The sequence below is a fragment of the Bufo gargarizans genome, chromosome 3 (assembly GCF_014858855.1).
Source record: "Bufo gargarizans isolate SCDJY-AF-19 chromosome 3, ASM1485885v1, whole genome shotgun sequence".
NCBI lineage: Eukaryota > Metazoa > Chordata > Amphibia > Anura > Bufonidae > Bufo > Bufo gargarizans.
The window spans coordinates 174,508,615-174,652,793 of NC_058082.1; positions in this window are offsets into that span (position 1 = coordinate 174,508,615).

Consider the following 144,179-nt stretch of genomic DNA (forward strand, 5'->3'; position numbering starts at 1 on the left):
ACCCAAAGCATAGAAATAAATTATCAACAGAATGGCTTAAACAGAAGAAAATACGCCTTCTGGAGTGGCCCAATCAGAGTCCTGACCTCAACCTGATTGAAATTCTGTGGCATGACCTCAAGAAATCTATTCACACCAGACATCCCAAAACTATTGTTGAACTGAAACAGTTCTGTAAAGAGGAATGGTCAAGAATTACTCCTGACTATTGTGCAAGTCTGATCTGCAACTACAGGAAACGTTTGGTTGAAGTCATTGCTGCCAAAGGAGGCTCAGCCAGTTATTAAATCCAAGGGTTCACATACTTTTTCCACCTGCACTGTGAATGTTTACATGGTGTGTTCAATAAAAACATGGTAACATTTAATTCTTTGTGTGTTATTAGTTAAGCAGACTGTGATTGTCTATTATTGTGACTGAGATGAAGATAATTTTATTTGTGCAGAAATCTATATCATTCCAAAGGGTTCACAAACTTTTTCTTGCAACTGTATATAATGGCCCCTCTGTATTATTAGTATATATAATGGCCAACTCTGTATTTTGTATATGTATAAAAAAGGACATGTGTGTGTGTATGTATGTTCCGCGAAAACTCAAAAACGAAAGCATCCATTTCAACGAAACTTGGTATACACAACCCTTGCTACCTGGAAAGAAATCTTGTGGGTGTCTCAGCTCTCTAGGACTTACCGTTCCTGAGATATTCCCCCAAAATGACCTGCATTAGCCAATACAAGCCTGCCAGCCTTTCACTTAAATCCTAACTGCCATACACATGGTCACATGTCCCTTATCATCCAATAGAAGCTCGCAGGCCCTACTCCAGGTTGCCATAACAACTGATCACAGGTTTTAGCAGTTCGCAGGTCCTGAAATATTCATTCATATGACACATGACGGCACAACTACACTTCTACATGCATGGGGGGCAGAGGCCACTATTAAGAGGACGGGCACTGTGGAGTTCACTGTTAAAAAGGCGGTCACTGTTAAAGGTGCGGACACTGTGAAAGTTAGTGTTAAAAGAGTGGTCACCGTTAAAGGGGCAGCCATTGTGAAAGTCACTGTTATTTAATATAAAATTGAAAAAAATAAATACCCGAGCAACGCCGGGTCATCAACTAGTTAGTATATATAAATATACAATGGCAGGCTCTGTATTATTAGTATATATATATAATAGCCCCCTTTGTATTATTAGTATACATAATAGCTCCCTATGTATTATTATAATAATATATAGTTGCCCCTCTGTATTACTAGTATATATAATGGCCCATCTGTATTATTAGTATATATAATGGCCCATCTGTATTATTAGTATATGTAGTGGCCCCTCTGTATTATTAGCATATATAATGGCACCTGTGCATTATTAGTATATATAATTGTCCCGTCTGTATTATTATAATATACAGTATAATGGCCCCTCTGTATTATTAGTATATATTGGCCCCTCTGTATTATTAGTATATATAATGGCCCCCTGTGTATAATGATAATAGAGTATAGTAGAGGATGATAGTAAAGTGAGGAATCTGAAAATGTTTTATGTGAAACGCCCTAGAAACTCTGTATTATTAGTATATATATATTATATATATATATATATATATATATACTCAACAAATGACGAGGCAGCACTTCCAGCTTTTGGTGACAGGGTGACGACCCCAAAACTTTATTCCTAGCAACGTTTCGGCCTGCTCAATGAGGCCTTTGTCAAGATATATATATATCGCTTATATATATAAAAATTGTTTCTGTCTATCTGTCTGGCTGTCTGTCTAGACGTTCTTTATGCGCGACCAAACGACTAGACAGATCTTCACCAAATTTGGCTCACAGGTACATCAGGTGTCCGGGAAGGTTTTAGACCGGGTCTCAGCTCTCTAGGATGTACCCTTACTGAGATATTTCCCAAAAATTAGCCCCTCCCCCCAAATACAAGCCTGCAATTCTTTCTCTTCAAAGCCCAACTGGCATAAAAACACAGTTTTACTCCAGGTTTCCATAACAACCCAGCCATATTTCTTTACTGCTTAAAGGGGCGGTCACAGTGAAAGTCACAGTTAAAGGGGAGGTCACAGTGAAAGTCACAGCTAAAGGGGTGGTCACAGTGACAGTCACAGTTAAAGGGGCGGTCACTGTGAAAGTCACAGTTAAAGGGGCGGTCGCAGTAAAAGCCACAGTTAAAGGGGCGGTCACTGTGAAAGTCACAGTTAAAGGGGCGCCACTGTGAAAGTTACAGTTAAAGGGGCGGCCACTGTGAAAGTCACAGTTAAAGAGGCGGCCACTGTTAAAGGGGCGGCCACTGTGAAAGTCATAGTTAAAGAGGCGGTCACAGTAAAAGTCACAGTTACAGGGGCGGGCACTGTAGAGGTCACTGTTATGGGGGAAGCTGTTGATATTTTTTTACAACACACGGAAACATAAAATGAAATAGATAAAATATACCTGTGCGAAGCCGGGTACTTCTGCTAGTATATATATGTCCACCTCTGTATTATTAGTTTATGTGATTATATAAAAGCTGCCTCTGTATTATTATATAATAGCCCATCTATATTATTATAACATACATTGGCCCCTCTATATTATTAAGATATATAATGGCCCCTCTGTATTATTAGTGTATATATTGTGGTAAGGTGTACAGATAAGTGTATAGTAGAGTCCTGGAAGGGGTGTATATCCCACCCAGCTTCCTCAACTGGGTGAGGTAAATAAAATCCAGAAGGTTAAAATGGTCTTAGCAATGTGTAGGTTGCTGAGACAGTTGTGTTAAGTTTATGGGCTGGATTTTATTGGACTGGGAGAAGGTAGGATTGGTAGAGGGACCTCCCCAGTCCACCCCGTTCCAGGACAGGTTTTCCCCTAGCCTGAGGGATCCCCAGGTAAAGCCAGCTGGGATTATCAAGGGGAAATAAAGCATAGTCCAGGCTGTCAGTCTAGGAGAGTGAGGCCTGGAGAAAGTCTGGGAAGCTGGCTGCCCTGCTGGCTAGAGAAGCCGAGTTCTCTGTGTGAACTGTGCTCAATAGGTGAGTTAGGAACTTCACTTTATTAGCCAGAGCCCAGACGGGCAGGTGTTTATTTTGGTTTATGTTTTGTGGTGCTGGACCTTCAGCTTACCCAGTGAATTATAACTGGGGTTGCCTGTATTGCCGGAGTGTGAGAAATAAAGCAACATTTGGACTTTAACCCTGCGGTCTGCAAGAGAATCTGTCATCGCCGCCCTACCTGAGAGTGTAACCCCTTACAATATATATATATATATATATGTGTATATATATATATATATATATATATATACAGTACTAACCAAAATTTTGGACACACCTTCTCATTCAAAGAGTTTTCTTTATTTTCATGACTATGAAAATTGTAGCTTCACACTGAAGGCATCAAAACTATGAATTAACACATGTGGAATTATATACATAACAAAAAAGTGTGAAACAACTGAAAATATGTCATATTCTAGGTTCTTCAAAGTAGCCACTCTTGGCATTCTCTTGATGAGCTTCAAGAGGTAGTCACCTGAAATGGTCTTCCAACAGTCTTGATGGAGTTCCCAGAGATGCTTAGCACTTGTTGGCCCTTTTGCCTTCACTCTGTGGTCCAGCTCACCCCAAACCATCTTGATTGGGTTCAGGTCCGGTGACTGTGGAGGCCAGGTCATCTGGCGCAGCACCCCATCACTCTCCTTCATGGTCAAATAGCCCTTACACAGCCTGGAGGTGTGTTTGGGGTCATTGTCCTCTTGAAAAATAAATGATGGTCCAACTAAACGCAAACCGGATGGAATAGAATGCCACTGCAAGATGCTGTGGTAGCCATGCTGGTTCAGTAAGCCTTCAATTTTGAATAAATCCCCAATAGTGTCACCAGCAAAGCACCCCCCCCCCCCCCCACACCATCACACCTCCTCCTCCATGCTTCACGGTGGGAGCCAGGCATGTAGAGTCCATCCGTTCACCTTTTCTGTGTCGCGCAAAGACACAGTGGTTGGAACCAAAGATCTCAAATTTGGACTCATCAGACAAAAGCACAGATTTCCACTGGTCTAATGTCCATTCCTTGTGTTCTTTAGCCCAAACAAGTCTCTTCTGCTTGTTGCCTGTCCTTAGCAGTGGTTTCCTAGTAGATATTCTACCATGAAGGCCTGATTCACACAGTCTCCTCTTAACAGTTGTTCTAGAGATGTGTCTGCTGCTAGAACTCTGTGTGGCATTGACCTGGTCTCTAATCTGAGCTGCTGTTAACCTGCGATTTCTGAGGCTGGTGACTCGGATGAACTTATCCTCCGCAGCAGAGGTGACAGGGGCGGTCCGCATGTGAGCCAGTTTTGTGGCCCTAATAGCTAGTGTTTGGTGTCCCTAACAGCCTATCCTTGCTCCACAAAGCAACCTCTGCCTTCACTGGCAAAACACAGAATGTAAAATGGCTGTCAGATCGGGTTCTGTTATAGGGTGGGGATGTGCTGAAACATCTCAATTGGCTGTCCTGTCCCACCTGATGGATGTGTCATGGGTCAAAGTTAGGCACAATGCAAAAGAATATGGCGCTGGCGGACATCGCCATATGTTCGCATGTTCGGTGAATTGCGAACGCGCGAAGTTCGCTGTGAAACGACCTCCGGGTGAACCGCAAGGCCATCTCTATATATAATAATATCAATCAGCATATTTGTTTAACGGTAGGGTTGGGGGGTGGATTAAGAATATGGCCCACCTTACCGCATCCTGGCTCAAGACTTCAGGTCACATTGTGCGTGTTCTGAATTCTGGGGGCCTGACACCCATCTACTACATTATCTGTACTCGGAGAGTTATCACTGTGTTATCTGTAGTGTTACACAGGACTGCAGGTGACATCTACTACAAGATCTGTACTCAGAGAGTTATTACTGTGTTATCTGTAGTGTTACATAGGACTGCAGGTGACATCTACTACATTATTGGTAAAAAGGGGTGTGTCCACAGGTTGGGGGGGGGAGCAATACATGTCTTTCCCCGGGTGCTGGCAACCCACGCTATGCCACTGATTCATCCTATTATGGTAATTAACAATCACAAAAATCTAGCTAACCTGGAGTCGGCTAAATGTCTGAACCCAAGGCAGGCCAGATGGTCGTTGTTTTCTACCATATTTAATGTCTTTGTCACCTATCGCCCTGAGGTTAGGTATGTCAAGGCGGATGCTTTTTCACGTAGCTTTCTTGGGGGGGGGGGGTGATTCGGAAGATCCTGGTCCGATATTGGCTGAAGGGGTGGTAATATCCGCCCTTTATCCTGACCTAGAGGCAGAGGTGTGGGATGCCCAGGGAGATGCACTGGAGTCCAGTCCTCCGGGGAAGTTGTTTGTTCCTTCCGAATTATGAGGAACATTACTGTACAGTTCTTACAGGACATCCTGGGAGCAGATCCACGGTCGATCTCATTTCTCGTAGATCCTGTTGTCCGGGGTTGCGTAATTGTGTTGAGGGCTATGTGTCAGCTTGTGTTACTTGTGCACTTGCTAAGGTAACACATACTCGGCCTTTAGGATCTTTACTTCCGTTGTCCATCCCGCCCCGACCTTGGACTCATTTGTCCATGGACTTTATCACAAATTTGCAGAATTCACCAGGACAAATGGTGATTCTGGTGGTTTTTGATCACTTCAGCAAGATGTCGCATTTTATGGCATTATCAGGTCTACCCAATGCTAAAACTCTCGCACAAGTGTTTGTCGATAACATTGTGAAGCTACATGGTATTCCCTCTGATGTTGTTTCTGATAGGGGGACTCAGTTTGTTTCCAGATTCTGAAAGACATTCGGTACTCACCTGAGGGTGCAATTGTCTTCTCTTCGGCCTTTCATCCTCAGTCGAACAGACAGACTGAACACACAAACAAGAATCTGGAGACCTACAGTCAGGTCCATAAATATTGGGACATCAACATATTCCAACATTGTTGGCTCTATACACCACCACAATGGTTTTAAATTGAAACAAACAATATGTGCTTTAACTGCAGACTGTCGGCTTTAATTTGAGGGTATTTACATCCAAATCAGGTGAACGGTGTAGGAATTACAATCGTTTGCACATGTGCCTCCCACTTGTTATGGACCAAAAGTAATGGGACATAATAATCATAAATCAAACTTTCACTTTTAAATACTTGGTTGCAAATCCTTTGCAGTCAATTACAGCCTGAAGTCTTGAACGCATAGACATCACCATTCGCTGGGTTTCATCCCTGGTGATGCTCTGCCAGGCCTCTACTGCAACTGTCTTCAGTTCCTGCTTGTTCTTGGGGCATTTTCCCTTCAGTTTTGTCTTCAGCATGTGAAATGCATGCTCAATCCGATTCAGGTCAGGTGATTGACTTGGCCATTGCATAACATTCAGCTTCTTTCCCTTAAAAAACTCTTTGGTTGCTTTTGCAGTATGCTTTGGGTAATTGAGCATCTGCACTGTGAAGCACCGTCCAATGAGTTCTGAAGCATTTGGCTGAACATAAGCAGATAATATTGCCTGAAACACTTCAGAATTCATCCTGCTGCTTTTGTCAGCAGTCACATCATCAATAAATACAAGAGAACCAGTTCCATTGGCAGCCATACATGCCAACGCAATGACACTACTACCACCATGCTTCACTGATGAGGTGGTATGCTTAGGATCATGAGCAGTTCCTTTCCTTATCCATACTGTTCTCTTCCCATCACTCTGGTACAAGTTGATCTTGGTCTCATCTGTCCATAGGATGTTGTTCCAGAACTGTGAAGGCTTTTTGAGATGTCGTTTGGCAAACTCTAACCTGGCCTTCCTGTTTTTGAGGCTCACCAATGGTTTAAGTCTTGTGGTGAACCCTCTGTATTCACTCTGTTGAAGTCTTCTCTTGATTGTTGACTTTGACACACATACACCTAGCTCCTGGAGAGTGTTCTTGATCTGGCCAACTGTTGTGAAGTTTTTTTTTTTCACCAGGGAAAGAATTCTTTGGTCAACCACCAAAGTTGTTTTCCATGGTCTTCCGGGTCTTTTGGTGTTGCTGAGCTCATCGGTGCGTTCCTTCTTTTTAAGAATGTTCTGAACAGTTGTTTTGGCCACGCCAAATGTTTTGGCTATCTCTCTGATGGGTTTGTTTTGTTTTTTCAGCCTAATGATGGCTTGCTTCACTGATAGTGACATCTCTTTGGATCTCATCTTGAGAGTTGACAGCAACAGATTCCAAATGCAAATAGCATTGAACTCTGGACCTTTTATCTGCTCATTGTAATTGGGATAATGAGGGAATAACACACAACTGGCCATGGAACAGCTGAGAAGCCGGTTGTCCCATTACTTTTGGTCCCTTAACAAGTAGGAGGCACATATGCAAACTGTTGTAATTCCTACACCGTTCACCTGATTTGGATGTAAATACCCTCAAATTAAAGCGGACAGTCTGCAGTTAAATCACATCTTGTTTGTTTCATTTCAAATCCATTGTGGTGGCGTATAGAGCCAAAAATGTTAGAATTGTGTTGATATCCCAGGATTTATGGACCTGACTGTATTTAAGATGTTTTGTCTCAGAGAATCAGGAAGAGTGGTCTTCAGTTTTGTCTTTGGCCGAGCTTGCTGTAAATAACCGTAGGCAGCAGTGCACTGATAAGTCGACATTTTTTGGGGCATATGGGTTCCATCTGCAGTTTGCCACATTTCCTGGTACTGAGACTTCTGGTATAATTGAAGAGGAAAGATTTTCCTCTTCTTTGTCATCTATTTGGCGGAAAATTCTAAATAATAATTTTAAAAAAGGCAACAAGTGTAAACGAATGGCTAACAAGAGACATGTGAGTGGTGCGGACCTGAGAATGGGTGATTGCGTGTGCCTGTTCACAAGAAACATTAAGTTGAAGGTACCTTCTTGGAAGTTGGGTCCAAGGTTTATTGGTCCATATAATATCTCTGCTATTATTAACCCGGTAGTCTTTCGTCTTGAACTTCCACAGACTTTAAAAAATTATAATGTTTTCCACAAATCATTGCTGAAGAGATATTTCGAACCTGTTGAACCATACTCCTTGCCTCCCGCTCCTGTCATGGTGGACTGTAATCTTGAATTTCAGATCGCCAAGATAGTGGACTCCGAATTTTCCATAGATTCCTCAAGTACCTTGTTCACTGGAAGGGTTACGGTCCTGGGGAGAAAATATGGGTTCCAGTGGCCGATGTTAATGCTAGTTGCCTTGTGAAAGCCTTTCACAAAGCCTATTCGGATAAGGTCGGTCCTGGGTGTCCGGAGGTCACCTGTAGAAGGGGGTTAATGTCACGGTCCACCCAGTGACAAAGGTTAGAAGATCTGAGATACTGGCTGCATGTTAGGTTATCTCACAGCCTATATGTTTTTACTTGTTACAGTGTTCTTGTTGGTAATGACCTCACCTCTTGTCTCATGTGTAGCTTGTGGTCATTACTGCTCCTCTATTTTACTATATAGTCAGTTATTGAGAGTTAGAAGGCTCGTGAATAGTGAACAGGATATAAACACTAGGCTAGGAGCCATGGGTGAGAAATTTGTCAGAAGAGGGTATCCAAGAAAGTTGGTTAAACATCACATCAATAGGGTCCTATCACTCCCTAGGGAATCCCCTTTGAAAGAGGATCCAGACACAATACAGAAGGTGAACAGAATTCCATTTATTTCTGATTATACTATTAAGAGCACCAAAATTAGTGACATTCTGAAGAAACATTGGCCCATTTTGGGCAGCAATTTTAGAGATACCGGAATTTAATATTCCTCTACTTATGTCCTTTCACCGTACACAAAATTTGAGGGACCAGTTAGTCTGAGCTGACGTGGATACCATGAAACATTAGTTTTGTTCCTACTTTGGCTCAACTAAAACAGGGTGTTTCTCATGTTGCAATTGTGTAAATTGTCCTTTAATGCTAAGGGACTCTACATTCAAACATCTCCAGACTGGCAACACTTTCAAAATCAAACATTACTTGACCTGTGATTCCACATATGTTGTTTATCTTTTAGAATCTTCTTGTTATCTCCTCTATGTTGGTGAGACAAAGTCGGATGTTAAGACCAGGCTCAACCAACATAGATATACTATTCGTGACAAAAGGCTTGACCTTCCTGTTTCCAAACATTTCACAGAAGCAAAATATTATGAAAGAAACATTCGCTTCCAAATTATTGACCATATTACATTACCAAGGCGGGGGGTGACTGGATAGCGCTTCTCAAAAATAGGGAACTTTACTGGATCTATTATTTAAAAATGTTGAGGTCAAAAGGCCTGAATGTGGATTTTAGGGTGATCTGACCTCCCTTGTTCTTCTCCTAAATCCTTGTCGACATTGTGTGTTAGGGAAGACCAGTGCTCCTAATTATTTTTTGCATTTTTAATGCATTTGTTGATTTTTGACTATTTCATCATAGAAAAATATTCTAAAGATGATTCCCAGAACTTTATGTGAGGATGCCAACCAAAATGGATCTCCATGCGACAGCAATCTGATAGTCTATATGAAATTGTGTATACCTGTTTGGGGGTATTTGGATTGGATTACTGTGTACACATTGCTGACCTGAGTTAATTGTATTTCATTATATTTATTATTTAGGTTTTGTTGACAATTTGCGTGGTACACCTTTAGATGGTTGGATGATGAGGGACACTTAATTGTGCCCCACAGCATCTGATCATATATTGGGAGAGAGGTCCTTAGCAATTCTGCTGGGGTACCTGGCTCCCTGGGTGATTCCCACAGCACATTGTTTTAATGAATATTGCACCAATTTTTTATTCACACAGTATCTATTTGAAGTGTTCTTGAGAGGTAATGGGTGGGACTGGAGACATGACATATGACACTGGACCCGACCCCTGTTCCGATAAAGCATGGATCCTGGTTGCCAGCTAGGTTTTCAGCGCTGTGCTGGATTATACCTGGATCTCCATATAAATAAGTACATTGAAGTTTGGTACATATATATTTCATTATATTTATTAGGCCTCTTTTTTTATTATGTATCCTTGGTTACCGTTTAGCCAATAGGATACATTCTGGACATGCGTGGTCACCATAGTTTACAGAGTGGATTCCATTTGTGATACTGGCATGGATACTCTGATGTATGCCGTGTGTGCGCATTGGAGACTCTCATGTCGATACCATGAGTCTCTCTTGCCCTGATGATGACGGTGCGCCGATGCAGGTGCAGTAAGCACCACAGGATACTGAACTGGTACCGTATGGATCTAGTTTTCTGAGTGAGCGTTCAATGAGTAAATAAGTTTCACAAAAGTGGCAATTATTATCGCACATAAACTTTATACATCTGTCCATCTAGTTCAGCCTGCTATCCTGCAAATTGATCCAGAGGAAGGCAAAAAAAAAGCTGTGAGGTAGAAGCCAATTTTCCTCACTTTAGGGGGAAAATAATTCCTTCCTGACTCCAATCAGGCAGTCAGAATAATTCCCTGGATCAGCAACTATAACTATAACCAGTAATATTATTACCCTCCAAAAATACATCCAGGCCTGTCTAGAACTCTTTTAGTGAATTCACCATCACCACCTCCTCTGGCAGAAAGTTCCATAGTCTCACTGCTCTTACCGTAAAGAATCCTCTTCTATGTTTATGTAGAAATCTTTTTTCTTCTAGATGCAGAGGATGTCCCCTCGTCACAGTCCTGGGAAAAAATAGATGATAGGAGAGATCTCTCCCATCATCTCAAAGAAGCCCAGAACTGTACATGCACACACACACACCAAGTGATGCAATCCTGGACAATACAACAGTGTTATCCCTGTATCAACATGCATATGATAATAAAATATGGAATAAAAAATGATAAATGATTCAGTTCCCGAAGACCATCAGATGCCCTATTATGTCTAATATACCCTGTCAAAGGCTCTACTGCCCTATTCACTTTAACCACAGAGTGATTACCCATAGAATGGAACCCCCTAGTGATAAGAAAATTTCAGAAAATTCATTTTGGGTCTATTTCGATTCCATGCCCTGAAATGCTGTGAATTATGTTCTTTTGTTCTCTCGCCTTCCAAATTAAATCAGCAAAAATTCTGATGCTATAGAATCTGATTTTTTTAAACATTGTATCAAATTTGGATTCTACAGAATTGATTCATTCATCTCTAGTCCCCTGTCTAGACCTTTCCCTGTTAGAAAACATCCTGATAATATCCCTAATTGGGAGTGGATATGTGCATTCCCAAAAGGAGTAAAAACAAGTCCAAACGGTCCAATGAAGTTCCTATGTTTCATACATCAGGAAACAGTTGTACATGGGTCCAGGATGATGATGCTCTGTATCCCACTTAATACTCTGTATTGCAGTGTATGGCAGTGTGTAGATGCATCTGGTGTCAAAGGGAACCAGCAGAATAGTAGCAAGTTTTGCTATTGAATATAATACAGGCTTTAACTTCAGATCAGCACAAGAAAAGAAATGCAACATTTTTAAGAAATTACTGGGCTTTTTAAGAAGATTATTTTTACATTTAACTATACAATAGTGGACCAGTAGTGGACAAACCCTGATGTTAAGGTAAGGAGGTGTCTACAGGTTTTGAAGTGACAACTTTGCAAACTTTCACTTGATGCAAAGCAAATGGTGTGAAGAGATAGAGGTTCATTTGAACTGAAACTGTAAGTGTATGTGGGCTTTTTAACTTCACTTATCTAGAACATTAGCTATTCAGTTGAAACAAGGATATTCTTTACCAGACAACATGAAAACTCTGTAGAATTCAAGTCTATGATATATGTCTCTAAAGTGCGTGAGAATTAGCATGACAGCTTGTGATTAATGACTATCCAGGAAAAATGTTTTCCAAACAGAGCTGAGCATATTTTCCTGAAAATCTATGGAAAAATTCAAATAAAATAAACACAAGGAGATATGACTGTTCCTTATGCAAACCCAACCTCTTGTCTCTACCACTCAATCCTCATGTAAGTGTCATGAAGTATCTTGTTTCTAAAACTGCCTTGCTTTGCTAACTGGACTTGGTGTTCATACAGCAAATACCTGATGCCATTGCTTCTGTATATGTACTGTATGTTCGCCATTAGACACTGGATAGGTAATACACAGTTAAGGCTAGTTTCACACTGGCACTAGATATGTGTTAGGCTGTTCTGGCAAGGGAAGAGCCTGCTGAATCATCTGACTACCAGCATTATCAGCAGATTGAATGTCTCTGTGTGGCCCATTAACTATAATGGGGACCGGTGGAGACCTGGCCGCAACTCGGCACATATGCAGAAAATCAGCTGGGAAAAAAACGCTGACTTTCAAGCTTCTGGTAATGCTGGAATGCAGACTGCCTAAACAGACTGCCGGATCTCTAGTGCTAGTCTGAAACTAGCCTTAATCAGTGTTAATTAGTAAGTCCCTCATTGATTCCTAGAACTGAAAACCTCATTCTTCTGTTCACTATAATCTGACCTTTCATGAAGTGAAGATTGTATTGAAGTTTGCAATGATCTCTGACATTTTGCCTCAGTTCCTTATCAGTTCCTTATTTGAAGTATAATATTTGATTATATTATAGAAATATTAATAGTAGAAATCCGCTCTCATCAGACTTTGTGTAAGGACAGGCAAATCTCTTAACCGCAGTCAGACAAAGGTGTTTTCATGTTCAATTCTGCTGAGCAACTGCCCCGCTCCCGCCCAGTCTGTACACTTTTATTGTTTACTCACAAAAGGTGTAAGAATAGAAAAGGGGCTGGCCCATCACCCGACCACTTACTTCATGTAACAAGGATGCAGGAAGTGATGACATACAGGAAGTGATGACATAGGAAGACAAGACACCATCATTTAGAATAACATAGCCAGCTAACAAACACATGTATCCTATAACCACTTTAACCAGCCCCTTTTCTATTGTTACACCTTTTGTGAGTAAACAATAAAAGTGTACAGACTGGGCGCGAGCGGGGCAGTTGCTCAGCCGAACTGAACATGAAAATACCTTTGTCTGTCTGCGGTTGAGAGATTTGCCTGTCCTTACACAAAGTATGATGATGAGCGGATTTCTACTATTAATATTTCTATAACAGATGGCGAGCTTGGAAGGATTCAACAGATTTTTTTCTGGGAGAGAAAAGTAAACTGTAGTTTTGTCTGCTGCGTCAGAGGAAATTTCTGCTTGTTAAAAGAAAAATTTTCACTCTATTTGTGTAAGGATAAGGCAGCTCATCTCATCAGGCCTTTTTTAGTCGAATGTATCGCCCACTGTGAGTCCCTTCGGGATCCATCCCTCATTCATCTTAATAAAGGTGAGGTAAGCTAGACTTTTTTGATCTATGCGACTTCTCTTCTCAGTGACAATACCTCCTGCTGCACTGAAGGTCCTTACTGACAGGACACTTGAAGCGGGGCAGGCCAGAAGTTCTATCGCAAATTGGGATAGCTCAGGCCACAGGTCAAGCCTGCACACCCAGTAGTCAAGGGGTTCATTGCTCCTCAGAGTGTCGATATCTGCAGTTAAGGCGAGGTAGTCTGCTACCTGTCGGTCGATTTGTTTTCTGAGGGTGGACCCCAAAGGGCTGTGGCGATGCGTAGGACTTAAAAAGCTCTGCATGTCCTCCATCAACAACACGTCTGTAAAGCGTTCTGTCCTTGCCGCCGTGGTCGTGGTAGGAGGATTACTTTCACCTCTTCCCCTGTTAGATTCCCGTTGTACTGACATTACCCTTATACGCTGTGTAAAGCATACTTTTTAATTTATTTTGGAACTGCTGCATCCTTTCCGACTTCCGGTAATTCGGTAACATTTCAGGCACTTTCTGCTTTTACCGGGGGTTTAGTAGCGTGGCCACCCAGTACAGGTCGTTCTCCTTCAGCCTTTTTATACGAGGGTCCCTCAACAGGCACGACAGCATGAAAGACCCCATTTGCATAAGGTTGGATGCCGAGCTCCTCATGTCCCGTTCCTCGTCCTTACTGATCTCACTGAAGGTCTGTTCTTCCCCCCAGCCACATACAACACCACGGTTACCAGATAGGTTACAACGAGCACCCTGGGATGCCTGTTGTGGTTGGTCTTCCTCCTCCTCAAAGCCACATTCCTCACTGGCATGTTGTTTCGCCGCTGAATATCTGAAAAGTGCGCCATGGCCGTGTAGGAACACCTGAAATGGCCACACACCTTCCTGACCTGCTTGAGGACGTCCTGTAAGCCTGGGTACTTATGCACAAAAGTTGTACGATCAGATTACACACATGTGCTATGCCGGCACATGTGTCAACTTGCCCAAATTCAATGCCGCCAACAAATTGCTTCCGTTGTCACACACCACTTTGCCGATCTCCAGTTGGTGCTGGAGTTAACCACTGATCCACTTGTGCATTCAGGGCGGACAGGAGTGCTGGTCCGGTGTGACTCTCTGCTTTCAGGCAAGTCAACCACAAGACACCGTGACACTGTCGTATCCGGGATGTGGAATAGCCCCTGGGGAGCTTGGGGTGTGCAGTTGATGTGGAGCAAGACGCAGCAGCAGAAGAGGACTTAGCCGAGGAGGTTAGCGAAGAGGATGGAGTAGGAGGAGTAGAGAAGGTGGCAGCAGGCCTGTCTGCAAGTCATGGCAGGTGTCACCAACTCCTTCTGCGGAGCCACGCAGGTTTACCCAATGCGCAGTGTAGGTGATATACCTGCCCTGACTGTGCTTTGCAGACAAGGTATCAGGGGTCAGATGGACCCTTGCCCCAACACTGTGTGCCAGACATGCCGTGACTTCCTTTTGCACAATAGAGTACAGGTTGGGGATTGCCTTTTGTGAAAAGAAATTTCGTCTGGGTACCTTCCACTGTGGTGTCCCAATAGCTATACATTTTTTGAAGGCCTCAGACTCCACCAGCTTGTATAGTAAAAGCTGGTGGGCTAAGAGTTCCAACAAGCCAGCTGTCAGATGCCGAGCAAGTGGGTGACTCTGTGACAATGGCTTCTTACACTCAAACATGTACTTGACAGACACCTGACTGTGGGCAGATGAGCAGGAACTGCTCAAGGTGAGAGGCGGAGTGGCAGGTGGTTGAGAGGGGGCAAGGAAGACAGAAGTGGCTGAAGATGCTGGACCAGGAGGAGGATGGTGGCTTTGAGTTTATGTGCTGCTTGTACTCATGTGTTGTTCCCATAGGCGTTTGTGATGTTAGATCATGTGCCTTCACAAAGCAGTTGTACCTAGGTGGGTGTTGGATTTTCCACGACTCAGTTTCTTTTGGCACAGGTTGCAAATGGCATCGCTGTTGTCAGAGGTAGCCACACAAAAAAAATGCCACACTGCTGAGCTTTGCAATGACGGCATTCTGGTGGTGGCAACAGCATCATTGATTGGCGTGCTGTCTGGATGACCCGGGTGCTGTCTGACTGTGCCACTAGCTCCTTGCGACAACCTCCCCCTGCATCCAACTCGTCTCCTCCTCCTCTCTGTCTCCCCATCTGAACTTTCCCCCTGTTCTTCTTCTCTTCGAGCGGGCACCCACGTGACATCCACGGACACATCGTCATCATCAACCACTTCACTTGTATGTGTACAACTCAGCAAAGGAAGCAGCAGCGAGTACAACATCATCATCATCACACCGTATGTCCATGTGTGTAATGCTGCCTGACTGAGACATATCCCTGTTATCTACATCATCTGGCAATAATGGTTGCGCATCACTCATTTCTTCCAACTGATGTGTATATAACTCCTCTGACAGATCAAGTGAAGCGGCTGTGGTGCTAGTGTTGGTGGTGGCGGCAGGCGGGCAAGTGGTAACTTGAGAGGTGCCCAAAGCTGAGCTGGAGGAGGATGGTGCATCAAGGTTCCAAGCGGAAGCTGTAGAAGATTGGGTGTCCTGTGTTAGCCAGTCTACTATGTCCTCAGAACTTTTCGAGTTCAGGATACGTGGCCTCTGAACACTGGGCATTATTCTAGGACCAAAGGGAATCACAGCAACACACGTCATTTTTTTTAGATTAGTTTAGTTGTACTATGCGTGCAAGCTACTGTGACACCAGATATGAGTGGCACTGTGCACTGGCAGAAGATGGCAGAGTAGACGCTGTAGGCCTGACACACACGCTTGCAGGCAAGTGGGCAACTGACTGCTATTCTATTACAGTCAAAATAGTTATTATTTTTTTTTTAATGTAATATACTCTGACACCAGATGGAAGTTGCACTGGTGACACTCTGCACTTGCAGGGCCTGAAACAACAGACGCTTGCAGGCAACTGACTGCTATTCTATTACAGTCAAAAATTATATATTTTTTTTAATGTAATATACTCTGACACCAGATAGGAGTTGCACTGGTGAGGATGACACTCTGCACTTGCAGGGCCTGAAACACACACGCTTGCAGGCAAGTGGGCAACTAACTGCTATTCTATTACAGTAAAAAAAAAAAAAAGTTTTTTAATGTAATATACTCTGACACCAGATAGGAGTTGCACTGGTGACACTGTGCACTTGCAGGGCCTGAAACCCACACGCTTGCAGGCAACTGACTGCTATTCTATTACAGTCCAAAAAGTTATTTTTTTTTTTTAAATGCAAGCTACTGTGACACCAGATATGAGTGGTGGCATTGGGCAAGTGGGCACAGTATACGCTGTGAGCCTGACACACACACTGGCAGGCAACTGTAATTAGATTACACAGAAGAAAAAAAAAAGCAGACTGATGTACTAGCCCTAAAAAGGGCTTTTTGGGGTGCTGTCAGGACACTGTCCTTACAGCAGAGATCAGATGAGTCTTTCAGGACTGGAGTGGACACTGAATACACTGGCCTAGCTACCGAATTCCCTATTGAATCAGCAGCAGCTACACTGTCCCTCCTCTCACTAAGACTGCAACTTCCGAATGAATCTAAAATGGATGCTGTCCAGTAGGTGGGGGGGGTCTGGGATGGAGGGTCTGCTGCTGATTGGCTGGAATGTGTCTGCTGACTGTGAGGTACAGAGTCAAAGTTTACTCAATGATGACGAATAGGGGGCGGACCGAACATCACATATGTTCGCTGGCGAATAGTTCGGGACATCTCTACTGAGCAGTACATTAGAGACAGCATTTAAAGAGTATTTTTATATTGTTAGCCTGTAAATCGACCGCAGAGTGAAGGTTTGCTCTGGTTTCGGGGGGTGGGGAACAGGGAATATAGAAACTGTTTTGTTTAGTTTGGTTTTCCTATTGCTGGATATTGTAGATACCATTTTATTTTCCTTTGTATGTGTGAAGACCATGTGGGTTTGTCGGCCATTTTATTTTCCTTTGTGTGTGTGAAGGCCATGTGGGTTTGTCGGCCATCTTTGATGTCGTTTGTGTGTGTGAAGACGTGAGGTTTTGTTGCCCATCTTGGTTAGTTTGGTGCTGCAGGTTTTAACAAGGAATTCATTTAAGTTTGAGCTGGTTCATTTTTAGTATTGGTGTCTATGGAAAGCAATTTGGTTGTTTTTGCCTCAAATGTCAGTTTTGTCCAGAATAGTTATCTTGTCTTCTTGTAGCCTTTCTATGTACAGTTTGATTTTGTATTGGTAAATTTTGTTCTGGATATCAGTTGAGTGTTTGGTTATGGTATAGCTCAGTGTACCAGTCTGATACAGGAATTATTGTATGAAGCATTAGTGGCAGTTTAGCAGTGAAATTGTGCCTATAGTTGATGATTCTGCTTAATGTTTGTATATCTGTGGCTGTTACTCTGGATTAGTAGAATTGTTTGGCATAGTTAATACGTGTACTACAGTGTAGAAAGGAGGTGCTTGTAGTTATGTGCCAAAAGTATTGGGACAACCCCTAGAAATTGGTACCAGTGTTTTTTTTGTTTTTTTTTGTAGCAACCATTGTGGTGTTTGTATTCCTGTACAATGCAAAACATTTTTAAAGAAGTTGCAAAGTTGAAGGACACGGCGGCCATTCTTTCAGGCTATGCAGGGATCTACTGATCCATGGCTGCAGGCCCAGAATTGTGTAGCAAACCTGATTGGTACCAAAAAGTGGCGCGAAAGGAAAGGCAAGTATGCTCTGATTTTTGATGCTGGGTGGATAGCGGATGAATATCAGGAGTCTTGTAGGCTGAAGCTGAGTTTGGAAGGAGAAGTGGAAGATTTAAAAGTGGAAATTGTTAAATTGAGAACTCTTGTCCAGCAGGCAGCTGAAGCTAGCGCTAATTATGAATGTACTGTGAGTTGTAATACTGAGCTCCAAAACAAAAATGAATGGTTATCTGAAAGCCGCACAGGGTGCTGTAAGGGAATTGTCTGCTCTCTGCAGAAGGACAGAAGATGAACATTCTCAGTGCTTAGTGCAGCCAGAGTCATTGAGACAACCGTTGGAGAGTAATGTGTCTGGGATTAGAGGAAATGTATGGGCTGTAAGCATGGAGAAGTCTGAGGACTGTGGGTCACATAGTGGATTCGACTCAGGGATGTGTCTGACCCTGGAGTTGGAAGTGTTAACACAAGGCCAGAAGATTCCTCAGATGAGGCTGTGGTAAGTGGACTCAATACAGATAGTAGTGTGGGATTTAGTCATGCTAGGATGATTAATGTTGCACACCAAGTCAAATCACCATGTACCCAGACAAGGTATTGTGCAGGGAGAAAAGCTATTTGTTGTTTTGCATGCAGGGAATACGGGCATATTGCACAGTATTGTGACAGTCGCTAATGGCAACAGACACAGGTATGTTCAGTACCCCAGAACCACACCTAGAAGTAAAGTGGTTTATTCAGCAAGGTGGAGTAATGGTCCCAGACATGGTTCTTTGCAAAGGCAGAGAACCCAGGGACAGCCAAGGTCATTAATCAATGAAGCAGATTTCAAATCCCAATAAAATGTGAAAAATGTGAAGCTCAGAGAGGAAAGAGATCGATTCCTGAAATTCAGTAGAGTTTCTAACTTTTGTGTGCCAGAGAAGGGTAAATTAAGGTCTTTATAAACCATTTTAACTCTAAGACCTAATTTAAATAGATTTTTCCCTTCCCCTAAAAAAAATAGAGATTTTGGGACCTTGTAATGTTAAATCCTGTTTCTTTGGTAAAATGAATCTGAAGCTGGTTTGGGGCTGGGCAAATTAACATTTCAATGACTGGGTGGGTAGAAATTCTCCTGCTCACGGTTTCAGGTGAACCCTCCAAGACATTGATTTGTTAATTCAGTCCTATACAGTTGTATGTTTTCCAAAGGGTTTTAGTTTTTTGTTTTTTTTGTATTTGAGGTTTGGTTGTAAGTTAACATTTACTTTTTACTGAATCTCAATGTAAATAGCAAGACTTCCTGTAACTGACTGTTTTCTACATTTTCTTTTACTAACACATTTTAACACAAAGTTTTTTTCAGTTTTTCCTTTTTACTAACCCATTTTTATTTTTAGTCTATTATTCAATTTTTCCTTTTTCATACTTGACACTTTTCTCTTTCTTTCTCTCTCTTCTCTGTAGATTTGGTTGGGAGTACTGGGGATCACGTGATATTGTGTGGGAACTACCATCTCATTTCAAGGGTTGCTGCTGAGCGAGAGCTTTTTGATCAGTCACTGTAAAAAGGGCTGTGTGTGCTGTTCAGCTTGACTATATAGAGTAATATAGGCAAAGGAAAGTGAGTTGATGAGCTTTTTTTAAGGAGACAAGGTGATATATATCACCCGGGCATACCAATAGCTGTGTGAGTAACCCCTTTCCCCACAGGAGTACTGTGTGTTTGTTTCCTGTGCGCCCCTCGTCCCCACTGAAGGTACTGTGTGTTCTCTGTGTGTACCCAGTCCCCACAGGAGTACTGCGTGTTTTCTGTGCGCACATTCCACTCCAGGTCAATTGGAATCCCTATCCTGTGGTCAGGTCACTATTCAGAGCCAAAACCGAGGCTGGTATATCTCATTAGGAGACTCTGAGGACCGCAGTGTGTCGGCGAGAGCCCTTTTCCTCACACTGCTACTCCTTTTTCTGAGGTCTAACTAGTTTGAACGGAGTCAGTGTGTCGGTGCCAGAAACCCTAGGGCAATTAAGAGGCGAACGAAGGGGAGTAGCAGCCGTCCAGGCGTGTTTCGCGGGACAGACCAGGCGTGTGTCACAGGAGACTGTAGGTGTAGGCACCTACATTTAGAAGGCTAGAGCATGGGTGTAGGGAAATCTAGGGAACAGAAGGGTACCACTTCTGAGTATAGGACAGCCAAGCAGTACATGAAATCCATCTATGGAGGAGGAGTTGTTAAGCCCCTCAAATATTGGCACCAATGGAACTGTAGGTACAGAGTGGACCATCCCCAAAGAAGGGACCTTTGAGGTCTGGATTGGGATTTTTTTTTCCGTGAATTGCCCACTAGACTCCGAAGCCATGGTTCCCTCCAGAAAACAGAACTGTGGCTGCACAAATCCATCGATCTCCAGCAACAGTGCATTCAAAAGTACCAGACAGTGCGAAACTAACACTGTCATGTACTCCCGTCCAACTAAAACTACGGCAGTCCTAATAGAAGCGCTTTTCTCTTTCTTTCTCTCTATCTCTCTCTCTCATCCCTCCCTCATCTTTCCATCTAACCTTGAGACGATGCACCATGTTGAATCCAGCTTCTCTTCATCCTGGTGTTAAGGACGATGAGAAGGGGGGAGGGGGGGAGTGGTGCAGAAAACAACAATCTTCAAACTTTTCACTAACCATTCTAATCTCTCAACTGTCAATTAATTTTCTAACCTAGTAGGGATTTACGTTGAGAACCATCACCACTGCCTTTTCTTTGACGGTACTTGGGTCAGATTTTTGCAAAGAAGGTAGAAATCACGGCCGATCCATGACCTGAATGTTTCGCCTATAACCCTTATTCCATTAGGGATGCCCCCAGGCAGCCCCACGGGTTATCACCTGCTGTCCACTACCGGATTCGGGAGTCTCTCCCAGACCCAGACTCAATAACCAATGTTCATTCTAGTCAACCAGGTGATTGGGTCATGCTAAAGAAACATCCGAGGACGGGACTAGAGCCGAGATATCTTGGGCCATTGCAGGTGCTGCTGATGATGCCAACCTCTCTGAAGTTCGAGGGACGAGACAACTGGATCCACACCGGTCACCACAAGAAGCTGCTCAACTAAGTCAAAGAATGAAGAGTATCACTTTTGTTTATTTGTTTAGTTAAATTTTTTGGGAGGGAAACGCACATCCAACTAGCAAGGGCCACAAGGAGACATTTGTTAATAGCACTGATTTTCCATTTCTAGAGGGTAATATCAGCTATAGGTTTAATAATAGCTCTGGCTCCTGCTCCTATCTTGTTAATCATGTATGGGTGTCTGGACAGCTAGGTGACCCATAGATGTGGTAAAGGTCATAATTTTGTGGGATCCTCCAGTTGTGAGGAAGGTATAACGGTCAACCTTACTAATGAAACACCCATAGACCAGATTATATCTGCTGGAAAGAAGGGTGTGACGTTCAGACTCAGGGAGCGATGCCCTCAGTCTATTCAGTTATTACTGAAAGCCCTGTGACCGTCAGAAGTTTTTGTGTGGAGTTGACGGATCCATACTATTTGCTATGCGGGTTAGCTGCTTATAAGGTAATTCCCCCTAATGCCAGAGGTTCATGTGTCCTGGTGAAGCTTGTCCCTGTATCTTACGTTGCAGCCGATTGGGAGAAAGTGATGGTGTGGAAGGAGGTAAGAAGGGCAGGGAGAGCTGGAAGGGATTTGTTTTCTGGCTGGACAGGATGGGGAGTTGGACTTATGAAGCGATTGAACAATTGCTCATCCATAGTGGATGAGATGTTCAAAGAAACCGTTGAGGCAGTGAGAGAGATCACCGAGAAACATCAGTAGAGCGTCCAGAGGAGGGTTTCTGTGAATTAGATGACTGTTATGCCTGGCTAGCAGACACCATTGACAAGGGTCAGAGCCATACTGACAGAAGCAAGGCAGAGGCGGAGCTATGACCAGTGAGGGTTGGAATCCTTTTTAAAGCTTTGGGAGGTCTTGGGGCTCACAGGGTTTTCCATTGGATCCGGGTGAAAGGAAATAGGACATGTACTTATGTTTTTTTGTTTCCATTCCTTCTATACGACGGAGTGAGATGTTCCTGATGTCTAATCGACTGAGTTACCGAAGCCCGAACAGACAAGATGCCCTGAAGACCAAACCATGGACCAGATGCAGAGGATTCCAAACTAGCTGGAGACCAGCCGAAACACCACGTTTTGTTGGCTGATGTATGGACGCCAGCTAGGGCCCCCGCGCAAGAAGCGGATTTATTGGCTTGGCGTGGATGCATTTGTTAAGAGAACAATATATGAAAGCAACGTGCGTTTGTTGTCTCTAGTGCACCTGATCAGCCGCTGGAGATAATGATGTTGTCACTGAGCAAGGCTGGATAAAGTTCACTCCAGTGGTTATAGGCTACATGTGTTTGTTAGCTGGCTATGTTATTCTAAATGATGGTGTCTTGTCTTCCTATGTCATCACTTCCTGTATGTCATCACTTCCTGCATCCTTGTTACATGAAGTAAGTGGTCGGGTGAGGGGCCAGCCCCTTTTCTATTCCTACACCTTTTGTGAGTAAACAATAAAAGTGTACAGACTGGGCGGGAGGGGGGCAGTTGCTCAGCAGAACTGAACATGAAAACTCCTTTGTCTGACTGCAGTTAAAAGATTTGCCTGTCCTTACACAAAGTCTGATGAGAGCATATTTCTACTATTAATATTTCTATAACAATTACTTCCCTAGCTATCCAATGGCCCTGCCATGTTCTCTTATCTGAAAATAAACCCTGTTTTTATAATTATACACATTTATTTTGTGGCTCACTGCTGGCACAGTCCATTCCCACTGTTTACCAGTGTTGGATTGGGTTGCCTAGAGCCTAACAGTAAAATTTATTCTGGGGGCCCACTGTAAAGCGACATGTTAATATTACCTCCTCACACAGAGGTAGCACCTAGCAAAACACTACAAGATGATTGGTTTTGGGGGCCCTGCAGTGACTTCCAAAAGGCAGGTTCTTGGAGGAAGAGGATGCAGGCTGGCGTATCTCTATGCTCAGAAGTCATCTCAGTCAGCTCATGTGTCTATAATAATAAACTGGGCAGTTGTCTAAATAATTTATCCAGTTTTATACATGACCATAGGCTGGTTGAGATGCTGTACGCTGTGTGTCAGGGGATGGGGAACTAGGGGCCACCTTGTTCAGGGACCCACTGAGGAGGGGGATTCACCTATTACCCTGTGAGCCAGTCTAAGCATGCTGCTGACTGAAGCTAAATTCTTGACTTTCATATTTTTGGTGAAAAGTTGGCTTCATCATTCTCCTTAGCATTCTTAACTGTTTGAGACCATATATGACGATAAACTTAAAGGGAATAATACTCTTTTTCTTCTTTTCTGTTAATAGATGCATTACTCTATCCATTCATTTCTTCACTTCTATGGGAGAGTGTTGTGGACATGTTCCGCATACTGTGCACAATGCACACTCTGAACATTGCCTATTGTCAATGGTGGATCCCAAGTTAACCCAACTTAATAAGACAGACATTAGTTTTCATTGTAATCCTCCCTACGATAATAATGAAATGACTGCTGAAAAGTGAGCTCTATAAAACATCAAGCCAGCCTAATGTGTGGAGATTAATGGCCAGTTTGAGAACGGTTTTGTGATGTGTTTTTTTCCATTGGTTTCTATGTTCGGCATATGCACCAGCTGTATTTCCCAGCACATACAGTGAATTTATATAATGAAAACAGTGAATATAGCCTAAATATTGAATTTTCCCTTAAGTGCTATACATTTTTTCTATCAGTAGGCAAATATGGTAAGGAAAAATACCATTAGAGAAAGCTTTGGCGATAGTGTATTGTAAACACCATTTCATAGAGTGGATTCATGTAATAATATTATTTAAGTATATGTATTCTGCAGCAATACTGGAAAATGTAATGTCATTTAGGTAACTTTTGCATTTAGTTTTTTTTGTGGCAGGTATATTACAGATTCATTTACGCATAAATTGGGGTGGAAAAGCTCACACCAGCTAAACAGTTTTATTTCATTGTACAGTAAAGGTTAGAAGAAAAAATAAAGATTTGGCTAATGGAGAAGATGGGAAAAAGCCTGTAATTATTTTGCAGCATATGCACTCACTAGGTTATTCAGAAAGAATATAACATTCAATCCTAGCTGCTGGTTGTGGAATACAAGCTAAATCATTTTGTTATTAAAATTGTCTTTCAAAATATTAATGCAGTTTCTATTGTTTGTAGCTGATTTTTTTAATCTTTAAAGATGTCTGCTAAATGTGGAAAGTTAGTGTTTGTTAGTAGTAACATAAAGGATATGCAAAACTAAATATATTTGTAATAGATGTGTAAGATTTCATTATAATATCTTCAAAAGATATATTAGAAGTTTACCTGCAATACTGTGTGCAGTTACAGTTAATGCAATCTTCTTTGATTGTTCTCATATTGCAATATTCTATATGTGTCCAGGAAGATCAGCGCTCCTCCACCTCAATTTTATTGCATTTTTTTCTCATTGATCTTTCATACAAAACATTTATTGCACTGGCTTGTGTGATAACATGTTCCCCAACTTTTATTGGCTATATAGTATATGTAAAACTAGTCCAGTGTCCACAATCCCCATACTAAACTGAAAGGCTTTTTCTCATTCTAAAACCAGACAGTAGAAAAACACAGGACAACTGCACTTCCTATGCATTTAGATCCAACAATAACGATCCTTACTTGTAGTAAGAATTGTCACTATTAGACCTGAGAAGGGTAAAAAGAGCGCTTGTCCTGCATTTTTCTACTGTTTGGTTTTAGGATGAGAAAATAAGTTTTTTCATACTGTATATATCCATATTCAAGGTGTTTCCCTAGAATATCTGTGCATCCCAAATGAACTGCAAGACATTCTCTTTGAAGCTTTTTTTTGACATTTCCCAGGGTCTATTGTACTCTACTATAGCAACTGAGTAAGAGTGTGTACATATATGCCTTGCGGGCTTTGTTCAGAGCTTCCACTAGGTTCTGTCACATAACCTGGTAAAATAGCACAGCATGCAGCACTATTTTTCCCCCAAAAAATGACAGAGAATATGATGGAACCTGATGCCCCCCCTATTATAAGTCAATGGGTCTATACAAGGGCATAGCTAAAGGCTCATGGACCCTCGGGGAAAGAGTTCAGCTTGGGCCCCACCTTCCCTGTGGCAAAAATTTAAACCAAATTCTCAACCTAGCGTCTTCCCTCTAGCCCTACTGTTGGGCTACGACTACACTACAACACTGATTGTGTGTTATCTGTCGTGGCCAGGATTTCAGAGTTCTGGTGATCCCATTGTAATCAATGGAATTGCCGTACGAGTCACAAGAAATCCAACACTGCTGGGTGTCTTGAGTCTGGCATGGTGATCCAATTCCTTTCTATGTAATCACCACTACTCCTATCTGCGACCAGTGTCACAGAGTAGCCCCAGCCTAAAAGACATACTTGAAAAATGTACATACAATGGTAAAAAAAAAAACAAGAGAGTACAGTACCACATACTTCTTATATCCAGTGACATCTCATCTAATGTAAGTAGACATTTGTTTTCCTCATCTTCAGACCAGACCACCATGATGATTTCCTTCAGCCATCTTACCTCTGCAGAGTTTGACTTACAGACATCTTAGTTTCCTCCTTTTCCATCATCCTCCATCATCCTCCCACCTTTTGAACATACCTGTGCTCCCCAATACTATAATTCAGAAACAGCTCAACCTAAAAATACTAGTACAACACAATAATCATTGGTATACAGTTCCCTATAAAATAAATGCACCCAGAAAATAGTGGCCCTGAAACTAATAGTGCCTTAAACATAGTGTCCCCCAAAAATATTTGTGCTAAGCTAATGCTATGCCATGGTACCCCCACAGTAAAAGTGCCCAACAAATTTTTACTGATTAACCATAAATAAATAATTATTAGGCAGAGTGCTCTTAGTGTTAACAGTGCCATTAATATTATTTGGGGTCACTATTGTGCCCATACTAGTGGGCCATTCTGCCCGTACTAGCAATAATGTCCCCCATAATCCCCCAGTAGTAATAATTCTCCTTATAATGAGTTGAAAAATGTCAGTAGAAAAATGACCCCAATGCGTGCCAGTACAAAAAACCTTGTTGTGTCAGTGCAAAAAATACCCCCTTACGATGTGCACCAGTACAAACAATACCCTCTTATAATGTGCACCAGTACAAAAAATAGCTGTCACGAAAGCACTGAGACATACGGACGTCCAGGCGACAGTGAGTGGCAGGAGATGTGTGAGACTGGCAACACGTGGTTTGATCTGACAGGTTTTCCTTGTGGATCAATAGACGTCTGTATTGTTTCTGGTAATGGCCACACCCCTTGCCTCCAGGTGTTGCTAATGTGGTCATTTAACCTTCCTTATTTATAGTTGCTTCTCCCACAATGCTGTTGTGGATAGTTGGTGTGTGGATCTCGGCTGAGTTCCTAGTGCTTCCATAGCCCGTTTGAAGTTAAGTATTTCCTTTCCCTTTTTGTATTTTGATTGGGTTCTGTGTGATGCATTTCTCTATTGTTTGCATTAGGCATGAAGGAGACTCCTGTTCGTACTTCCTTTTGGAGGAACAGGTATTCTCGTCCCTGCCATTAGTACCAGGGTCCTATAGGGCTAGATAGGACTCTAGGTATTCCAGCTTATGAACTCACCTACCTTTGGGGTCTGTTCATACTGGTAGTCAGTCAGGATTTTGGTTAGGGTTTTCACTAGGAGGTGTCTATCCTTGTTATTAAACACGTTGCATTATAGCAAAAGCATTTTATGGCAATCAATAACACTATTATTATACTGACTCATGTTATTAAAAGTGTGGCATATTACTGCAAGATAATGTTCAATTATAGCAAAAGCGTTATACGGCAATAACGCCATTGTTATGCCTGTGTAATTGAACACATGGGGGCTCATTTATTAAGACTGGCATTTTAGAAGCTGTTGTTAATAAGCCCCTGGACTGGATCTGCCAGAGTTATGTAGAGGTGCCAGCCTCTTAACTTCGGTGTATCCATTGCGTAAAAAATGATGCCCACATCATGCCCCCTTTTTTAGATCTGGCACAAGCAGGGAAGAAGTCCTGTCTTTTTTTTTTTTATTGTTTAAAATTGTCTCATTGGCCTTTTCCCCAGCACCTACCCTGTTCTCTGACCCCAGGAACTTTGAGGGAGGCAGATTGGAACACTAGCCAAAAGTGGCCAAGTATGCTCTCTCATAACAGGTCTTGTCCAGCCTCTAGTGTAATCTCAGAGAGGGTTTTCAGCAGGGCAGCTAGCATTGTCACACCCAAACAGATAAGTACAAAACTTCACTTTTGTCAAAATGAATCAGACATGAATCTGTGGGGATTTTCAGACACCTTTGACTAAGGCCGAAATGCACGATCGCCGGCCGTAGGTCAGCCGCATTGGATCGTGGACCCATTCACTTTAATGGGTCCGCGATCCGCCCGTTCCGCTAAAAGATAGGACATGTTCTATCTTTTTTGCGGAATGGAGTTCCGGGACGTAACCCCATGGAAGCACTCCGTAGTGCTTCCGAGGGGTCCTGTCCCGTGCGGCTGTTCCGCGATTCCGGATTCGGAATGCACACGGAACTGTGGCCGTGTATTGCGGCCCGCGATTTGCGGGCTGCAATATGGCCACAGATCACACACGTTCGTGTGAACTAAGCCTAAGGTGTATTAATAGATCTGCCATTGCTGATGGTGCCCCATCATGTCACTGCCACTGTGTCTGCCTAGCATCTTGCTCTGTACCCCATGGCTGCTGTCACCACCACAGCTGCTACTCACTAGTCACGATCATTATCGCTACAAAGCTGCCACTATTAATAATACCCCTACACAGCCACAAACATATCTAGTGCATTATCTGTTCCATGCTATGCTGATACTGCTGTCTCTACTATTCTACTATTGTGACCACCTCCCTCTATTACTCTACCTTTTCCACATTCACACTGTACTGCTATATCTCCCAATTAAAAGGTATAATTTTTCCAGGCTTGTTCAAAACAAGCTACTGTTTCTTTCTTCTTAGAACTTGTGTGCTGACTGTTAAGGCATAATTTTTTAGGCTTGTGCAGAATAAACCACTGTTTATTCTTACACTAACCTGGGTGTGTATAAACAGGGACAGGGATATGCCCCCATTAAGGCATAATTTTTTGGATGCTTGTATAGGACATGCCATATTACTTATGACATTTTATTTACAAGAAGCTACTGATTTTTCCCATAACACTGTGTGTTTAAACATAATCTTCCCCCAATAAGGGACAATTTTTAAAAGCTTTCTGATATGAAAAAGCATAACACATACAAGGATGCAGTGTTTATTTAAACACACTGATTGCTAACACGGTCAAGCATGTGTTTACCTATAGCTATATATGTCAGTGTTCTTTTGACATTATTTGCTACTGCTGTCATTGTGTTCAAGAGCTTAAAAGGAAGGGGAGGGGGAGAGCAATAATGTATAAGAAATTAAACAAAAAGAAAATGATAACCTATAACAAAATCTTCCTAGGAGACATCAGAGTGTCATACACCAATTTTTAGGCCAATTGAAACGTACATAGTTTGTGTAGAATCGATTTGAACACAAATCAAATTTTCTGAAAATTTTTAATCCGACACAAAATGAATTTCAAGAAATAGAAATAAACATGGTCAGCATTTCAGAGGTCATCTACCGTATAAATGACCAAAAAAAGAGTTACAAACTGTGACAATCTTATTTACCACACTAAGTTTTCTAGCAACTGTTCTCTCTTTTATTCCTAGGAGCTAATTTCTTTACCTGCACTATAAAGTAAAACAATTCTCTGAGCGTAGATACAAGAAAGGCTGGTACAATGCAAGCTTTCTTGAGTCTGCTTTGGGCGTTCCCTACCTTTATCTAACAGGGGCTTGCATTCCTATTGTTGATTACTGTGTAATATCTGTCAAAGTCTGGACTTCCATAAATAAAAAATATAAACATATTTTACGTTTAGTTGCAGGAAAAAAAAAAAAGAATGTTACTTTATAAAGTTACTCCTGATGTAGAGAATCCTTTTCCATCAGCGTCTGTGAGGACTATAAAAACAAGCTTTTGCCAAGAATGAGTATCAACATTTTAATCTACTGTGCACCGGGTTCGTTTTCATTCTTCAGAATGTTCAGGGAAACAGAAGACTCTTTGTTCAGGAATTTATTGCACCTGCATTAGGTTCATTATCATCATTGTGAAGAGAAAAGTGAATTTTGCCTGTTTATCCAGTGTTTCTGTTCCGTATTTCTTATATTGTGGAATTTGTGGCATACCAGGCATCGTTCATATCCCTGACAAGGTTTTTGTTCAACAGTGAAAGAGAGTAGGACTTCCTCACCTAGGTTTACTATCAGCACGTCTTCTGGATAAATGCACCTGCACCTGGCAGTTGTATGGTGAATTCTACAGAGCTTCTTCATACCTCGGTGACAGGTGTCAGATCTCAATTTCCTATCTTTTAGAGAGGAGTGCTAGGAGCATTGTTTGGACAGAACAGAGTAGGAGAGAAAAGTAACCTGGGAAGTTATAATTAAAATAAGCATTTTTTCCAAATACTTTTCATTGTAGATTAATGAAGACCTTTATAATGGAAATAACAAAAAATGCTTTTAACACAAATGCAAATGTATACCGCTATCTCTCTTACTATACAGGTTTATGGATCACAGTGTATTTATAACTAAGATTACATTTAAACACAGATATTTTAGGTTATGGTGACTGGTACACCTACAGTAGTTTTGCATGATATACACAAATCTATGGTAAACTCAGTGTGGTTCAATAGGGTCAGAGTGTTGTGGTCATAGTCAAGAATAAAAAATGTCGCCACATCACTGCAGCCAGTCACTGGCTGAAGTTGGTCACGACTCCTGTGTCACAAGTCTGTGCTGAAGGGCCAGTAAGTACAGAGACTAGTGGAGGACCTAAAAAATGTAAGAATGGAACATTATTTATTTTATTATTTTACACCATTCTAAGCATTTTTGTTTTATATTCAAGTAGCCAGACAATGCCTTTAACCACTTCCTGACCACCGATAGACTATAAACATCCTGGGTGGTCGGGTTTACCTCTGAATGGACGTTCTGGACGTTCTAAATGCAGCTGCTGTGCTGGGGGCCCCTTGTCAGTGACAGCAGGGCTCCTTATAGAGAAGGCATGGACCGTTCCTCTGTGTGCCTGCCTTCTGGATCGCTGTATACATAGCAGTGCTATGCTGCTTCCTCATTTGATTTGGGGGAGTGCACGACCTGTTGGATATTCCAAAGACCACAATCAGCCCTACACCGAGGCTGTACAGCATTGTATAATGGTGTACAACCTCTTTGAGGCTATATTTCCCCTGTAACTGGGGCTACTATGTCACCCCAGTTACAGGAGAATTCAATAGTAAAAAAAAGTGAAAAGTGAAGTTAAATGTCCCCCAGATGTCTTGTATGACCTTATGGGGGACACAAAGTATAAAATAAAAATAATAAAAACTTTTCCCCAATTGTCATAATAAAAATTGCTATTGCCACATCAGTAATGACTGGCTCTATAAAAATATCACATGAGGTCACCTCACCTCCCAAAAAACATAATATCAATTGATCAAGTCATATGTACCCCAAAATGGTAGCAATAAAAATTATCTTATTAAAAAAGATTTGATATTGCCGCGTCTGTAACGACCAGCTCTTTTTAAATTTCACATGATCTACCCCATCAAGTGAACGGCGTAAAAAAAAATATAAAAAAATTACACCAAACAGCTTTCTTTTTGTGACCTCACCTCCCAGAAAGTGAGATAAAAAGATAAAAAGATAATCAGAAAGCCAAATGTACCCGAAAATTGTGCCAGTAAAAATAATGGCTTTTCCCACAAAAACTAAGCCCTCACACAACTCATTCAACAAAAAATAAAAAATGTTATTGCTCTTAAAAACCATTTTGGCTAATTCTATGTTAGAAAATCCAGATGCTGCTCCTTCCCTTCTAAACCTGGGCGTATCCCCAACAGCAGTTTTTTTTTTATCACAATTGGGGTGTTACTGTATTCAGGAGAAAATTGTGAGGTGATATTCTCCTGTTATCCTTTGTGAAAAAGAAAGTTTGGGCCTAAAGCATTGTAAAAAAAAAAAAATCATTTTCACAGCCAAGTGTTATAGATTGTATGCAATGTCTGTTGAGCCATAGTGCTCACTCCACCCCTTAAAAATTCCTTGTGTGGTTTAGTTTCCAAAATGTGGTCACTTTTTGGGGGGGGTTCCAATGTAGGGGTATCTCATATACCTCATAAAACCATATAGTGCTCCTTGCCTTCTGAGCCCTAACGTGTGCTCATACTGCAGTTTGCAACCACATATGGGGTGTTTTTGCAAACTGCAGAATCGAGGTAATAAATATTGAGGCGTGTTTTGTTGTTACCCTTGGATTAAAATTGAAAATCTGCCAAACAAATTTGACATTTTGAAATTTCACCTCCATTTGCTTTAACTCCTGTGGAATAATTAGGGGGTTAACAACAATTCTAAAACAAGTTTTTAATATTTAGAGGTGTGTAGTTTTTAAAATGGGGTAGTGTATGGGTGTTTTCTATTATGTCAGCTCCTCATAGTGACTTCAGAACTGAACTGGTCCTTAAAAAAGTTGATTTTGGAAATTTTCTTGAACATTTTCTTTGAAAAAAATAATATATTATCAAAATGATGCCAACATAAAGTAGACATATGGTGAATGTTAATGAGTATCTTATGAGGTATCATATTTTATGATTCAAATTTAGAAAATAGTGAATTTTTCTAAATTTGTGGTAAACTTTGGATTATTTTTTTTATAAATAAAGGTAAAGCATATTGACTCAAATTTAATGTTAACATGATGTACAATATTTTACAAGAAAACAATCCCAGAATGGCTTGGATAAGTAAAAGTGTTCCAAAGTTATCACCTAAGGTGACACATGTCAGATTTGCAAAATTAGGCTTGGACAGGAAGGGGGCAAATGGCCTGGTCTTGAACTGGTTAAAAGGAACCTGACATCCTGATTTTCAAAATTTAGCTACTGTTCCTTATACAGGTCCTTCTAAAAAAATTAGCATATTGTGATAAAGTTCATTATTTTCTGTAATTTACTGATAAACATTAGACTTTCATATATTTTAGATTCATTACACACAACTGAAGTAGTTCAAGCCTTTTATTGTTTTAATATTGATGATTTTGGCATACAGCTCATGAAAACCCCAAATTCCTATCTAAAAAAATTTGCATATCATGAAAAGGTTCTCTAAACGAGCTATTAACCTAATCATTGGAATCAACTTTTAATATATTTATTAATGATCTTGTAGAAGGCTTGCATAGTAAAGTATCAATTTTCGCAGATGACACTAAACTGTGTAAAGTAATTTACACTGATGAGGACAGTATACTACTACAGAGGGATCTGGATAGACTGGAGGCTTGGGCAGATAAGTGGCAGATGGGGTTTAACACTGATAAATGTAAAGTTATGCACATGGGAAGGAAAAATGCAAGTCAACCGTACATACTAAATGGTAAAACACTCGGTAACACTGACATGGAAAAGGATCTAGGAATTTTAATAAACAGCAAACTAAGCTGCAAAAACCAGTGTCAGGCAGCTGCTGCCAAGGCCAACAAGATAATGGGTTGCATCAGAAGGGGCATAGATTCCCGTGATAAGAACATAGTCCTACCACTTTACAAATCGCTAGTCAGACCACACATGGAGTACTGTGTACAGTTCTGGGCTCCTGTAAACAAGGCAGACATAGCAGAGCTGGAGAAGGTCCAGAGGAGGGCAACTAATTAATAACTGGAATGGGGCAACTACAGTACCCTGAAAGATTATCAAAATTAGAGTTATTCACTTTAGAAAAAAGACGACTGAGGGGAGATCTAATTAATATGTATAAATATATCAAGGGTCAGTACAGAGATCTATCCCATCAGCTATTTATCCCCAGGACTGTGACTGTGACGAGGGGACATCCTCTGCGCCTGGAGGAAAGAAGGTTTGTACACAAACATAGAAAAGGATTCTTTACGGTAAGAGCAGTGAGAATATGGAACTCTCTGCCTGAGGAGGTGGTGATGGTGAGTACAATAAAGGAATTCAAGAGGGCCATGGACGTATTTCTGGAGCTTAATAATATTACAGGCTATAGCTACTAGAGAGGGGTCTTCCTCTGGATCAACTTGCGGGATAACAGGCCGAACTGGATGGACAAATGTCTTTTTTCGGCCTTATGTACTATGTTACTATGTTACTAACTAATTAACTCTAAATACCTGCAAAAGATTCCTGAGGCTTTTAAAAACTCCCAGCCTGGTTCATTACTCAAAACCACAATCATGGGTAAGACTGCCGACCTGACTGCTGTCCAGAAGGCCATCAATGACACCCTCAAGCAAGAGGGTAAGACACAGAAAGAAATTTCTGAACGAATAGGCTGTTCCCAGAGTGCTGTATCAAGGCACCTCAGTGGGAAGTCTGCGGGAAGGAAAAAGTGTGGCAGAAAACGCTGCACAACGAGAAGAGGTGACCGGACCCTGAGGAAGATTGTGGAGAAGGACCGATTCCTGGCCTTGGCGGACCTGAGTCTGGAGTAGAAACATCCAGAGCCACCGTGTACAGGCGTGTGCAGGAAATGGGCTACAGGTGCCGCATTCCCCAGGTCAAGCCACTTTTGAACCATAAAAAGCGGCAGAAGCGCCTGACCTGGGCTACAGAGAAGCAGCACTGGACTGTTGCTCAGTGGTCCAAAGTACTTTTTTCGGATGAAAGCAAATTTTGCATGTCATTCGGAAATCAAGGTGCCAGAGTCTGGAGGAAGACTGGGGAGAGGGAAATGCCAAAATGCCTGAAGTCCAGTGTCAAGTACCCACAGTCAGTGATGGTCTGGGGTGCCATATCAGCTGCTGGTGTTGGCCCACTGTGTTTTATCAAGGGCAGGGTAAATGCAGCTAGCTATCAGGAGATTTTGGAGCACTTCATGCTTCCATCTGCTGAAAAGCTTTATGGAGATCAAGATTTCATTTTTCAGCACGACCTGGCACCTGCTCACAGTGCCAAAACCACTGGTAAATGGTTTACTGACCATGGTATTACTGTGCTCAATTGGCCTGCCAACTCTCCTGACCTGAACCCCATAGAGAATCTGTGGGATATTTGGAAGAGAAAGTTGAGAGACGCAAGACCCAACACTCTGGATGAGCTTAAGGCCGCTATCGAAGCATCCTGGGCCTCCATAACACCTCAGCAGTGCCACAGGCTGATTGCCTCCATGCCACGCCGCATTGAAGCCGTCATTTCTGCAAAAGGACTCCCGACCATGTATTGAGTGCATAACTGAACATCATTATTTGAAGGTTGACTTTTTTTGTATTAAAAACACTTTTCTTTTATTGGTCGGATGAAATATGCTAATTTTTAGAGATAGGAAATTTGGGTTTTCATGAGCTGTATGCCAAAATCATCAATATTAAAACAATAAAAGGCTTGAACTACTTCAGTTGGTGTGTAATGAATCTAAAATATATGAAAGTCTAATGTTTATCAGTACATTACAGAAAATAATGAACTTTATCACAATATGCAATTTTTTTTAGAAGGACCTGTATACAAGTTTATGCAAATGCAGCAGAGTTAGGAGTTATCACATCTAGTTAACGCGTTATGAATGTGACTGTTAAAACTCTGCTACATCTGTATGCTCATTACCTTATTGTTTCAGGCATGGTGTTCTTGATGGTGCCCTTATTCTGCTTTTTGTGTGGAGGAGACAGTGTGGGGCTGGGCAAGATGTGGAGAGATGAGAAGATAGTGTGGCATTAAAATGACAGACAAGCAGATAACTGCAGTAAAGTGATCTGTACAGATCAAAAAGTGGCGCCAATTATTATTCTCAGTGACCAGTTTGATGAATTTTATGTTTTTTGTTTAAATATAGTTATTGACATGGAAAATTAAAAGGGACATAATCATAACTTCTTAAAAAAATATGTTAAACAGAAAAATATAATTAAACAATAGGTCATTTTCTAATGACTTTTCCCCTTTAAATTGGTTTGAGCTCCATTTTAGGCCCCTTTCACATGGGCGAGATTTCCGTGCGGGTGCAATGCGTGGCGTGAACGGCATGGACCCATTCATTTCTATGGGGCTGTGCACACGAGCAGTGATTTTCACACATCACTTGTGCGTTGCGTGAAAATCGCAGCATGTTCTATATTCTGCGTTTTTCACGCAACGCAGGCCCCATAGAAGTGAATGGGGCTGCGTGAAAATCGCAAGCATCCGCAAGCAAGTGCGGATGCGGTGCGATTTTCACGCACGGTTGCTAGGAGACGATTGGAATGGGGACCCGATCATTATTATTTTCCCTTATAAAATGGTTATAAGGGAAAATAATAGCAGTCCTAATACAGAATGCTTAGTATAATAGGGCTGGAGGGGTTAAAAAAATATAAAAAATAATATAACTCATCTTAATCCACTTGATCACGCAGCCCGGCTTGTCTTCTGTCTTCTTATTTGCTGTGCACAGGAATAGGACCTTTGATGACGTCACTGCGCTCATCACGTGGTCCGTCACACGATCCATCACCATGGTAAAAGATCATGTGAAGGACCATGTGATGAGTGCAGTGACGTCATCAAATGTCCTATTCCTCAAAGAAGAAGACAGAAGAGAAGCCGGGCTGCGTGATCAAGTGGATTCAGGTGAGTTATATTATTTTTTTATATTTTTTTTAACCCCTCCAGCCCTATTATACTAAGCGTTCTGTATTAAGAATGCTATTATTTTCCCTTATAACCATGTTATAAGGGAAAATAATAAAATCTACACAACACCTAATCCCAACCCGAACTTCTGTGAAGAAGTCCGGGTTCGGGTCTGGGTACCAAACATGTAGATTTTTCTCAAGCATTGCAGTATTTTGCACCCGCGCGGAAAAAACGCAAACATGCAACGCAGTCGCAGTGAAAACTGACTTGTTTTAGTGTCAAAATCGCAATATTTTAAGGATTTTAATGTACTGGAATCAGCTGCTAATGTTAATGATTGGAGCTATTCACATCGGCGTATAATATCAGTCAGTATTTGAAATCCGCAGCATGTCCGAGTTTTGTGCAGATTTGTTTCCAAATACGCACGTTAGCATCTGTGCAGTGCATAAATAATAAAGGAAGGAAGAAATACGCATATAAATCCTGATGAAATCCTGAAGCAATCCTGATGACAATACTGATGGTATATCATCAGTATCCTGAGCCAGAATACTGACGGATCTCAATACGCTCTTCTGAAATCGGCCAATGGAGAGGACTCCTGTGACCATACACTGCAGTCCTGATCTGGATTCCTTATCTGCAGCAGTATGCATTGATAATAGTCCAGAATGATAGTGACACATTTACTTGGTTTTAAAAGGTGGGAATCCACTTTAGGGATGGTATATACCATATAAGTGTTTGAATATAATCTATGAGGGGACTAGAGGAGCTTTAACTGCAGTATTTTGTATCAGCATTATTACGTACAAATAGCAAAAAGACGTATTACCTATATTAAATATAAAAACATGCATAGTATTATTTATTGAGGTAAAGCAATTCTCCTGAGTCATTTCCATTTCCCTGCGAAGGGAGAAGATTACTGCACATTAATTTTATTCTGCAATGTTTCTTCTTGATATTGCACAATCGAGAGGTTTCATGAAGCAGTTATTTAGTATTCCTAAACAATATGCAGTCTCTTAGAGCAAATGTCTTTTACCAAAACACATTAGAATCTCTAGGAGACTGAGGCTGAAGAAATCATTCTAACTGCAAGAATGTTTTATGTGTTTGGAAGTGAGACTGAGCTTGAACTGCTGAGCATCTTGGCAGCCATTGTTGGACCTCCCTGGTGACTAAAACGCTGCAAAATCCTTTCCAAATCCTTTCGGAAATTGCAAGTTTGATCGAATAACATTCTAAAATGTAATATTCAATGTGACACCAAATGGATTTAGACTGCAGACTAAAGTTTATAAAACAGTGCCGTCTGGAAATCATGTACATATTTAAAAGGACTGAATAGAAAACGATGCATTAAGAATGTATACAGGGACATAAACTTTAAACAGACATACATCATTTAAGAAGAGCAGACTATGTAGAGAATCCCCCCTCAACTGGCAACATCCAGTGGGACTTTACTCATAAACTTCTAGCAGGAATAACAGAGGCATTGTACAACAAACAGTCATAAGAATAGATGCTACAGCAGGGACCAGCAACCTTTGGCATTCCAGCTGCCACAAAACTACAACTCCCAGCATGCACACTTGCTCAGCTGTTCTTGTAACTCCCTCAGAAGTGAATGAAGCTGTGGCGAAACCAACCTCGTCACTGGGTTTTGGAGAGGGCTGTTTAAAAGCCTCTTGCCTCAGGATTATGGCCCATAGTAACTTTAAAGGAGAAAACAGACCGGCTGCACAGCTTAAATCTGTCTGTAGAATTGTATTTTATGTTATTATGCGTTCGGTTAAATTGTATGTTATGTGAGGGCACCCAGATAGCTAATATTATTGTATTTGTGTATTCTGAGTGCCATTCACCTAATGATATGCACTCAGACTTGAGCTATCTGGGGATATGTTAAATGTCTGTGTTTGATGTGGGGGTGTGCCATTGTGTGTTTAAATGGTGATGTCTGTCCTGTTGTCTCCACATGTGTATTGGTGATCTCCCTTTGTCCTGAGAGATAATTGGATTGCCTTCGGTTGTCTCTGGGACAGAGAGGAGGAAACCATGATGCATTGTGGGGATGTGTTGTATCTGTTCTGTATTTGCAAAACTGTAATAAAAACCAGGCTGGGTGTGCCAGCACATCAGAGCACTGCTTGACCCTCAACACGGAGCCTTGTCTCGTTATTGGGGGGATTCCCTGTATGCTGTTAGAGACTGATTGCCAGGAGTGTAAGCTGACTGTACGCTTTTCCTGTTCGTCTGCCGGCAGCTATTTGCGAGGTTCCAGTTTGGAGTGCTATTTTGTATCCAGTTCGGGAGGTTGGTGTTCTGCAGTAGCTGTGCCTGTCTCTCGGAAAGGGGCATATCGCCTAAACGGATTTTAACCCCTTGTCTGCTAAAACGGTCCGTTACAGAAGCAATCTGGGAGTTTCAGAACAGCTGGAGTGCCGGAGGTTGCAGATCTCTGGACTACAGAATGGTAATTTAATACTGGACTACAATTATTTACTAAAACATACACGGAATGGTGACAGGTCCTGCAGATCAAGCAGATAATATGCCTGAAAATAGGTGCAGATCAATGATGCAGCTAGAAATAAACAAAGTTTTATGATTGGGCCCCTTCCATTTATCTCCTCAGATGCCGTGTTCAACGCTGATCGCAGTATCTGTGACTCACATGCAGCCTTTCAGGGGGTTAAAAAGAATCGTTAATTTCTAACAATAATTTGTTTTCCCTTAGTCCTAACAGCAGCACAGATGGGGTTAGCTGCCCCCCGTGGACTGGTAGGACCGGCAGAATTTTTAATGAGCCCAAGAGTAACCAATGAAAGAACTCCAGCTCCCTTAAAGGGAGGGGTTCACCCCCCAGCCTAGGACCCACGTCCCCAGGATCTAAGGATTGGGAGGTGAAAGCTTCCCTAAAGGTTTCCTTGACCAGCGACTAATAGTAGTTTAGACGCCTTACGGCCTTTAAAGGGACTCTGTCACCAGTTTCTAACCCCCCCCTTTTAAAACTATTGTTCTCTCCATGGTGCCCTTGTCATTACAAAGCTGTTGTTATAAGATAAATCCGCCCTGTAGTTTTGATAAAAATCGCTTTTATCTAACCTGTCAATCTTCTGGATAAGGTGCCCAGGGCGTTTCTGAAGGTCTGAATCTGCCGCTCTCCGCCGCCGCCGTTGGTGCCCAGCTCCTCCCATGATCCTTTCAGCGCCACCTCGATGTAATGAAATCCGCCTCCGGCTCTCCTCAGTGCCCCCTCCTCCTTTTCAAAGATCCCGCGCGTGCGCACAGGCCTGTGCCTGATGCGCCCGTGCGGACTTTCAGATTCTGCCTCGTTGAACGAAGTGCGAATGCGCGCTTCGCTCAACGAGGCAGAATCTAAAAGTCCGCACGGGCGCAACAGGCACAGGCCTGTGCGCACGCGCGGGATCTTTGAAAAGGAGGAGGGGGCACTGAGGAGAGCCGGAGGCGGATTTCATTACATCGAGGTGGCGCTGAAAGGATCATGGGAGGAGCTGGGCACCAACGGCGGCGGCGGAGAGCGGCAGATTCAGACCTTCAGAAACGCCCTGGGCACCTTATCCAGAAGATTGACAGGTTAGATAAAAGCGATTTTTATCAAAACTACAGGGTGGATTTATCTTATAACAACAGCTTTGTAATGACAAGGGCACCATGGAGAGAACAATAGTTTTAAAAGGGGGGGTTAGAAACTGGTGACAGAGTCCCTTTAAAGGGCTTCTGTCAGGCCCACTAAACCGTTTTTTTTTTGGGGTTAATAATAATCCCTACACCGCGAGCTCCCTATACATAAGCTAAATATTAATTTTGGTTCTGTAGATTTTGTTAAAAAGCTATTTTTATAATATGTAAATTACCTTGCTACCAGCAAGTAGGGCGGCTACTTGCTGGTAGCAGCCGCATCCTCCGCTCCTAATGACGCCCCCTCCGCTGTGTGATTGACAGGGCCAGGGAATGGGATCGTTCTCTGCTGGCCCTGTTTGAATTCAAAATATCGCGCCTGCGCCGTACCTGTCTTTAATCGGCGCAGGCGCACTGAGAGGCGGCTCTCTCGGCCGCTCCATCCTCAATGCGCCTGCGCCGGGTGTAGATGTGACGTCATCAGCGCAGGCGCATTGAGGATGGAGCGGCCGAGAGAGCCGCCTCTCAGTGCGCCTGCGCCGATTAAAGACAGGTACGGCGCAGGCGCGATATTTTGAATTCAAACAGGGCCAGCAGAGAACGATCCCATTCCCTGGCCCTGTCAATCACACAGCGGAGGGGGCGTCATTAGGAGCGGAGGATGCGGCTGCTACCAGCAAGTAGCCGCCCTACTTGCTGGTAGCAAGGTAATTTACATATTATAAAAATAGCTTTTTAACAAAATCTACGGAACCAAAATGAATATTTAGCTTATGTATAGGGAGCTCGCAGTGTAGGGATTATTATTAACCAAAAAAACGGTTTAGTGGGCTGACAGAAGCCCTTTAAACTTACCAGCAAACAGGAAGAAGAGGTTCTCATCTATCCTGAATTCTCTGGATCTATCCACATAGATCTGGAGGCATCTCGATATGTCCAGAGGATATCTGACTGGAACATCAGAGGAGGAGGAGGAGAATAATACAGGTGGAGAAATTACCTGATTGATATTTTGAAAGGTTGGAACCTTAGATTAAAATTAAGGTAGATATCTTAGAAGGACTCTGTCCTGTAGAAAAAATAATATATGAGTGCAAAGCGGAAAAAGCCTGCAGCTTAGAAATTCTTTTGGCTAAAGTAAAAGCCAGAAGAAAAACCACCTTAAGAGTTAAAAACTTAAAGCTTGCCTCCTCCAAAGGTTCAAAGGGGGGGGGATGCTAACCCCCTGAGAACAACTGACAAATCCCATTGAGGAACGGGTTTCAGTACTGTAGGCTTCAATCTTTCCGCTCCTTTAAGGAAGCGTTTGATGAGCGGGTCCCGAGAATATGGCCCGTTGAGACAGGCCGAGATGGCAAAAACTTGGACCTTCAGGGTAGAGGGGGAGAGACCTCTGTCTATCCCATCCTGAAGGAACTGTAAGATCACTGCTGGGGGCGGATCTGCAGACGCCACCTGGTTGGAGCTACACCAAGAGGTGAAGATCCTCATGATCCGGGAGTAGGCCTTTTTGGTAGACTCTGCTCTGGAATGCGATAAAGTTCTCAGGACCGACTCAGAGAGCCCATCCACTCTGGGAAGGGACTGATCAACCTCCAGGCTGTCAGGTTGAATCTGTGCAGATCTGGGCAGAGATGAGTGTCCCACGACACCAGGGTCTGCTCTGGGGGGAGTCTCCAATATTGTCCCCGACTCATCTGAATGAGCTGGGTAAACCAGGATCTCCTGGGCCAAATGGTATGATGGCTATTACCGAGGCCTGATCCTGACAGATTTTCATCAATACCCTCGGAATCATGGAAAAAGGAGGGAAGATGTACGCCAGCCTGAACCTCCACGGTATTGTCAGAGCATCTATCACCAGGGGGTTGTCCTCCCTATATAGGGAACAGAACCTCTGTACCTTGGCGTTGAACCTGGTTGCCATGAGAATTACCTCTGGCATCCCCCATCTGAGGAATAACTGTTTGAAGATCTTCGGATGCAGTGACCATTCCATGGTCGGTAAGCCGCGACTTAGGCGGTCCGCGATGACGTTGAGGGAGCCTCGGATGTGAGTGGCGGATAGATGGGATAGGTTCAGCTCTGCCCACCGCAGAATTACCCCAATCTGACAGAAGGGGTAAGGATCTTGTGCTTCCCTGCTTGTTTATATAAGCACAGCAGACATGTTGACTGGACTTTCACTGCTTTGCCCCGGATCTGAGGGGCGAAGTAAAGGAGGGCTAGCCGGATAGCACGCATCTCGCGGAGATTCGAAGAAAGATGCCGCTCCTGAGGAGACCAAGATCCCCGAACTGGGGATCCGTCTAAATGGGCGCCCCAGCCTACAAGGGACGCGTCCGTAGTCAATATGAGCCAAACTGGTTGGGTCATAGACTTTCCTGCTGGTAGATGGAACCACCATCTGAGGGAATTCCGGGTTTGGTGGATAGGGAGCACAGGGAAACTAGCCCTGCCGGGCTGCAGTTCCATTTGTTTTAAGACCTCTGACTGAAGAGGTCGGAGGTGCCATAAAGCCCAAGGGACTGCATCCGCAGCCGCTGAAATGAGCCCCACCATCTTCATGAGGGTCCGTATACAGACTCGTCGTGGTACATAAAGGAACCTTGCCAGGTCCTGAATCCGCGTACTTCTTTCTGGCGTCAACTGGAGAGACATCTCCAGAGAGTCGATTATGAATCCTAGATAATGGATAGAAGTTGAAGGGCTCATGTTCGACTTCTGCCAGTTGATAATCCAGCCTAGGCGGAGCAGAAAGGAAATTGCGACATGAAGATGATGGGAAAGTAGAGGGACTAAGGGGCTAGAAGAAGCCAGTCGTCCAGGTAAGGGACAATGGCCAGCCCTGGAGTCTCAAAGCTGCCACTACCGATACTACCACTTTGGTGAAGATCAGGGGGGCAGATGAGATTCCGAAGGGAGGGGTGGCAAACTGAAAATGCCTGCACACTCCCGACATCTGGACCGCGATCCTGAGAAATTTCCGGGAGGAAGGATGGATTGGATGTGGAGGTAAGCATCCTTGAGGTCCAGAGTAGCCAACATATCCCCAGGATTGAGGAGGTGGCTGACTGACCTTATGGTTTCCATGCGGAACCTGGTTCTCCTTACGAAACGATTGAGGAATCTCAAATCTATGATCATCCGAAGATCTCCTGTCTTTATGGGTACCAGAAATACTGGAGAATAAATCCCTAGACCCTTCTCCCCTGCCGGTACCTCCTGCAGGGCTCCCTTGGAAAGGCAGTCCTGGATATAGGACTCCAAGATTTTTTTTTTCTTTTTGTCTAGTCGCCCAAAAAACTGCGCATGGCGATGAATCTTTCTAGGGGGAGAGAAACGAGGTCTATTAGATAGCCCGAAGCTACTATGCTTTGGACCCAGGGATCTACTGGGCCCATAGGTTTACAACAGAAAGACAACCTCCTCATTCTGGAAGGTGAGGAGGTTTACGGGAAAAAACAGAGGCGTAACGACAGGGGTAGCAGGGTTAATCCACGAGCCTCAGAGAGGCCCAAAGTTAGGAGGGTTTTGACTCCTTGGTGGGTTTTCGGGAGCGTCTAGAAAATTTTCTAGACTGCCCCCCCCAATCTCTACGTTTAGCCTGCTGTCCGGATCTGCCTCCACGATCTTGCCTGCCTCGGGTCCGAAAGGGCTGTTGAGGGAGACTCTTTCCCTTTTTATCGGAGAGTCCCTCCATGATGGCGTCTAGTTCCGAACCGAATAAACGGTCTGGTTCGAAGGGGAGCCCACAGAGATTATATTTGGAAGCGTTATCCGCATTCCAGGGCTTTAGCCATAGAGGTCTCCTGGCAGCTGACACTAGAGCCATTGTCTTGGCTGCCAATTTCAGCTGTAATTGGGATGTATCACTTAGGAAATCCATGGCCAGATTTATGGATTTAAAAGCGGCCAGGATGTCGTCCCGTGAGACACTTTGGTCGACATCGGTCTGAATCTGGTTCAGCCTGGACCGCAGAAAGGAAGTAACCTCTGTGGCTGCGATAGAAGTTGAGGCCGAAGCTGCGGCCGCCGTGTAGCTCCTTCTCAGGGTGCACTCTGTCCTCCTATCTAGAGGGTCCTGCAGGCTAGACCCATCGTCTGCTGGAACTAGGGTGCGCCTGGACAACTTGGCTATAGCCATGTCCACCTTAGGAATGGAACCCCATGATTCCACTAAGGATTTAGCCATCGGAAACATCTGTTTGAATCTCCGGGTGAGGACTGGGCCTTTCTCCAGTTTTTTCCATTCTGTGCGCATCACAGAAAGGAGGGTCTCATCCGCCTTAAAGACTCGCTGGGTCCGACAGGCGGGATCGGAGGACTCCCCTATGTCAACATCCCGGTCCCCCGACCTGATGGACTTCAATAGCTTCTGTGTTTTTTTCTGGAGGGAAAAAACATGAAGTAGATTCTTCCTCCTCAGAGGAATATGACCCCACAGAAAGGGGGGTGGGTCTGACGGTAGGGTTGGCAACATCCATGGGCGTCTGGGAAGAGCCAGGTAGTCTCTCATTCAGCAGGGTTATGACCCCCTTGATGGAATCATCCACATACGTCTTGGCCCACTGGTACATGTCCTGCATCGTGGGTTCCTTAGCAGAACCGGAACGGCAACTGTCGCACCTGGAATAGGGGCAAGAATCGTCTAAAGGCGTATTGCAATCATAGCAGGCCAGGTGTTTCCTTTTGGTCGTCGATTTTCGCTGCTGGTCTGGATCTCTAGGAGAAGCCATAGCTGAAACGAAGAGAAAGGATTAAAACATCCCTAAAAACTCAAAGGGAGTTTAACACCTATGTAACGGCACGAACCAGAGGCGTAAGACAGGCAAAATAGAAAATATTAGAAACTGAAAATTCAGTAAATAGCAGAAATTCTCAGTCTGCACAGGAGACTCTGGAGCTAGCTTATCAAGCAGCGCAGCCAGAGACCGACTGAAGGAACTCAGGGAGCTTAAATAGCGAAGCTCCGCCTAGGGGAGTGGTTTCCTATGACAACCCTCCTCCTAAACGACACTGCTGAATTAAACCCTTAATAAGATTTTTTATTTTTTTTCCCCCCAAAAAAAACTTATGCCTAAGTGAGGAGAACCCTCACATCACATCCCCCCTTGTGGAACAGAACCCGGCCGGCATCCTCAGTAAGTTTGACCGAGGACGCCGACGGCCGGGCCGAGAGACCGGAAGTGACGCCGCGGCAGGCCGCGCGTCACTTCTGGTCATGGCGGCGCCCATGCCACGCCGGCGGCGGAGCGCCGCAGAGTCTACACCGCAGGAGGGGAGGCTCAGATGAGGCAAGCATGCCCCCAGGTACCGCAGCGCGATCAAAGGGGGGAAAAATTATAAAAAATAAAGCGCAAATATAAGCGCTCCTATGTTTAAAAGAAAAAAGGAGACAACTCAGATAGAGTCAGAAGCGTCTCCAAACTCCCCAGAAGGAGAGGAAAACTCGCCAGTCCACCTGTCCAAAGGACAGAAAAAAACACGGTGGGCTGGGGGGTGAACCCCTCCCTTTAAGGGAGCTGGAGTTCTTTCATTTGTTACTCTTGGACTCATTAAAAATTCCGCCGGTCCTACCAGTCCACGGGGGGCAGTTAACCCCATCTGTGCTGCTGGTAGAACGTAAGGGAATACAAATTATACTCACCTCATCTACTTGATTGCAGAGAGGCCGTCCGCTCCGGTCTTGATTGATGAAAACCCGCTAAAGGACCTGCGGTGTGCGTGATGACGTCACCATGTGACCACACTGGGCACGGGCGGTGCTGTCCTCAGCGATTACATCATCATGCGCTCCCATAGTGATCACTAGAGATGATAGAAGTTATCAAAAATTCGATTTGACTGCTTCGCCAAAGTTCACAAATAGGGATGAGCGAACTCGAACTGTATAGTTCGGGTTCGTACCGAATTTTGGGGTGTCCGTGACACGGACCCGAACCCGGACATTTTCGTAAAAGTCCGGGTTCGGGTTCGGTGTTCGTCGCTTTCTTGGCGCTTTTGTGACGCTTTCTTGGCGCTTTTTGAAAGGCTGCAAAGCAGCCAATCAACAAGCGTCATACTACTTGCCCCAAGAGGCCATCACAGCCATGCCTACTATTGGCATGGCTGTGATTGGCCAGAGCACCATGTGACCCAGCCTCTATTTAAGCTGGAGTCACATAGCGCCGCCCGTCACTCTGCTCTGATTAGCGTAGGGAGAGGTTGCGGCTGCGACAGTAGGGCGAGATTAGGCAGATTAACTCCTCCAAAGGACTTGATTAACTGATCGATCTGCAGCTGTGGATCATTGAGCTGCTGATCCTCAATTGCTCACTGTTTTTAGGCTGCACAGACCGTTTGTCAGTCTCATTTTTCTGGGGTGATCGGCGGCCATTTTGTGTCTTGTGGTGCGCCAGCACAAGCTGCGACCAAGTGCATTTAACCCTCAATGGTGTGGTTGTTTTTTGGCTAAAGCCTACATCAGGGTGAAGCTGTCACACCAAGTGCATTTAACCAGCAATAGTCTGTTCATTTTTTGGCCATATACAAAATCAGGGGCAAGCTGCGCCTGTCACCAAGTGCATTTAACCCTCAATGGTGTGGTTGTTTTTTGGCTAAAGCCTACATCAGGGTGAAGCTGTGACACCAAGTGCATTTAACCAGCAATAGTCTGTTCATTTTTTGGCCATATACAAAATCAGGGGCAAGCTGCGCCTGTCACCAAGTGCATTTAACCCTCAATGGTGTGGTTGTTTTTTGGCTAAAGCCTACATCAGGGTGAAGCTGTCACACCAAGTGCATTTAACCAGCAATAGTCTGTTCATTTTTTGGCCATATACAAAATCAGGGGCAAGCTGCGCCTGTCACCAAGTGCATTTAACCCTCAATGGTGTGGTTGTTTTTTGGCTAAAGCCTACATCAGGGTGAAGCTGTCACACCAAGTGCATTTAACCAGCAATAGTCTGTTTATTTTTTGGCCATATCCCAGTCTAATTCTGTCACTAAATCCATACCGGTCACCCAGCGCCTAAATACTAGGCCTCAAATTTATATCCAGCTAAATCTGTCCCTAGTGCTGTAGCTGGGCGAGTTATTTAGTGTCCGTTCAAGCACATTTCTTGTTCTGGGTTGAAATACAATTCCCAATTTAGCAATTTCATAATTTAGTGGTTCCTGCTATATCAGAGCTATTTGAAATCTATCCCAAAAAGGGTATATAATATTGAAGGTGCACATTGGGTCATTCAGAATAACTTCACACACACCCGCTACTGTGTATTTCCAAGTCTAATTCTGTCACTAAACCCATACCTGTCACCCAGCGCCTAAATACTAGGCCTCAAATTTAAATCCCTCTAAATCTCTCGTTACCGCTGTACTGTTGTTGCTGGGCAAGATATTTAGTGTCCGTCAAAGCACATTTTTTGTTCTGGGTTGAAGTACAATTCCCAATTTAGCAATTTCATAATTTAGTGGTTCCTGCTATATCAGAGCTATTTGGAATCTATCCCTAAAAGGGTATATAATATTGAAGGTGCACATTGGGTCATTCAGAATAACTTCACACACACCCGCTACTGTGTATTTCCAAGTCTAATTCTGTCACTAAACCCATACCTGTCACCCAGCGCCTAAATACTAGGCCTCAAATTTAAATCCCTCTAAATCTCTCGTTACCGCTGTACTGTTGTTGCTGGGCAAGATATTTAGTGTCCGTCAAAGCACATTTTTTGTTCTGGGTTGAAGTACAATTCCCAATTTAGCAATTTCATAATTTAGTGGTTCCTGCTATATCAGAGCTATTTGGAATCTATCCCTAAAAGGGTATATAATATTGAAGGTGCACATAGGGTCATTCAGAATAACTTCACACACACGCTTCTGTGCATTTCCAAGTCTAATTCTGTCACTAAATCCATACCGGTGACCCAGCGCCTAAATACTAGGCCTCAAATTTATATCCCGCTAAATCTCTCGTTACCGCTGTACTGTTGTTGCTGGGCAAGATATTTAGTGTCCGTCAAAGCACATTTTTTGTTCTGGGTTGAAGTACAATTCCCAATTTAGCAATTTCATAATTTAGTGGTTCCTGCTATATCAGAGCTATTTGAAATCTATCCCAAAAAGGGTATATAATATTGAAGGTGCACATTGGGTCATTCAGAATAACTTCACACACACCCGCTACTGTGTATTTCCAAGTCTAATTCTGTCACTAAACCCATACCTGTCACCCAGCGCCTAAATACTAGGCCTCAAATTTAAATCCCTCTAAATCTCTCGTTACCGCTGTACTGTTGTTGCTGGGCAAGATATTTAGTGTCCGTCAAAGCACATTTTTTGTTCTGGGTTGAAGTACAATTCCCAATTTAGCAATTTCATAATTTAGTGGTTTCTGCTATATCAGAGCTATTTGAAATCTATCCCTAAAAGGGTATATAATATTGAAGGTGCACATTGGGTCATTCAGAATAACTTCACACACACGCTTCTGTGCATTTCCAAGTCTAATTCTGTCACTAAATCCATACCGGTGACCCAGCGCCTAAATACTAGGCCTCAAATTTAAATCCCTCTAAATCTCTCGTTACCCACCGCTGTACTGTTGTTGCTGGGCAAGATATTTAGTGTCCGTCAAAGCACATTTTTTGTTCTGGGTTGAAGTACAATTCCCAATTTAGCAATTTCATAATTTAGTGGTTTCTGCTATATCAGAGCTATTTGAAATCTATCCCTAAAAGGGTATATAATATTGAAGGTGCACATAGGGTCATTCAGAATAACTTCACACACACCCGCTACTGTGTATTTCCAAGTCTAATTCTGTCACTAAACCCATACCTGTCACCCAGCGCCTAAATACTAGGCCTCAAATTTAAATCCCTCTAAATCTCTCGTTACCGCTGTACTGTTGTTGCTGGGCAAGATATTTAGTGTCCGTCAAAGCACATTTTTTGTTCTGGGTTGAAGTACAATTCCCAATTTAGCAATTTCATAATTTAGTGGTTTCTGCTATATCAGAGCTATTTGAAATCTATCCCTAAAAGGGTATATAATATTAAAGGTGCACATTTGGTCATTCAGAATAACTTCACACACACGCTTCTGTGCATTTCCAAGTCTAATTCTGTCACTAAATCCATACCGGTGACCCAGCGCCTAAATACTAGGCCTCAAATTTAAATCCCTCTAAATCTCTCGTTACCCACCGCTGTACTGTTGTTGCTGGGCAAGATATTTAGTGTCCGTCAAAGCACATTTTTTGTTCTGGGTTGAAGTACAATTCCCAATTTAGCAATTTCATAATTTAGTGGTTTCTGCTATATCAGAGCTATTTGAAATCTATCCCTAAAAGGGTATATAATATTGAAGGTGCACATAGGGTCATTCAGAATAACTTCACACACACGCTTCTGTGCATTTCCAAGTCTAATTCTGTCACTAAATCCATACCGGTGACCCAGCGCCTAAATACTAGGCCTCAAATTTAAATCCCTCTAAATCTCTCGTTACCCACCGCTGTACTGTTGTTGCTGGGCAAGATATTTAGTGTCCGTCAAAGCACATTTTTTGTTCTGGGTTGAAGTACAATTCCCAATTTAGCAATTTCATAATTTAGTGGTTTCTGCTATATCAGAGCTATTTGAAATCTATCCCTAAAAGGGTATATAATATTGAAGGTGCACATAGGGTCATTCAGAATAACTTCACACACACGCTTCTGTGCATTTCCAAGTCTAATTCTGTCACTAAATCCATACCGGTGACCCAGCGCCTAAATACTAGGCCTCAAATTTAAATCCCTCTAAATCTCTCGTTACCCACCGCTGTACTGTTGTTGCTGGGCAAGATATTTAGTGTCCGTCAAAGCACATTTTTTGTTCTGGGTTGAAGTACAATTCCCAATTTAGCAATTTCATAATTTAGTGGTTCCTGCTATATCAGAGCTATTTGAAATCTATCCCAAAAAGGGTATATAATATTGAAGGTGCACATTGGGTCATTCAGAATAACTTCACACACACCCGCTACTGTGTATTTCCAAGTCTAATTCTGTCACTAAACCCATACCTGTCACCCAGCGCCTAAATACTAGGCCTCAAATTTAAATCCCTCTAAATCTCTCGTTACCGCTGTCCTGTTGTAGCTGGGAAAGTTATTTAGTGCCCGTCAAAGCACATTTTTTGTTCTGGGTTGAAGTACAATTCCCAATTTAGCAATTTCATAATTTAGTGGTTCCTGCTATATCAGAGCTATTTGAAATCTATCCCAAAAAGGGTATATAATATTCAAGGTGCACATTGGGTCATTCAGAATAACTTCACACACACGCTTCTGTGCATTTCCAAGTCTAATTCTGTCACTAAATCCATACCGGTCACCCAGCGCCTAAATACTAGGCCTCAAATTTATATCCCGCTGAATTTGAATACAATACATTGGGCCAAATAATATATTTGTTGTTGTGGTGAACCATAACAATGAGAAAAACATCTAGTAAGGGACGCGGACGTGGACATGGTCGTGGTGGTGTTAGTGGACCCTCTGGTGCTGGGAGAGGACGTGGCCGTTCTGCCACATCCACACGTCCTAGTGTACCAACTACCTCAGGTCCCAGTAGCCGCCAGAATTTACAGCGATATATGGTGGGGCCCAATGCCGTTCTAAGGATGGTAAGGCCTGAGCAGGTACAGGCATTAGTCAATTGGGTGGCCGACAGTGGATCCAGCACGTTCACATTATCTCCCACCCAGTCTTCTGCAGAAAGCGCACAGATGGCGCCTGAAAACCAACCCCATCAGTCTGTCACATCACCCCCATGCATACCAGGGAAACTGTCTCAGCCTCAAGTTATGCAGCAGTCTCTTATGCTGTTTGAAGACTCCGCTGGCAGGGTTTCCCAAGGGCATCCACCTAGCCCTTCCCCAGCGGTGAAAGACATAGAATGCACTGACGCACAACCACTTATGTTTCCTGATGATGAGGACATGGGAATACCACCTCAGCATGTCTCTGATGATGACGAAACACAGGTGCCAACTGCTGCGTCTTTCTGCAGTGTGCAGACTGAACAGGAGGTCAGGGATCAAGACTGGGTGGAAGACGATGCAGGGGACGATGAGGTCCTAGACCCCACATGGAATGAAGGTCGTGCCACTGACTTTCACAGTTCGGAGGAAGAGGCAGTGGTGAGACCGAGCCAACAGCGTAGCAAAAGAGGGAGCAGTGGGCAAAAGCAGAACACCCGCCGCCAAGAGACTCCGCCTGCTACTGACCGCCGCCATCTGGGACCGAGCACCCCAAAGGCAGCTTCAAGGAGTTCCCTGGCATGGCACTTCTTCAAACAATGTGCTGACGACAAGACCCGAGTGGTTTGCACGCTGTGCCATCAGAGCCTGAAGCGAGGCATTAACGTTCTGAACCTGAGCACAACCTGCATGACCAGGCACCTGCATGCAAAGCATGAACTGCAGTGGAGTAAACACCTTAAAACCAAGGAAGTCACTCAGGCTCCCCCTGCTACCTCTTCTGCTGCTGCCGCCTCGGCCTATTCTGCTGCTGCCGCCTCGGCCTCTTCCTCCGCCTCTGGAGGAACGTTGGCACCTGCCGCCCAGCAAACAGGGGATGTACCACCAACACCACCACCACCACCTCCGTCACCAAGCGTCTCAACCATGTCACACGCCAGCGTTCAGCTCTCCATCTCACAAACATTTGATAGAAAGCGTAAATTCCCACCTAGCCACCCTCGATCCCTGGCCCTGAATGCCAGCATTTCTAAACTACTGGCCTATGAAATGCTGTCATTTAGGCTGGTGGACACAGACAGCTTCAAACAGCTCATGTCGCTTGCTGTCCCACAGTATGTTGTTCCCAGCCGGCACTACTTCTCCAAGAGAGCCGTGCCTTCCCTGCACAACCAAGTATCCGATAAAATCAAGTGTGCACTGCGCAACGCCATCTGTAGCAAGGTCCACCTAACCACAGATACGTGGACCAGTAAGCACGGCCAGGGACGCTATATCTCCCTAACTGCACACTGGGTAAATGTAGTGGCAGCTGGGCCCCAGGCGGAGAGCTGTTTGGCGCACGTCCTGCCGCCGCCAAGGATCGCAGGGCAACATTCTTTGCCTCCTGTTGCCACCTCCTCCTTCTCGGCTTCCTCCTCCTCTTCTTCCACCTGCTCATCCAGTCAGCCACACACCTTCACCACCAACTTCAGCACAGCCCGGGGTAAACGTCAGCAGGCCATTCTGAAACTCATATGTTTGGGGGACAGGCCCCACACCGCACAGGAGTTGTGGCGGGGTATTGAACAACAGACCGACGAGTGGTTGCTGCCGGTGAGCCTCAAGCCCGGCCTGGTGGTGTGTGATAATGGGCGAAATCTCGTTGCAGCTCTGGGACTAGCCAATTTGACGCACATCCCTTGCTTGGCGCATGTGCTGAATTTGGTGGTGCAGAAGTTCATTCACAACTACCCCGACATGTCAGAGCTGCTGCATAAAGTGCGGGCCGTCTGTTCGCGCTTCCGGCGTTCACATCCTGCCGCTGCTCGCCTGTCTGCGCTACAGCGTAACTTCGGCCTTCCCGCTCACCGCCTCATATGCGACGTGCCCACCAGGTGGAACTCCACCTTGCACATGCTGGACAGACTGTGCGAGCAGCAGCAGGCCATAGTGGAGTTTCAGCTGCAGCACGCACGGGTCAGTCGCACTACAGAACAGCACCACTTCACCACCAATGACTGGGCCTCCATGCGAGACCTGTGTGCCCTGTTGCGCTGTTTCGAGTACTCCACCAACATGGCCAGTGGCGATGACACCGTTATCAGCGTTACAATACCACTTCTATGTCTCCTTGAGAAAACACTTAGGGCGATGATGGAACAGGAGGTGGCCCAGGAGGAGGAGGAGGAGGATGAGGAAGAGGGGTCATTTTTAGCACTTTCAGGCCAGTCTCTTCGAAGTGACTCAGAGGGAGGTTTTTTGCAACAGCAGAGGCCAGGTACAAATGTGGCCAGCCAGGGCCCACTACTGGAGGACGAGGAGGACGAGGATGAGGAGGAGGTGGAGGAGGATGAGGATGAAGCATGGTCACAGCGGGGTGGCACCCAACGCAGCTCGGGTCCATCACTGGTGCGTGGCTGGGGGGAAAGGCAGGACGATGACGATACGCCTCCCACAGAGGACAGCTTGTCCTTACCCCTGGGCAGCCTGGCACACATGAGCGACTACATGCTGCAGTGCCTGCGCAACGACAGCAGAGTTGCCCACATTTTAACCTGTGCGGACTACTGGGTTGCCACCCTGCTGGATCCACGCTACAAAGACAATGTGCCCACCTTACTTCCTGCACTGGAGCGTGATAGGAAGATGCGCGAGTACAAGCGCACGTTGGTAGACGCGCTACTGAGAGCATTCCCAAATGTCACAGGGGAACAAGTGGAAGCCCAAGGCCAAGGCAGAGGAGGAGCAAGAGGTCGCCAAGGCAGCTGTGTCACGGCCAGCTCCTCTGAGGGCAGGGTTAGCATGGCAGAGATGTGGAAAACTTTTGTCAACACGCCACAGCTAACTGCACCACCACCTGATACGCAACGTGTTAGCAGGAGGCAACATTTCACTAACATGGTGGAACAGTACGTGTGCACACCCCTCCACGTACTGACTGATGGTTCGGCCCCATTCAACTTCTGGGTCTCTAAATTGTCCACGTGGCCAGAGCTAGCCTTTTATGCCTTGGAGGTGCTGGCCTGCCCGGCAGCCAGCGTTTTGTCTGAACGTGTATTCAGCACGGCAGGGGGCGTCATTACAGACAAACGCAGCCGCCTGTCTACAGCCAATGTGGACAAGCTGACGTTCATAAAAATGAACCAGGCATGGATCCCACAGGACCTGTCCGTCCCTTGTCCAGATTAGACATTAACTACCTCCCCATAACCATATATTATTGGACTCCAGGGCACTTCCTCATTCAATCCTATTTTTATTTTCATTTTACCATTATATTGCGATGCTACCCAAAGTTGAATGAACCTCTCCTCTGCCTGTGTGCTAGGCCTAAATATATGCCAATGGACTGTTGCAGTGGTGGCTGACATGAAGCCTGATTCTCTGCTATGACATGCAGACTAATTCTCTGCTGACATGAAGCCAGATTGTCTGTTACGGGACCTCTCTCCTCTGCCTGGGTGCTGGGCCTAAATTTATGACAATGGACTGTTGCAGTGGTGGCTGACGTGAAGCCTGATTCTCTGCTATGACATGCAGACTGATTCTCTGCTGACATGAAGCCAGATCCTCTGTTACGGGACCTCTCTCCTCTGCCTGGGTGCTGGGCCTAAATTTATGACAATGGACTGTTGCAGTGGTGGCTGACGTGAAGCCTGATTCTCTGCTATGACATGCAGACTGATTCTCTGCTGACATGAAGCCAGATCCTCTTTTACGGGACCTCTCTCCTCTGCCTGGGTGCTGGGCCTAAATTTATGACAATGGACTGTTGCAGTGGTGGCTGACGTGAAGCCTGATTCTCTGCTATGACATGCAGACTGATTCTCTGCTGTCATGAAGCCAGATTGTCTGTTACGGGACCTTTCTCCTCTACCTGGGTTCTGGGCCTAAATTTATGAAAATTGACTCTTACAGTGGTGGGTGACGTGAAGCCTGATTCTCTGCTATGATATGAAGACTGATTCTCTGCTGACATGAAGCCAGATTGTCTGTTACGGGACCTTTCTCCTCTGCCTGGGTTCTGGGCCTAAATTTATGAAAATTGACTCTTACAGTGGTGGGTGACGTGAAGCCTGATTCTCTGCTATGATATGAAGACTGATTCTCTGCTGACATGAAGCCAGATTGTCTGTTACGGGACCTTTCTCCTCTGCCTGGGTTCTGGGCCTAAATTTATGAAAATTGACTCTTACAGTGGTGGGTGACGTGAAGCCTGATTCTCTGCTATGATATGAAGACTGATTCTCTGCTGACATGAAGCCAGATTGTCTGTTACGGGACCTTTCTCCTCTGCCTGGGTTCTGGGCCTAAATTTATGAAAATTGACTCTTACAGTGGTGGGTGACGTGAAGCCTGATTCTCTGCTATGATATGAAGACTGATTCTCTGCTGACATGAAGCCAGATTGTCTGTTACGGGACCTTTCTCCTCTGCCTGGGTTCTGGGCCTAAATTTATGAAAATTGACTCTTACAGTGGTGGGTGACGTGAAGCCTGATTCTCTGCTATGATATGAAGACTGATTCTCTGCTGACATGAAGCCAGATTGTCTGTTACGGGACCTTTCTCCTCTGCCTGGGTTCTGGGCCTAAATTTATGAAAATTGACTCTTACAGTGGTGGGTGACGTGAAGCCTGATTCTCTGCTATGATATGAAGACTGATTCTCTGCTGACATGAAGCCAGATTGTCTGTTACGGGACCTTTCTCCTCTGCCTGGGTTCTGGGCCTAAATTTATGAAAATTGACTCTTACAGTGGTGGGTGACGTGAAGCCTGATTCTCTGCTATGATATGAAGACTGATTCTCTGCTGACATGAAGCCAGATTCTCTGTTACGGGACCTCTCTCCTCTGCCTGGGTGCTGGGCCTAAATTTATGACAATGGACTGTTGCAGTGGTGGCTGACGTGAAGCCTGATTCTCTGCTATGACATGCAGACTGATTCTCTGCTGACATGAAGCCAGATTCTCTGTTACGGGACCTCTCTCCTCTGCCTGTGTGTGTGCTGGGCCTAAATATATGCCAATGGACTGTTGCAGTGGTGGCTGACGTGAAGCCTCATTCTCTGCTATGACATGCAGACTAATTCTCTGCTGACATGAAGACAGATTCTCTGTTACGGGACCTCTCTCCTCTGCCTGGGTGCCGGGGCCTAAATATCTGAGAATGGACTGTTCCAGTGGTGGGTGACGGGAAGCCAGATTCTCTGCTATGGAACCTCTCTCCAATTGATTTTGGTTAATTTTTATTTATTTAATTTTTATTTTAATTCATTTCCCTATCCACATTTGTTTGCAGGGGATTTACCTACATGTTGCTGCCTTTTGCAGCCCTCTAGCTCTTTCCTGGGCTGTTTTACAGCCTTTTTAGTGCCGAAAAGTTCGGGTCCCCATTGACTTCAATGGGGTTCGGGTTCGGGACGAAGTTCGGATCGGGTTCGGATCCCGAACCCGAACATTTCCGGGATGTTCGGCCGAACTTCTCGAACCCGAACATCCAGGTGTTCGCTCAACTCTATTCACAAACACAACATTTGATTTGTTACAAATTACTTCATCACGAAGCGCATTCCTTTGTATGTTGCAGGCGCAGTGATAGGAAATGATGATTGCGCCGCCCCCCCCCCCTCCCAACTTTAAACCCCTCAAAAGCTGTGTTCAACACGGATCACAGCATCTGACAGACACATTCAGGCAATGGCACCTCTGTGAACAAATGCATGAGGTGAGTATTTTTTTTTTTTACCACAATTTCAGGAAAAATGTAATAGTTACCACGAAGCGCCAGGAAATTCGGCTTTGTGGTGAATCAAAATTTACCTCAAATTCACATCTAAGTCAATTTGTTTAGCTTCAATTTCTTCACCACTGGCAGGTTTCCATCAAACAAGATGGAAGTAGACCTCCTCTCCACGATTAAGTGGATCAGGCGAGTATAATTTTTTAAACTTTCAGCCAACATTTTAGGAAAAATGGATTCGTTACCATGAAGCATTCGGAAAATAGACTTCATGGTTAATTAAGTTTTTCCGGAAATTCGGATCGAAGTTGACTTTGAATACTTCGAATTGCTTTACACTAGATATAGCAGGTCAAGTGGTGCTCATTTAGGACATCGTCATATTGTAGGGGTTACGAATGTTAGTGTTCGTCCACATGCAGATTGTCGAAAGCACATGGGGCAGTAATCAGGAATGAACACTCATATGAATGTTTGTTCGGCCATTCAGCAGCTTAACCACTTCAACCCCGCTAGCTAAAACCCCCTTCATGACCAGGCCACTTTTTACACTTCTGCACTACACTACTTTCACCGTTTATCGCTCGGTCATGCAACTTACCACCCAAATGAATTTTACCTCCTTTTCTTCTCACTAATAGAGCTTTCATTTGGTGGTATTTTATTGCTGCTGACATTTTTACTTTTTTGTTATAAATCGAAATTTAACGATTTTTTTGCAAAAAAATTGACATTTTTCACTTTCAGCTGTAAAATTTCGCAAAAAAACCGACATCCATATATAAATTTTTCGCTAAATTTATTGTTCTACATGTCTTTGATAAAAAAAAATGTTTGGGCAAAAAAAAAAATGGTTTGGGTAAAAGTTATAGCGTTTACAAACTATGGTACAAAAATGTGAATTTCCGCTTTTTGAAGCAGCTCTGACTTTCTGAGCACCTGTCATGTTTCCTGAGGTTCTACAATGCCCAGACAGTAGAAAAACCCCACACATGACCCCATTTCGGAAAGTAGACACCCTAAGGTATTCGCTGATGGGCATAGTGAGTTCATAGAACTTTTTATTTTTTGTCACAAGTTAGCGGAAAATGATGATTTTTATTTAAATTTTTTTTTTCTTACAAAGTCTCATATTCCACTAACTTGCGACAAAAAATAAAAAATTCTAGGAACTCGCCGTGCCCCTCACAGAATACCTTGGGGTGTCTTCTTTCTAAAATGGGGTCACTTGTGGGGTAGTTATACTGCCCTGGCAATTTAGGGGCCCAAATGTGTGAGAAGAACTTTACAATCAAAATGTGTAAACAATGGCCTGCAAAATCCAAAAGGTGCACTTTGGAATATGTGCCCCTTTGCCCACCTTGGCTGCAAAAAAGTGTCACACATCTGGTATTGCCGTACTCAGGAGAAGTTGGGGAATGTGTTTTGGGGTGTCATTTTACATATACCTATGCTGGGTGAGAAAAATATCTTGGTCAAATGCCAACTTTGTATAAAAAAATGGTAAAAGTTGTCTTTTGCCAAGATATTTCTCTCACCCAGCATGGGTATATGTAAAATGACGCCCCAAAACACATTCCCCAACTTCTCCTGAGTACAGCGATACCAGATGTGTGACACTTTTTTGCAGCCAAGGTGGGCAAAGGGGTACACATTCCAAAGTGCACCTTTTGGATTTCGCAGGCCATTTTTTACACATTTTGATTGCAAGGTACTTCTCATACATTTGGGCCCCTAAATTGCCAGGGCAGTATAACTACGCCACAAGTGACCCCATTTTGGAAAGAAGACACCCCAAGGTATTCCGTGAGGGGCACGGCGAGTTCCTAGAATTTTTTATTTTTTGTCACAAGTTAGCGGAAAATGATGATTTTTCTTTTTTTTTTCTTTTTTCCTTACAAAGTCTCATATTCCACTAACTTGCGACAAAAAATAAAAAATTCTAGGAACTCGCCGTGCCCCTCACAGAATACCTTGGGGTGTCTTCTTTCTAAAATGGGGTCACTTGTGGGGTAGTTATACTGCCCTGGCAATTTAGGGGCCCAAATGTGTGAGAAGAACTTTACAATCAAAATGTGTAAACAATGGCCTGCAAAATCCAAAAGGTGCACTTTGGAATATGTGCCCCTTTGCCCACCTTGGCTGCAAAAAAGTGTCACACATCTGGTATTGCCGTACTCAGGAGAAGTTGGGGAATGTGTTTTGGGGTGTCATTTTACATATACCCATGCTGGGTGAGAGAAATATCTTGGCAAAAGACAACTTTTCCCATTTTTTTATACAAAGTTGGCATTTGACCAAGATATTTTTCTCACCCAGCATGGGTATATGTAAAATGACACCCCAAAACACATTCCCCAACTTCTCCTGAGTACGGCGATACCAGATGTGTGACACTTTTTTGCAGCCTAGATGCGCAAAGGTGCCCAAATTCCTTTTAGGAGGGCATTTTTAGACATTTGGATCCCAGACTTCTTCTCACACTTTCGGGCCCCTAAAAAGCCAGGGCAGTATAAATACCCCACATGTGACCCCACTTTGAAAAGAAGACACCCCAAGGTATTCAATGAGGGGCCTGGCGAGTTCATAGATTTATTATTTTTTTGCATAAGTTTTTTTCTCACAAAGTCTCACTTTCCGCTAACTTAGGATAAAAATTTCAATCTTTCATGGACTCAATATGCCCCTCACGGAATACCTTGGGGTCAGTGGCGTACCTCCAATAGAGGCAGACCACGCAGCTGCTATGGGGCCCCTGGGGGAAGGGGGCCCGCAGTGGAGGATAAGCCCCGCCCACTAATTACACTTGTATGGCTACCTGAGAAAGTAAGAGGTGGCGAAGGACCTTTGGTGATGTCATCAACCATGTGACCAGTGCAGGAAGCCAATGAATAGCAGAGCAGCAGAAATCTAAAGGACCTTTGGTGATGTCATCAACCATGTGACAGTGCAGGAAGCCAATGAATAGCAGAGCAGCAGAAATCTAAAGGACCTTTGGTGATGTCATCAACATGTGACCAGTGCAGGAAGCCAATGAATAGCAGAGCAGCAGAAATCTAAAGGACCTTTGGTGATGTCATCATCATGTGACCAGTGCAAAGGACTGGTGAAAGACCTGTGGCATATCACTGTGAGGGGGCGGAGCTTCTGTGTGGTGCCTGGAGGAGAGGTTAGTGGTGTTCTGGGATAACCCATAACATCCTAGAAAAGCTGGGAGTTGTAGTTTTGTCATATTATATGTTTCTCAATGTAATTTAAACGTATGCCCTAGTACAGGCTGGTTATGCTGGGAGTTGTAGTTCTCTCCTCCTGTACCCCCTCTTTTAAATGTATACTGATGCCCCATAATAAGTCTGGCCATACTGGGGGTTATAGTTATTTCTTTTTAAAGCTCTTACCTGGTACAACTAGATTATGTCCTATAACCTGGACATGCTGAGAGTTGTAGTTCTCTTTTCTTAGGCTGGATTCTCATCACAGTTTAGTTTTCCGTTTTGCATGCAGGACTTTTTTCTGTCTAAAATAACGGATCTCCGACAGATATGGCATAAACGGATGCCAAATGTGCAGAACTGATGCTTGAAATACAGGATCATTTTTTTTCATTTTTTTTCTGTTCATCTGACGGATCAGAAGAACTGAAAACTAAACGGTGATATGAACCCGGCCTTATACTCTGTGTAATATCTACTTGTATCTGATCATAACAGCCTGGACATGCTGGAAATTGTAGTTCTCTCCACTTTCACCTCTCCCTGTGTTGCTCCCTAATTTCCAATAATAATAATAATAATCTGGTGATGATGAGACTTGTAGTTCCCTTGTCACTATTATAATGTTCTGCAGCAGCTGAGGTGAGTATTAGGCTTTGTTCACATCTGTGCTGGTGACGTTCGCTGTTCTGCCGTCATAGGAGCAAATCAACGAAAATCACTGCAGTTCCGGATCTGGCACTTCATGGACGACAACACCCGACGGATCCCGCTGACTATGATGAGATCTGTCAGGTTTCCATCTTCCAGGCTATAAAATTGTGTCCAGCATTTATGACTTGATCCACGAATGAGGCCCCAACACAGATGTGAACGAAGCTTTTTATGTTCTGCAGCAGCTGAGGTATGCATTAGGAGGTTCTGACAGTTCATAAGGTAAGGGGGGCTATGGTGGCACTGGTATACTATTATGCCAGCACCACCATAGCTGCCCCCCCCCCCCCCCCAAATGAGCTGTGCTTGTGTGCTGCTTATAGTGGAAAGTTCCCTAAGACAATGAATGGGGACAATCAAAAGCGGGTTTTTTCCCGGTATTGAGACCCTATGACGGATCTCAATACCGGAAAATAGAAACGCAAGTGTGAAAGTAGCTCCTAATGTCTACATGGCTGCAACTGCTGGGGGTATGGCAGGGGAGAAGCCAGGGCAGGTGGTGGGATGGGCCAGTGGACGGAGTTAGTGGGGCCCCATTAAGATTCTTGCTATGGGGCCCAATGATTTCTATGTACGCCCCTGCTTGGGGTGTCTTCTTTCCGAAATGGGGTCACGTGTGGGGTATTTATACTGCCCTGGCTTTTTAGGGGCCCTAAAGCGTGAGAAGAAGTCTGGAATATAAATGTCTAAAAATGTTTACGCATTTGGATTCCGTGAGGGGTATGGTGAGTTCATGTGAGATTTTATTTTTTGACACAAGTTAGTGGAATATGAGACTTAGTAAGAAAAAACAAACAAAAAAATATATATATTTCCGCTAACTTGGGCCAAAAAAATGTCTGAATGGAGCCTTACAGGGGGGGTGATCAATGACAGGGGGGTGATCAATGACAGAGGGGTGAACAATGACAGGGGGTGATCAGGGAGTGTATATGGGTGATCACCCCCCTGTCATTGATCACCCCCCTGGTAAGGCTCCATTCAGACATCCGTATGATTTTTACGGATCCATGGATACATGGATCGGATCCGCAAAACACATGCGGACGTCTGAATGGAGCCTTACAGGGGGGTGATCAATGACAGGGGGTGATCAGGGAGTGTATATGGGTGATTACCCCCCTGTCATTGATCACCCCCCTGTAAGGCTCCATTCAGACGTCCGTATGATTTTTACGGATCCATGGATACATGGATCGGATCCACAAAACACATGCGGACGTCTGAATGGAGCGTTACAGGGGGGTGATCAATGACAGGGGGTGATCAGGGAGTGTATATGGGTGATCACCCCCCTGTCATTGATCATCCCCCTGGTAAGGCTCCATTCAGACGTCCGTATGATTTTTACGGATCCATGGATACATGGATCGGATCCGCAAAACACATGCGGACGTCTGAATGGAGCCTTACAGGGGGTGATCAATGACAGGGGGTGATCAGGGAGTGTATATGGGCGATCACCCCCCTGTCATTGATCACCGCCCTGGTAAGGCTCCATTCAGACGTCCGTATGATTTTTACGGATACATGGATACATGGATCGGATCCGCAAAACACATGCGGACGTCTGAATGGAGCCTTACAGGGGGGTGATCAATGACAGGGGGTGATCAGGGAATCTATATGGGTGATCACCCGCCTGTCATTGATCACCCCCCTGTAAGGCTCCATTCAGACGTCCGCATGTTTTTTGCGGATCCGATCCATGTATCCGTAAAAATCATACGGACGTCTGAATGGAGCCTTACAGGGGGGTGATCAATGACAGGGGGTGATCAGGGAGTGTATATGGGTGATCACCCCCCTGTCATTGATCACCCCCCTGGTAAGGCTCCATTCAGACATCCTTATGATTTTTACGGATCCATGGATACATGGATCGGATCCGCAAAACACATGCGGACGTCTGAATGGAGCCTTACAGGGGGTGATCAATGACAGGGGGTGATCAGGGAGTGTATATGGGTGATCACCCGCCTGTCATTGATCACCCGCCTGTAAGGCTCCATTCAGACGTCCGAATGATTTTTACGGATCCATGGATACATAGATCGGATCCGCAAAACACATGCGGACGTCTGACTGGAGCCTTACAGGGGGTGATCAATGACAGGGGGTGATCAGGGAGTGTATATGGGTGATCACCCGCCTGTAAGGCTCCATTCAGACGTCCGCATGTGTTTTGCGGATCCGATCCATGTATCCATGGATCCGTAAAAATCATACGGACATCTGAATGGAGCCTTACAGGGGTGTGATCAATGACAGGGGGGTGATCAATGACAGGGGGTGATCAGGGAATCTATATGGGTGATCACCCGCCTGTCATTGATCACCCCCCTGTAAGGCTCCATTCAGACGTCCGTATGTGTTTTGCGGATCCGATCCATGTATCCGTGGATCCGTAAAAATCATACGGACGTCTGAACGGAGCCTGACAGGGGGGTGATCAATGACAGGGGGGTGATCAATGACAGGGGGTTGATCAGGGAGTTTATATGGGGTGATCATGGGTGATCATGGGTTCATAAGGGGTTAATAAGTGACGGGGGGTGTAGTGTAGTGTGGTGTTTGGTGCGACTTTACTGTGCTGCCTGTGTCCTCTGGTGGTCAATCCTCACAAAAGGGACCACTAGAGGACCAGGTAGCAGGTATATTAGACGCTGTTATCAAAACAGCGTCTAATATACCTGTTAGGGGTTAAAAAAATTCACATCTCCAGCCTGCCAGCGAGCGATCGCCGCTGGCAGGCAGGAGATCCATTCGCTTACCTTCTTTTCCTGTGAGCGCGCGCGCCTGTGTGCGCGCGTTCACAGGAAATCTCGGCCCTCGCGAGATGACGCGTATGTGCGTCACTCTGCGCAGGGCTGCCGCCTCCGGACCGCACATCTGCGTTAGGCGGTCTGGAGGCGGTTATTTAGATCAGACAGGCTGACCAGCACGTTCCTTGTACACCATCCAAGCAGCATGGTGGCTCAGTGGTTAGCACTGGTGCCTTGCAGAGTGATAATGTCTGTAAAGTGCTGTGGAATATGTCAGCACTGTACAAGTGAGTAAACGAAATGTGAAATGTCACTAAATATGGTCAGCATTGGGAAATTGTTTTGCCTACTCAAAACCTAAGGGATCATTATAGTAAATTAATGTGATCAGTACACTAGACTACTAGACTAGAGGCTCTCAAACGCTGAGGTGGGCTTTTCAGGTGGGACACCAACCAGATGTAATTTTATCTTCTTTTACGTCAGTTTTCTGGCATAAAAAAAGACTGAACTCTATGACAGCTCAGAGCTGTCATAGATTTCAGTCTAGGCCCAAGGACTGCTGAAGGATGTGCCTTATTTACAATGAGGACTGCACGTATTGCCAAGTAAAGGGAGAGCCAATAGTTTACTACGAATAAATAGAAACTTTATACTAAAAGCAAAACTGGTGTAATGTAGAACTGGCTTAGTTGCTAATGGCAACCAATCAAATTGCACCTTTCATTTTTCACAGCTCCATTTGAAAAGGAAAAGTGTAATCTGATTGGTTGCTATGGAAGAAAACCACAGAAACAAGATAATAATGCACTTATTAAAACAGATGCAAGCACTATATATGGACTAAGTCCTCACCCTGATATGATAATGTCTGAGACACTTAGTCAATATATTTTGATCAAAACACATCTAAGCCCGCCACCAAGCGTCAAGGTGGTCTCAGGTCAGGCGGGTCCTACGCTAAACCTACCTAAGCCGTTGGGCTTCTATGTTCAGGAGCGCAGACCCCGCACATATGGTGTGCTGCTCCTAGTAACCTCCATGTGCATCAAGCAACCAATGGGAGGAGGAGCAAGCACAGCCATATGTACCACCTAATTAAGGCGCTCATTGGATAGAGGAGGGGGGCAAAAGTGCAGAGGAATGCTACTCCCAAGATACTAGGTGCGCATTCACACTTGAAGGTGCCACTCCCTCAAGCAAACACTACATAAACAAAAAAATCACAGAAAAAACTAAGATAAAAACATCCTGCATTTCTGTGATTTTTTTGTTTATGATTGGTTGCTATGGGCAACTAAGCCAGTTCTACTTAACACCAGTTCGATAAATCTACCCCTGAGTTTTCTCTTTATAACCAAGCCGATTTACTAAGGCTACTTTCACACTGGCGTTTTGGTTTCCATTTGTGAGATCCGTTTCAGGGCTCTCACATGCGTTCCAAAACGGATTTGTTTTTCCCTAATGCATTCTGAATGGAAAAGGATCCGTTCAGAATGCATTAGTTTGCGTCCGTTCCGCCTCCATTCCGCTCTGGAGGCGGACACCAAAACGCTGCTTGCCTGAGAATGCGGATCCGTCCCCATTGACTTACATTGTGTGTCAGGACAGATCCATTTTCACTGACACAATATGGCACAATAGAAAACGGATCCGTCCCCCATTGACTTTCAATGGTGTTCAAGACAGATCCGTTTTGACAATGTTAAAGATAATAAAAAACGGATCTGTTCTGAACGGATGCATGCGGTTGTATTATCGGTGCGGATCCGTCTGTGCAGATCCTCACCAAACACGAGTGTGAAAGTAGCCATACTATGTTACTGTATAATGCATATCATATATATGTATATTTAATTTTGTAAAAGTTACATTAACAGTTTTGCCTCGCTTCTATACATGACTCATGGAAAGCTGCACTATTAAAAGATGTAAAAAAGTGGTACAAAGGAAAATACAGTAGAAAATTATTTTAAAAAAACATGCACGCCACCAAATCAAACCATACCTATAGCCTACCACTAAAACTATACAAATCATATGTCAAAATTACTAAAGCTGAATGAGGAACCCACTTTAGTATGCCACTTCAGCATGCATTGCGAGGATATTAGAAAAAATATAGATTTTTTTTGTACTTTGTGGATGATGTACCCCTAGTAAAACTTAAAAGTATAACAAATATAACTCGTAACCATAGTCTGGGTAAAAACAGTCACTCATGTTATTTAAAAAAAAATAAAACTATGTTTAAAGTATTTGAGTAGCCCAACAAATAAAACATAGTGATAAAATTGTTGGTCATTAAAGAGGGCCTGTCACCACTCCTGGCATGTCTGTTTACTGAATACTACTATTCTTCATGAAATAAAAATTCCGGAGCATCTTTTTCTATAATTCTTTGTGTGAAATATATAAATTAATTGACAACTGGTTTTGTCTTACAGCCATTGATGAAAATCACTTACAGTTGCAAGAAAAAGTATGTGCACAAATTGGTCATAAAATGTGATCTGATCTTCATCTAAGTCACAACAATAGACAATCACAGTCTGCTTAAACTAATAACACACAAATTAAATGTTACCATGTTTTTATTGAACACACCATGTAAGCATTCACAGTGCAGGTGGAAAAAAGTATGTAAACCCCTAGACTAATGACATCTCCAAGAGCTAATTGGAGTGAGGTGTCAGCCAACTGGAGTCCAATCAATGAGATGAGATTGGAGGTGTTGGTTACAGCTGCCATGCCCTATAAAAAAAAACACACACCAGTTCTGGGTTTGCTTTTCACAAGAAGCATTGCCTGAGATAAATGATGCCTCGCACAAAAGAGCTCTCAGAAGACCTACGATTAAGAATTGTTGACTTGCATAAAGCTGGAAAGGGTTATAAAAGTATCTCCAAAAGCCTTGCTGTTCATCAGTCCACGGTAAGACAAATTGTCTATAAATGGAAAAAGTTCAGCACTGCTGCAACTCTCCCTAGGAGTGGCCGTCCTGTAAAGATGACTGCAAGAGCACTGCGTAGACTGCTCAATGAGGTCAAGAAGAATCCTAGAGTGTCAGCTAAAGACTTACAAAAGTCTCTGGCATATGCTAACATCCCTGTTAGCAAATCTACGATACGTAAAACACTAAACAAGAATGTATTTCATGGGAGGATACCACAGAGGAAGCCACTGCTGTCCAAAAAAAACATTGCTACACGTTTACAGTTTGCACAAGAGCAACTGGATGTTCCACAGCAGTACTGGCAAAATATTCTGTGGACAGATAAAACCCAAGTTGAGTTGTTTGGAAGATACACACAACACTATGTGTGGAGAAAAAGAGGCACAGTACACCAACATCAAAACCTCATCCCAACTGTGAAGTATGGTTATGGGGGCATCATGGTTTGTGGCTGCTTTGCTGCATCAGGGCCTGGATAGATTGCTATCATCGAAGTAAAAAATAAATTCACAAGTTTATCAAGACATTTTGCAGGAGAACTTAAGGCCATCTGTCCACCAGCTGAAGCTCAACAGAAGATGGGTGTTGCAACAGGACAACGACCCAAAGCATAGAAGTAAATCAACAACAGAATGGCTTAAACAGAAGAAAATATGCCTTCTGGAGTGGCCTAGTCAGAGTCCTGACCTCAACCCGATTGAGATGCTATGGCTTGACCTCAAGAAAGCGATTCACACCAGACTTCCCAAGAATATTGCTGAACTGAAACAGTTCTGTAAAGAGGAATGGTCAAGAATTACTCCTGACCGTTGTGCATGTCTGATCTGCAACTACAGGAAGCGTTTGGTTGAAGTTATTGCTGCCAAAGGAGGTTCAACCAGTTATTAAATCCAAGGGTTCACATACTTTTTCCACCTGCACTGTGACTGTTTACATGGTGTGTTCAATAAAAACATGGTAACATTTAATTCTTTGTGTGTTATTAGTTTAAGCAGACTGTGTCTATTGTTGTGACTTAGATGAAGATCAGATCACCTTTTATAAACAATTTGTGCAGAAATCCATATCAATCCAAAGGGTTCACATACTTTTTCTTGCAACTGTATGGCCTAGTTCACATGACCGTATGGCTTTTATTGTTTTTTGCGGTCCGTTTTTCACGGATCCGTTGTTCCGTTTTTGAGTTCCGTTGTGTTTCCGTTTCTTTCCGTTTTTCCGTTCCATTTTTCCGTATGCCATGTACAGTATACAGTAATTACATAGAAAAAATTGGGCTGCATAACATTTTCAATAGATGGTTCAGAAAAAACGGAACGGAAACGGAAGACATACGGATGCATTTCCGTATGTGTTCCGTTTTTTTTGCGGACCCATTGACTTGAATAGAGCCACGACCCGTGATTTACGGCCAAATATAGGACAAGCTCTATCTTTCAACGGAACGGAAAAACGGAAATACGGAAACGGAATGCATACGGAACACATTCCGTTTTTTTTGCGGAACCATTGAAATGGATGGGTCCGTATACGGACCGTATACGGAACACAAAAAAACGGCCCGTACACTCGCAAAAAAAACGTTCGTGTGAACTAGGCCTATCAGACACTGACTCTGCAAAAGCAACCTAGGGCTATATTACACCAACAAATTATCTGAAAGATTTTCTGACGCACACAGATCTCTTGTTATACACACCAACTATTGGTCTGATTGGACAGAAATTGGTCAGATAATCGGTTGGTATAATACACCCCTAAGTAATACCAGTTGAGGTGTGTCCCTGCACACTCTGATATTGTCCAATCAGTGCTGATAGTATCAGATTGTGCAGGGACAAGGGGAATTGTAGCACCGAGTCTTCAATGTAATCATATACTTTTAGAAGGAATAACAGAGTGACAGCAAACACAACGTTCTAAGAAAAGCTGCTCCAGAATTGTTACTAAAGCAGCCATGTCAGGAGAGATCCTCTTTAAGGATTGAAATAGTTGTTTTGACTTTAAGTGGTTACATTTATTCGTATAAACACTGGAAGCATCATATAATACTTTCATGGTTACCCCCTTTTTTATGGCAAGCTTCACATATAACATTTCAGGTATGATATCTGCATGGCTTGCTGTAACATTGGGATTGTATTGTGGGATAGAAATGCTTGAGAAGCCTTTGCATAGAGGGACTGGAGAAGTAACAGCTGTGTGGGTGTCTGCTGTGTCTTCCAGAGCTTTCCAGTAAATTACATTTTTTCTGGGCAGTTACAAATGACGTTAAGAACTTGGAAAGACTCCGCACATAGCAGAGCAACTGCTAAGAGATGTGTTCTCCACTGAATCACTACTTGCCGTGATTCACTTCTGTCCATTCTGTTCCTGATTACACTTATTTTTTAAGTTATAACTATGTCTTCCTGTGTGACACAAGCTTACAACTGGCTCAAATTATTGCCGTGATTCATTATTTCATGTTTTTGGAACACGTAAATCCAAATTCCATCCTAAAAGTCAGCAGTTTTCTAGCAAAAAGAAAGGAACAAAAATATTCATCTGAAATTAATTTTAAGAAGAAGCGGATGCCTACAAATAAAGTACAGCCTTGTGACTAATATATGACCAGTATGCAAGTAGGAAGTGTTCTAAATATAAATGAGTCACAAGAAATGCCGAGACTGCAACTGGCTGATGCACTTACAGTTGTGTTCAAAATAATAGCAGTCAGACATCACTAACCTGATCAATCACTGTTTTTGGTATAAATTATATTTCTACATGGCAAATCATTTACTAGCAGGTGTAGTAAAGTAATAGAAACCCAACAGACCCAACAGTCATGACATGCATGCTGCTGATTCTGTGTAATTCAATCACTTATTGAAAGGGGTATGTTGGTTACAGTGCATTTCTCTCTGAAATTCTGAGGAAAATGGGTCGTACCAGACATTGTTCAGAAGAACAGCGTACCTTGATTAAAAAGTTGATTGGAGAGGGGAAAACATACAAAGAAGTGCAGAAAATGATAGGCTGCTCAGGTAAAATGATCACAAATGCTTTAAAATGGCAACCAAAACCTGAAAGACGTGGAAGAAATCGAAAAACTACCATTCAAATCGATAGAAGAATCGGCAAAATGGCAAGGACTCAGCCAACAATCAGCTTCAGGAAGATCAAAGAAGGTCTAAAGTTACCTGTGAGTACTGTTACAATTAGAAGACGCCTATGTGAAGTCAAGCTATCTGCAAGAAGCCCCTGCAAAGTCCCACTGTTGAAAAAAGACGTGCTGAAGAGGTTACAATTTGCCAAAGAGCACATTGACTGGCCTAAAGAGACATTTTGTGGACTGATGAAAGTAAGATTGTTCTTTTTCGGCCTAGTGGCCGGAGACAGTTTGTCAGACGACCCCCAAACACTGAATTCAAGCCACAGTACACTGTGAAGCATCATGATATGGGGATGTTCCTCATACTAGGGTGTTGGGTCTATTTATACATCAGAATACTGGAAGAGTTCATGCTGCCTTATGCTGAAGAGGAAATGCCCTTGAAATGGGTGTTTCAACAAGACAACGACCCCAAACACACCAGTAAGGCAAAACCAAGAAATAGAGAAGAACTGTGGAATTTAGTCCAATCATCCTGGACTGGAATACCTGTTCACAGGGGCCAGAAGTTGGTTGACTCCATGCAACACAGATGTACAGCAGTTCTCATTTTTCAGTTTATATAGTGAATGTTTGAGTTTGTAAAGAAGAATACAAACACTGCTATTTTTTTTTTTTTGATCAGTCTAATATTCACTTTTCTTCTATTGTTTTAGAGGAACAACACAAATTTGATATATTTTTCTTCAGGTTTTGATTTTGAATAGAATGCGTAGTGTTCCCAATGCATTTGTGTGTATGGAAATAAAAGCTATTAGAAGGATTTTGAGCTTTATTCACTTTTTTAAACACACTGCTATTATTTTGAACACAACTGTACATACAGAATTATGGAAACTGACATTTGGATGCACCTAGAGGAAAGATCTATATTAGGATGGAAGCATAAGACGTCCTGTATGAATATACAGACGTGGACAAAATTGTTGGTACCCTTTGGTCAATGAAAGAAAAAGTCACAATGGTCACAGAAATAACTTTAATCTGACAAAAGTAATAATAAATTAAAATTCTATAAATGTTAACCAATGAAAGTCAGACATTGTTTTTCAACCATGCTTCAACAGAATTATGTAAAAAAATAAACTCATGAAACAGGCATGGACAAAAATGATGGTACCCCTAACTTAATATTTTGTTGCGCAACCTTTTGAGGCAATCACTGCAATCAAACGCTTCCTGTAACTGTCAATGAGACATCTGCACCTCTCAGCAGGTATTTTGGCCCACTCCTCATGAGCAAACTGCTCCAGTTGTGTCCGGTTTGAAGGGTGCCTTTTCCAGACTGCATGTTTCAGCTCCTTCCAAAGATGCTCAATAGGATTGAGGTCAGGGCTCATAGAAGGCCACTTTAGAATAGTCCAATTTTTTCCTCTTAGCCATTCTTGGGTGTTTTTAGCGGTGTGTTTTGGGTCATTGTCCTGTTGCAAGACCCATGACCTGCGACTGAGACCAAGCTTTCTGACACTGGCTAGTACATTTCTCTCTAGAATTCCTTGATAGTCTTGAGATTTCATTGTACCCTGCACAGATTCAAGACACCCTGTGCCAGACGCAGCAAAGCAGCCCCAGAACATAACAGAGCCTCCTCCATGTTTCACAGTAGGGACAGTGTTCTTTTCTTGATATGCTTCATTTTTTCGTCTGTGAACATACAGCTGATGTGCCTTGGCAAAAACTTCGATTTTTGTCTCATCTGTCCACAGGACATTCTCCCAGAAGCTTTGTGGCTTGTCAACATGTAGTTTGGCATATTCCAGTCTTGCTTTTTTATGATTCGTTTTCAACAATGGTGTCCTCCTTGGTCGTCTCCCATGTAGTCCACTTTGGCTCAAACAACGACGGATGGTGCGATCTGACACTGATGTTCCTTGAGCATGAAGTTCACCTTGAATCTCTTTAGAAGTCTTTCTAGGCTCTTTTGTTACCATTCGGATTATCCGTCTCTTAGATTTGTCATCAATTTTCCTCCTGCGGCCACGTCCAGGGAGGTTGGCTACAGTCCCATGGATCTTAAACTTATGAATAATATGTGCAACTGTACTCACAGGAACATCTAGTTGCTTGGAGATGGTCTTATAGCCTTTACCTTTAACATGCTTGTCTATAATTTTCTTTCTGATCTCTTGAGACAGCTCTTTCCTTTGCTTCCTCTGGTCCATGTCGAGTGTGGTACACACCATATCACCAAACAACACAGTGATTACCTGGAGCCATATATATAGGCCCAATGGCTGATTACAAGGTTGTAGACACCTGTGATGCTAATTAGTGGACACACCTTGAATTAACATGTCCCTTTGGTCACATTATGTTCTGTGTTTTCTAGGGGTACCATCATTTTTGTCCATGCCTGTTTCATGAGTTTATTTTTTTACATAATTCTGTTGAAGCATGGTTGAAAAACAATGTCTGACTTTCATTGGTTAACATTTATAGAATTTTAATTTATTATTACTTTTGTCAGATTAAAGTTATTTCTGTGACCATTGTGACTTTTTCTTTCATTGACCAAAGGGTACCAACAATTTTGTCCACGTCTGTAAATACCCTTGGTTAAAGTTATTAAAGGTCCTCCGGTCGCCGTCATAACTTATTACATTTTCAGGATTGCTTGGCATTAAGATAGAAATATATCAGTTCTCACTCATGCTTTTCAAACTTTTCAGTAACTAGATTATTTTTTTATTCCAATCTATTATGGGTTTTTTAAATGTTGCACCAGGCTCTAACAATACATTTGCATAGCAAATCATTCCAAAATGTAATAATAGGGGACATCAGAAAGGGGGGAAATACTTTTTCAGAGCACTGTGTACCATAGAAGGAGAAAAAATCTGCTCTATGTTTCTTACTCTACGTAACCAAATGTTTTAGACTAATCAAGAATACTTCGTGATGAATCACATGTCTTGGTTTTAAGTCATCCTAAACATAGCAAGGCATGAAGCCAAGTTTCTTTCAGAACGACTTCCTCCATGCTATGATTGATTAGTAAATTAGTTCAGAAAGCCCTACATTTTTATGTACTTCCTTTGTGTACAATAGCTGTACAAGTACAATGTGTGTTCTTTTTTCTTTTGCACGCTTGTCACAGCTTCTAATAGAATCAGGACTTAAATTTATTTCCCTGTTTTGGCAATGAGCAAGACCCATTCATACATGCACACTGTGGACAAACCAGAAGAAAAATGTTGACACCTAATGTTTTTTTCACAGTAATCCAATTTTATGTTGTACCTATGAAATGAACATTAATGAAGAAAGCAACATTAGGATTTTCACCATAAAAGGATGTATTTTATGCAGGGCCATCTTTAACGTGGGGAAAAAGGGGATCTGCCTCGGGCCCAGTTGCACCTGGGGGGCCAAGGCAGCTGCCTCTTGAGCCCCTGTTTATTTATTTTTATGGTACTACTTACTAGCACATGATTGGGGACATCTATGGGGCACTTGTTACTGTCACATGATTTGGGGGCACTTGTTACTGGCACATTATTAGGGGCACTTTTTACTGGCATATTATTAGGTGGCTGTATCGGGGCATCTATGGGGGCATTTATTACTGGCACAATGAACATTAATGAAGTACGCAACATTAGGATTTTCACCATAAAAGGATGTATTATATGCAGGGCCATCTTTAACGTGGGGAAACGGGGCATCTGCCCCAGGCCCAGTTGCTCCTGGGGGCCCAAGGCAGCTGCCTCTTGAGCCTCACTAGCCAGTGGCGTAGCGTGGGGGGGCCGTTCCTAGGGGGCGCTAGCAGGACCACAGCGCCAATTAGACACAGTGAGGCGTTGGCTACAGGCGTCGTGGCCCTGGTGACAAGTGGGGGGCAGCGGCGGGGCACAGGGAGATTAGCGCTTCCATTGTGGAAGCGCTCATCTCCTTAGTCATCCTCAGGACAGCGATACAGATAGATGTGGCACTAGGCCTGCAGCCTTTCAGATGCTGATGCAGGCTGCGCGATGACATTGTCATGCCGCCTGAGCCGTACAGCGTGGGACACAGGCCGGAAGAGGCCTGCATCGCATCCCTGCTAGCCTGATGGAGTTAAGTATACAGTAAGTGTTTATTTATATGGTATTACTTACTGGCACATGACTGGGGACATCTATGGGGCACTTGTTACTGGCACATGATTTGGGGGCATCTATGGGGGCACTTGTTACTGGCACATGATTGGTGGCATCTATGGGGGCACATCTTACTGGCACATTATTGGGGGGCACTGTGGGGGCATCTATGGGGGCACTTCTTACTGGCACATTATTGGTGGCACTTTTTAATAGCACATTATTGGGTGGCTGTATGGGGGCATCTATGGGGGCATTTATTACTGGCACATTATTGGAGGCATCTACTGAGGCCACAAAGAAGGGGTATTTTATATGGGGCAAGGGGGGAGAGGAACACTATAGGGACTTCTACTGAGGCCACAAAGAAGGGGTATTTTATATTGGTGGCTTTGTATAGGGGCATTTTATACTGGGGCACATTATGGTGGGTACTATGGGAAATGGGAGAGAGGAGTACTATGGGATCATCTATGGGGGGCACTAAGAAAGGGTATTTTGGGGCATTTTATACTGGTACATTATGGGGGCACTAGGAAGAAGGGGGGAGAGAAGCACTATGGGGACATTTACTGGGGGCACTATATAGGGGTATTTTATACTGGCACATTATGGGGGCACTATGAGGACATAAACTCAATTGGAGCGATTAAAAAGGGGGTATTTTTGCACTAGCACATTATAAGGAGAATTATTACTACTGGGGGGCATTATGATGGGCTTTATTACTACTGGGGGGTCTATGTGAACATTATTACTAGTATGGGCACTATGGGAGCATTATTACTTCTGGGGCACAATGGGGACATGTTGGAGGCACTGTAGGACCACTATTAATATTATGTGTGCTCTGGCAGAGAATTATTCCTATTGATAGGACTTTTGGTAGCACTATTACTGTATGGGGCACCTTGGCACAGTATCAGCTTACCATAATTATTTTTTGGGGACGTTATGTTTACGCTATTAGTGTCAGGGACACTATTTGCTGGGAACAGTTATTTTAGGGCACTGTGTGGCAATAGTTATTGAAGGGCACTATCTGCATGGTGCTACTATTATCAGGGGGATTATCTGTTTCTGCAGTATAGTATTGGGGAACACAGCAGCACAGTATTGGGGGGGGGGGGTAGGATGATTTGTCCAAAAGATGGGAAGATGATGGAAAAGTGGTAAACTAAGATTTACTTTGTTAAACTGCAGAGACAAGAATTGGCTGAAAAATGGTGGTCTGGTCTGAAAGTCTGAAAGGAGAAGATGAGAAAAGAGAACATCTACATCAAAGAGACATCACTGTATGTAAGAGATATGTGGCGCTGTATTACCTTATGTGTAGGGGTGGATGGAGGGGTTAGTAGTAGTGTGGATCGAGCACCAAAGTGCTAGGGTGCTCTGGCCAAAACACATCAGTATGCTCGTGTGCTCTACGGAGCATAATGGAAGTCAATGGGAGAACCTCAGGCACCCCTTGCTCGGAAGAGAAGAGGGTGTCTGGTTCACAAAAAAAGGTTAGAAATTGATGGAAACCCTATCAAAATGGTTTGGAAACAGCATTAAGAGGATATCTGGATGTGTCTTAGACTCCTATTATCTACGACATACATGAGTCATAAACAGCGCCATCTATTGGTTTCATAGTCTTATGACAAGATTACTAGTTTTGTTTTTTGCATGGAAAATTTGCGATAAAAATTAGCAATTAAAATATTTGCGATCTACACTATTCATGAACAGCGCCATCTATTGGATTAATTGTCTTGTCATAAGACTATGAAACCAATAGATGGTGCTGTTTATGAGTCATTACAAGCAGTGCAATAGTTCTTAGATACACCCTAGCAAGCTTATATTACCGCAGATAAAGTGTTAGAAGATGCGTGAATGATAGCAGCAATCTAAACCTCAGTGTTAGTGCGGGATATTATAGGCTGAGTGCTACTCAGTGTGTGGACTCTGTTGAGCAGTGTGCCCCACTTACTAGCACCCCAACAAGATGAACAGCGCCATCTATTGGTTTCATAGTCTTTTGACAAGTGTAATTGTCTTGTCATAAGACAATGAAACCAATAGATTACGCTGTTCATGAGTAGTGTAGATTGTGAATATTCTAATCGCAAATTTTCCATGCAAAAGGCTGCACTAATAATCTTTTCATAAGACTATAAAACCAATAGATGGTGCTGTTCATGACTCATGAACAGCGCCATCTATTGGTTTCATAGTCTTATGACAAGAGTGATCGTCTTGTCATAAGACTATGAAACCAATAGATGGCGCTGTTCATGAGTAGTGTAGATCTCAAATTTTCCATGCAAATGGTTTTTCAGCTGAAAAACAAGGCAGATTCTGCTCATTTGCATGTCTTTCTCAAATGCCCATGTGTATGCAAATGAGTTTTTATATGACAAAACTGTATAGAAAGGTTATTGAATATTATGTTAGGACAATCAGAAAACGTTTTGTCTCCCTAATGATATTGATCTAGGGGCGCAGGTCCACCCAAGCCATCCAACAGATGTGAAGTAACTTTGAGGCTCAGTCAGATAAGAGCTGGTTTGGGATGTTTCATAGTGCACAAGGCTGCCATTGTAAGGTATGCTGACTAAGCATATACCTGGCTTTTGGCATATAGCCTTTGCGTGGTTGTCTATTGTATGTCATAGATAATAGGAGTCCAAGATGCTTCCAGCCATCCTCTTATTGCTGTTTCCAGACCATTTTCATGGGGTTTCTGTCAATTTCTAACCTTTTTTTGTGAACCAGACACCCTCTCTTCTTCATAGCAGGGGGTGCCTGGTTTGATGCTCGGGTCTCCCATTGACTTTCATTGTATTAAATTGTACTTGAGCACCCGCAGTATTCGGCTGAATAATCAGATGTGCCGAGCATAGCGATGCTTGAGTCGAACAGCAGTTTGGTCGAGCATGCTCGCTCAACACTAGTTAGTAGTACAGTACTATCTGCACATTGTAAATAAAAATAAAAAGTTATCTGCAAAATATGATATATTTGTGTCAGAAATTGAGCTTTTTTTATTTTTAGAATAATGATACAGCCATTTTATTTGATACTTTTGTGCTGATTCATTTTTTTTTTTCTCTATATTAAGGGACACTGTAGTCACCAGAACCACAACAGCTAAACTTAGTAGTTCTGGTGTCTATAGCATGTCTCTGCAAGCTTTTTAATGTAAACACTGCCTTTTCATTAAAAAAGGGAGTATTTATATTACTGTAAGGAACACCTCTAGTGGCCACTCATCATTTTCAAAGTTTACTACTCTACAAGGTGTGTGGATTTTGTTTTTGTGTGTGTGTGTGTTGTGGTGGAGGGTGTGATTGCATGCTAGGGTGTGGAAAGGTGGGATCCAGGGGGCCCAAGTAAATTCTTGCCAAGGGTCCAATCAATATTATAGACGGCCTTGATTATATGCACAATCAATTATGTAGCTAAAGTGCCACATGCACGTATATTTTTAGACACACTAAAAAAGAAAACTTCAGAAAAGTAGTGGTATTCCTGAATGGCAATTCTACATATTTTTTATTTTATTTCTTCTTATTATTTATTTGAAAGCGCCATTAATTCAATGGTGCTGTACATCGAGAGGGGTTACACATAAATAATATATGAACCCTACCCGTGAGAGCTTGCAATCTACAAAAGAAAGGGAATAGAATACAGTAGGTGAGGGCAAAGGCTGCTCATCCGGTTGTGTGGTGGCAAAATGCTCATTATACATGGCAGGCTTTCCTAAAGAAGTAGTTTTTCTGTAGAGATGAGCGAAGTTTGAAAATAAATTTGATTTGTTCTGAATTAACCCCTTCAGTACCCTGCCATTTTTCACCTTAAGGACATGACATTTTTTTGCAAATCTAACATGTGTCACTTTATGTGGTGATAACTTTAAAACGCTTATACTTATCCAGGCCATTCTGAGATTGTTTTCTCGTCACATATTGTACTTCATGACAGTGGTAAATTTGAGTCAAAATATTTCATTTTTATTTATAAAAAATTAAAAATGTACCCAAATTTTTTACAAATTAGCAAATTTCAATTTCTCTACTTTTATAATAGTAATACCTCGAGAAATAGTTATTACTTTACATTACCCATATGTCTACTTCATGTTTGGATCATTTTGTGAATGCCATTTTATTTTTTGGGGACGTTAGAAGGCTTAGAAGTTTAGAAGCAAATCTTGAAATTTTTCAGAAAATTTCTAAAACCCACTTTTTCAGGACCAGTTCAGGTCTGAAGTCTCTTTGTGAGGCTTACATAATAGAAACCACCCAAAAATGACCCCATTTTAGAAACTACACACCTCAAGGTATTCAAAACTGATTTTAAAAACGTTGTTATCCCTTTAGGTGTTCCACAAGAATTAATGGAAAATAGAGATCATTTTTTGTTTTAAATTTACTTTTTTGGGCACATTTTCCATTTGAATCGATTTTTTCCAGTTACAAAGCAAGGGTTAACAGCCAAACAAAGCTCAATATTTATGGCCCTGATTCTGTAGTTTACAGAAACACCCCATGTCGGCGCATGCAGCAGGGGTCCGGCTATCTGCTGCTGATCGGGCCGGTGCAACTCCTGCACCCGCCCGATCCCCATGAAGTACATGTACGTAATGGGTCCTTAAAGGGTTAATTAACAAATCACTATACATCAGGTATACCCAGGCCACTCTGCCTTATGGTATAGTAACACACAGATGTACTGCAGTGAAGGACTGTGCAGCCAATTAGCCCGCAGCTGCCTTTCATTTAATAATAAAGACCGCACTGCATAGTCATCCAACCCCAGCACTCTCCTGCCCTACACGTGGGAGCCCTTCTTCTGCCATCTGCTTTTCCTCCTTTTCCACTTCATCTAATATTGATGAGAATATGTCATCAGGAACATCCAGCTCCTCCCCTCTCTGCATCTTGCTGACTTTTCTAGGTCATGGAGACTTTGAAGGATCATTTGGAAGAAGTAAAGCCAGCAAAAGATGAGGATGGTCATCATTAAGACCTAGCCCCCCTGAGGGGTGCAGACTGGATGGTATTGGTCGGCACGCTGGCACCGGAATAATAAAGGCTTCTATCTTATTGGTATTGAATTACCTTTACGTCTGATGTAGGAAAAATAAATGTTGGAATAAATAAATTAAACTGATGCAGAATAAGTCTCCCTTCACTCTCCCTGCATTCTCCCTGCATTCTCCCTCTCCGATATTCTTCAATTAACCATTTTCAGCAATATTGTCCCTAGCACATGAGCGTTTGTCACAATTCTCCCTATGCTCAGCTGACAGGACAATGGCGGACACTATGCAGGGTTTTATAGGGCTTTGACATCACAGGGGATGGCTATTTGCGGATTGGCTTGCTACATGGCATTATGGGTAATCTCATGTTCCTGGATTTCTTACTTTCACTTTGTAACACATGCAGCAGCCATTTTGGTAAAAACTGACTCATTACCACAAAGTGCAAGGAAATTCAGATTGGTTGTGAATCAAAGTTTTCCTAAACTTTGGAACTAATTCTGCTTAGAATGCTTCGCTCAACACTAGCTTTCAGGTTACTTGTGAAGCTTTGGATGTTGGTGAAGAGTCTGATATACTTTGGTAGAGACTTCCACAGTATGAGAGGTGTAGATGAGAAATCTTGTTGCTGATTGTGCAAAGAACAGATGAGAGGACAACTAAAAAGGAGGTCTTGTAAGGATCGGAGATGGAATGCAGGTCAGAGATGTAAGGAGTATAGGTAAGGAGGTATAGTAGTACAGGTAAGAGGATAGAAAAGGTAACAATAACTCATGTTACTAGAAAAGATGACTGCTAACAATTAAAGGGGCCTTTCCATCAAAGATATTTAAAGCATAGTCACAGGATATGCCATAAACGTCTGATGGATGAGAATCCCATACTTATTTGTAGAATAGGGATCCTCTGACTCCTGTCTGGAGAAGTGGCTACCACATTCAGGTGGAAGTTGATATGCATGACTTTCCATTCACTTCCATGCCATTAACAAAAACAGTCAAGCACACATAATATTCCATCTTTGATGAGTTTAAATTAGGGATGAGCGAATTGAGTCTTTCATCTAAACTAATTTACACTTGTGAGAGAGCATTCACACAGCAGATTAACATAGCTGCACATCTCATGCGGCCTTGATGATCTTTCGCATGCATCGTTAATGCGAGTATTGGAACATGCAAGGATGATATGCCTGCAAATCCACATTGCTAAATTAATTTTAGAGGCACATGCACAATCATTGTTATGTTTTTGTAGGCATATCATCTGCACAAGCACTGATACTCACAGTAAGTAGGATGCACAGGATTATCAACGCCACACATAGTGTCAGACTAAAGTCCATGGGCCCACTGGAGGAAATTATTCTGAGGGTCCACCATCTGTGTATATAGGAACTTAAGGGGCTCTTTTATTAGGGGTCTAGTATTGCCAGAGCTTTGGTTCAGCAGAACTCTGGTGGGCCAGTCTGACCCTGGCTGCACAAGATGTGCGGCCATGTTAATCTGCCAGCACAGGGGAAACTTGTCTGTAGAGGGACAGTCCCTCACACACAGAGAATTTCTTCAGATGAACAAATCATTTCATATGAAACAAGTGATTCATTCCCAGTTTAATTGTTCTGTACATGTAAGGAATCAGTTTTTGATTTTGCTAGAAGGGATCATAAACATAAGGTATATGGGAGAAGGAACTATACTTTTGTCTGCATTCATATCCTGAAATTAAGTCCAATTTTGTAAATCTGGGTTGCAATAACATATAAATATATACATATCAGTGAGGAAAACTTGATTTTCCCTTGGAACTTGAGGGCTGATGTTGTGTACAGGGTTTTACTAGACACATCTATTAATACTGTACTTACTGACCTGTAACTCAGAGTTTCCTCAACACTGGTTTTGATACAGCCGCATGAGGTAGTTTCTAAATCAAGCCAAAATAGTGACCTTATGTGAGAAAAGGAAAAACCAGATCTGCGGTGAAACTGCAAACAAACAGCGCAAATTGCACCTTCAGCATATTAAATCCTCCAAAATGGCTTCCACAAATATTTAAATATAGATTTTAATTGGTTTTATTGTACATACAGTAAAATTCTATTTAGAAAGAAAGCCATTCATGTACACAGTTTACTATTCCCATTCAAAACCCAGACCTGGACATACTGCAGAAAATGGGTGAAGGACATGCACATACTCACGTTTTCCATTTGAACTTTGTACTTTAAATAGTTCCAACTACAGACAGACAGGAATTCTACGTTTTCAGTTCGATGAGATTTGATGGGGAGATTTATGAAACTGTCTAAAAGAAAAACTGCCTTTGTTGTCCTTAGCACCCACAGAGCAGTTTTCATTTTCAAGAGCAGACTATGAAATAAAAGTTGTACTGTGATTGGTTACTTTAACTAAGACAAAGACAGTTTTTTTTAGACAGTCTCATAAATGTTCATCAATCTGTTTAACTATGAGACACTATCCTGAATGTTAGAATATTAGTTAAAGGGGTATTTCGGTTACATTAAGTTATCCCCTCTCCACAGGATAGGAGATGACTGTAAGATCGGTGAGGGTCCTACCGCTGGGATATAATAGTTATCACCTATCCTGAGGATAAGGAATAACTTAATGTAACCATAACCCCTTTAATTTGCTTCAGTCAAACATTAATTAGAATATTTGACAGATGAACCAATATTTCGGATTATACAGTAGTTATATGTATGTATGCATGTATGTTTATATATGTCATATTTTGCCCTATAATTATACATGTGCAGGTACATTATAGTTAAAGGGTCACTAAACTTTAAAAAAACTTTTCATAAATCAATAGTAAAGGTGACTAATATTAACTCTGTAATATATCGTATTAAAGAAAAATGCTTCTTTCTCCCCTCTTATACAAGCATTCTCTGCTAAGTCTATCTTAAAAGACAGACTATCAAGCCACTTAAAGGATCACATTACTAGTGTTGATCACAAATATTCTAATCGCAAATTTTTATCGCAAATATCGGCACTTCGAGAATTTGTGAAGATCTAGAATATAGTGCTATATCTTCGTAATTGCGAATATTCTAGATTTTTTTCATTAGTACCCTCACTGCTAGTGTTGAGCGCGAATATTCGAATTGCGAATTTTTTCTCGAATATCGCAATTTCGAGATTTCGCGAATATTTAGAATATCGTTCTATATATTCGCGAATTCGAATATTCGTTTTTTTTTTTTTATTATTATATTTTTTTCTTTCCCACTTCTCTAAAGTTGTTCTTACCTGTCCTTTGGATTCCTGGCTTCCTGGCTGCTCCAGTCAGTGGCGTTTTCAACTTACTGCTATATTCCATATTAGCTAAATTACAATCTAATCTATATGTGTATTTTACGAAATTTCGCAAATTGCGATACGAGTAATATAACACGAAATAATCGCATGAAGATTTCAATTTAGCACTGCTATATTCCATATTCTAGCCTAATATGGAATATAGCTGTGCTAAGTTAGCACTGCTATATTCCATACTAGGCTAGAATATGGAATATAGCAGTGCTAAGTTGAAATCTTCATGCGATTATTTCGTGTTATATTACTCGCATCGCAATTTCGACTTTTGCAAATGTTCTTAATATTGCTCTAACTTCGTCTTTTAGAATATTACGAATATTCTAAAAGACGAAGTTAGAGCAATATTACGAAATTTCGTAAAATACACATAGATTGTATTTAAGCTAATATACTGCTATAGTAATATTTTTTAATAGTGTACATATTTTACAAAACTTAAGTTCAGAAGAGGCAAAAAAAAAATTAGAGGCAAAAAAAGGGATTATAGCACTATATTAGCTAAATTACAATCTATATGTGTATTTTACGAAATTTCGTAATATTGCTCTAACTTCGTCTTTTAGAATATTCGTAATATTCTAAGAGACGAAGTTAGAGCAAATCACGAAATTTCGTAAAATACACATATTAGCCTAGCCATAGTCAATTAGCATAGGAACGTTGCCTTATACTATCAAGATAAATAATCGCAATACGCGAAAAAAATAAAAATATTCGTATATTATTTGCGATAATTAGAATAATTACGAATATTCGATTTCGACGAATATAACACGAATATGGCACCTCCCGCTCATCACTACTCACTGCTTCTTGCTTGTGGGCCAATGTGAAGGCTGCAATATATTTGTCTTAGCTTAGCTACATACCAGCAACCAATAGGAAAGTTGTTAACCCCTTACTATATAGAAAACTCCCCAGCAGCCATTTTCTGCTGTTTTTTGCAGTTCTGATAGAGAGAGAAAGCAGTGTCTTTTGCTGTGCTCCGTGCTTTCCTGAATCATCTGGATCCTTATTCAATTACATTAGATTGTTAGTTATCTCATATATATAATACAGATAGTACTTCTAGCAGCTTGAAAAATTTAGCAGAAGTGAGCCACGCTTGCATTGCGTACGCAATACGCGCATATTTCATTGCTGATTTTCGCAATCAAGAAAATAATGACGAGATAACAAATTCTAGAATTTGCTAATTTATGGTGAATATTAGGCCAAAAATTCGTGAAATATCACGAAAACTAAAATTGCCTATGTTGCTCATCACTACACATTACATGCTGCCCATAGAAGTTTAGAGAGTGGAGGGAGGAGAGCAGGAATGACCTGCTAGAGTGAGACAAAAGCATTTTTCTCTGATAAGAAATATTACAGAGTTTCTTATATTCACCTGTACTGTTAATTCAATAAGTATGTTGAGAAACAATCTGGGTTCAGCACTGCAGCCTCTTCATAGGGTTCTCATGGATTAAATGCTCTTTTGTGTGATTCCTTGGCGGTGCTCTGGACAGAGTGAGTGCCCGCACCAGAGACTATGTTTTAAAGAGAAATAAAGAGACTGCAAAAGAATCCGGTGAGTAGAGATGGATGAACATCAGTTGGGACGGTTCGCGAACGCGATTGCGCAAACGCGTTTGCGAACCGTTTGATCGTGTAATCAATCACTTGATCTTTTCTGTCCGGTGAATATCTAATGTTTGGGGCCTGTAGTCCAGTGGCCTACAGTAAAAATGTTATCTATTGACCGCATAATGTACCTCGAGCAACATAATCAGAATTTCTTTTATGTCAGGTGAATGCCTAATTTTTGAGGCCTGTACTCCTGTGGCCTAAAATAAAAATTTTCTAGGCTCCAACAGGGCACATTTCAGAGAATTTGCCTTTAAGACGCATAAAAATGTCTCCTGATTAAGATACATATTTTTTGTTGGAATTTTTGTCATTGATCCCACTCTAGTATGTCACTGTTTATGTTGTGGGACTATTTGTGCACTTCTACTAAGTATTTGGTGGCTGCAAATATGAGCTGAAGGTTTTTAAGGTTTGCCTGCCATTGAAGTGAATGGGGCCCGGAATGTGGCTTAAGGTGGATAACATGGTCATTGGATATCAATTTTCCAGCAGGCCAGTGTACTACAGGCCCCAAAAATTATGCATTCAGCGTGCTAAAAGAACAAGTAAGTATGTGGCTGGAGGTAAATTACGCGGTCATTGGATAACAATTTTACAGCAGGCCAGTGGACTACAGGCCCCCAAAATTATGCATTAAGCTTTTGTCACTCTGTGTAGATGCGGTAACACATCAGAACCGCAAACAAATGCTGCACTACCCAAATGCACTATATAGTGTAGGAAAGTGCAAGAGTCTGTCATTGACGGAAGATATGTGTCACTGAGGTTCCTGGCCTCGGTGAGGTAAGAGCCAGTAATTTTAAGTGTCAGCGGCAGCTAGTGCTGACTGACACTATTGGTTATTTAGTGTGGTTGTAAAGCCGATCCGGGCTGGCTCTTACTGGGAGCAGCCAAAGTGCAGGGTGGGTGGCTGTTCCCCACGTTTCAGGCCGGGTTTTGGTTAGGGATATAAAACCTAGCCAACAGTCTCAGCTAGTGGTGGATTTTCCTCCATCTGACAGTGGAGCTTTGCCAGTCTCTGTGTTGGAGCTCAGAGTTTGGGCCGGGATTAAGGCCTGCTGTCATGTTTGGATGAAAGCACGTGGACTTCTGTTTCACCCAAGGTCTTATGTGTTGCTGCCTGGTGTGAACAAACACCAGACTGAAGGTGACTGTTTTTTTCTTGAAACTGACTTTTTTGTCACTTTCCTTATGTGTAAATAAAACATTGAACTGTTTAAGTTAAAGATGTTGTTGTTGCCTCTATACTGCGTCCGCAAGCCTGTCTACCAGCGCAAATCCCCACAATAGAAAGTATATAATTGGTATGTAACACCCCTGCTTCAATCAGTTTTTTTGGGGGCAACTGGTATATCACACCAGTAGAAATTATGTGTTCCAATAGCGTTTGTCACTCTGTGTAGCTGAGGTAACACAGCAAAACCGCAAACAAATGCTGCACTACCCAAATACACTATATAGAAAGTATATTATTGGTATATAACACCCCTGATTCAATCATTTTTTTGGGGGGGACTGGTATACCACACTAGTAGAAATTAGTTGTTCCAATAGCATTTGCCCCTCTGTATACCTGCAGTATCGCAGCAGAACCACGCACACAACTGCTGCACAATACACTTGTGCTATAATATACTTTCTATGTTAGAAAGTATATTATAAGTATATTACACCCCTCAGTAAGTCACACCTATTTATAGCACACCTATACCAGTCCTTACAAGGACTTTTGTGGCCCTATTAGCTAGCATTTGTCCCTAACAGTCTGTCCCTGCTCCACACAGCAACCTCTCCATACACTGGCAGAAGACTAAATGTAAAATATCGGCCAGATCAGGTTTATTTATAAGGTAGGTGGAATGTCCATGTGCTGAAATGTCTCAATTGGCTGTCCTGTACCACCTGATGGATGTGTCATGGGTCAAGGTTCTTCACAATGTAAAAGAATATGGCACCGGTGGACATCGCTATATGTTCGCCCGTTTGGCGAACCGCAAACAAGCAAAGTTCACTGCGAAACTACTGCCGGGCTAACCTCAAGGCCATCTCTACTGCTGCAATTTTTATCTTCTGCTCATATCACAAATGTATTATTGATTGATGCAATGTTCGTTCAAGGGTTTGTGGCCATTTAAATACATAAAATAAAAAATAAGATAACCTAAAAACAAAAAAGTGAAAGGGCATGTAAAAATACATAATCCCAAATATTACAATTTTTTGAAAGCACCATGTCAGGTGGCCTATGTGCAGATCAGTCCCATTCAAGTGAATAGGCTATATGGCATTAAGTATGACGTGAGAAGGCCGTAGTACATACTGAAGTGGTGCCACGAGTTGGGTTTCTAGTAATCTGAAATTGATGATCTCAGGATAGGTCATTAATATTGTATTCCTGGAAAACCCCTTAGGCTAGGTCTACACGACGACATTTGTCGTGCGACATTTTGTTGCACCAATGTCGCGCGACAATTTTTATAATGGCAGTCTATGGTGTCGCACTGCAACATGCGACATGCTGCGACTGCGACGCGACAGTCGCAGAAAATCCATTCAAGATGGATTTTTCTGCGACTGTCGCGTCGCAGTCGCAACATGTCGCATGTTGCAGTGCGACACCATAGACTGCCATTATAAAAATTGTCGCGCGACATTGGTGCAACAAAATGTCGCGCGACAACTGTTGCGCCCTATCTGTCGCGCGACTTTTTGTCGCGCGACAAATGTCGTTGTGTAGACCTAGCCTTAAAGAGGAAAAATTATTTGTAAAGAACCTGTTAAAAAGTTTAACTGTATTTAAGTTATGTGTATAAATTCTGCAGTATTACTGGTGGAGGTTTAGTTGCCCAGTTTGTAGTAAGAAACGGCTTGGTGTGTATAATATCTACTGCAATTTTTTTTATCTTTACTCTGTATTAAAGGGAGTTTGTCACGTAAATTTCACTATTATTACAAACAGCAATGGCCATCCGAACATTGTAAAAGCATTATAACCACACCTTTATGTCATCTGGGTGTTTATTCCTAGTCCTAGAATAGCACTTTTATTCCTATAAATAGCTCCCAAGTGCCCAGCTGGCTGGATTTTCCTTTTCAAAGTGTCCAAGCCCGCCTGCCTTCCCTACTGTCTGCTCCTCCACTAACCTAAGAATTTCTTCCCTGCATCGCCGTGATGTAAGGGGAGAGGGGAAGGCACTTGGGCACTTTGAAAAGGAAAGTACACCCAGCTGGGCACTTAGGAGACTTCCCAGAATTCAAGAGGTGCATGTATGGCCTATAAGTCTCCTCATGCCGACTAAGGCGCTCTCTCCCTAAGGAGAGATAGTATCTCCCAAATCCTGACTTAGGCCTCTCACCCAGTTCAGCCAGTACTCTCTGCTCTACCCTGATGAGAGTGAGAGGCAGTCACCCTGAAACAACTGTCTGCAGATGAGATGCTGGCTTATTTAACCTCCTCCGGACCGCCTAACGCAGATCTGCGGTCCGGAGGCGGCAGCTGTGCGCTCAACGACGCATATACGCGTCATCTCACGATAGCCGAGATTTCCTGTGAACGCGCGCACACAGGCGCGCGCGTTCACAGGAACGGAAGGTAAGCGAGAAGGTAAGCGAGTTTTGATAACAGCGTCTAATATACCTGCTTCCTGGTCCTCTGGTGGTCCCTTTTGTTTGGATCGACCACCAGAGGACACAGGCAGCTCTGTAAAGTAGCACCAAACACCACCTACACTACACTACACCCCCCCTGTCACTTATTAACCCCTTATGAACCCCTGATCACTTCATATAGACTCCATGATCACCCCCCCCCCCGTCATTGATCACCCCCCTGTCATTGATCACCCCCCTGTAAGGCTCCATTCAGACGTCCGTATGATTTTTACGGATCCATGGATACATGGATCGGATCCGCAAAACACATACGGACGTCTGAATGGAGCCTTACAGGGGGGTGATCAATGACAAGGGGGTGATCACGCATATAGACTTCCTGATCACTTCCCTGTCATTGATCACCCCCCTGTCATTGATCACCCCCCTGTAAGGCTCCATTCAGACGTCCGTATGATTTTTAAGGATCCATAGATACATGGATCGGATCCGCAAAACACATACGGACGTCTGAATGGAGCCTTACAGGGGGGTGATCAATGACAAGGGGGTGATCACCCATATAGACTTCCTGATCACCCCCCTGTCATTGATCACCCCCCTGTCAGGCTCCATTCAGACGTCCGTATGATTTTTACGGATCCACAGATACATGGATCGGATCCGCAAAACACATACGGACGTCTGAATGGAGCATTACAGGGGGGTGATCAATGACAAGGGGGTGATCGCCCATATAGACTTCCTGATCACCCCCCTGTCATTGATCACCCCCCTGTCATTGATCACCCCCCTGTAAGGCTCCATTCAGACGTCCGTATGATTTTTACGGATCCACGGATACATGGATCGGATCCGCAAAACACATACGGACTTCTGAATGGAGCCTTACAGGGGAGTGATCAATGACAGGGGGGTGATCACCCATATAGACTCCCTGATCACCCCCCTGTCATTAATCACCCCCCTGTAAGGCTTCATTCAGACGTCCGTATGCATTTTGCGAATCCGATCCATGTATCTGTGGATCCGTAAAAATCATACAGAAGTCTGAATGGAGCCTTACAGGGGGGTGATCAATGACAGGGAGGTGATCACCCCATATAGACTCCCTGATCACCCCCTGTCATTGATCACCCCCTGTCATTGATCACCCCCTGTAAGGCTCCATTCAGACATTTTTTTTGGCCCAAGTTAGCGGAAATTTTTTTTTTTTGTTTAGTTTTTTCTTACTAAGTCTCATATTCTACTAACTTGTGTCAAAAAGAAAATCTCACATGAACTCACCATACCCCTCACGGAATCCAAATGCATAAATTTTTTTAGACATTTATATTCCAGACTTCTTCTCACGCTTTCAGGCCCCTAAAATGCCAGGGCAGTATAAATACCCCACATGTGACCCCATTTTGGAAAGAAGACACCCCAAGGTATTCCGTGAGGGGCATATTGAGTCCATGAAAGATTGAAATTTTTGTCCAAAGTTAGCGGAAAGGGAGACTTTGTGAGAAAATACAAAAAAAAAAATCAATTTCCGCTAACTCGTGCCAAAAAAAAATTCTATGGACTTGCCATGCCCCTCATTGAATACCTTGAAGTGTCTTCTTTCCAAAATGGGGTCACATGTGGGGTATTTATACTGCCCTGGCTTTTTAGGGGCCCGAAAGCATGAGAAGAAGTCTGGGATCCAAATGTCTAAAACTGCCCTCCTAAAAGGAATTTGGGCCACTTTGCGCATCTAGGCTGCAAAAAAGTGTCACACATCTGGTATCGCTGTACTCAGGAGAAGTTGGGGAATGTGTTTTGGGGTGTCATTTTACATATACCCATGCTGGGTGAGAGAAATATCTTGGCAAAAGACAACATTTCCCATTTTTTCTTATACAAAGTTGGCATTTGACCAAGATATTTTTCTCACCCAGCATGGGTATATGTAAAATGACACCCCAAAACACATTCCCCAACTTCTCCTGAGTACGGCGATACCAGATGTGTGACACTTTTTTGCAGCCTATGTGGGCAAAGGGGCACACATTCCAAAGAGCACCTTTCGGATTTCACCGGTCATTTTTTACAGATTTTGATTGCAAACTACTTCTCACGCATATGGGCCCCTAAAATGCCAGGGCAGTATAACTACCCTCACAAGTGACCCCATTTTGGAAAGAAGACACCTCAGGGTATTCTGTGAGGGGCATGGCGAGTTCCTAGAATTTTTTATTTTTTGTCACAAGTTAGTGGAATATGAGACTTTGTAAAAAATAAAATAAAAGAAAAAAAAAATCATCATTTTCCGCTAACGTGTGACAAAAAATAAAAAGTTCTATGAACTCACTATGCCCATCAGTGAATACCTTAGGGTGTCTACTTTCGAAATGGGGTCATTTGTGGGGTATTTGTACTGTCTGGGCATTGTAGAACCTCAGAAAACATGACAGGTGCTCAGAAAGTCAGAGCTGTTTCAAAAAGCGGAAATTCACATTTTTTACCATAGTTTGTAAACGCTATAACTTTTACCCAAACCATTTTTTTTTACCCAAACATTTTTTTTTATCAAAGACATGTAGAACAATAAATTTAGCGAAAAATTTATATATGGATGTTGTTTTTTTTGCAAAATTTTACAACTTAAAGTGCAAAAATGTCATTTTTTTGCAAAAAATTGTAAATTTCGATTAATAACAAAAAAAGTAAAAATGTCAGCAGCAATGAAATACTACCAAATGAAAGCTCTATTAGTGAGAAGAAAAGGAGGTAAAATTAATTTGGGTTGTAAGTTGCATGACCGAGCAATAAACGGTGAAAGTAGTGTAGTGCAGAAGTGTAAAAAGTGGCCTGGTCATTAAGGAGGTTTTAGCTAGCGGGGTTGAAGTGGTTAAGATCTGAATCATGTCTCAAGACCTATTAAAAGGGTTATAGCTGCCTTAAATCTGGTGGCATAAGGGGCAGAACATAAGAGCTCTTTGCCATCTCATTCTTCCCAGAATTCCAGAGGAGCATGTATGGCCGATAAGTCTCCTCACACCGATTAAGGTGCTCTCTCCCCAAGGAGAGAGAGTACCCCCTAAATTATAAAAAAAATGGGAGACATTTTTCATAGGAATAATAGTGCTTTTCCTGAACTAAGTATAAACCCAGATGATATAATATAAAAAAATATATATATGGTTATAATGCTTTTGCAATGTTCTAATGGCCATAGCTGGTATATTAGTGAAATGTACGTGAAAGATTCCCGTTAATAGGGATTATTAATTTTAATTGAGTTATAATGATGTTGGTGTTCTACATGACTGAATACCCCCATACCATTCAGTCAAACCCCCTTGCTGATAACATTTATAAAGCCAACATCTGCTGCACTCAAGATAAAATAATGCTGACTGGTGTTTTTATGCAGTGCACTGAGCACATTTCATGTAGACAATCTATGATAAAAATTACAGCAGTATCAGATTTTTTCTGCTTACTAGAATAAAACACTATGCAGAATTACAACCTGTAATAAAATATATTGTACTTTTTTATTTTACAGAATAAAACATTGATACATAGTGAAAAAGCTAGCAGGAAAGTAATGCAATAATTATAGGAAATAGTGGATTAGCTGTGGATGGATACTACAGATAAAGTAGTTGGATGGATTAATGGATAGCTAGATAAATAGATAGATAGATAGTTCATTAAAGTTTAAAAAGCAGTTTGTGACCTGTACGGTAATGTGTTTCTGATGTGTTCAAGGTGTTGCTGCACTCGTGCTCACACCCACATAACTTGCTTTTTTTTTTCTTGCTCTGGTGCCAAGCACTAACAACTTCCGCAGTCTCTGGGATACCAGGATTACTGCTTGAGACAGATAGAGGGAGAGAACACAATCCTGTTATGTTTTCGAGGATGAGTCACTTCCTTGCAATAATCTGCAGATTGCATTTACTGATATGCAGCCAGGTTCAGATGCTCGGCAGGGTCATTGGACGGCATACCTTCTCCGGCCTGTCAATTAATCATTAGGAATTGTTACTAGAAGAGCAAACAGAGTGGGAGTTACATATGTGCATGGCTCTTGCTGTCTCCAGTTCAGCCCAGTGACCTAGTGTGAAGCCTTGTTATGAGAGATTGCATTATTTGGAGCTAAATGACTTCCTCCACTGTTTGATAAGCACAAATATTTGCTGATGATATACCAGTCTCACGTTTGTTATATTGCTCTCGAAATTGCCAGAATTTTTGAGTACATAACTGCAAGTTAAACTCTTTCTTAAATTGAATACTGTGCATTGTAAAGTTCTCCATAGGGCAATGTTAAAATTATCTCCAAAATGGCATCATCTACTAAAGGCACATTTACATGGGCCGAGGAGCAGCCAATTGTTGGAAAGGAAGTGTTTCTTCCTGACAGTCAGCTGCTCGCTCAGCGGAGGTGAAGCGCTGCACTTACATGCAGCGATCACCTCCACAGTATGAGACGAAACAACCGATTGTTTCTGGGCAGCAGAACGCTGTTTAGACAACACAATCCGCTTTCCAGAAATTATAATTTAGGTTTCTGCACAAACGACAGCATCACCCGATGAACAAGCATTTCGCTCGTTCTTCGGGTGATTGGCAGCACCTTTACATGGGCAGATTGTTGGGAACGAGCATTCGCAAGAATGTTCGTTCCTGATAATCTGCCAGATAATCTGTCCATCTAAATCCACTCTGACTTAGAATTTAACATTAGGTACAGTTGTGAGGAAAAATGTAGCATTTAGCACTTGCCATTCAATAAAATAATAGCATTCTATGTCTAGGTCAGGGCAGGCAGGTAAGGGTCAGCATAGTGAAGAGGCAGGGGTCAGGTCAGGTGGCAAAGAGTCAAGACCCAGGAAATAGGCAGCAGTTAGTACACAGACAGAGAAATGGATTATAGCTATTTAGCAGGAGCTAGTAAGCTAATGAAATCCTATGGAATCTATTGCTCAGGCAAGTGATTGAACAAACATCTTCTGAGATGACTATTTTAGTAACTACTTGCATTCCTCATGTAATATCAATTCTGGAGCATCTATTCTTATGACTATGTTGTGTCATTCCTTTATTATTCTTAATAGAAGCTATCAAATTACTAGCCATTTGCAATGAAGGTACAGAAGGGTATTTCTAGTTGGGGGTGTGTATGCACAATCTGACACTGGCAGCACCCCCATCCCCACCAAATAATAATGCCCACCTGGACAATTATTTTCAGCAATTCATTCATAATTTCTAGCAGGAATAATAAAAGAATATGGCAGTTTCATGCCTTAAAATAAAGGTTCCAGAATTGCTTTTACAAGTGGGATGCAAGTAGTTTCTAAAACAGACCTGCCAGGAGAGGTTGCATGTGCCTTTTAAAAGAGAAGGAATTTCAGCTATAATGCAGGCTGTTACACTAAGGTATTTTAGCCATAATTCAGGCTTTAAACCACAAGCAGTACAATATTAATAGGGCAATGTGGTTACAGTTACTCAACTTCTAGTATGTAAATAAATTCGAAAAAACTAAGTTGTCAATGTGTTGCTCAAAATCTAGAACTTTAACCAATGTCTTAATATAGATTGCGCACATCCTTCCTGCTTACTCATTTGACCCAGTCCTAGAATTAGACCACAAAACAAAAACTTCACCCATGTAACATGATCAAGATTTTAACAAACACATTTAGTAGCAATTGCAGAAAAATCAAAAGATTGGCCTGCTGGGCAACTAACATAAAGCAATGAAATGTAGGAAAAAATATATCAGCAGTACATTCAGGGTATATTACAGTTGTTTGGGGGGCTTTTAATATTGATGAGCTATCCTCAGAATAGGTCATCAATATCAGATCGGCGGGGGCCCAACTCCCAACACCCCCGCTGATGAGCTGTGCACGTGATGAGGAGACAGCACGCACAGTGTGCACGTGATGAGGAGACAGCGCGCACTGTGTGCATGTGCCATCTCCAGTCTCACTTCCTGCTCACTGCCACTATGTCTATGGCAAAGCAGCATAAAGAGAGAAGGGACCCCCGCCGATCTGATATTAATGACGCTATCCTGAGGATAGGTTATCAATATTGAAAGTCCAGAGAACCCCTTTAGCATATGGGCGATATGGCTGAAAATCAGTTCCATACATGTGGGAATGGATACAGTGGGGTTGTTTCTGCAGAATACACATGGATTTATGCACGTCCTATTCAGATGAATGGGGAAGTCACAGAAATGTCTCCTGCTTGTTGATCATTCAAATCACTAACTGAGACTATGATGAATAAGAATTTAGTAGCCTTCATTTAACGCTGTGTTTCTGTGACTGATGTTAAATGAAGTGACTACAGCGATCCAGGTGCTTATCAATATCACTGCTTAAACAAATGTTTCACTTTTATCTTTTGCATTCTCAGCACATGACAAATAGTTCTTCCAGGGCAATCAAGTTCACAAAATAATCTTGAAGTGTAGGTCATAAGATACACGCCAGGAAACATTCCAGGTATGTAAAAGAAATGCACAGGAATCTAGAAGAAATCACAGCTACTGAATTATTTTACTTTGTATATACACTAAAATATCATAATTAAAGCAGAACTAAAATTTTAAATCACCTTTTTATGATCAAAAGTGTCACTCCTGGGCCCAAAAATGTCTAACATGGTCCTCTGGCTATCACACATCATTTATGGTACTGGTTGATATCTTTGTAAATGGCTTTTGGGCCTCCTTATACTCAACCTTTACATCCCAAATAGTTTTGCCTCTGCTTATGACCATGGGCGGACTGGGAACTTAAAGGGACACTGACAGGGCCAATAAGCATATTGAGGTATATATATGGCAGTACAGGTCTTATAATGGGTAATACATTCATATAAGTATCCCCCCTGTCCACATTATACATACAGAAAACTGAAGTTTTATAACCTGCTCCAACGGTCTTCAATCTGCCCAAGGGGCGGCGTTTCACCTCTCTTGCGCCCAGCCAGCCTCCCCCAACTGCCGCTTTGAAGCGCCGCCCAGCTCATGAATATTCAGTTTGCTGGGCGGCTTCTGCGGTCCCCGCTCTGAAGCGCTGCGCTGAACAGTGCCCTGCGCATGCGCCGTATCTTGTGAAGTCGGGGACAGTAAGCGCCGCCCAGCAAAGTGAATATTGATGAGCTGGGCGGCGCTTACTGTACCAGACTTCACAAGATCCGGCGCATGCGCCGGGCACTGTTAAGCGCAGCGCTTCAGAGCGGGGACCGCAGAAGCCGCCCAGCAAACTGAATATTCATGAGCTGGGCGGCGCTTCAAAGCGGCAGTTGGGGGAGGCTGGCTGGGCGCAAGAGAGGTGAAACGCCGCCCCTTGGGCAGATTGAAGACCGTTGGAGCAGGTTATAAAACTTCAGTTTTCTGTATGTATAATGTGGACAGGGGGGATACTTATATGATTGTAATACCCATTATAAGACCTGTACTGCCATATATATACCTCAATATGCTTATTGGCCCTGTCAGTGTCCCTTTAAAGTGGCCCTGGAAAAAATGAATAAATAAAAGTGGCCCCATGCTGCACATGGGTCCAAATTAGCAATAGGCAGGGCCAATATAAGTAAGTGGGATCCGCAATACTGTAGTGCAGCACAAATGTGCGGCAGCATTTTTTGCTATCACTGTCCTGAGGAAGGCACTACAATTAAATGAAGGAGGGATTTCTTTTGCCAGGTCTATAACTACCAGATGCTCCTAACATTAATTAATGCTGAGAGCATCCAATCATTATGTATCCGACTGGCGCCCGTGAGGAGGCCTTGGGTGGCCCTCTAGGCATAGGCCCACCAGTAAATTTCGCTGTAGGGTCTATGACCAGTACACCCATGCTTATAATCCTGCGACTTCTAGGGTTGTAAACAAACTCTCATTCTCTTCATTCTATGGCATTGTTGTTATATTCAGTGATGTAATGATCAGCATTGATTTCATATGCAGCTACATTTCAAGGCACCAACAAACAAGCAATAGTTTGAAAACCTGTTATTAGTCAAGAAGACCTTTAAAATGTTTTGTCATCATCATTAGTATTATATTTCTATCTTTGCACTACATAAGGCTTAGCTGGCCATACACATACGACTAGTATAGGCCGGAACGCTGCCTGTCATATGTTGGATTATTCGTATGAATGATTCGACCATCAAAAAGCTGGAGTAAACTGGCTGAGATTATCTTGTTACACACATGTAGTAGTGCCAAGAGCAGCAAAAAAAAAAAAAAAAATCAACCTGACTGATAACATTTTTGGCAGACAGTAATCTACTGTCAATGCTCAACCAAAGTGGTCAAAACAAGTTATTTTGGTTGACTTTTATCTTGTGTGCTTGGCCAGCTTTACGTACTTCCCTTACTTCTTTTAAATTACCCTGAAAGGCTTTGTGAGTTTTTTGAAGCTGGTCATCTAGCACCATTTGTTTAGGGATATATCAAGTCAGGAGGAAAGATAATGGCCCCAATATAGATATATAGCTAAAGCTGCTGAATTTGGTAGGACAATTTAATGTGCGTGGGGCCTCCCAACTCTCTCCGGATGATATGGGGGGAAGGAAGGACTGTGTGCCGCTGTTCCCCTGCTTACCGTTGTGGTCCCGGGCACTGTGTTCAGCGGTGATCTTCTGCCAGTGTTTCCTTTCAGCCCTGGCCATGCTTGCTGCTTGTTTCCTGCAGCATTTCCTTAAGGGCCGGCGCACGTCATTTGCTGTGCTTTATGGGTTGGATCATGTGACCTCGCTGACCAATCCTAGCCCTCCTGCACATATATAAGTGGCTCAGTCCCCTTTCTAGATTCCTTAGTGTCAAGGTCCTTTTGTCCTGCTAGGGTTCCTGATTTCTGCTTATGTTCCTGTGTTACTGACTCGTATTTGTATTCCTGGACTCTTCTACCTGTTTGATCCATGCCTGCAAGCCTTGACTCTCCTGTTGCTGATTTGGATTGCTTGACCTGTACGTGTGCCGCCTGCCCTGATCTATTGCCTGTTTTGACTTTGCCTCTGCCTCATCCTTCAGTCCTGCGATGTTGTTCATGGTTATGACTCGGCCTGCTAACAATGCCTGCACCTATTGTACCTTGCTCAGGTTCCTCCTGGTCCGCCTGGACCAGCTGCCTTGTGTGCCAACCCTCCTCAAGAGGTAGCAAAGTGGTGTTCCCCTTGGGAAAGTCTATCCCCACCATCAGGGGTACTGTAAAGATCAAGGGGTTCACTAAGACAACACCCTTAGAGGAGGTAGGACACGTGGCACAGTGGGTTCACACCCGTTGGTTCGTGACAGACTGGATATGTTAAATTTCAATGTCTGATCTTTTTATTCTTAATGTGTCTCTAACTTTTCTAAAAACCTTTCATATGTCATAGAGATTCATCAATAGTTTAGATTGGTGGATGTCTGTGTGCTGAAACTCCACTGATTGCTAGAATGAGGACAGAGAAGCGTGCGCATATAGATCTGTCTTCTTGCTGCTGAGGACAAAATTGACATGTGCTTTATGGGTTGGATCATGTGACCTCGCTGACCAATCCTAGCCCTCCTGCACATATATAAGTGGCTCAGCCCCCTTCCCAGATTCCTTAGTGTCAAGGTCCTTGTGTCCTGCTAGGGTTCCTGATTTCTGCTTATGTTCCTGTGTTACTGACTCGTACTTGTATTCCTGGACTCTTCTACCTGTTTGATCCATGCCTGCAAGCCTTGACTCTCCTGTTGCTGATTTGGATTGCTTGACCTGTACGTGTGCCGCCTGCCCTGATCTATTGCCTGTTTTGACTTTGCCTCTGCCTCATCCTTCAGTCCTGCGATGTTGTTCATGGTTATGACTCGGCCTGCTAACAATGCCTGCACCTATTGTACCTTGCTCAGGTTCCTCCTGGTCCGCCTGGACCAGCTGCCTTGTGTGCCAACCCTCCTCAAGAGGTAGCAAAGTGGTGTTCCCCTTGGGAAAGTCTATCCCCACCATCAGGGGTACTGTAAAGATCAAGGGGTTCACTAAGACAACACCCTTAGAGGAGGTAGGACACGTGGCACAGTGGGTTCACACCCGTTGGTTCGTGACAGACTGGATATGTTAAATTTCAATGTCTGATCTTTTTATTCTTAATGTGTCTCTAACTTTTCAAAAAACCTCTCATATGTCATAGAGATTCATCAATAGTTTAGATTGGTGGATGTCTGTGTGCTGAAACTCCACTGATTGCTAGAATGAGGACAGAGAAGCGTGCGCATATAGATCCGTCTTCTTGCTGCTGAGGACAAAATTGACATGGGCCTACAGACTTCTTTGGAGCCTGTCTCATGCAGCTTTCTAGAGATCGTGGTGGTCTCAGCATTCAGACTCCCACCACTCTAAACTTTTGATATGTCTCTAAGAGACATATAAAAAGTTTTTTGAAACATTAGTGACCCTTTAAGGAAGACAAGTCACCACCAGAGGTGTCAGGTAAATTACCATCTTCCCATTGAACGAACATGTAGGCTTAGCCAAGCAAAGTGTGTCTGTATATGGGGCTGTCAGCTATTGAAGATGCATGGTCACCTATGGACATATTCATATACATCTATCGTTTTATTTTACTTTTTCATATGGCCATGGTCTCAGCACTTGGTTTCTATCAGATTACTAGATAGTGAATGAAGATCTGTCTCATAGACTTGCAATATTAAATCTATTCCTTTTGCCTTCACTACGCATTGTGCTGGCTTTCATCCACTAATAATAATTGCATAAATGCACTAGTAAATCAGGATGTCGGATTGACCCTTGTGAAACTCTAGAATAAAATGTTGATAAACCTCCCTGCTTGTGTGATGGCAGAAAGTATCACATTACTTGAATCTACATTACTGAAAGAATGTTATTTTACTATCTGAAGCAATTCTCCAACTTGCCCTTGAGCTAGCTGACATGCTTATGCCCTTGATAGCATAAACGAAGATAAGTGAATCAATAGCTAACTGACTGGCTTTTTTGGGGCATGGTCACCAGCTTGCATTTACAGCCTGCCCTTAAGCAATTCCTTAGTACAAGGTCAAAGATTAAACCTAAAGGTCTTTATTTTAATGATTATAAGTGAATCGACATGCTGAGCACAGGCTTGTTATCTAGGACAAACAGGGAGTATTTCCTGTTTAGACTATATATTTGGTTTACAAGAGCTTTCACTCCTTGTCATGAAGTAATTTGGCTTAGGGCTTGAGTAAACATCCTGCAGTTTACTGTATTACTGACAACATGGACTTTATTCAGCTACTCCAAGGATCACTCTACCTGCCAACTTTTGGATATAGTTGGATAAGTTAAAGTGGTTGTTTGATAGAGTTTAATGCTGAAGAATAGTTTGAAGAATTGAATTTTTATACTAGAACAGCAAGTACTCCCCGAAGGATTGTCTCAGAGTTTTGTGAATGGCATCCTCTTTACAAAAACAATCAGGTCAAGTATTGGGTTGTGTTGTATAAACACAATAAAAGCGGATTCCCAATGGGATGATTTAATGTTAGTAGGGATTTTAATTAAACATTTTCCTGCTCACGCCATTTACATTACTAGTCCCATTAATTGAAGTTCCCTGTTTCATACAATTAAACGTTCCTGCCTTGATTCGGTTAGTAGGATCGGGAAGTCACAAGGACAGACTGACCTTATATTGTGACAAAACTTGTTGGTAATAGCGAGGAGAACATTTCTTGGTCGTAACAAACAGCCTCTTTAAAAAGAAACCACACTGAGTGATTTTTTTAAAACTTTTTTTTAGACGGTCAGAAACGTATTTTTTTTTTACTTTTTGGTGGCAAATACCTGCTGGTGTATACACACAAACACACTATCTGGAGTCATGTGATCCTCCTTCTTCATCTTTCCTGCCCTCTGATCTGGAAATGGCTGATATTGAGAAATTTGATCAAATCGAATCACCACAAATTCAGATATGTCTTTGATCCAAATTTGAGGAAAATTCAAATCAAATTTGATTCGCTCATCTGTACCTAGGCACTGTGTTTCCAAGTATAAATGCTGTTATTTCTGCATTTGGGCAATTGCCAGAGAAACCTATGATGTCGCTGATGACATTGTAGGATTTCCTGTCTTAGATTGGACCAAAGAGCATGCTCAGAAGACATGATCCATGTCTTTTCTAAAGGGCCATGGATAAAAATGACAGTGATCTAAAGGGCATGTTACATTATATCACTGTTATCAGTTCTATTGTATGCACATATAGTATTTGCTCACTACTACACTGAACCCCAAAAATGTAAGTTAACAAATACGTTACTCATGCAATACGTTCATATCATATCAAAGCTATATTACCCCACACATAAAAATAACTGCCAGCTTCCAATTTTAGTTTGTTCTACCTGTGCCTATATGCACTTGGTTCTTCACTAGATAATGTGCATTTGTCTGACTATCACATGCTACAGGCTAGTGGAGATACAAGGAGGGTGCGTTTAGTAACAGCAAAGTGTACCCATATGCTACGTGAAAAATCCATGTGGAATCTATGCAGAAGTTTAAATGCAGTGCAGATTTTAAATTTGCAGTGTGTCAGTTTGTGCTGTGGATTTCCATTGCTGATCTCACCCTTTGCAATGCATAGGATGAAATTTGCTGCAAAATCAGTGACATTTCTCTGCAGTCATTAGGGGTCATAATGCAATAAGGACATTGAGACAGCTCTAAATAATACATACTCAGTGCTGTAAGCCAGGCTTCAGAGGAGCTTCTCAGCTTCTCCAGTTATCCCAGGAGAGCTAAAGATGAAGAAGAGGGAGAAATGTATATATTTATACATTTAAACCTCTGCTCTTTCTGAACTTAAGGCCGTCCCTGTGTACAACACTAGTGACTGACAGCTGTCCCTGAATACACACTTAAAAAGAGAATGCTATCAACCATTGATAACACATCCCTGTGTACAACACCAGTGATTGACAGCTGTCTCTAAATACACACTTACACAGAGAATGCTATCAACCATTGATAAAACATCCCTGTGTACAGCTATCAGTGAATGACAGCTATCTCTGTATACACACATACACAGAGAATGCTATCAATCACTGATAACTCCTCCCTGTGTACAACTATCAGTAACTGATGTATACACTTAGGCCTCTTGCACACAAACATTTTTTTTGTTCACGTTTCTTTTTTTTATGTTCCGTATACGGATTGTATACGGAACCATTAATTTCAACGGATCCGCAAAAAAACCGGAAGGTACTCAGTATGCCTTCCGCATTTCTGTTTTTCCATTCAAAGATAGAACATGTGTTATTATTGTCCGCATAACTGACAAGGATAGTTCTGTTCTATCAGGGGCCAGCTGTTCTGTTCCACAAAAAACAGAATGCACACGGACGTTGTCCATATTTTTTGTGAATACATTTTTGAGGATAGCAAAATACTGAAAAAGCCATACGTTCGTGTGCAAGAGGCCTTATATAGAGAATGCTATCAATCACTGATAACACCTCCCTATATACACTTGAAGTCAGAAAAATGGATCAACTTATAAATTACAAGTTTTACAGAATATTTTCTCACTATGTTTTTGGCCTATAAGACACACTTGCCCATAGGATGCACCTAGGTTTTAGAGGAGGAAAATAATAAGAAAAAATGTTTTAATTAGACCTCAGATTGGATTGCCAATTAGACCCCCAATGTTTATCAGACCTCAGCTTAGAGCCCCAATTAGACCCCCAATGTTAATAACACCCCAATCAGACATCAGATCAGACCCCCAATGTTAATAAGACCCCATTCAGACCTCAGATCAGACTCCAATGTGAATGACCCCCAATCAGACCTCAGATCACAGCCCCAATGTTAATACAATCCTCCATTCAGACCTCTCATCAGACCCCCAATGTGAATAGCCATCAATAAGACCTCTGATCAGAGCCCTGATATGAATAAGACCCCTATTCAGATCATACCTCCAATGTGAATTACCCCATTTCAGATCTCAGTTCAGACGTCCATGAACAGAGCAGACAAAAAAAATCAACTTACCTCTTCTGCTTCAGATGTTGCCCTACTCCCAACATCCAGCACTCTTTTTGGTCTTCCCTGTCATGCTGTGCTGTGACCCACTGTTGCACAGCATGAGGCCACAGAGCACCAATGTCCTTGCACTGTGTGAGGGTCACAGCACAGCGTGAGGTGTCTGCAGGAGAAAACTATGAAGCGGTGAGTAGAGAGCCCCATGATCCATCATTCACAGCTTCCCGGTCCTCTTGTACTAATATGTGCTTCCAGAATGAAAGTGCTCCGTAGTATTTGCCCCATAAGACGCACTGACATTTTCCTCCCACTACTCTTCTGTGATCGGTAATTCACATGAAATATGCCCTCCTATGGATCTACGTACAGGATAACAGGCTGAACAGGCTGGATGGATGACTTTTTTCAGCCCTACAGACTGCGTAAATTACATTGATTATCTAACATGCAATGGACTTTAGATGTTCATGTAATAAAGACATAATTCTAATTTGATGTAATTATTCAAACAATTGACTTCAACTCAAGCACTAGGTTAATATATTAACCCCTTAGTGACCAGAGTTTTTCTTCCTTTTTCGCCTTCCAGGAGCTATAACTTTTTTAGTTTTCCATCTATATAGCTTTATGAGGGCTTGTTTTTTGTGGGACAAGTTTTAGTTTTTAATGTTGCCATTTTGGGGTACTCATAACTTTCTGGGATGGAGAAGGGAAAAACAGCAATTCTGTCACTGCATTTTACGGTGTTAATTTTTTGGTATAAATAACATAATATCTTTATTCTCTGGGTAAGTACGATTACAGTGATACCAAATACATATAGTTTCAATTTTTTATGTTTTACTACTTTTTTGCAATAAACCCCCCTTTTTTAAAAGAACAAAATGTTTTTGCATTGATGCTTCCAAAGACCCATAACTTTTTTATTTTTCTTTCTCTCAAGCAGTTTCAAAACTACAACTCCCAGTATACCCAGTCTGCCAGAGAGGCGTAGCCTGCTGTAAATTACTGAAGTCTGGTCTGGGGCCTACAGACCCCTGCAAGTCTTCAAACACATTGGCAACTCGCGAATGCATTTGCGGAGTGCAGATGGGAGACAAAGGGAACCTGCTCCCTCTGTCAGCACTTTACATTGCTATTGCCCGCAGCATGTAAAGTGTTACATAGCCCGGATCGTCACTCCTCCAGTCCGGGCTGTTAGAGCTCAGCCGCGGCTGTCATGTGAGAGCCGGGTCCCCACTACACGGGGGACCCCTTCAGATCTTAGACTTGGCCAACGTTAAAAAAAAGCAGCGGGCCAGCCTAAGGCCCCTTAGTGACCCCCATAAAAAGGCGTATGGGTGGTCACTAAGAGGTTAATAAATAAAAACTATGCAAATTGCTTTTGTGGTATATAAGAACATTGTATACTTAAAGGGAACCTGTCATCAACTTTATGCTGCCCATACTAACAGCAGTATAGGGTAGAGACAGGTGAGTTGATTTCGGCGGTCTGTCATTTATAAGTAAAAAGTAAGTGGTTGCCGAGAACCAACATCACAATCATTGCAGACTGGGCCTGGAAAAGAGTCCTGGCCACCTGAGAAGAGTCATGGTTATTCATGAAGTCCTGCTCTCCTGCTCACCTGCTGATGACTGACAGTCTTCTACCTAGTTTTCTCTCTTTCTCTCTAGGAGAGAACTGCCAATCATCAGCAGATGGGCGAGAGTGCAGGAGATTAGGAATAACCATGACTCTTCTCAAGTAGATTTGACTCTTTTCAAGCCCGAGCTGCAATGATTATGAGGCTGGTTCTCAGCATTTCTGTCACTATTTCGTACTGCCCTCAGTGAGGTCAGCATAAAGTTGATGACAGGTTCCCTTTAAGACTATTTTTATTACTGATGAAAGTCATTTAACCAGCATTAATGGGGCTTTAAATTTTCTCCGTATACAGGGAGTGCAGAATTATTAGGCAAGTTGTATTTTTGAGGATTAATTTTATTATTGAACAACAACCATGTTCTCAATGAACCCAAAAAACTCATTAATATCAAAGCTGAATATTTTTGGAAGTAGTTTTTAGTTTGTTTTTAGTTTTAGCTATTTTAGGGGGATATCTGTGTGTGCAGGTGACTATTACTGTACATAATTATTAGGCAACTTAACAAAAAACAAATATATACCCATTTCAATTATTTATTTTTACCAGTGAAACCAATATAACATCTCAACATTCACAAATATACATTTCTGACATTCAAAAACAAAACAAAAACAAATCAGTGACCAATATAGCCACCTTTCTTTGCAAGGACACTCAAAAGCCTGCCATCCATGGATTCTGTCAGTGTTTTGATCTGTTCACCATCAACATTGCGTGCAGCAGCAACCACAGCCTCCCAGACACTGTTCAGAGAGGTGTACTGTTTTCCCTCCTTGTAAATCTCATATTTGATGATGGACCACAGGTTCTCAATGGGGTTCAGATCAGGTGAACAAGGAGGCCATGTCATTAGATTTTCTTCTTTTATACCCTTTCTTGCCAGCCACGTTGTGGAGTACTTGGACGCGTGTGATGGAGCATTGTCCTGCATGAAAATCATGTTTTTCTTCCTGTACCACTGCTTGAAGAAGGTGTCTTCCAGAAACTGGCAGTAGGACTGGGAGTTGAGCTTGACTCCATCCTCAACCCAAAAAGGCCTCACAAGCTCATCTTTGATGATACCAGCCCAAACCAGTAATCCACCTCCACCTTGCTGGCGTCTGAGTCGGACTGGAGCTCTCTGCCCTTTACCAATCCAGCCATCTGGCCCATGAAGACTCACTCTCATTTCATCAGTCCATAAAACCTTAGAAAAATCAGTCTTGAGATATTTCTTGGCCCAGTCTTGACGTTTCAGCTTGTGTGTCTTGTTCAGTGGTGGTCGTCTTTCAGCCTTTCTTACCTTGGCCATGTCTCTGAGTATTGCACACCTTGTGCTTTTGGGCACTCCAGTGATGTTGCAGCTCTGAAATATGGCCAAACTGGTGGCAAGTGGCATCTTGGCAGCTGCACGCTTGACTTTTCTCAGTTCATGGGCAGTTATTTTGCGCCTTGGTTTTTCCACACGCTTCTTGCGACCCTGTTGACTATTTTGAATGAAACGCTTGATTGTTCGATGATCACGCTTCAGAAGCTTTGCAATTTTAAGAGTGCTGCATCCCTCTGCAAGATATCTCACTATTTTTGACTTTTCTGAGCCTGTCAAGTCCTTCTTTTGACCCATTTTGCCAAAGGAAAGGAAGTTGCCTAATAATTATGCACACCTGATATAGGGTGTTGATGTCATTAGACCACACCCCTTCTCATTACAGAGATGCACATCACCTAATATGCTTAATTGTTAGTAGGCTTTCGAGCTTATGCAGCTTGGAGTAAGACAACATGCATAAAGAGGATGATGTGGTCAAAATACTCATTTGCCTAATAATTCTGCACGTAGTGTATTATGATAACGTTTTCAGTGCTCCAACGACCTCTACAGCAGATGGAGGGGAAAAACTGTCAATTAGGCTTCATTTCCTCTGCATAACCATATGCTTCTTTCATAAGTAACAATTGATGACTGGTCATTTTAAGCATAAGGTATATAATTACCACATTACTGCAGAAGATAACAAATAACACATATATACAATTGTAGCAAATCATTGTAGCAGTGCCTTGTCACTAACCAATGTCTTAACATCAATGATTATCCATAGGACAACCCTACTTATATTCAAAGGGACACAATTCTATGTATTCTACTTCTTGTCCTGGCTCTTTAACTTACTCCTCTGTTTGGACTTTTAGCATGATGACAGTCTCCACATTTCTGGCATCTTGCGGTGAGGCGTGGGAATTTTTGGGGACACTTTCCCATACCCAGGTAAGGACGAGTACCACTGACCGTCCATGCTCCCTCCTACCTACAAGGAAAGAAACTTTATCCTGAAGTAAAACCCTTTGACTTCAATAAGCCCCTGATGAGTTCCAATTTCAATGGAATGAAACATGACATGTAGGACAATACAGTAAGGGCTTTACAGGGACTAGGCCCCATTATAGGGACAGGTTCCGTATGGGGTCGCCCCTGTCGGGGCGGGTGCTCTGTGTCGTTGAGGCAGGTCTATGAGGATAGCCCCTAACCATCCATATAGGGAGGGCTCTAGACCAGGGCATTATAGGAGTGTCCAGACTGCCATACCCACAGAAGCATTGGTCACCAGTGCCCATCATTATACCAGGGCACTGAAGCCATCCACTGTCTATTGGTCGTGTGTCTACAGGACAGGGTAAGATTCACCCATTACTATCCTACCGCGGCCTCAGATGGTGGCAATATATGTGTGTATATGTATGTATGTTATTTTGTTTTCGTCCCACTGCAACCACCTATGCTTTTAGTGATTCAATAATAAAAGTTATTTTTTATATACTCAGTCCTCATGTGGTAAATAAGTTAATTAGAGGTGTGACATACATATCTCTGCACATATACACCTGGTGCATGGAGATATATTTTTGTATATAAGTTATGATGACAGTCTCGCTTAAAGGGGTTGTGCCACTAATGTATCCTGTACAACAGATTTCACTGTTGTATCACTTTCCCCAAATACCACCATTCATCAAATCTGCTTTGTTCTAAAGTTATTAGCCTACCATTGCACCTAGAGATGAGCGAATCGAAGTTGATGAAGTGGAATTCGATCTGAAGTTCCGGAAAAATTTGATTCACACCGAATCCGAATTTCCTGATGCTTCATGGTAACGAATCACATTTCTTCTTAAAATGGCTGCTGCACGTGTTAGGACATGGAGCAAAAAACTGTGGGAATCTCCCACAATGCCATGCATGCAGCTCATCAGCAGCCAGCGAGCCCTTTGATGTCACAGCCCTATAAATAGCCTCAGCCATCTTATATTAAGCTATTTTCCAGTCTACTTACTGCATTGAGAGATGTCAGCAGGCGCTAGGGACAGTGCTAGGAAAGACTTTAAAACTTTTATTTTGACAGGGAAAGATCATTAGAAGTTCAGGGAAAGGATAGGGAGGAATTATTTCACAGTATTGAAGCAGAATAGGGTTCAATAGGGGAATGTACAGCCTGGATAATAGGAACAATCCTATTACACCTTGCTGCACTGACTGGGGATCCAAATTGCCATTATACTGCTACTTTCAGGTTTGCAATAGATGATGCCTCCGTAATTCCAGCAAACCGTTCTTTTTATTGGGGTGCAAGTACTGTGTGATACTGCCATTAACAGAGTGTATTACTAGGAATTTTTTTCTAAATCTTATTAGCCCTTTTGCGGTGCAGTTATGTGTTCTAAAGCCTTTTATGGTGTGTATAAGTGAAAAAAATATAATAATAAGGGCTTATTTGCCGTTCAGTTATATGTTCAAAAGTCTTTTTTGGGGTGTAAAAGTGGAAAAAGGGGCTTATTAGCTGTTGTGTGGTGAGAAACATACAGGGCCAGATTTATCATTAGCTCGGGTCAGAATAATGGAGTGAAAAAGTCCCCAAAAAATGCGCAAACAATAAAACTGCGCACAAATTTGCGACTTTTTTATGCTCTGCACTATGCTCGCCAGTTTTCTGAAAGTGGGCGTGTTTTCTTATGTAAATTAATCTCTAGACAAATTTACTATTGGGACTATTTAAAAAGTCGCAAAAAAGTCGCAATTTCACTCCAGTGAGGACCATGCTTATCTTATGAGAATTTTTAATAGAACATGCGACTTTTTCATAAAAACGTGCGACTTTTTCATAAAAACGTGCGACTATTTCATAAAAACGTGCGACTTTTGTAAAGCTGCTTACTGACGGATAAACTGCTACCGTCAAACCACATTTATTACAGTCTTAAAGGGCCGATCATAAATCTGACTTGGCTAAAACTGACTTTAGCCATATGTGAAAGTGGAGTCAGCTGTCAGAGTCATGATAAATCTGGCCCACAGCGTTTTTTGGGGTGTATTAGTGGGGAAAAAAAATATTATTTGCCATTCAGCGGTGCAGTTATCTGTTCTAAGGCCTTTTTTGGGATGTATTAGTAGAAAAAAATAAGGGCTTATTTGCCGATGTGTTGTGAAATAAGAAAATTACAGCCTCTTTTGGCGTGTACTAGTGGAAAACAAAAAGTATTATTTGCCGTTCAACGGTGCAGTTATATGTTCTTAAGGCTTTTTTGGCATTTGTTAGTGGAAAAAAGGGGCTTATTTGCTGTTCAGTGGTGCAGTTATATGTTTTAAAGCCTTTTTTGGGGTGTATTACTGGAAAAAGGGCTTATTAGCCGTTCAGTGGTGCAGTTATATGTTCTAAAGCCTTTCTTGTGATGTATTAGTGCAAAAAAAGGGTTTATTAGTCGTTGTGTGGTGAAGTGAGAAAATTACAGTATTTTTGGGGTGTATTAGTGGAAAACAAAAAGTATTATTTGCCGATCAGTGGTGCAGTTATAGAAACCGGATTCCCAAAAAGTTGGACACTATACAAATCGTGAATAAAAACTGAATGCAATGATGTGGAGATGGCAAATGTCAATATTTTATTTGTAATAGAACGTAGATGACAGATCAAACGTTTAATCCGAGTAAATATATCATTTTAAAGGAAAAATACATTGATTCAAAATTTCACGGTGTCAACAAATCCCAAAAAAGTTGGGACAAGTAGCAATAAGAGGCTGGATAAAGTAAATTTGAGCATAACGAAGAGCTGGAAGACCAATTAACACTAATTAGGTCAATTGGCAACATGATTGGTTATAAAAAGAGCTTCTCAGAGTGGCAGTGTCTCTCAGAAGCCAAGATGGGTAGAGGATCACCAATTCCCACAATGTTGCGCAGAAAGATAGTGGAGCAATATCAGAAAGGTGTTACCCAGTGAAAAATTGCAAAGACTTTGCATCCATCATCATCAACTGTGCATAACATCATCCGAAGATTCAGAGAATCTGGAACAATCTCTGTGCGTAAGGGTCAAGGCCGTAAAACCGTACTGGATGCCCGTGATCTCCGGGCCCTTAAACGACACTGCACCACAAACAGGAATGCTACTGTAAAGGAAATCACAGAATGGGCTCAGGAATACTTCCAGAAACCATTGTCAGTGAACACAATCCACCGTGCCATCCGCCGTTGCCAGCTGAAACTCTACAGTGCAAAGAAGAAGCCATTTCTAAGCAAGATCCACAAGCTCAGGCGTTTTCACTGGGCCAGGGATCATTTAAAATGGAGTGTGGCAAAATGGAAGACTGTTCTGTGTTCAGACGAGTCACGATTCGAAGTTCTTTTTGGAAATCTGGGACGCCATGTCATCCGGACCAAAGAGGACAAGGACAACCCAAGTTGTTATCAACGCTCAGTTCAGAAGCCTGCATCTCTGATGGTATGGGGTTGCATGAGTGCGTGTGGCATGGGCAGCTTGCATGTCTGGAAAGGCACCATCAATACAGAAAAATATATTCAGGTTCTAGAACAACATATACTCCCATCCAGACGTCATCTCTTTCAGGGAAGACCCTGCATTTTTCAACAAGATAATGCCAGACCACATTCTGCATCAATCACAACATCATGGCTGCGTAGGAGAAGGATGTGGGTACTGAAAAGGCCAGTCTGCAGTCCAGATCTTTCACCTATAGAGAACATTTGGCGCATCATAAAGAGGAAGGTGCAACAAAGAAGGCCCAAGACGATTGAACAGTTAGAGGCCTGTATTAGACAAGAATGGGAGAGCATTCCTATTTCTAAACTTGAGAAACTGGTCTCCTCGGTCCCCAGACGTCTGTTGAGTGTTGTAAGAAGAAGGGGAGATGCCACACAGTGGTGAAAATGGCCTTGTCCTAACTTTTTGGGGATTTGTTGACACCATGAAATTCTGATTCAACATATTTTTCCCTTAAAATTGTACATTTTCTCAGTTTAAACTTTTGTTCCGTGATTTATGTTCTATTCTGAATAAAATATTAGAAGTTGGCACCTCCACATCATTGCATTCAGTATTTATTCACGATTTGTATAGTGTCCCAACTTTTTGGGAATCCGGTTTGTAGAATGACCCCCATTTCTTAGCTCTATTGTTTGTATGTATAATGGTGTGCAGCCATTTTCTTTTTTATAATCATGTTTGCTTCATGAATATGCACCTGTGATTCTGAAGGTGCTAGTCTAAATTCTCTTGTAAGACAATAGAGCTGTCATACTAGCATCCCAATGATGCTACACCAAGTATTAACATGAAGATTGCCCTGCAGATATATTCTTCTCAAAGCAGCAGTAAACTGTCAATGGGTTGCCTATTCATTTAGGAAACATTATCATTTGTGCTGACTACTACAGGGACAATAGCTTGTACTTAATTTTGAATGACATAATACAGTAGAAAAGGAAAAGAAAAGCAGCCAAGAAGAAAGGATTATAAATACTGAGTATGGAATATTCCAATGAAAGTGGTCTTTTAACTATATTGAATAGTTAACCCTCTTTAGAGTCTTTAACTTATGCCAGGTGCTGACCAGTAATGATGAGCGGCAGGGGCAATATTTGAATTCACGATATTTCGTGAATATTTTATAGAATATTGTATTTTTGCAAATTCGAAATTCAAGATTATATTCTTGATTGCGAAAATCGGCAATGTAATATTCGCATAATGCGCACAAAATACAGGTGTGGGTCACTTATGCTATATTTTTCAAGCTGGTATAAGTTTTCTGAGACTGGAGAAAATGGTTGGCACGGTAGAACATTAGTATAGTTTTATATGCAGATAGAGTGCTCGAATATGTTCACGCTTTTCTATTGGTTGCTAGGGATGTTGCTAATCTGTGACAAAGCCTTCTTATTGGCCCACAACAAAAGAAAAAATAGATATTCGTCATTACGAATATATAGTACTATATTCTAAATATTTGCTAATTCTCAACGTGCCGATATTCATGATAAAAATTCGCTTTTCGAATATTCGCACTCACCTCTACTGACCAGTAAAAAATAAATTTACTTCTGAATTCCATTCATTAAGCTGCATACCGGTGTACCCTATGAGCAGAAAAACTGTGTGGGTAGAGGTTTGATTTGCATTTCTTTCAAAACCTTTATTAGTCTTGTTCTTATTGGTTTAGACAGCGTTGTGTGCGCCCAATTTATCAAAAGTCACAGCATGGTTGTTAATTTTGGTTCATCTTATGTCTTGTGTCTTTGAATAGACACATAGCTGTGGCTCACCTAATTAAAACACAGTTTTTCTTTTGTTGATCTGAAGATAAGTCCAAGAGTTATGATACTTTTACAAAATATGCAAATTAGGACTTTGGTTCAACGAGGGTGTCACTAGTGCTCTTGTTGCATACGCCACCTCTTTCTGTGGCAGCCCCTCCCTCACTGCTTTGATTGACAGAGCCAAGCAGAGGCCCTAATTTGCATATTAAGAAAAAGTGCCATAACTCATGAATGGAGCCTCAGATCAACAAAAGAAAAGTCATTTAGCAAACTAGTGTAAAGTAGAACTGGCTTAGTTGCCCATAGCAACCAATCAGATTCCACCTTTCATTTTCCAAAGGAGCTGTCAAAAATGAAAGTTAGAATCTGATTGGTTGCTATGGGCAACTAAGCCAGTTCTACTTTATACCAGTTTGATAAATGAGCCCAATAGTTTTTATTAGGTGAACCACGGCTATGTGTCTATAAATTCTACACCACTCTGCCGTTACCACCACCTAGCTGGTGAGGATTTGTGACAATGTTAAATCTGGCTAACAACTAATTTAAATATTAAACTCTGTCCACTTTTATTAAATTTTTTAAAATGCTGAGGCTGGCATAAAATGGCAAAAAGTCAAAAAATTTGACTTAAAATGGCTCTTGTGCAAAAAATGTGTGGCTTCTGTGCACCAAGAAAAACAGGCATACTAAACTGATACATCCCCCATTGTACTTCTTTCAACTTGACATTCTAGATATGTCATATGGGGTATCAAGTAACCCAACAAGCACATTCTCCATTATTATTATGCCATTGCATTACACCACTATACCACATACAATTTTTCAAAAACTTGGATGTAGAGGTAAAGGCAATCATAGCCCTTGTACAAAATACTAAACTCTTTTTTTTATCAGTCCATCACTTTGAATAAACACTATATACAGCAGCACACTGCTATGTGCAAAGACGCATGCAAACACTAGAGACCTGGATAAATCTGAATTGCATTACTGCCATACACAGACCCATGCAGACTGTATGTGGGAGAAATAATTGCTACCAGGGAGAGCTGCTGCCGATAATAGGGCATCTTTCACACTGATGAAAGATGCCCATCAGATGACAAACAAGCATCTGATCAATCACAGGCTCATCTGCTGCTGGATTACATAGAAATGAGCATTACTATTAGTGTTGAGCGAATCGAGGTATACGAAGTGGTGTTCGATTTGAATTTCAGAAAAAAATTGATTAGCTGCAAAGTCAAATTCCCTCGCTCTTCTTGGTAAGAAATCTATTTTTCCTGAAGTGGTAGTAAAAAAAAAAAAAAAAAAAACATACTCACCACATCCATTTGTGCACAAAGAGGCCATTTTTTTTTTTTTGTAACTGGATTAGCCCCTGAAAGACCTTCATTCTAATCTCAGATGAAGTGACCAGCGATGAACACAGCGTCTTAGGGGTTCAATGATGGGGGGGCGGAGCAATCGTTGTTCCCTGTCATTGCACCTGCTACCTACAAAAGAATGCACTTTGTGACAAAGTAATTCGGTACGAATCGAATTTGGCAAAGCTGCAGAATCAAATTTTTCATAACTTTGCTCATCACTAATTTCTATGAACAATTGTTCCCAATAATTGGCCTGAGACTTCTGCGGTTTAATAGGTCCCTTAGACAGGCATGACTCAGATTTATCACAGTGGCTCAGGCCGGATGATAAATTAGGTCCATTGCTAAATACTTATGTCTAAAATTATACCAGTTATTGGTATGGTTCTGACAATTTTATGCCAGGATTTTGGCACAATTTTGGAGCAAAATATAGCATTTTAGACCATGTATTCTTTCCCACTATGTCATTTTCCCTTTACAATGGAACACTCATATTAGTGAACGTGTGCCTATGTCTGGAAAAGGGTATATGTATGTATATATATATATATATATATATATATATATCCAAGGATGGCAGGGCAGCACTCCTCACTTCAAGCAATGTAAATGATTCAGGTGCCAGCGTTTTCCCCTGGGTCCTGGGGTCCAAACACAATCCAAATAAATGTAACGCAGCACTCCTTAGATAAAAAGTGAAAAAATACAAAATGTATTCAACACATGTTGATACAGGCTATATATATGTATATACATTTCACCTTATCTGTCATATTAAATAGGAATACCCAAATGAGAATACCCCTTTAATTTTCATAAAAATTAGCTCTAAAAGAAAAAGTCTCTCAACATTTTCATTAGGAAGTGTTTGCACATTCCAGGCATATATTACCAAAGGAAGAACGCTTTTTAGCCTGTAAAATAATGACATAACAAAAACAACTCTGATTCCCTTAACTTAAATGAACAATTGAAAGTATGATTAAAAATTAAAAGTGCAGAGCGGCATGACGTAGGTGTGCGTGCCACGCTCCTCCTGCTGCCGTTTCTCCCCCCTCCTTCCCTGCCCCCTGCTTCCATGTGGAACGCTGAGGTCTGCCAGCTGATAGTGCCGATACCTGGAGCAGCTGTAGTGTCCGGAGGTGTTGCCTGTATGACTGGATGGTGGTAGAGGGGATCCAAGCTGGCTGAAGTGGTGGACTGGGGCTGAGTTCGATCCCTCGCTGCTCTGTGCGAAGGGTAACCTGCAGATCCTTACTTCCGATTGGAGACAGGAGGCGGTTGGATCCTTGTAGCTTGCCAGTGGCGTCTCTAGTAGGGATGAGCGAACTCGAACTGTATAGTTCGGGTTCGTACCGAATTTTGGGGTGTCCGTGACACGGACCCGAACCCGGACATTTTCGTAAAAGTCCGGGTTCGGGTTCGGTGTTCGTCGCTTTCTTGGCGCTTTTGTGACGCTTTCTTGGCGCTTTTTGAAAGGCTGCAAAGCAGCCAATCAACAAGCGTCATACTACTTGCCCCAAGAGGCCATCACAGCCATGCCTACTATTGGCATGGCTGTGATTGGCCAGAGCACCATGTGACCCAGCCTCTATTTAAGCTGGAGTCACATAGCGCCGCCCGTCACTCTGCTCTGATTAGCGTAGGGAGAGGTTGCGGCTGCGACAGTAGGGCGAGATTAGGCAGATTAACTCCTCCAAAGGACTTGATTAACTGATCGATCTGCAGCTGTGGATCATTGAGCTGCTGATCCTCAATTGCTCACTGTTTTTAGGCTGCACAGACCGTTTGTCAGTCTCATTTTTCTGGGGTGATCGGCGGCCATTTTGTGTCTTGTGGTGCGCCAGCACAAGCTGCGACCAAGTGCATTTAACCCTCAATGGTGTGGTTGTTTTTTGGCTAAAGCCTACATCAGGGTGAAGCTGTCACACCAAGTGCATTTAACCAGCAATAGTCTGTTCATTTTTTGGCCATATACAAAATCAGGGGCAAGCTGCGCCTGTCACCAAGTGCATTTAACCCTCAATGGTGTGGTTGTTTTTTGGCTAAAGCCTACATCAGGGTGAAGCTGTGACACCAAGTGCATTTAACCAGCAATAGTCTGTTCATTTTTTGGCCATATACAAAATCAGGGGCAAGCTGCGCCTGTCACCAAGTGCATTTAACCCTCAATGGTGTGGTTGTTTTTTGGCTAAAGCCTACATCAGGGTGAAGCTGTCACACCAAGTGCATTTAACCAGCAATAGTCTGTTCATTTTTTGGCCATATACAAAATCAGGGGCAAGCTGCGCCTGTCACCAAGTGCATTTAACCCTCAATGGTGTGGTTGTTTTTTGGCTAAAGCCTACATCAGGGTGAAGCTGTCACACCAAGTGCATTTAACCAGCAATAGTCTGTTTATTTTTTGGCCATATCCCAGTCTAATTCTGTCACTAAATCCATACCGGTCACCCAGCGCCTAAATACTAGGCCTCAAATTTATATCCAGCTAAATCTGTCCCTAGTGCTGTAGCTGGGCGAGTTATTTAGTGTCCGTTCAAGCACATTTCTTGTTCTGGGTTGAAATACAATTCCCAATTTAGCAATTTCATAATTTAGTGGTTCCTGCTATATCAGAGCTATTTGAAATCTATCCCAAAAAGGGTATATAATATTGAAGGTGCACATTGGGTCATTCAGAATAACTTCACACACACCCGCTACTGTGTATTTCCAAGTCTAATTCTGTCACTAAACCCATACCTGTCACCCAGCGCCTAAATACTAGGCCTCAAATTTAAATCCCTCTAAATCTCTCGTTACCGCTGTACTGTTGTTGCTGGGCAAGATATTTAGTGTCCGTCAAAGCACATTTTTTGTTCTGGGTTGAAGTACAATTCCCAATTTAGCAATTTCATAATTTAGTGGTTCCTGCTATATCAGAGCTATTTGGAATCTATCCCTAAAAGGGTATATAATATTGAAGGTGCACATTGGGTCATTCAGAATAACTTCACACACACCCGCTACTGTGTATTTCCAAGTCTAATTCTGTCACTAAACCCATACCTGTCACCCAGCGCCTAAATACTAGGCCTCAAATTTAAATCCCTCTAAATCTCTCGTTACCGCTGTACTGTTGTTGCTGGGCAAGATATTTAGTGTCCGTCAAAGCACATTTTTTGTTCTGGGTTGAAGTACAATTCCCAATTTAGCAATTTCATAATTTAGTGGTTTCTGCTATATCAGAGCTATTTGAAATCTATCCCTAAAAGGGTATATAATATTGAAGGTGCACATTGGGTCATTCAGAATAACTTCACACACACGCTTCTGTGCATTTCCAAGTCTAATTCTGTCACTAAATCCATACCGGTGACCCAGCGCCTAAATACTAGGCCTCAAATTTAAATCCCTCTAAATCTCTCGTTACCCACCGCTGTACTGTTGTTGCTGGGCAAGATATTTAGTGTCCGTCAAAGCACATTTTTTGTTCTGGGTTGAAGTACAATTCCCAATTTAGCAATTTCATAATTTAGTGGTTTCTGCTATATCAGAGCTATTTGAAATCTATCCCTAAAAGGGTATATAATATTGAAGGTGCACATAGGGTCATTCAGAATAACTTCACACACACGCTTCTGTGCATTTCCAAGTCTAATTCTGTCACTAAATCCATACCGGTGACCCAGCGCCTAAATACTAGGCCTCAAATTTAAATCCCTCTAAATCTCTCGTTACCCACCGCTGTACTGTTGTTGCTGGGCAAGATATTTAGTGTCCGTCAAAGCACATTTTTTGTTCTGGGTTGAAGTACAATTCCCAATTTAGCAATTTCATAATTTAGTGGTTTCTGCTATATCAGAGCTATTTGAAATCTATCCCTAAAAGGGTATATAATATTGAAGGTGCACATAGGGTCATTCAGAATAACTTCACACACACGCTTCTGTGCATTTCCAAGTCTAATTCTGTCACTAAATCCATACCGGTGACCCAGCGCCTAAATACTAGGCCTCAAATTTATATCCCGCTAAATCTCTCGTTACCGCTGTACTGTTGTTGCTGGGCAAGATATTTAGTGTCCGTCAAAGCACATTTTTTGTTCTGGGTTGAAGTACAATTCCCAATTTAGCAATTTCATAATTTAGTGGTTCCTGCTATATCAGAGCTATTTGAAATCTATCCCAAAAAGGGTATATAATATTGAAGGTGCACATTGGGTCATTCAGAATAACTTCACACACACCCGCTACTGTGTATTTCCAAGTCTAATTCTGTCACTAAACCCATACCTGTCACCCAGCGCCTAAATACTAGGCCTCAAATTTAAATCCCTCTAAATCTCTCGTTACCGCTGTACTGTTGTTGCTGGGCAAGATATTTAGTGTCCGTCAAAGCACATTTTTTGTTCTGGGTTGAAGTACAATTCCCAATTTAGCAATTTCATAATTTAGTGGTTTCTGCTATATCAGAGCTATTTGAAATCTATCCCTAAAAGGGTATATAATATTGAAGGTGCACATTGGGTCATTCAGAATAACTTCACACACACGCTTCTGTGCATTTCCAAGTCTAATTCTGTCACTAAATCCATACCGGTGACCCAGCGCCTAAATACTAGGCCTCAAATTTAAATCCCTCTAAATCTCTCGTTACCCACCGCTGTACTGTTGTTGCTGGGCAAGATATTTAGTGTCCGTCAAAGCACATTTTTTGTTCTGGGTTGAAGTACAATTCCCAATTTAGCAATTTCATAATTTAGTGGTTTCTGCTATATCAGAGCTATTTGAAATCTATCCCTAAAAGGGTATATAATATTGAAGGTGCACATAGGGTCATTCAGAATAACTTCACACACACGCTTCTGTGCATTTCCAAGTCTAATTCTGTCACTAAATCCATACCGGTGACCCAGCGCCTAAATACTAGGCCTCAAATTTAAATCCCTCTAAATCTCTCGTTACCGCTGTCCTGTTGTAGCTGGGAAAGTTATTTAGTGCCCGTCAAAGCACATTTTTTGTTCTGGGTTGAAGTACAATTCCCAATTTAGCAATTTCATAATTTAGTGGTTCCTGCTATATCAGAGCTATTTGAAATCTATCCCAAAAAGGGTATATAATATTCAAGGTGCACATTGGGTCATTCAGAATAACTTCACACACACGCTTCTGTGCATTTCCAAGTCTAATTCTGTCACTAAATCCATACCGGTCACCCAGCGCCTAAATACTAGGCCTCAAATTTATATCCCGCTGAATTTGAATACAATACATTGGGCCAAATAATATATTTGTTGTTGTGGTGAACCATAACAATGAGAAAAACATCTAGTAAGGGACGCGGACGTGGACATGGTCGTGGTGGTGTTAGTGGACCCTCTGGTGCTGGGAGAGGACGTGGCCGTTCTGCCACATCCACACGTCCTAGTGTACCAACTACCTCAGGTCCCAGTAGCCGCCAGAATTTACAGCGATATATGGTGGGGCCCAATGCCGTTCTAAGGATGGTAAGGCCTGAGCAGGTACAGGCATTAGTCAATTGGGTGGCCGACAGTGGATCCAGCACGTTCACATTATCTCCCACCCAGTCTTCTGCAGAAAGCGCACAGATGGCGCCTGAAAACCAACCCCATCAGTCTGTCACATCACCCCCATGCATACCAGGGAAACTGTCTCAGCCTCAAGTTATGCAGCAGTCTCTTATGCTGTTTGAAGACTCCGCTGGCAGGGTTTCCCAAGGGCATCCACCTAGCCCTTCCCCAGCGGTGAAAGACATAGAATGCACTGACGCACAACCACTTATGTTTCCTGATGATGAGGACATGGGAATACCACCTCAGCATGTCTCTGATGATGACGAAACACAGGTGCCAACTGCTGCGTCTTTCTGCAGTGTGCAGACTGAACAGGAGGTCAGGGATCAAGACTGGGTGGAAGACGATGCAGGGGACGATGAGGTCCTAGACCCCACATGGAATGAAGGTCGTGCCACTGACTTTCACAGTTCGGAGGAAGAGGCAGTGGTGAGACCGAGCCAACAGCGTAGCAAAAGAGGGAGCAGTGGGCAAAAGCAGAACACCCGCCGCCAAGAGACTCCGCCTGCTACTGACCGCCGCCATCTGGGACCGAGCACCCCAAAGGCAGCTTCAAGGAGTTCCCTGGCATGGCACTTCTTCAAACAATGTGCTGACGACAAGACCCGAGTGGTTTGCACGCTGTGCCATCAGAGCCTGAAGCGAGGCATTAACGTTCTGAACCTGAGCACAACCTGCATGACCAGGCACCTGCATGCAAAGCATGAACTGCAGTGGAGTAAACACCTTAAAACCAAGGAAGTCACTCAGGCTCCCCCTGCTACCTCTTCTGCTGCTGCCGCCTCGGCCTATTCTGCTGCTGCCGCCTCGGCCTCTTCCTCCGCCTCTGGAGGAACGTTGGCACCTGCCGCCCAGCAAACAGGGGATGTACCACCAACACCACCACCACCACCTCCGTCACCAAGCGTCTCAACCATGTCACACGCCAGCGTTCAGCTCTCCATCTCACAAACATTTGATAGAAAGCGTAAATTCCCACCTAGCCACCCTCGATCCCTGGCCCTGAATGCCAGCATTTCTAAACTACTGGCCTATGAAATGCTGTCATTTAGGCTGGTGGACACAGACAGCTTCAAACAGCTCATGTCGCTTGCTGTCCCACAGTATGTTGTTCCCAGCCGGCACTACTTCTCCAAGAGAGCCGTGCCTTCCCTGCACAACCAAGTATCCGATAAAATCAAGTGTGCACTGCGCAACGCCATCTGTAGCAAGGTCCACCTAACCACAGATACGTGGACCAGTAAGCACGGCCAGGGACGCTATATCTCCCTAACTGCACACTGGGTAAATGTAGTGGCAGCTGGGCCCCAGGCGGAGAGCTGTTTGGCGCACGTCCTGCCGCCGCCAAGGATCGCAGGGCAACATTCTTTGCCTCCTGTTGCCACCTCCTCCTTCTCGGCTTCCTCCTCCTCTTCTTCCACCTGCTCATCCAGTCAGCCACACACCTTCACCACCAACTTCAGCACAGCCCGGGGTAAACGTCAGCAGGCCATTCTGAAACTCATATGTTTGGGGGACAGGCCCCACACCGCACAGGAGTTGTGGCGGGGTATTGAACAACAGACCGACGAGTGGTTGCTGCCGGTGAGCCTCAAGCCCGGCCTGGTGGTGTGTGATAATGGGCGAAATCTCGTTGCAGCTCTGGGACTAGCCAATTTGACGCACATCCCTTGCTTGGCGCATGTGCTGAATTTGGTGGTGCAGAAGTTCATTCACAACTACCCCGACATGTCAGAGCTGCTGCATAAAGTGCGGGCCGTCTGTTCGCGCTTCCGGCGTTCACATCCTGCCGCTGCTCGCCTGTCTGCGCTACAGCGTAACTTCGGCCTTCCCGCTCACCGCCTCATATGCGACGTGCCCACCAGGTGGAACTCCACCTTGCACATGCTGGACAGACTGTGCGAGCAGCAGCAGGCCATAGTGGAGTTTCAGCTGCAGCACGCACGGGTCAGTCGCACTACAGAACAGCACCACTTCACCACCAATGACTGGGCCTCCATGCGAGACCTGTGTGCCCTGTTGCGCTGTTTCGAGTACTCCACCAACATGGCCAGTGGCGATGACACCGTTATCAGCGTTACAATACCACTTCTATGTCTCCTTGAGAAAACACTTAGGGCGATGATGGAACAGGAGGTGGCCCAGGAGGAGGAGGAGGAGGATGAGGAAGAGGGGTCATTTTTAGCACTTTCAGGCCAGTCTCTTCGAAGTGACTCAGAGGGAGGTTTTTTGCAACAGCAGAGGCCAGGTACAAATGTGGCCAGCCAGGGCCCACTACTGGAGGACGAGGAGGACGAGGATGAGGAGGAGGTGGAGGAGGATGAGGATGAAGCATGGTCACAGCGGGGTGGCACCCAACGCAGCTCGGGTCCATCACTGGTGCGTGGCTGGGGGGAAAGGCAGGTTGATGACGATACGCCTCCCACAGAGGACAGCTTGTCCTTACCCCTGGGCAGCCTGGCACACATGAGCGACTACATGCTGCAGTGCCTGCGCAACGACAGCAGAGTTGCCCACATTTTAACCTGTGCGGACTACTGGGTTGCCACCCTGCTGGATCCACGCTACAAAGACAATGTGCCCACCTTACTTCCTGCACTGGAGCGTGATAGGAAGATGCGCGAGTACAAGCGCACGTTGGTAGACGCGCTACTGAGAGCATTCCCAAATGTCACAGGGGAACAAGTGGAAGCCCAAGGCCAAGGCAGAGGAGGAGCAAGAGGTCGCCAAGGCAGCTGTGTCACGGCCAGCTCCTCTGAGGGCAGGGTTAGCATGGCAGAGATGTGGAAAACTTTTGTCAACACGCCACAGCTAACTGCACCACCACCTGATACGCAACGTGTTAGCAGGAGGCAACATTTCACTAACATGGTGGAACAGTACGTGTGCACACCCCTCCACGTACTGACTGATGGTTCGGCCCCATTCAACTTCTGGGTCTCTAAATTGTCCACGTGGCCAGAGCTAGCCTTTTATGCCTTGGAGGTGCTGGCCTGCCCGGCAGCCAGCGTTTTGTCTGAACGTGTATTCAGCACGGCAGGGGGCGTCATTACAGACAAACGCAGCCGCCTGTCTACAGCCAATGTGGACAAGCTGACGTTCATAAAAATGAACCAGGCATGGATCCCACAGGATCTGTCCGTCCCTTGTCCAGATTAGACATTAACTACCTCCCCATAACCATATATTATTGGACTCCAGGGCACTTCCTCATTCAATCCTATTTTTATTTTCATTTTACCATTATATTGCGATGCTACCCAAAGTTGAATGAACCTCTCCTCTGCCTGTGTGCTAGGCCTAAATATATGCCAATGGACTGTTGCAGTGGTGGCTGACATGAAGCCTGATTCTCTGCTATGACATGCAGACTAATTCTCTGCTGACATGAAGCCAGATTGTCTGTTACGGGACCTCTCTCCTCTGCCTGGGTGCTGGGCCTAAATTTATGACAATGGACTGTTGCAGTGGTGGCTGACGTGAAGCCTGATTCTCTGCTATGACATGCAGACTGATTCTCTGCTGACATGAAGCCAGATTCTCTGTTACGGGACCTCTCTCCTCTGCCTGTGTGTGTGGGCCTAAATATATGCCAATGGACTGTTGCAGTGGTGGCTGACGTGAAGCCTCATTCTCTGCTATGACATGCAGACTAATTCTCTGCTGACATGAAGACAGATTCTCTGTTACGGGACCTCTCTCCTCTGCCTGGGTGCCGGGGCCTAAATATCTGAGAATGGACTGTTCCAGTGGTGGGTGACGGGAAGCCAGATTCTCTGCTATGGAACCTCTCTCCAATTGATTTTGGTTAATTTTTATTTATTTAATTTTTATTTTAATTCATTTCCCTATCCACATTTGTTTGCAGGGGATTTACCTACATGTTGCTGCCTTTTGCAGCCCTCTAGCTCTTTCCTGGGCTGTTTTACAGCCTTTTTAGTGCCGAAAAGTTCGGGTCCCCATTGACTTCAATGGGGTTCGGGTTCGGGACGAAGTTCGGATCGGGTTCGGATCCCGAACCCGAACATTTCCGGGATGTTCGGCCGAACTTCTCGAACCCGAACATCCAGGTGTTCGCTCAACTCTAGTCTCTAGATTTCAAATTTTGGGGGGGCACACTGGGGGCCAGGACAAAAGTAGGGGGGGCAGCTATAACAACGATACATTTACACAAGTACACTTAGAAATGCTGCGATACTTTACCCAATACCTAAAACCGCAACAGGGAAGAAAAGTCCTGCTGTCTGTGGTTTAAAAAAAAAAAACACTCAGATTTCAACATGTCCTAGCTGCCTGTGGATGACACTTTTATAGGGAGGGGGATCTGTGGATGACACTGCTATGGGGGGGGGGGGGATCTGTGGATGCCACATACCGTATATACCATCTTATGCTATATGTGTCATCCACAGATCCACCCCATGACAGTGTCATCCCCATTTCCCCCTCTATAAGGGCTGTTTCACACGAGCGGATGCCGTGCGTGGCATCCGCTCCGTGAAAGAGTGCCAAGACCCGATGCAGACTGCAGAGGCACGGAGCAGTAACATGACTGATAATGCTCCGTGCCTCTCTGTGATCTCTTTACTACGAAATCACAGTGACAACTGTGATTTTGTAGTAAAGAGGTCACAGAGAGGCACGAAGCATTATCAGTCATGTTAATGCTCCGTGCCTCTGCAGTCTGCATCGGGTCTTGGCACTCTTTCACGGAGCGGATGCCACGCACGGCATCCGCTCGTGTGAAACAGCCCTAACAGTGTCATCCACAGATCTCCCTCCCCGTCTCTCACAGGAGTGTACATTTGACATTTCTAAACTGTGGCGGATCCAGAACCTGGTCTCGGGAGGGGCACTTCCAGATTGTTTTCTGTCCGCCGCCACAGAACAAGGGTGCTTATAGAACAGACTACACAGTGTAGAGGTATACTGTATATTGTGTGGCACAGTGTAGCGGTATACTGTATATTGTGGGGCACAGTGTAGCGGTATACTGTATATTGTGGGGCACAGTGTAGCGGTATACTGTATATTGTGTGGAACAGTGTAACGGTATACTGTATATTGTGTGGCACAGTGTAGGCTATATGTGTATAACAAACATATTTCACATGAACACTTACAGTTACTTGGCTTGGCCCTTGGGGGTCTCGGACGCCACTTCCAAACTTTGGCCGGGGGCTCGGCGGAGCTGATGTTGTGCTTTATCCTAATGAGAAAGATTTCATAATAAGGATTTGGAGAAGAGGCAGAGGGATAGCGGAGCAGGGAGAGGCTGGTGCTGCTACTAGGGGGTCATACCATGGGGGAGTAATAAAGCCCACCATAATGTCCCCCCAGTAGAAATAATTCTCCTTATAATGTGACATTGCAAAAAATACCCCCTTGTAATGCCCCCAATTGAGCTAATGTCCCCATAGTGCCCCCATAATTTGCAAGAATAAAATTCCCCTTCTTAGTCCCCCCCGTAGATGACTCCATAGTACTCCTCTCCCCCTTCCCCATAGTACCCACCATGTGTCCCAGTATAAAATGCTACTGTACAGAGCCCCCCATATAAAATACCCCTTCTTTGTGGCCTCAGTAGATGCCCCTATGGTGCCCACCAATAACGTGCCAGTAACAAGAGCCCCCCATCACGTGCCAGTAATAAGAGCCCAGCCCCATCACGTTCCAGCAATAAGAGCCCCCCCAATGTTCTAGTAACAAGAGCCCCCCATCATGTGTGAGTATTGTAATAAGCCGCCCATCATGTGCCAGTAATAAGCCCCCATCATGTGCCAGTAATAAGCCCCCCAATGTGCCAGTAATGAGCCCCCCTTATTGTGCCAGTAATGAGCCCCCCTTATTGTGCCAGTAATTAGCCCCCCTTATTGTGCCAGTAATTAGCCCCCCTTATTGTGCCAGTAATTAGCCCCCCTTATTGTGCCAGTAATTAGCCCCCCTTATTGTGCCAGTAATTAGCCCCCAAATTGTGCCAGTAATTAGCCCCCCAAATTGTGCCAGTAATGAGCCCCCCAAATTGTGCCAGTAATGAGCCCCCCAAATTGTGCTAGTAATGAGCCCCCTTATTGTGCCAGTAATGAGCCCCCCTTATTGTGCCAGTAATGAGCCCCCTTATTGTGCCAGTAATGAGCCCCACTTATTGTGCCAGTAACGAGCCCCCCTTATTGTGCCTGTAACAAGAGCCCCCCATATTGTGCCTATAACAATATTGTAAAAAAAAACACACACAAAAAAAAGTATACTTACCTCCATGTCAGCGATGCGATGCAGCCTCTTCCGGCCTGTGTCCCGCTCTATATGGCTCAGGCGGCGCGATGACGTCATCGCGCTGCCTGTGGCGGCCTCTGATAGGCTGCAGGCACTAGGCCGGCAGCCTATCAGAGGAAGGGGAAGGGACACACCTCTCCCTCCCCTGCACCTCCGCTGGCACAGGCACATTACAATGGAGATGAGCGCAATGGAAGCGCTCATCTCCCTGTGCCCGGCTGCAGCAGTGCGGCGGCGGCTCACTTGGGAGGGGGGCATTTTAGTTGGGGGGGCACATGGGGGGGCACAGCCTGATGTAGGGGGGGCCGTGGCCCCCTCTGGCCCCCCCCGGCGATGCCACTGTAGCTTGCGCCTGTTGGTGCTGCGCCGCCTGAGACTGCTCCGTTCGGCTGCGGTCGTCGGTGGATGAGATCTTCTGCCCCCCTGCAGTTTGCTGTGGATAACCTGTTCCTGCTGTCTGGTCCCCTGTGCTCGGTGTCTGGGAGGAGCCGAGGCCGATGGTGGATTCATGCTGAAAGCACTCCTGGAGGTCGGCTGATTATCAGGTGCCTTGTGTCCCCTGCTCTGCGTGTGTTTGCTGGATGTACCCAAGGTCGTCTCCTGTCTCCCAGGAACCTCTACTGTGGGGAACTGGGGAACTTAGTCCATGAGCCAGATGAGCCTGTTATTTGGGCTGTTCGGCCTGTCTGGGTCGCTGTAATGCTATAGGGGGTAAAAGGGCAATAACTCCCCTAGACTCTGTGTTTGGGTAAAAGCAGGTCAACCCTCTTTCAAAGTTGCGGCCCAGAGGTAGGACCTATCCCAATCATGTTGAAACAGTGAACTGCCTTATTGGAGCTAACTCTTGCAAAGATGGATTCACCTGCTTCTCTATGCCCTTTAAATCTTACAGTCGCCGGATTGTGCATGTACTCAGCCTAATATGGTCTTTGGGACTCTATCTTTCATTTTTTTACATTTATTTGTCCCATATGAAATTAGATTTATACTATGTTTATGTACTCAGCTCTCTCCTCCGTTTGACCTTATGATATATCCCTGATTGGGACATGTATGTGATTCCAGGCATGGAATAGGTTTGCTGAGTCTTTACAGTTAAAGCTGGGACTATTAATTTTGGAATTTTCCTATACCATCCTGTGTGAATAGTGGGTTTGGTGTTGGAAACTTCTTCAGCATTTTCCATTGCTTTGTTACCAATACCTTCCTTTTTTTTTTTTTTGTTTGGGGGGGGGGGGGCTACAGGGTAAGAGTGCACTCTTAAGCAATCTCAAAATGCCCCCTAAATGCTCCCTAAGTATCGTAAATCCGGAGGGGTGCCCTCGCCGAAAGGTGGCGTAGGGGGTAGCCCCCAGGCTCGAATAAACAGATTTATGAAATCACCGCCACCCAAAACTAGGGGGGGGGGGGTGCAGAGAACAGTTCCACGGGTTGAGCTGGGAGATGACAATATGCCTTGGATAGAACAGGACACATCCAAAGCTATCATGCCCCAGAGTGAAGGTCTGGATATCATTAACCAAAAACTCTCAGATATACTGGGAGTATTAAATTCCACCAATGCCTTAGTTGCAGAGCTGGCCTCTTCCCTTTTAGTTTAGTAGTACAAGGAGATGTTACGATAATCAAAGACGAAATGACAAAACTTAGATTGAACGTGAAGGAGTTGGAATCAGCAGTTACCTCTGTACCTCAGAGAACAACCTATTAAAAAAGCGTTTAGAAGAGGTAGATCAAGATCGTATTTGGCTTAGAAGGAAGGTGATAGATCTTGAGGATAGGTCCCATAGATACAACCTGAGACTGGTGGAGTTTCCATAGGAGATAGAACAGGATAATGCTGCGAATTTTATTCAAAAATGTCTGGTTGAAAATTTTTGCCCAGATCATGATGCATCCACTTTTTGTGTGGAAAGGGCCCACAGAGTACCCTTTAAAAAGCCTCCTCCAGGGGCCCCTCCTAGGGCAATCCTGGCAAAATTAGTCTGTTCGAAGGACCGGGATTGGCGTAAAAGAGAAGTACTAGATATTCACTTCAATGGGAATTTAATATCTATATATCCAGATTTCTCACAAGATACCCAAATAAAAATAAAAAATCTTTTCTTGAAGTTAAAAAAAGATTGGCCGCTGCTAAGATTAAGTACTCAATGTTATTTCCGGCCAAACTGAGGGTGGTGCATAATGAATCTGTCCGTTTTTTTTCTGCATATGCGGATGCTGTTCAATGGCTGGATTCGATGGGTCTATAATTTATTATATGAATATGGGGAGGAGGGAGGTTTAGAGCGAAGTGGGCAGAGGAGGGGGGTTGGAGGTTTGAAAGAGGTTGATGGGTAATGTTTTTTCACCATATTAACCATGTAGAGGGGATAATGGGGGTGGGTATAAGGGAGGAATTGGCTGTCGTCACGATTCTTGTGTGTCCACGTGTTTCTCTCCAAGATGGGAGAGTGGGACCATTCACTAAAAATAGCTTATGGTATGCAATATTTTGTTCTGGAATGTGAGAGGGTTGGGAGACAGAGTTAAGAGGTCGGTGGTTTTTGATTGTGTAGCCCGTCATTTGCCGGCAATTGTGGTATTATTGGAAACCCATGCATCAGTAGATAGGCTGTATATATTGAAAAGAAAATGAGCTGCCCTAGAATATCATGGTTACTTCTCCTCCTATGCAAGAGGGGTCAGCGTATATATTCATCGTGGTATGGAGTTTCAACCTGTTGATAATGTGATTGATAAAGAAGGGAGATATGTATTCCTGCATGGCTTTTAGAACGGGCAGGAGATTATATTTGCTTTTATTTATATTCCTATTATATTCTACCACCGTATAAGTCAGCTGTCTTTTCGGATTTATCTAAATATATTGCTTCATAAAAACCAATGCTTATTATTAGTAGCCGGAGATTTCAACTCTGTTCCTGATCCTGAGTTAGATCGTTTCTCCACCTCCACTGAACGAGGTCGGACTGTTTCCCCTTTGAGCATCATTTGCCAGGAGTAGGCGCTGGTGGATGTCTGGCACCACCTCTATGGCAATAAAATAATTTTTTTCTTGTTTTAGCCAGTACTACTGCTCAATGTCCCGTATTGACTTGGCCTTTGCAAATCGAGAATTGAGTCGCCAAATTGTAAAAATGAAGTTTGAACCTCATGGAATATCAGATCACTCTCCAGTCCTGCTTTCGTTCAGGGAGGTGGACCCTCCAGGACCAGGCAGAGTTTTTAAATTGAACTCACACTGGCTTGACTTAATAGCTGAGCAGCATATAATTGATCTTGATATACATGAATTCTGGAAATTAAATATAGGATCTACTCATATACATTACGTATGGGATGCATTAAAGGCTCATATAAGGGGCCTGTATTTTACTAAAATTAATATATATAGATCTGAACTTCGCCTACAGGAGCAACAGTTGATGGAGACAATTAGGAACCTGCAGGGCGCATTAGCTGTTCGCCATAATAAACGTTATATAACTCAGTTAAAGGAGGCTAACTCACAGTTTAAGTTACTTTTGTACAGTAAAGCACAACACAAGCTTCTTTTCCAAGGTCAAAACCGCTTCTGTGAATCGGGTGAAACGGGTACGTTTTTGGCACGACTAGTTGCCAATCAGAGAGATGCTACCAGTATAAGGGAGATTCAGAATTTAAAGGGTAACAGAGTCAGGTCTCCAGAGTTGATTAGGGAGGAGTTTGTGAAATACTATTCTTGCCTTTATCAGTCTGACCTTACCTCTAGGGTGGACAATATAAACCAATATCTACAACAATTGGGGCTTCCCCAGTTGGCTTTACAGGACAGGTAAATGCTGGACCGCCCTATTCGATTAGATGAGCTGTGATCGATACTTCCAATGCTGAAATATAATTCATCCCCAGGCCCGGACGGTTTACCGTTCGAACTGTATAGGTACCATGCTAAATCGCTTCTCCCTATTCTTCTACAGGTGTTGAATGAGTCCTGTCTATCTGGTTCTTTGCCTCCATCATTTAGAGAGGCAGTGATCATCTTGGTGTTGAAGAAACATAAAGAGGTAAGCAATATGGGGGCATACAGACCCATATCGCATTAAATACAGATTACAAAATTCTTGCAAAAATTCTTGCCGATGGTCATTGCCTCTCTGGTCCACCCTAACCAGACGGGATTCATTCCAGGGAGGCAAATACAGATAAGCCTCGGTTGGAGGAGGTGTAGACCGCTCCATCCTGTCTTTAGATGCCGCAAAGGCATTTGATAGGATGGAGTGGTCTTTTCTGTGGTCCACCATGTCTCACTTTGGGTTGGGGATGGTATTTATAGAAATGACCCAAATGCTCTATGAGAAGCCCACTGCTCGTATAAATATTAACGGTATTAACTCAACCCCGGTCATGATGCCGCGAGGGATGAGACTGTCTCCCCTCCTCTTTGCCCTATTTATTGAACAGCTAGCCTCCAAGATCCGATTAGACTATCACATAGACAGCTTTGGGGTTGCAGGAGCGAGCGATAAAATAAGCCTCTATGCTGATGATGTCATTTTGTTTTTGGATCAGGGATGGAAAATCCAAAATCCTCCCTTACGTGATGGAAGCTATAGAGGAATTTGGCAAGTTATCAGGTTACCTGATTAACTGGGCTCAGTCATCGCTCCTCCAGCTGAACCGCAAGGCCGTAGATGAGGGTAGTGTTGTCCGGGTTCTTTCCCCTAATGAAACACTGGACTGTTTGGGGGTTAAGATTGGTGTCCCTATAAACAGGTTTTATGACTTTAATTTGGCTCCGGTCTTGGACAAAGTTAAATCTAAAATCTACGCTTGGCAGAAGCTGACATTAGCACAGACTGATCGAAAAGCACTGGTCAAAATTATTATCTTGCCTATTGTGATGTACCCAATGTGTGCTTCCCCTATCTGGATTGATGATATCTTCTTCCACAGACTAGAGACTCTTATTATCGATCTAATATGGGGAAGGAAGAGGGTTTGTATAAAACAAAGATATCTATGGCTGTCGGAATCGGAGGGTGGATTATCACTCCCTTTTTTCAAGGATACTTTTTATGTGCACAAATTTAACGATGTTGTAACTTTAAAGAGAGTCCACTTGCACAATATTTGTCACATGTTATGGATAAACCAATAGATAATATTTTCACTTGCTTGCAATCTGGCTATTTGGGTTTGAGGAAGTCCCTATTGATACCTTGGACCCTACAGAGGGTTTGGAATAAGCTCAAGATAATACTTAAGTTTTCCATACTTTTGCCTTTCTGTGGGAGAATAGGAATCTGGTGGAATTCTTCAAAATCACAAATTTCACTTACTGGCTCCGTAAAGGAGTTGTTAATGTAAGTCACCTCTTTTCTTTGGGACACTTCAAGTTATTTCCGGAATATAATTTCACTGATAGTTCACCATTAGATTTGTTTATGTATTTAAGTTTAAAACACGCATATGAGGCCACTAGTAACAAAATTCATATTTTGCCACGGGAGAACCTATTTTTTGATAATTGTTGGTTAGAAGAGAGGGTTAAGATAGCCAGATTGTATTCTAAACTTCGAACGACATTGGCAACTGTAACCGTATTTAAGAGCCCGGGCAAATGGGAGCAGGAGTTGCACTGCCCACCACTGCACTGGGCTAGTATCTATAGAAATGTTAGGAAGGCCACAATATCTAACGCCCATAGATTAATTCAATTTAAGATCTTACATCGATTGTACTATACCCCTAAAATCCAAGCGAAATTCCCTCAAAATAAAGGCCACGACTGCTGCTGTCCGAAATGTGGATCTCCGACTGTGGATTTTGTTAATCTACTTTGAGACTGTAGCAAATTAAAAAGGTTTTGGGACCAGGTCTTTGTAACCTTACAAAAGGAGTCTTCTTCTTATAAACCTGGGGCTTTGACGGTGATGCTGGGATACTTTGCTTCGGATACTGTAGACAGGGATAGACAGATCTGGATGAGGGGTCTGATGGTGGCTAAAGTCATCTTAATTAAAAACTGGGGGGCTGCCTCCCCCCCCCCCTCTCACTAAATGAATGGATCCAGTACTCTTGACAAATTAAAATATATGAGGATATGGAAACGAAACGGAGAGCAGCACGTGAGACCGGTTAGACACAGTGACGACAGCCAATAGGGGGTGCAGGGGGGAGGATATAGATTGTTTTCTTTAGTAATTTGAAACATATCTTGATGTGTATAGTTATGTAGGATACTATTTTTTCTTTTTCGACATGCCGCTGATTATTTGCTATAATGCATATCCTGTATTAGCTGCCTTTTTACTTGAATGTATACTTTTTAATGTGAATTCAAAAAAGAAAAAAAAAACGTTTATTTAAAATAAAAAAAAATTCAAAGTGTGATGTTTAAATCTTGGAACTAATTAGATTAGGTGAATCTATGGACAGAAGACTGGATTCACTTTTTATTTTTTTACAGCAATTGTGCAATAAATACAAGCCATATTAAACTTGCTCTATAGTTTACAATGATACGTTTTAAAGTATTTATGAAAAAGAAGGCAGAAGAACATGAAAAAAGCTATTACTGAGAGAACAGTGTACATACAGGAGAGCCTTTCAGCCACTCAGGAAATATATACTTTAACATAGGTGTCAAACACTCAGCCACCAACAAAGGAAGAGGAAACGCTAATGGCATGTGTACACAGTCTAATTATCTGGGCAGTGGGTGGCCTGGTTTTTGTACATAGAGGAATGTAAGAGTTCATAGCTATAACCACAGCTCTTGTTCTCCAAGCTATGGAATGAGACTTTTTTTTTTCAAATGACCTTCCCTCATTTCTCTAGGGTGCAGATCACAGGTAATATAATATCTTCTAAAGTAAAATTACCCAGGACAGATGTTTCATCTGACTGTCAACTGACTATCATCTCATGGATTCAAACTTTTAATTGTGCTCCATATTTCATTTTACCTCACCGATTATGTAATAATATTTAATATGTATATTGACTTCAGATTACTATATTTTATCATTTTAAAGTCTAAACTCTGCATTAAAAAGCATTAAAAGGGTTCAGTGAAAATTGTGTATTATGACTGGGTATGATGTAGAAGGTTGTGAGTTTGAATCTCACCAGAAACTTTTTAAAATAGAGGCTAAATTAGATTTAAATACACTGACTCGAGCATCGCGCTCGAGCACACGCAATATTTGGCTGAACACCGCGATGTGCTGAGCATAGTGATGCTCGAGCTGAACTGGTGTTTGGCCGAGCATGTTCGCCCAACACTACTGCTGACAAATAAAAAACGGTGCCAGGAACATATGCTAAATTGACTGATCCTTCCTTCACATTAGGCTTGAGCAAATTGACCTTCGGATCATAGATCTTATAAAACTTAGATTTTAATGCTGTTTCCATAAATCATTCAAATGTATTGGCTCCATGGGGGCCGCGGTTATTCTCGCCCGAAGTCACACGAGACTTCGGTGAATTCCTACTGTTTTTAAAAACAATTTAAAATAGCAATCTGAAGTGGGCTTTGGTACCAAAGGACCAGCCAGTACCAAAGCCCACTTCGGATTCCTACTTTAAATTGCTTTTAAATACGCAGATATGAATACAGAAGGAATTCACTGAAGTCTAGAGTGACTTCGGGTAAAACGAACTTTGGCCCCAAGGAGCCAATATATTTTAATGCTGTACGGAAACAGTAATAAAATGAAAATATTGGAATGAATCGACTTTGGATCTATGATTCGAAGGTCGATTAACTCAAGCCTAATTCCCATATTAAAGATAATTGCTGTATGTAAAGGCACGTAATAGGCAATGTTAGACCTGCTGTTATCATTGATCTCTTTTGTTACCAGGCAAAATATCCACTTGTGTAAATGGACCCTAAGCGACTTAATGTTTCTTTGTCCAGCAAGGATATATAAAACACAAGAAAGCATTTGAATCCAGTTAAAAGAACATAGATAAAGACATCAGCAAGGCTAAAGGTAAGCAGCTTCTCCCTTTACTTAGGTTTCTATTGAAATCAACATAGCTGCAAACCTGAGAAATAACTGCATAAGTAGAAAGGACACACTTAAGATTTATACAAGCACATTTCCATGTTTTATTGCACTCTGAGACATGTACCTTTAATACATGTTATTCAAATCATTGAACATATGCTTTTAAAGGGCATCTGTCAGCAGATTTGTATCTCTGAAACTGGCTGACCTGGCGCATGTTCACTTGGTAGCTGAAGACATCTAAGGCTACTTTCACACTAGCGTTCGGGGCTCCGCTTGTGAGTTCCATTTGAAGGCTCTCACAAGCGGCCCCGAACGGATCCGTACTGCCCCAATGCATTCTGAGTGGATGCGGATCCGCTCAGAATGCATCAGTCTGGCACTGCTTGTCCTCCGCTCAGCAGACGGACACCCGAACGCAGCTTGCAGTGTTCGGGTGTCCGCCTGGCCGTGCGGAGGCAAACGGATCCGTCCAGACTTACAATGTAAGTCAATGGGGACGGATCCGTTTGAAGTTGACACAATATGGCTCAATTTCAAACGGATCCGTCCCCCATTGACTTTCAATGTAAAGTCAAAACGGATCCGTTTGCATTATCATGAACAAAAAAAATATTTTTTTTTTATGGTAATGCGAACGGATCCGTTCTGGCCACCAATGATATTAATACAATAGAGGGAGAAAGGGGGGGCGCACTGGCCACCAATGAAATTTAAACTGGGGAGGGAGGGGGGTCTTCCCCCTGCTGCCTGGCAGCCCCTGATCTCTTACAGGGGGCTATGATATTGTCACGGCCATGGCCATGACCGTGACTCCTGAACCGCATGCGGTTGTTAACGGTTTAGTTTGGTTTTCAATCACAGGTGAGGGCAGTGGTATTTGCCTCACCTGTGGTTGCCGCTGGCAACGTTATGTATGTGGCAGCTTTCTATGCTGTGCATGCGGTTGCACCTAGCACCTTTCTGTTAGGTGTGTGTGTATGTGTGCACTGTGTTTTATGTATTGTGTGCACTTCCCTTTAATGTGTGTTTCCCTTCTCTGGTGCTGGAAGGGTTAACACCCTTCCCAGTGTGTGTGTGTGTCACTGGGTGTGTTCGACTGTGGGGTGTGGCTTCTTGGCCTATAAAGCCTCACTGTTTGCTCAGGTCTGTGGGTTGTTTCAGCCATGCTTGCTGGAGCAGCCTCTTGTGTTTCTATCTGCCAGTGAGAGCCACCCCTGTGGTCATAAAGAGAGTGTCACTTTATGTTTTATGTCATGTTGTATGTGATGTCCATGTGATGTACTGTTGGGACCTTTGTTTGTTTGGTTTGTGCAGCTAATGGTTCTGGATTCTGTGTGTGCTCTGGGATCCAGTCAGCAAGGCTGTGGCAGGTTGGTGGAACTCCTTAGTTCACCTGCCATTTCCATTAGTCTGTTTCGGTTCCCCTTTTGCCCAGCAGCTTGGCCATTGAGACTCCTGCTCCTCTGTGCCTAGGAGGAGTAGGTCGTCTTACCCAGCTCCTAGCTCAGGGATCTGCGGAGGGTAAGTCAGGGCTCTGAGGTTCCTGCGCATGGGTCCTCCTACCTTAAAGGTCGGCCCATGCAGGTAGGAGTTAGGGCCAGGTTAGGGATGCTTGAGGAGGTGACCTGCTCCCTAATCCTGTTGTCCTGGCCGAGCAGCCATAACATCATCTGGCATCGCACGGCTGAGGGTTTCCCCCATCCTCAGCCGTGACAGATATGCACAATTAACCCCTCAGGTGCAGCACCTGAGGGGTTAATTGTACTGATCACGGCCCCCTGTAAGAGATCGGGTGCTGCCAGGCAGCAGGGGGCAGTCATGTACACAGTTTGTAGTATATTCTAACTAGAAGCATCCCCATCACTATAGGAACGCCTCTGTCTTAGAATATACTGTCAGATCTGAGTTTTCACGAAGTGAAAACTCAGCTCTGAAAAAGCTTTTATGCAGATGGATCTTCGGATCCGTCTGTATGAAAGTAACATACGGCCACGGATCACGGACACGGATGCCAATCTTGTGTGCATCCGTGTTTTTTCTTGGACCCATTGACTTGAATGGGTCTGTGAACCGTTGTCCGTAAAAAAAAATAGGACAGGTCATATTTTTTTGACGGACAGGATACACGGATCACAGATGCGGCTGCAATATGGTGCATTTTCTGATTTTTCCACGGACTCATTGAAAGTCAAATGGTCCGCGAAAAAAAAACGGAAAACGGCACAACGGCCACTGATGCACACAACGGTCGTGTGCATGAGGCCTAAATCAAAGTGGAGATGGAGCTGTAGTTGCAGGGAGAGCTGAGCCTTTAGGAGTAACAGCAACTCTGCTTTCTTTCCTAGAGGCTCATCTGCATATATTAAAACATCATTCTTCTCAGCAATGTGGGCACATATGAACATGGGGCCAACACAGATGTCTTCAGCTGCCAAGCGCACATGAAACAGGTCATCCAGTTTCATAGGTACAAATGTACTGACAGATGCCTTTTAAGAAAACCCTAGAGGAATAACTTGAAGTACCTGGACACCAATGCAAGGCATATAACAGGGCCCTTCATTTAACCATGTTCTACTTATGATTACACCAGTATTTTGATGTGGCAAGAATCTTTTTGGACTCCCTCAAACTCTAGGGCTCAAATGCAACTTCTACATTTCTATGGCTAACTTTTGCCATGTCAAAGGCACATAGCATTAACATAAAGCATGGAGGTTTGTGAGGTGGGTTTCAGATCATAAGACTTCAACAATGCAGTCTTTAGACTTTAGTCTATGAAAGTAGAAAGTATGAGCATCTACAGCACTGTTAGGGTAAATAACAGGAGTCACCTAGGAAAGTGCAAAATATCTTTTATATGTTCATCCTGACAAAAATGGACTCCCAGTGTTGTCTGACAGACCCTTCAAAATCTGATTATTGGCAGATCTTAATGAAAGTGGGGACTATATGGATATGGTAATATACATCTGTTCCTTAGACGGTCTTAAAATTAGGTAAATACAACCTCCGATGAATAATAACATAAAGAAAGAGAAGCATGTCACTATTTAACAAAACTAGGCTACAATGAAGAAGCTATGTGGTGGGAAAAATTAAGTACATCCTTTCTGCTTCCATTGGAATTAGGAGGGTAAGTGGCAGCCAGTTGCTGCCAATTAATTGCTAATGATTATTGTTCATCAGCAAGTGTAACCACCTCTACAAAAGCAGAATATTTTTTCTGGTCTGGAGCATTCAGGTGTGTGTTAACACAATGCCAAGGAGGAAAGACAAAGATCTTTGAGAAGCAATTGTTGCTGCCTATAAATCTAGGAAGGGTTATAGGGCCATTTTCAAACAATCTGAAGTCCATCATTCTTCATTGAGAAAGTTTATTTACAAGTGGAAAACATTCTAGGCAGTTGGCAATCTTCCTAGGAGTGGATGTTCCTGCAAATCCACCCTATGCACCAACTGTGCAATGGTGAGAGAAAAAAAAAAAACATACCTAAGAATGTGCAGGCTTCAGTTTTCATGTTAAATTGTCAAGGTCAAGATAGTACAATTAGAAAAAGTCTGAACAAGTATAGCTTGTTCGGAAGGGTTGTCAGGAAACAGCTTAAGTTTGAAAAATTGCATCCAAACAAACCACAAAACTCCTGGAACGATGTTCTTTGGATAGATGAGACCAAAGTCGAGATGTGTGGCCATAATAAACCAAACACAGCATATCTTCACAAACACCTCAAACCAACTGTGAAGTGGTGATGATTTTGGCTTGTTCTGCAGCCCCAAAGCCTTTGCACCATGCAGTCACTAAGTTGACCATGAACTCCTCTTTATACCAAAGTATTCTAGAGTCACGTGTGAGGAAATCTATCCAACAGTTAAAGCTTGGTCAAAACTAGGTCATGTAATAGGACAATGATCCCAAGCACACCAATAAATCTATAACAACATGGCTGAAAAAGAAAATAATCAATTTGTTTCAATGGCCCAGTCAAAGTCTGGACTTCAACTCAGTTGAATTGCTGATCGACATGCCTACAAACTTCAAAGAACTGGAGCAAAGTGAGAAGAGTCTAAAGAACAGTGGGCCAAAATTTCTCCAGGAGGATGTCAGAAGTTGATAAAGTAACAACAAATGACTACAAGTTATTGCTGCTAATGGGGTTCAACAAACTATGGATTCATGGGCTGTACTTGGTTCTTAAAACATGGCTTTTCCATTTTGGCTTCATTTTTGTTAAATATGTTGTGTGTTTATCATCTGAGGTTGTCTTTACCTCATTTTAAGATCTTCTAGGGCCCAGTTTTTATTTACTATGTCTTGATATGTAAAACCTTACAATTCAAAGAGGGTGTAGTTTGTTTTACTAGTAACTGTAATCATCTATCATCTTATTTAGTAGGGTGTTGTTACAGTTATACAGTTCACAATGTTATATTTTAACATCTTAGGCATCGTCATGTCTGCCCGTTGTTTAGTAAGGGTTACAAAGGCTGCTTTTGGTTATTTACTATCACTTTGCAGTCAAAGTCTTCTGTGAGAAACAAGAGCAATATCACTACCAAGTATAGCAACTGTTTGTAAAGAACTGCTTGATATTCACAAGGCCTCTCCCTCCTTCGCAAACTGGCAAATGTTCAGAGTCTAAGTGCTGAAGAGAACCTATTTATTATTCTTTCAATACACAATAAGCAATCCATACACATTCAAAATGCAATAGAATGAAAAACAATTGTATGCACAGGAACATCCCCAAAATGGTGGAGCAGCTACGGGCTGTGACTTGTGAATGGGACATGCAGGAAGCTGATTAGAACACATTGCTGACAGTAAATAAATTCCTTCTAGAAAATGAACTGATTTTCATAGTTACATTGTTCCTCTTGCTAAGCTGTGTGGAGCATCCTGATGTTGCCATAAAAGTTCCCCAGCTAATTATTTGCTTCTACAACTTTTCACTTCCTGGGGTGGATTTATACTAAATCCTGTTATTAGTCTTGCTCTGCAATTGCTTTTGTCTGTGACTGGAAGCAAAGCTCAAAGCCTGCAGTCAGCCTTTTATTATATGGAATGTGAATAGAGGTTTGACCCACCGTTCATCTGTTTTCCATTCTGGTGGCAGTAAGCAGCTATCTCATTGACAGTACAAGTGTATGTTTGTTCTGTTCTACACATTGGCAGTTGTATACAGTTAAGTAGTTGTGTACAGTTATGCCTGTCACAAATAAATAGATTTTTTTAAATCATTAGTAACAGTGTAAACTCACACAGCTTTGTATCATGCGTTGGACTGTGATGACATTTTCTATATATAATGGCGCTGATTTATCATTCCTTCACTCTAGAATTCTGTCTTTTGTGACTTTTTGAACTTGCTTGCAGAAAAATTTTGCAACTTTTTGCATTTTTTCACCACTCACTCCAGTTTTGAAATATGGGTTGGAAAGTGGTCATGGTTAGCTATGTTAATGAGTTTCACTCCAGATTTATCATTAAGATTTTTTTTTTTTTAAGTCACAAAAAAGTTGCAATCTCACTCCAGTTGGAGAGTGGAGTAGGAAAACTGGAGTATTTTTCTAGAAAACATGAGACATTTGATAAATGTGACATAAAATACTCCAACACAGACTCATGCAAAACTGACTTCTGATATTTCCCTTTTGATAAATTCACTCTAATATCTATAAAAACATACGACAATATTTAAATGTGCCTAAATGCATAGGGGTAGTGGTTTAGGAGTAAAATGAATTCCTCTATGGCTCTGTTTTCACAATACTATCACTTATTCTTCAGTATGGACAAAACCTTTTGTTTCAGGTTCCTGCCTCTGGTGGTCTTGCTGCTGGGAACCCCCATAATAAGTTTTGACCAGGGAAACCTCAGTTGGATTGTTTTCATGATAAGTTAGCTGAAAACAATCAGATCTATCATTTTAATGGGAACCCTGCAATTCCTGAGAACTTGCACGAACCATATTCTGCTCTCACAGCCGTTGGGTTTGATCAAATTTATTTACATAAGGCCTCATGCACACAGTCGTTGGGCAACCGTGGCCATATTGCGGCCCGCAAATGACGGGTCGCCAATCCACGGCCGCCGGCCGTATGCACCCTGCATCACGGATGCGGACCTATTCACTTGAATCGGTCCGCAATTCCAGAGATGCGAAATTGAGTCACAGAACGAAACACCGGAAGCACTACTCTTTCTGTGGTTCCGCACCACCCAAAAATATGACATGTCATATTTTTGGGGCGGTGTGGACATACCACGGATCTATTCAAGTTGAATGGGTCCAGCTCATTGCACGGATGTTGCCCATGCATTGGGGACCGCAATTGCGGTCCCCAATGCATGGAACGTCCGCACAATGGCCGCGTGCATGAGGTCTAAGCAGAAGGGAGAAGTCACTTGATTTTAGGACAGGTAATATATTTGTGCTGCTGTTGTTTAAAACAGTAAAGATGTGCATCAATATGGCATTATGCTATTACGGGGCATATAATAGAGAGAGTTAAAGGGTTTCTACCACTTAGGTGTCACATATTTAGCTGTCAGACACTAGCGATCCGCTAGTGTCTGCTCTGGCCAACCATCCTAATATAATTGCTTTTGGGCCGGTGGTTTGGCTAAAAAAACTACTTTTATAAATATGCTAATGAGCCTCTAGGTGCTATGGGGGCGTCATTAGCACCTAGAGGCTCCGTCTACCTTCAGAAACTGCCGTCGCCGAGCGCGTCCCTCCAGCCCGCCCATCTCCTCCTGAATGCGATCCTCCTTGTGAGCGTATGTATTCTGCGCATGCGCAGTGAATGTCTGACCGCTTCTTTGCTCAGACATCTCCACTGCGCCTGCGCGATGACGCCATAGTGCTCCGAGGAACAGGCGCAGTGGAGATGTCTGAGCAGGGAAGCTGTCAGACATTTACTGCGCATGCGCAGAATACATACGCTCACAAGGAGGATCGCATTCAGCAGGAGATGGGCGGGCTGGAGGGACGCGCTGGGCGGCGGCAGTTTCTGAAGGTAGACGGAGCCTCTGGGTGCTAATGACGCCCCCATAGCACCTAGAGGCTCATTAGCATATTAATAAAAGTAGTTTTTTTAGCCAAACCACCGGCCCAAAAGCAATTATATTAGGATGGTTGGGCAGAACAGACACTAGCGGATCGCTAGTGTCTGACAGCTAAATATGTGACACCTAAGTGGTAGAAACCCTTTAAGGCGCCCATACAAATGCTGTCGACACACGTAGCTATCTCTCCTGACTCGCTTATACACATGCACATATGTGCTTTTATTTGGTAAAGATAGGAAGGCGATCCCAGACAACACAGGCTGCTGCACATCACCTGGGGGAACAAAATGATCAAAATTCAATGCCCCCAAACCTTCTCTCCCACTGACATCAGCTGTCAGGAGAAATCTCCCCCTATACATTAGATTTGCAGCTGGCCAACAATATTCTAATGTGAACAAGAACCTTTCGGCTTCTTTCACACGGACGTCGCGTGTGAGGGCCGGATAGGATGTGGGTGCGTTGCAGGAAAATGCGTGATTTTTCTGTGCAAGTGCATAGTGTTAATGCGTTTTGCACGTGCGTGAGAAAAATCGGCACGTTTGGTACACAGACCCGAACCCGGACTTCTTCACAAAAGTTCGGGTTTGGGATAGGTGTTGTGTAACATGGTTATAAGGGAAAATAATAACATTCTTAATACAGAATGCTAAGTAAATTAGGGATGGAGGGGTTAAAAAAAAATCGAAAGAATTAAACTCACCTCATCCACTTGTCTTGTGTCTTCTTCTTTGAGGACCTGGGAGAAAAGGATCTTTGGTGACATCACTGCGCTCATCACATGGTCCATCACATGATCCATCACCATGGTGATGAATCATGTGATGGACCATGTGATAAGCACAGTGACGTCACCAAAGATCCTTTTCCTCCCAGGTCATCAAAGAAGAAGACAGAAGACGAGCCGGGCAGCGTGAACAAGTGGATAAGGTGAGTTTAATTTTTATTTTATTTTTAACCCCTCCATCCCTAATTTAATTAGCATTCTGTATTAAAAATGCTATTATTTTCCATTATAACCATGTTATAAGGGAAAATAATAATGATCGGGTCCCCATCCCGATCGTCACCTAGCAACCATGCGTGAAAATCGCACCCCATCCACACTTGCTTGGGGCCTGCGTTGCGTGAAAAACGCACAATATAGAGCATGCTGCGATTTTCACACAACGCACAAGTGATGCATGAAAATCACCGTTCATGTGCACAGCCCCATGGAAATGAATGGGACGGATTCAGTGCAGGTTCAATGCTTTCACCTCACGCATTGCACCCGCGTGGAAAACTCGCCCATGTGAAAGAGGCCTTAGTGTCCAGGCTGTTGCAGAGGCTTGTGCCTCTAAAATACTTGTATCTAAGCAATCCTCTACAGTGTAGAGAATGATTGATTCTATTGACTCCCTCTATTTTATTTCCTCTTCAGGACTGCCCACAGATGCTCCAGTGTTAAGAAGTTTTCATCTGTGCATAAAAAACTTTTTTTATAAATTAAGAGTGTGGTCATGCAATAATGGCTTCAGTCAGATAGAATGGGTTCCCATACATATTAGATTAGCATGGTGTTTTTCTGACTCTTCCCCAAAGATCAGACATGTTGAATTCATGAGATAAGCCACTGGGAGAGGAGTCTTGCCATGACTCCCCCCCCCCCCCCCCTTAAGAACCCAATTGTCCTTTTCCCTTTCAATTGATAGTAGATAGTAGATTTTTTTAAAGAAAAATCACAGAAAATAATGTACTAACACAATAGATGAAAACATTATATATGGACTAAGCCCTCACTCTGATAAGATAAAATTTGAGACTCTCAGCCAATATATTTTGATCAAAACACATCTGTGCCTACTAGAGATGAGCGAATCGAAGTTGACAAAGTGGAATTCAATCTGAAATTCAAGAAAAATCTTATACGCATCAAATCCGAATTCCCTCATGCTTCGTGGTAACTAATCGCATTTTTTCCTAAAATGGTTGCTGCACGTGTGAGGATATGTAGCAAGGAACTCTGGGAAGGCGGGATCACCCATAATGCCATGCATGCAGCCAATCAGCAGCCAGCCATCCCTGTGATGTCACAGCCCTATAAATACCCTCAGCCATCTTGGATTCTGCCATTTTCCAGTGTACTTAGTGCAGGGAGAGACAGCAGGCGATAGACACAGTGCTAGGAAAAACTTCATAGTGCTATAAAAAAAACAATTTACAAGTGCAGGGAAAGATTATTCAAGGTGTAGGGAAAGAATAGGGAGGATTCATTCCACAGCATTTATGTTGAACAGGGTTCAGTAGGGGAGGTTACACCTTGCTGCACTGACTGCGGATCCAAATTGCCATTATACAGCTCTGTAATTCCAGCAAACCGTTCTTGTTATTGGGATGCAAGTGCTATTTGATACAAGGAAATATTTCAATGTCTTATTTGCTTTTGTGAGGTGCAGTTATATGTTCTAAAGCATTTTTTTGGCTTGTATTAGAGGTAAAAAAAGGGGTTACTAGCAAAAATGACAGCCCTGTTTGTTATGTATTAGTGGCAAAAGTAAAATATATTTGCAGTTCAGCGGTGCAATTATATGGTCTAAAGCCCTTTTTGGCGTGTATTAGTGGCAAAATAAAAATATATTTGCTGTTCAGCGGTGCAGTTATATGTTCTAAAGCCCACTTTTGTTGTGTATTAGTGGCAAAAGAAAAATATATTTGCATTTAAATGGTGCAGTTATATGTTCTAAAGCCCTTTTTGCCGTGTATTAGTGGCAAAATAAAAATATATTTGCCGTTCAGCGGTGCAGTTATATGTTCTAAAGCCTTCTGTGACATGTATAAGTGGGAAAAAAATAAGGGTCTATTTGCCATTCAGCAGGTGCATTTATATGTTCTAAAGTCCTTTTGTTGTGTATTAGTGGCAAAATAAAAATATTTTTGCCGTTCAGCAGTGCAGTTATATGTTCTAAAGCCCTTTTTTGTGTGTATTAGTGGGGGGCTTATTAGCCATTGTGTGGTGAAGTGAGAAAATGACAGACTTTTTTGGAGTGTTTTCATTTCCTTTTGATTTATTTATTTCATCTAACAGTATGTCAGACAGAGAAGTGTCAGGCCCTGCACAGGGGAGTGGCAGAGACCTAAATGTTTCTGGTGCAGGCAGAGGTCGCAGCAGAGTAAGGAGAATTGGCAGCAGGGGTCATTTTGAGAGGCCTGATCTCCAAGTGTCAGCTAGCTGTCGTGTCTTGACCATCAACCAGCAGTTCTTCAATGGTTGACTCGGTCATCTCTGTTTTGGATCCACTCCTGTTTTTTTGGGCATTAGCAATACTGATGGATTGCTGACCAAATTCTAACCAAGTGAAGGCAGATGCTCAACAGACAGAATCCGTTTTTTGGGGGCTATTGTTCTGACAGATCAGAGGAAGGGCAAAATGATCAGTGATGTCAACACAAACTTACTGCTGACACCCTCTCCACTCTGTTGGGTGGCTCTACTTGTATAAACGTTTAATAGAACAGGTTCTGTAGAAATCTATGTGAAATCAGCTGACGACGGTGTAAGGCTGAGTTCCTACTTGAATTATTTGTTCAGTTTTGGACCGTGACTGCCCAAATAAGTGAAGTGTGCAGTGATTCTAAGAGTGACGCCTGTCATCTGCATGTCATACTGACTCACATTATTATTTCACTACCACAGCAGACTCCTTATGCGTGTTACTGCAAGGCACAGTGTTCTACAGCACTATAAAGGCTCTTTGCAGCCAGGAAATAGCTGTTTTTAATGCGATTCACAGCAAATAAATTCAGACCGAATATTTTTTTAAAAATTGGCAAACCTTCCGAATAAATTTTTTGAAAAATTCGCTCATCTCTAGTGCCTACCTACCAGCCCCAAGTTGTTCTCAGTCATGCAGGCCCTACTCTAGACCCACGTATGCCGTTGGGCATCTACAGTACATTCAGGAGAGTAGACCCTGCACGTATAGTGTGCTGCCTCTAGTTATTTCTGTGTACACCAAGCAACAGATGAGAGGAAGAGCACGCACAGCTACTTGTACCACCTAATCAATGTCCCCTGTGGGATCGGCGGGGCAAAAGTGCCATCACATTTGAAGGTGCCACTCTTTAAGAATATACTACAAACTAGTCAAAAAACAGAGAAACAGATAAAAAAAAACACCATGCACAATATGATAAATGGATATGTGGATGTGCATGGCTACATTTATAAAATACAAATAACAGAAAAAAATGCATTATCATAATAGATGCAAACATTATATATGGACTAAGCCCTCTGAGACAAGTAAGTGGTCACGCTCTTCTCTGTATGGATTGTATCAAGACTCTTTAATAAAGCCTGAATTAAGGTTTATCAGAATGCTGGCATCTATTTTTTATCAATTACACCACATGAGACTCTTTGTGTCGATGCATCCATGGAAAGTGAGGTGAGATGACTTTGTTTCAATATTACTCTACTAATGGGTATCCCTTATTGCCTCTGTATCGTTTTCTTTCTTTGCTTCTCTCTCTTTCATTATTCAACATTACATGTTATAATTGTACAAATTATAGAGGTAAAGTTTAAATGATGTTCCAAAGTAAATATACAAGGCAAGGCAGGCAAGATGCAGTACGAACATAATGGCTGCTGAGCTCTGTAGGAGAGTAAACAGGCCAGAGGATGATTTTTGGCTTGTGTGCACTCCTATTCAGCCCCGCAGGCACAATGGCATCTCTGCATTGCACCTGCTGCTGGGGAGAGCATCAACTGGGAAATGTGGTGCGGGCCATAATCGATGACTGACACAGCTAGCCTCTCTTGGGCCTGAAGCCCACTGCAGTGTTGGTCACTGATTACAGCTTGTGCCTCGCCTGCCAGTGTACACACATAGTAATGATTACGGCCTAACAGCCTGGGGCCCCATGCTACTATGGGCCCCATAGCAGCTGCTACTGCAGCTACAGTGGTAGTTCCACTCCTGAACTAGCAATGCATGCTTTAACTGCAACATATGTCTTTTAAAGGCTAAATAATATGGAAATTGCACAGTAATAAATAGCTAAAGGTGAAGCACATTTTCCATTTACTAGCTCAATAAAATTCTGCTTTGTGAAGCCAAATATCATGTAAGTAAAATATTAATTTTAGATACTTCCCTGTTAATATAATGAAAAAAGCAGAAAGATGATTAAACTTTGGCTTTGCATTTAAGTGTCCTTGGTTTACATTACTAATAATGAGCTTATGTGTTTTATGCAAAAATTTTAACAAATAGGCCTAAGTTGTCTTAAAACCTTGCTGTGAATGCATTGAAACAAAAGGTATTACTTTAACACCTTTTTGGTATGCACCTCTTCACTAGACCTTTGCTAAAAGTCTGGACTATTTTAAAAGTTTCAATCAGGGACAGACTGAGAATAAGGGCATTAAAGTTAATGGACCCCTTAAGTACTATATCTATAATAGACTTTGTTTGAAGAAATATAGTGCATTCATTTGGCTACTTTCACACTAGATTTTTAGTTTTCCAGTATTTAGATCTGTCATAGGGGCTGAATACCAAAAAAAAACCTGCATCATGAAGGAATAACACAGGATGCCACTAGGGCAGTGTTCACATTCGAATATTCTCCCATGGCCCAGACCATCAAAAACGCAATTTTAAGTAATTGGCATATGCTACAGAGAGATGAGCAATTGGTCGATAAAACGAAAAGTAAACCGATTGTTAGCTTTAAATGGGCCAAACCTATAGGTGACATAGTCTTCCCGATACAGGCAATACCCGGTTGGATAGATGGTGCCCTGCGGGAAGCTTCAAATGTGGACACTATGCAATGACCGATTTTACACGCACAGGGGCACATATTCAGATTGGACAAATAGCGCATACAATTAGACAATTCATTAATTGTAAATCAACATAAGTAGTGTATGCGATTTTTTTTGTCCTTGTGAGAGATTTTACATCGGTAAAACTCATAGACCTTTATATGTGCGATTTAGAGAACACAAAAAATCAATTGCCACAGGTACTGTTAAACAAAACATGCAATGCAACAGCTCACTGCAAACCAAATAAAGTACAAAATTGTGTCACAA